General features: G+C 44.5%; 3 protein-coding genes and 1 non-coding gene across 13 annotated transcripts; 2 read left to right on the top strand and 2 right to left on the bottom strand.

Moving 5' to 3' along the window:
* Positions 1 to 9,286: 9,286 nt before the first annotated feature.
* LOC138807136 (type I iodothyronine deiodinase-like) lies at positions 9,287 to 23,696 on the bottom strand. Its single transcript, XM_069992711.1, has 4 exons — positions 23,333 to 23,696; positions 14,551 to 14,694; positions 13,384 to 13,583; positions 9,287 to 10,485 (listed from the first exon to the last, which is right to left on the bottom strand). The coding sequence occupies exons 1-4, from the start codon at positions 23,667 to 23,669 to the stop codon at positions 10,417 to 10,419; spliced, it is 750 nt and encodes a 249-aa protein (XP_069848812.1). The 5' UTR covers positions 23,670 to 23,696; the 3' UTR covers positions 9,287 to 10,416.
* Positions 23,697 to 30,992: 7,296 nt separating this feature from the next.
* Positions 30,993 to 69,735, top strand: LOC138807135 (protein YIPF1). 10 transcript variants are annotated; one of them, XR_011366056.1, is made up of 11 exons: positions 30,996 to 31,083; positions 31,654 to 31,734; positions 36,226 to 36,389; positions 40,381 to 40,461; positions 41,353 to 41,440; positions 45,966 to 46,082; positions 50,154 to 50,320; positions 50,624 to 50,806; positions 56,593 to 56,690; positions 68,942 to 68,999; positions 69,492 to 69,735. XR_011366056.1 is itself a non-coding variant. In XM_069992703.1 (11 exons), exons 3-10 carry the CDS (start codon positions 31,704 to 31,706, stop codon positions 56,680 to 56,682), a joined length of 921 nt encoding a protein of 306 aa, XP_069848804.1. In that variant the 5' UTR covers positions 30,996 to 31,083; positions 31,249 to 31,316; positions 31,654 to 31,703; the 3' UTR covers positions 56,683 to 56,690; positions 69,492 to 69,735. The 10 variants fall into 10 exon arrangements, 9 of the variants coding, with proteins under 9 accessions (XP_069848805.1, XP_069848804.1, XP_069848803.1 ...); XM_069992703.1 differs by lacking the exon at positions 68,942 to 68,999 and adding an exon at positions 31,249 to 31,316; XM_069992706.1 differs by lacking the exon at positions 68,942 to 68,999 and adding an exon at positions 31,249 to 31,316 and having other exon boundaries at positions 31,014 to 31,061.
* LOC138807157 (U6 spliceosomal RNA) lies at positions 43,460 to 43,566 on the bottom strand. The gene has a single exon (XR_011366067.1). It is a non-coding gene; the product is annotated as a U6 spliceosomal RNA (small nuclear RNA).
* A 20,153-nt stretch (positions 69,736 to 89,888) lies between the features above and the next one.
* On the top strand, positions 89,889 to 122,967 carry LOC138807134 (podoplanin-like). Its single transcript, XM_069992701.1, has 5 exons — positions 89,889 to 90,090; positions 105,885 to 105,997; positions 109,023 to 109,176; positions 119,520 to 119,631; positions 121,709 to 122,967. The coding sequence occupies exons 1-5, from the start codon at positions 90,024 to 90,026 to the stop codon at positions 121,713 to 121,715; spliced, it is 453 nt and encodes a 150-aa protein (XP_069848802.1). The 5' UTR covers positions 89,889 to 90,023; the 3' UTR covers positions 121,716 to 122,967.
* The last annotated feature ends 6,112 nt before the right edge of the window (positions 122,968 to 129,079 follow it).

Here is a 129,079-nt window from a genome sequence, read left to right as displayed (position 1 = left end):
GAAAAAAGCCGGAAGTGGCGCTGTGGCTCAAGTGGTAGAGTGCTAGCTTTGAGCTGAAGAGCTGAGGGACAGCGCCCAGGCCCAGAGTTCAAGCCCCATGACCAGACCCCCCCCCCAAAAAAAAAAACTAGTCTGGGGGCTGGGAAGGTGGCTCAGTGGTAGAGCACTTGCCTTGCATGCATGAGGCCCTGGGTTCGATTCCTCAGCACCACATAAGCAAAAAGAAAAAAAGCCGCAAGTGGCACTGTGGCTCAAGTGGTAGAGCGCTAGCCTTGAGCTGAAGAGCTGAAGGACAGTGCGCAGGCCCAGAGTTCAGGCCCCAGGACCAGACCCCCCCAAAAAAAAAAATGAAGAAGTAAGCGGGCCCAAGGCCACCATCCAGCCTGGACTCTAGACTGGGTTCCTGGGCTTTTCTATAAAACCATCCTACTCACCTCCCTCTAGGTCAGCGCTTCTTTCTGAGATAACAGCTTAAAGTCTTCATTTAACCTGACAGAATTAAGAAACCTTTATTACCTTTTCTCCAAGCCCCTGATCTCATTATTTAGGAATTGGCATTGAGTTCAGGGGGCCAAATTTCTCATAACACTCTTCTTATGAAGTTATATAATACTACTCATCTTGATAGAGGGCTTACCTACCCTATGTGACCTTTAATATTTGCAGTGACTCTGTTTCTAAGTTAAGATTGTATTTGTGGTTCCAGGTTTCAGCACCCCAACATACATATACATATATATATATTATATATATACAAATTATATATATATATTTTTGGTCAGTTGTGAGGCTTGAACCCTGGGCATTGTCCTCAACTCTTTAGCATAAGGCTGAGACAATTCCAGTTTTCTGGTGGTTTATTGGAGCTAAGAGTCACAGACTTTCCTGCCCGGGCTGACTTTGAACTGTGATCCTCAGGTTTCAGACTCCTGAGTAGCTAGGATTACAGGTGTGAGCCACTGGCGCCCGGCCAACATATGTTTGTAATGGTTTATATTTGTACTTACTGGAACAAAGGTAGTGAAAAATCGTTGCACCTAAATGATGACTATATGGGGATTCATTTTGCTAGTCTATTTTTATGTGCTTAAAGTCCTTCATCATTAAAAAAAAAATACATATAGTGCCAGATGGCCGGGTGCCAGTGGCTCATGCCTGTAATCCTAGCTACTCAGGAGGCTGAGATCTGAGGATCGTGGTTCAAATCCAGCCTGGGCAGGAAAGTCCCCAAAGACTTATCTCCAATTAACCACCCAAAAACCAGAAGTGGAGCTGTTGTTCAAAGTGATAGAGCACTAGCCTTGAGCAAAAGAGCTCAGGGACAACACCTAGGTCCTGAGCTAAAGCCCCATGATTGACAAAAAAAAATTGTCACAACGAACATCTTTTTTCATAAATTTTTGCATGCCCTTCAGATAGTTTTCTTAGATGAGATACCTAGAAGAAAACTAGTCAAAGTTAAGAATAAGTTTATGCTAGGTGCTGGTGACTCTAGCCTGTAATCCTAGCTACTCAGGAAGCTGAGATCTGAAGACTGCAGTTTGAAGCCAGCCCAATCAGGAAAGTCCATGAAATGTTTATGTCCAATTAACCACCAAAAGTTGGAAGTAGAACAGTGATTCAAATGGTAGAGCACTATCCTTGAGCAAAAAGAAGGTCAGGGACTGAGCCCAAGCCCCTGAATTCCACCGCAGAACTAGCGTGTGCACACACATACACAAATGGTTTATGCACTGGTGGCTCACACATGTAATTCTGTCTACTCATGAGATTGCAATCCAAGGATCAAGGTTTGAAAACAGCCCAGGCAGGAAAGTACTTGAAACTCTTAGCTCCAATTAATAGGCAAAAAGCTACAAGTGGAGCTGTAGCTCAACTTAGTGCTCAACTTTGAGCACTAAGGGACAATGTCCAGACCATGAGTTCAAGCCTCAATACTGGCATGCACACACACACAAAAATAAGTTTGTAATGCTAGCAATCAAAGCTAGTGCTTCATTTACACTAGGCAATAGCTTTTTCCACTGCATTTTAAAACATAGGAATAGTTTTGGTTTGTTTATTTTTTTGGCCATATGGGCTTAAAGTCAGGGCCAGGGATCTGTCCCTGACTTTTTTGCTGAAGGCTAGTGCTTTACCACTTGCATCACTGCTTCACTTCCAGTTTTCTGGTGCTTAATTAGAGATAAGAGTCTCACGGACTTTCCTGCCCAGGCTGACTTTGAATTGTGATCCTCAGATCTCAGCCTCCTGAGTAGCTAGAATTACATGCATGAGCCTCCAGCACAGGGCTCTAGGAATAGGTCTAAAGTTCTTGTGGGAGCTTCTGACAAAGTGTTTCTCAAACTTTGCCACATAGATTTACTCATGGAAATGAAGATTTCAGAAAAGTAGAGGGGAGTAGGAAAGGTATTCCAAGAGCAACATTGGTATAATCAAAGATGTGAAGGTGCCTACTCATTCACAAATGACATTTGGGGAAGGATGAATAGAAGAGACTGGCTAGAGTACAGAGGAAGAGTAAAACTGAACAGTACCGCTAAATCACAGGAAATCTAATGTTTTACGTATTTTCCCAGTATATTGCACCATTAAGGTTTTTGAGAATGTAACCCAGGGCAATTCTGTTTATGTTCAATAACATGCACTTCTAAGGAGTTTCTCTTTGGCCAATTTCCTAAGCTGTCAATAATTCTTAGTGTAGGAAATACTGTGGCTTACAAATTGTGGGGAGGGATCTTCGGAGGTTATCTGATTGATCTCTTAGGCACAGGTTTGGTGAATTCTCTCTAGTCTGTTTTCTCTATCTTCTGTGAATTTAAAGAACAAGTGATCAGTGCAGTGCTTGTAATACAAATTCATCTGTGATAGTTGAAGGCTAGGAAATGTATCTCAGTTATATAACACTTGCCTAGCATGCCCAAGGCCCTAGGGCACCACCTCAGTACTAAAAATCCAAAATTGCATATTTATATATGTATACATATGATATATTTGTGTATGTATACACATACATGATACTTAAAAACAGTGTGCTTTAACCTCCATTTTCCTAGGCCTTAAAACATGCATTTCTCAACTGAATGCCTGTGGCCCATGCCTATAAACCTAGCTACTTGGGAGACTAAGTTTGGGAAGATTATGATTAGAAGCCAGCCAGGGCAGAAACATTTGAGATTCCCCTTCTCAACAAAGAGCTACCATGTACACCTATTATCCTGTATTATCCTAGCTAGATGGGAAGTTTATACATGCTCTAGCACTGACCCACATCCCCAGTGAGATCCCACATCCCAGTGAATAGGGTTGAACTTAGTACCTCACACTTGTTAGGTAGACATTCCTAGCGTTGAAGCCCACCTCTAGCTCTGATTTTGCTGGTTATATTTTGAGATAAGTTCTTAATCCTACCCAGAATGGCACTTTGACTGTGATCCACCTATTTTAGGTTCCCAGTCATAGCTGGGATGACAGGCATACACCGTAATACCCAGCTTCTTTTCCTTGAGATGGAGTCTTGCAAACTTTTCTGCCTATGCTGGCCTGGAACTGAAACCTTTTTTTGTTTTTGTTTTTGTTGTTGTTTTTTGTTTGTTTGTTTTTGTTGGTCATAGGGCTTGAACTCTGGGCTTGGGTGCTGTTCCTTAGCTCTTCAGCTCAAGGTGAGCACTCTACCGCTTTGAGTCACAGCACCACTTGTAGTTTTCTAGTGGTTTTGGGGAAATAAGTCTCATGGACTTTTCTGCCTGGGCTGGCTTTGAACGGTGATCCTCAGATCTCAGCCCCCTGAGTAGCTAGGATTACAAGTGTGAGCCACCAGCACCCAGCAAGTCAGTGAGATTCTTTTTTTTTTTTTTTTTTTTTTTTTTGGTCGGTTGTGGGGCCTGAACCCTGTTGCTGTCCCTCTCAGCATTTCAGCTCAAGGATAGCGCTCTGCCACTTGGCCACAGTGCCACTTCTGGCTTTTTCTGCTTATGTGGTGCTGAGGAATCAAATCCAGGGCCTCATGCATGCAAGGCAAGCTCTCTACCACTGAGCCACCTTGCCAGCCCCTGAGACCTTCTTATCTCAGCCTGTTGTACAAGTAGAATGACAGGCATACTCCACTGTGCCTAGCTATTAGTTGCAAAGAAGTCTTGTATATATACCCATTCTGGCCTAGAACTGAAAAACTTCTAATCTTAACCTATAAAATAAGAAAACTGAGCTGGGGGCTAGTGACTCTTGCCTGTAATTCTAGCTTCTCAGGAGGCTGAGATCTGAGGTTCACATTTTAAAGCCAGCCCTGGCTAAGGCCCTGAGACCCTTATCTCAAATTAACTACTAAAAAAGCTGGAAATTGAGCTGTGGCTCAAGTGGTAGAAGACTACTAGCCTTGAGCACAAAAGCTCAGAAACAGCACCTAGGATCTGAGATCAACCTCCTAGATTGGCACAAAAGAAAAGATGGGAAAACTGGAAACTGCTATGTGACTATATATTTTAAATAATGATATAGACATCATATACTTTATAATGAGCTGAGTCATATGTAAAGTTCAAATGGATGCTTCTGGTTAAAGATAGTACAATAGACCCAATATGGTTGTGTATACCTGTCCTCATACTCAGGCACCTGCAGCAGGAGGATTGTGAGTTTGAGCCAGCATGAGCTACATGAGACCCTGTCTCAAAACAGAAAACAAAAAAAGGATGGTGGAGTAAAGGGGCCTTTATTCCAACCTCTTTCTCAAAACTCATTATTCACAACAAAAAGAATTATAATAGTTATCTGTGATCCCTATCTAAAACTTGGATATGTACTGAGTTAATACTTGTACTGTGATATCAGAGTGAAGGAGGAAGGTGAAGGAGAAAGCTGATAATATATTCTCCTCTAGAGCTAGAGACTTAACTGTACAAATTACGGGGAAAGGTCTATCCAATGATTTCTTGATTTGATTGAAGAAGACTGTAGGTGTTTTAAGAAGATGGCAAATATTCTCATAGAGACTGAGATTAAGAATGCAGAAAGAGGGGCTGGGAAGGTGGCTCAGTGGTAGAGTGCTTGCCTTGTATGCATGAGGACCTGAGTTCAATTCCTCAGCACCACATAAACAGAAAAAACCAGAAGTGGTGTTGTGGCTCAAGTGGTAGAGCGCTAGCCTTGAGGTAAAGAGCTGAGGGACAGTGCCCAGGCTCAGAGTTCAGGCCCCATGACCAGCAAAAAAAAAAAAAAAAAATGCAGAAAGAGCAGGGCACCAGTGGCTCACACCTGTCATCCTAGCTACTCAGGAGGCTGAGACCTGAGGATCACATTTCAAAGCCAGCCCACGCAGGAAAGTACATGAGACTCTTTTTAACCACCAGAAAAGTGGAAGTGGTACCGTGGCTCAAAATGTAGAGCACTAGCCTTGAGTGAAAAAGCTCAAGGATAGTACTTTAAGCCCTGAGCTCAAGCCCCACGGACCAACAAAAAATGCAGAAAGGGGCTGGGAAGGTGGCTCAGTGGTAGAGTGCTTGCCTTGCATGCATGAGGCCCTGTGTTCAATTCCCCAATACCACATACGCAGAAAAAGCTGGAAGTGGCGCTGTGACTCAAGTGGTAGAGCACTTGCCTTGAGCTGAAGAGCTCAGGGACAGTGCCTAGGCCCTGAGTTCAAGACTCACAACTGGCAAAAAAAAAAAAAATGCAGAAAGGCAGGAGAGATGGAGCCAAGGGAATATAACTGACAAGACATACTAGAAAGAATGCTGGAGGTATACATGTCTTAGCATGAGCAGCCATCATAAAATACCAATTGCGTAGCTTTCATTTTCTTTAATTCTGGAGTTTTAGAAGTCTAAGACCAGGGTGACAGTATGGTCAGTCTGATGAGGCCAACCTCCTTTGTAGGTCACTGTCTTACTTGTTCTCAGAACTGTCTTTTGTATATATGTTTCTCTTCTTCTGAGGGCACTTTCCTGTCAGATCCCTACTCTTACAACCTATTTAACCTTAATTATCTCTCTACATAGGCATTATCTCTAAACTCAGTCATATTGAGGTGACGAGGGCTTCAACATACACATTTGAGGAGCATGGGGGCACAATGTAGTCCATAGGAGAAGAAAAGAAGATAGCCAGAGCAGTGAGGATATCACTTTGGGAGATGAGTCCCATTGCACAAGAATTCGAGGGTACACTAGACAACTAATCTAAGTGAAAAATCAGAGCATGCCCAGCAGACTCTTCAACTGTATTGTATCTCAGCAAATAACAAGCCACAGTAAAGAAGACTAATAACAGGAGTGGGTGTAGTGCACACCTATTGTTTAGCACTCAGGAGACTAAGACAGGAGGATTGCTAGTTTGAAACTAGCCTGGGCTAGATAGTGAGATTCTGTCCACACACAGCCAAGCTGGATACCAGTGGCTCACACCTGTAATCCAAACTATTCAGGAGGCTGAGATCTGGAAGATTTGGGTTTGAGGTCAGCCTGTTTGGGGTCAGCAGAAAAGTTGGAAATTCCATCTCCAAAATAACCAGCAAAAAGTTTGGATATAAGTGTGGATCAAGCAGTAAATATGCCAACCAAGCTGAGCAAGCAAGCTAAGCAAGCATGAGGCCCTGAGTTCAAATGAAATAACAATAACAAAAAAATAGAGACAATAATCAGAGACAATAATCAATTCTCTAAAACCAGAGCTGCTGGGCACCAGTGGCTCATGCCTGTAGTTCTACCTTCTCAGAAGGCTGAGATCTAAGGATTGCGTTTCAAAGCCAGCCCAGCCAGGAAAGCTCATGAGACTCCTACGTTACGACAGAAGTGGAGCTGTAGCTCAAGTGGTAGAGCCCTGGCCTTGAACAATAAAGCTCTCAGGGACAAAACAAAAAACAAACAAAAAGCTCAGGGACAATGCCCAGGCCATGAGTTCAAGCTCCAGGACCAAAAGAAAATACATAAAGCCAGAGCTTGAGTTAAAGATTCTTCTTACTTTTTATTTTTTGTCAGTCATGGGGCTTGAACTCTGAGTCTGAGCACTGTCCCTCAGCTCTTCAGCTCAAGGCGAGCAGTCTACCACTTGAGCTACAGTGCCACTTCCGGTTTTCTAATGGTTTATTGGAGATAAGAGTTTCACAGACTTTCCTGCCTGGGCTGGCTTTGAACTGTGATCCTCAGATCTCAGCCTCCTGAGTAGGTAGAATTACAGGCGTGAGCCACCAGTGCCCGGCTGAGTTAAGGATTCTTGTAAGAGTAATTTATTAGGAGGTACTCTAAGGAAGTGAGGGAAGAAGGGGAAAGCAGAATGCAAAGCAAACCAAAGAAATGGCTTCAGAAAGTCCAATTCCACAAAGAGCAGTAATCCTACTTTGTGGTAAGGGACCAGGCCTTGAATCTCATTCCATCAGTAATTGGTTGTGAGTTTCCCTCCAATGTAAGGAATTTCTGGGTAAGATTACTGCTGTAATTTGAGGGCAATTCTCAGGAATAGGGGCATCTGTGAGCCATTAGCTGCTAGTACTCACAACAGCTGGCAGATGAGGACATTGGCTTAGGTAAGGGCATCTGGGCAAAGCACCAACAACATCCACTAAAGCAGTGCTTCTGAAAGGGTGGTTCTGGGAAAGTGCTGCACCATCTCCATCTAGAACTGGATAGAAATGCAGGTTGTCTAGCCTACCTCCAGCTATACTAACTCAGTAAATTCTGGGGCAGGGCCCAAAACCTGTTTTAACAAGCACTTTGTGATTTGGGTTTGCATATGAAGTGTCCCCACAAAAGTCTCAGGTATTTGTTGAGGGTTTGGTCCCCAGCTGATAGCACTATTTTGGATTGGAAGGTTAGGAAAGTTTAGGAGGTAGGACCTCTGCAGGAAGTAGGTCACTGGGGTATCTTGTCCCTTAGGGGTATCTTGTCCCTGTCCTCCTCCTCCTCCTCCTTCTTCTTCTCTCTCTGTCTTTGTCTCTGTGTCTGTCTCTGTCTCTCTGTGTCTGTCTGTCTGTCTGTCTCTCTCTCTTTCTCTGTCTCTCTCTCTCCTTCACCAGCTTCCTGGTAACCATAAGGTGACTAGATTTCTTCATGAAACAGTGAAACAGCTGGGCACTGGTGGCTCACACCTGTAATCCTAGCTACTCAGGAGACTGAGATCTAAGGATCTTAACCACCAGAAAATCAGAAGTGGAGCTGTGGCTCAAAGTGGTAGAATGCTAGCCTTGAATGAAAGAGTTCAAAGAGCACCCAGGGCCTGAATTCAAGCCTTACTAACAGAGGGGGGGGGAGGGGGAAGGAAGGAAGAAAGAAAGAAACAGTGAAGCAGAATAAATCCTGCTTTCATGTGTGGGTATGGGTATGTGGGTGTGGGTGTGTTCTACTGGGACTTCAGAAGAGCATTGCCCTCCATGCTGTGTTCTTGGTGGAACCAGGTACTTGGAGTGAGACAGTGTTGCCCATCACTCTCAGCCACTCTTCTCAGTAGCACCTCACAAACTCAGGCCTGTGTTGCCCAGTTACTTTGGCCCCAAAAGTGAGCCTAAAAATGCAACTGTGGAACACTAAGACGGTGATCACAATACTAGCCAGCACTTACATGCATTTTCTCCAAGCTATTCACAGTTCTCAATGTTTTGCTCATGAGTCCTCTATGTGAGGTACAGCAGAAAATCCATTTTATACTTCAGGATACCCCAGCAACTGAGCCCAGATAGTAACTTATCAGAACCAGGACTCCAGTCTTGACCTCAAGAGATGGCGTTCAAATCTCAATTTGTTATTTACAAGTTTTGAGAACTTACACAACTCTCTGAGGCATGATTTCTTCATCTCTAAAATTAGGATAATAATCTTCTCTCTGGGATAAGAAATTTAGTGAGAACACATCTGTAAGTACCTGTGCATGGTAGATGATTAATAGTAGCAATTTTTTAAAAAGAGTAAAATTTTAGAGTTGTTGTGATGTATTCCTGTAGTCCCAGGCTTACAGATTGCACCCTGGATTATGTAGATTAATCTTGTCCTCCCCAAAAAGTGAAATGGCAACATTAAATTATTAACACTGTAGCAAAGAATGCAGAGCATATTTTTAAGCTAGCAAAATGTCTCTCAAGTTCATTCTTTTGTCATGTGAAGGTAGTTTGGTTTCAGTGTGGAAAATCATTTCCCTCTAGCAGGATTTCACAAGACAATACCACATTTGTCACATGGCACAGAGAGAAATAGAATCCCTTTAGCAAGAGAAATTTTAGCTTATCAATTACATTTGGAGATGATAAAACATAGATCATCCTGACACAAATTGGAAAAGCAAATGTAAAGATCACACATCCTAAATTGCTAGATATATTTTAATGGTTCAATATTAACTTGTTTGCATCTTAAAACATTTTAAAAAATCAAGTCACAGCCGTGTCTACTTTAGGCTGTGGCCATCATAAACAAATATGAAAAGAAGCAGAGTTAAAATAGATGAATACCAATGATTATCCATAAGTCTGATATAACCTAACACAAATGACCACTAAGAGACTTGTGAAGAAACAAGTGAAACAGAATTTCAAACCTGAGCTTCTGCATAACTCAATGACAGTTTTTGCTGATCAATGCCTGCTGTCCAATTGGTCAAGATTATAATGCTTTGGGGAAACAAAAAATAATCCTTTCTTCAAAATGAGTGGGAACAGTGGAAGATTCCAGCTTATCAAAGAGCCAGATTTCTGTGAAATATTCAAAGATGTTAAGGTGAGTATTCTCTTCCTGGTATTATTGGATATGTGTTACCATGGAAACCTGCCCCAGTACTACCACCACTGACCTATTTTAATCTTTCAGCAAGGAAAGGGTTACTGTCTTTTTCTCCTACCAGCTCCTCTCCCAATTTCTCTTCTCTAACAACTAGAATTCTTTCAGCGCTTGATGCTAAAAACCAATTTGTATCCTTTTAAAAAATTATTACTCTGGGGTTTGATCTCGGGGTCTTTCACCAGTTAGGCAGGGACCATAGAACTGGAGCCACATCTACATCCCCATCTTATCCCCATCTTAGTGATCAATTCTATGAATAGTGGATTTGGTCAGATGAATTTGCTTAACACAAGGGATGCCATAATAAACTGCTTGGTATCAGAATGGCTAGAGAGATATCACACTTGGATATGCCAGTGGGGTATCATTGCTCTCTTATTTGAAGGCATTGTGCAATGAATGTGGTGGGTACAGTGTGAAGTTAGACATTCTTTAACAGTACACTTACATGAACAGCCCAAGCATTGCTTCATTTTCGGGTTATAACAATTTGTCCTGATTGGTCACTCTGACCTGCATTTCCTAGCTGGGCGTTGTTTGCTAGTGGTTCAGCTGGGAACTCAAGTTAAAGATAAAAACGCTTCTGGGCTGGGAGAAGAGCCAAGCCTGGAAGAATCCTCCTGTTTGCTACCTAGAACTGGAGGATCTGTCCAGATTAGGTACGGAGCTTTTCCAGAACAGCACGAACTTCTTCTGGATTGTAGTTCCAAGGGCCAGGTTTTCCCTGCAAGAGAAATGAATCAGGCATTCCCTGAGTTCCACCTTGCAGGGAATATATGGGTCTAGAGCTCTGATGTGAGATGGGGTGGTGGTATCTACGCAGGAATTATTAGTACTGCACAGACAGTGTCAGATGCAATGTGAGGTGGATCTGATCACCCAACGATACAAGAGGGTGGCACCAACATTCATCCAGAGGACTAGGCAGAGAAGTAGAAGGAAAACTCAGGGAGGCAAAGGGACAAAGTTTCAGCAAAGGATCTATGTAAGTAAGATTTCCTTCCATCATCAGACCTTCAGACCTGCCTCATTCTCTCCAGCCCTCACATAGAGTTCTGCCCATTCTACACAGGAACGACCTTCACCTATCCAATCCTTTGCACTAGATCAGCTCTCTTTGGGCCCCTAGCACAACTCCCAGTGATCTCCTATCTTCAGTCCCTACCTACTCTAGTCCATTCTTCACCCAGTAGTCAATATTCTTTCTGTAGTACAAATCTGATTGTGCTTTTTCTCCTCATGGTCCTCCTAGGCCTCCTTGCCCCAAGATGAAAGCTGAAGTCTCTGGTTAAGAACCAGAGCCTTTGCTGGGCACCAGTGCACCGGTGGCTCACTCCTGTAATCCTAGCTACTCAGGAAACTGGAAATGGTGCTGTGGCTCAAGTGGTAGAGCACTCACCTTGAGCTGAAGAGCTCAGGGACAGTGCCCGCATGACCGACAAAAAAAAAAAAAAAAAAAAAAAAGAGCCCTGAAACCCAAATGCCCCCAATTCCCTACCCTCTTCCTTCTCTAACATACCTCAGTGCCTTGCCCACCCTTTTCCCTATTTGTGCAATGATTTTTCCTCCCCATACAACTCTTTATGGTTTAAGACCCAACTAGGCTTGCTACATCCTCTGAAAAGCCTATTCTTCCACAGGAGTTGGGAAATGTGCTTGGAGAACCAAGTTCATTCTGATGCCTCACATGTTTTCATTTACACATTGTCTGTGGCTGCTTCTTTTGGTTGTTTCTTTTGTTGTTATTGTTTGTTTTTATTGGTCAATAAGAGCCCAGAGCCTCATGTATACTAGGTAAACACTCTATCACTGAGCCCCAGAATTGAAAAGTTGGGGAATCCCAGGGTTATTTGGCTTACGAAGTCAAAACTATCTATCACCTGATCCTTCATAGAAAAGGCTTTTTGGGGGAGGGGGGAGGAGGGGCTTGTCAGTCGTGGGGCTTGAGCACTGGGTTTGGGCACTGTCCCCGAGCTCTTCAGCTGAAGGTGAATGCTCTACCACTTGAGCCACAGCACCATTTCTGATTTTCTGGTTGTTAATTGGAAATAAGACTCTCATGGATTTTCCTGCCTGGGCTGACTTCCAACCTCAATCCTCAGATCTCAGCCTCCTGGGTAGCTAGGATTACATGTGTGAGTCACTGGTGTCCAGCTTGAAAAGGTTGTTGACTCCTGCTCTGGAGTCCCATGCCACATGGGACATTGCATTACTGCTGATATCTGGGGCTTCTTTATAGTCTGGGAAGACCACTAGGATCTTGAAGTAACATAGGAGTCAATTAAGTTAATTTGTGTATGTCTGGTACTTGCATGTCAGTCGTGGGGCTTGAACTCTGGGCCTGGATGCTGTTCCTGAGCTCTTCAGCTCAAGGCTAGCACTCTACCACTTGAAGCACAGTGCCACTTCTGGCTTTTTCTGCTTATGCGATGCTAAGGAATCAAACCCAGGGCCTCATGCATGCAAGGCAAGCACTCTACCACTGAGCCACCTTCCCAGCCCAAGGCGTTCTTTATTTGACCTGCATAGGTAGGGCCAGCCTGGCCTATAGGTCAGAGAGCATCTGGCAGTTGGGTTTCATCTGTCTCCAAGGTTTGAAATCCCTATGAAACTTAATGTCCCAGGATCAGAAGCTGTGCTTGCTTCCTTTATTCTAACCAGGCCAAAACCTTGAGAGACAGTAGCCATCAGGAAGCCTCGGTATTGAGTCAAGCTCCCATGTCTCATCCTTACATCAGCATTTCTCACTCCTAGTGTAGAGGGCCCACTCTCCTTGACCTCCTACACCCAGGGTCAGACCTGCCTCAGCAATGATGGCTTCAGAGCCCCTCCATTTTCTGTTGTACCCCTTCCAGGAGATTTAGAATGGAAATCAAAGCCTTGCCTAGTAATCTGGGGCAAGTCAGTTTAGTCAGTTCCCCTCTCTGATCATCATTTATAAAATGGGAACATGTTCTTGCTTCCCTTCCCTTTTTTTCTTCCTTTCTTCCTTTCCCTCCCTCTTTCGCTCCCTCCCTCCCTTCCTTCCTTCCCCCTCCCTGCCCCCTGCTTTGTGTGCAAGTATTGGGGCTTGAATTGAGGGCCTCCATGTTCTCTTGGCTTTTTCCACTCAAGACTCACACCTCTATTTCCACAAACAATGTTTTCTTTTCTTTCTTCTTTTTCTTTTTCTTTTGTCTGTTGTGGGGCTTGAACTCTGGGCCTGGGCACTGTCCCTCAGCTCTTCAGCTCAAGGCTAGTCCTCTACTACTTGAGCCACAGTGCCACTTCCTGCTTTTTCTGCTTATGTGTCACTGAGGAATCCAATCCAGGGCCTCATGCATACAAGGCAAGCGCTCTACCACTGAGCCACCTACCCAGCCCCCAAAACAGCATTTTCTATCTCTCATAAAACCAAACCATCTGGCTTCTGAAGGCAGATAGGAGGATGCAGCTATGGTGTAACTGCTAAGTATTTTCATGTGCATTATTTCATCTCTGCAATTTCATATTGCAGAAGAGCTAAAGGGGTGAATAGGTTGCTGTGTTCACGTGGACAGCAGTGATTTGAATCCAGGTCTCCCTGAAACAAAGCCCTCTTTTGGCATTGTCTTTCCAGAGCCCTTTGCCCCAAGGTCACAACCTTATAGAGAATCCTGCCCTCCTGAAGTACATAGAGCCTCTCTGGCAGGGCTGCATAGAGCTGGCTGCTCTGGTTCTCCATTGTGTCCACCACGACAGGGCACTGAGGCTTCTGGTCCAGTAGCAGCTGGGCTGCCTGCAGGCGGTCCTGGAGGTTCCGGTGATGGCTGATGTTCACATTGTTCTTAAAAGCCCAACCATCTACAAGAGAAATATTAGTCCCCAGACTCCATAGGCATGCTCCACACTTCCTGCAGACTAAATGCCACCTGATTTTAACATAATATCCCACATAGAGTGCCCTTGGCTATGATTAGACCCAGTTTCCCACTAAAGATAGGTGACAATGTTGCAGAGAGAATTACTGATTGATCTAGAACTGAAGCACTAGGCTTCTGACTACAGGCCTTAGCTCTTCAGTGTGAGATAGTCTGAGACACAGTGCTTCTTGATCTTTAGTACACATGAATCTCTCAAGGACTTTGTAGATTTTGGGTTTTTTTTGGGGGGGGGGGCGGGGGGGAGGACTCAGGGCCTGGGTTCTGTCCCTTCGTGTTTTCACTCAAGGATAACACTACCATTTAAGCCACAGCTCCATTTCTGGCTTTCTGCTGGTTAATTACAGATAAGAGTCATACATACTTTACTGCCCAGGCTGGCTTCGAACCATGATCCTCATATCTTAGATAGGATTATATGCATGAACCATGGGTGTCAGGCTAAAGGAACATTCTTTGTCCAGCTCCCAGAATGGCAAGGCTGTTGGTGCCTGCATCGTACTTTGACAGACAAGAGTCTAGAGCAGTGGTTATCCAGGTGTGTATTCCCCAGACTAGCTGTACAACATCACTTAGGAGTTTCTTAGTAATGTCGATTCTTAGGCCCCAACCTGTACTGGCCAAGAATAAAGCCCAGCAATCTGTGTTCAACAGCCTTCCAATTGATTCTAATACTGAAGTTTTAAGGACTCTTAATGTTTTAAGGGCTATTCCTCAATTACAACAATCTTTTAAAAATACAAATCAGACCTTATCACTCTCCTTAAATCTTTCAGCTCTTTTACTCTTTCTTCCTCTTCTGGCCTCTCCACCCAGGCTTGAAATGGGGCTTGGGGAAAGGGAAGAGAGAAAAGAGTGAAAAAAGGAAGAGGCAGATAATCTTTCTGTACCTGATGCATGTGCTTCTTCAATGTAAATGATGAGGAAATCGGCTGTGGAATGAAAGTCTTCTACAAGTCTCTTGAATTGGTCGAATTTGAAAAGAAATGAAGGTCAGGTGCAACTACCAAAGTTCAGTACCAGTGGCCTATTGCCTAAACAGAAAAGAAGCCATCATAAATGTAGAATCTGTTCTCAGTTTTCTTTTGCATGTACCATCTTCTCTCCTACTTCACAATTCTGTTCTCTTTACTGCCCCTCCAGGATGGGGCCTGGACCTAGTGGCACTGGTTTGTGCCTTTCTAAAATAAGAGGTTTTATAAGATACCTCAGTGGACCACCTGCAGATGTGCGTGTGTGCATGTGCACGTGTGTGTGTGTGTGTTTGTGTGTGTGCTAAAATGGCATGCATATACAGCTTCCCTCTCTCTCCAGCCACCAGAGCAAGGTATCACGCCCCAGCCAAGAGCATAGAAGTTGAACCAGACTTTCCCCCTTCCTAGTGACCTCAACCCCAAAGGTACTGCAGTTTCCTCTTTGGGGTCATGCTTGACACTGTGATGGAAGAAGAGAGGAAAAGTTTCTCTAGCTGGGTGCTGGTGGCTCATGCCTGTAATCCTAATGACTCAGGAGGCTGAGATCTGAAGCCAGCCCAGGTAGGAAAGTCTATGAGACTCTTTTCTCTAATTAACCACTTAAAAACTGGAAGTGGCACTGTTGCTGTAAGTGGTAGAATGCTTGCTTTGAGAAAAACAAAACAAAACAGGCCAGGGACAGTGTCCGGGGCTCTTAGTTCAAGCCCCAAAAATGTCAAAGAAAAAAGTTTATCCTAAGTCACTACTACATCACTTGGCAAATTACATCACTGCTAGTCCGGGTAGAGACAGTTACTGCCATGCCATGCCATGAGATGTCAGGGGATGCCCATACCTGACCCTGAGCTGCCCATGCTGGGGCCAGACCCTCTCTGTGACCAGAAAGTGATAGCAGTTCATTGGGTGGAAGCAGAAAGAAGGAACATCCAGAGCTGGGACAGTGGACCTTGCAAAATATGCCTCAGAGGTACAGGAAGGTCTGGAAAACAGGACCTGTGTGAATCAAGGCTCTGAGTCCCCCTGGCAACCTCTGTTGTTCCTTTGGGCTTCACTAACAAAAGGCAGACCCAAAGATGAAATGAAGAATTTCAAGATAGCTTTTTGCAGAGCATAAATCTGCAAGTGTGAGGCCTTTCTGAGCGTGGGGTCCTGTGTGAGTCAGGAACTCATGCCTATAGGTCAGAGTCATCTATAATTCCCCAACTTGGACTAGGACAACACCCCAGAGCCAGAGCCAGGGCCAGAACACCGCTAAACCTTTTGTGTGTGTGTGTGTGTGTGTGTGTGTGTGTGTGTGTGTGTGTGTGTGTGTGTGTGTGTGTGTGTGTGTGTGTGTGTGTGTGATGGAGCCTGAACTCTGTGTGTGTGTGTGTGTGTGTGTGTGTGTGTGTGTGTGTGTGTGTGTGTGTGTGTGTGTGTGTGTGTGATGGGGCCTGAACTTTGGGCCTGGGCGCTGTCCCTCAGCTCTTCAGCTTAAGGCTAGCGCTCTACCACTTGAGCCACAGCGACACTTCCGGCTTTTTCAGCTTATGTGGTACTAAGGAATTGAACCCAGGGCCTCATGCATGCATGCAAGGCAAGCACTCTACCACTGAGCCACCTTCCCAGCCCCTGCTAAACCTTTATCACATCTATTGTGGTAAGAGCTGGTCCTGTACTGTGCTATAGCCTTAAGGTTCTCCACCCCCCACCCCCACCCCCAACCTCCAATCCTGTGTTCACTGCCCCTTGAGGGCAGGGCCTCATTCATACTTCTCCCATTTGTATCCCAGATCTTGAGCATGCGCATGTTCACTCTTCAAGCATTTGTTCAGCACTTATAATGGGCAAAGCTACATGCCACACACTGGGGATTCAGTGGGAAAGGTGGCCAGCAAGCCTCTGCCTGCATGTAGTTTCAGGTCTGATTAGTGGGGAGTCAGGCAACCAAAGCAAATAAGCACATAAGTGAAGCAATTTCAAATGTGATAAGTATTGTGAAAGAGACTATAAAGAAGTGCCCTACTTCAGACCTCTCCCCAGAGAGGGCCTCTGGGGAGCTGCCATTTAACCTGAGAAGCGAAGGAATAGAAAGACCAACCATGGGGAAAGGATAAAGGGCTTTCCAGGCAAAGGGACTCAATGTTCAAAGTCCTCCAGGACAGACAGGGCCGAGTTTGTTCAAGGACTCACAAGATCACTGGCTGGAACCAGAAGGAAAAGCAGCCATAATAGAGACCTCAGTGAAGAATTTCAATTTTTTGTCTTAAAAGCCTGGGCTGGCTTCAGACTGTAACTATCAGATCTTAACCTCCCAAGTAGCAAGGATTACAGGCATGAGCCACTGGTGTCTGGCAAGAATTTCAATTTTATTCTGGCTATATTGAGAGTCATGGAGATATAAAGCAAGGGTAGTGGATTTTTGCTGCCTTAATCCTTAACCTATTTTGTATACTATTGAGGGGAGAAGGTGCCCAGCCGGGTTCTGTGGAAGACAGAAGGGCTCAGGTCTGCTGTCTGCCCATAGCAGCCAAGCCACAGGCACTAACACCCAGGGCTGATTAGACCCTCCCACCAAGGTGTTTGATTGTGCAGAAGCAAGGAGAAAGAAGCACTTAGGGAGCATTGAGAAGTACTTCAAGGGACCGGGGAGCCATCACTAGCGGTAGACCAGGAGAAGCAGTATAATAGATGGGACTGCTATAGTGTGTGTGTGTGTGTGTGTGTGTGTGTGTGTGTGTGTGCTTGCTTGATGTACATGTGTGCTGATCCTGGGAGTGTGTGTGTGTGTGTGTGTGTGTGTGTGTGTGTGTGTGTGTGTGTGTGTGTGTGCTTGCTTGATGTACATGTGTGCTGATCCTGGGACTTGAACTCAGGGCGTGGGTGCTATCCCTAAGCTTCTTTTTTTTTTGGTCCGGTCATGGGGCCTGAACTCTGGGCCTGGGTGCTGTCCCTCAGCTCTTCAGCTCAAGGCTAGCACTCTACCACTTGAGCCACAGGCCACTTCCAGCTTTTTTTTTTTCTGCTTGTGTGGTGCTGAGGAATCCAACCCAGGGCCTCCTGCATGCAAGGCAAGCACTCTACCACTGAGCCACCTTCCCAGCCCCCCTAAGCTTCTTTTGCTCAAGGCTATCACTCAACCATTGAACTAGAGTGACACTTCCAGCTTTTTCTAAGTAGTTTATTGGAGACAAGAGTCTCAGGGCCTTTCCTGCCCAGGCTGACTTTGAACCATGATCCTCAGATTTCAGTACGGCTTTGCTGTGGTTAATTGATTAGTTACATATCTTCCTTGTTCTACAAGGATTTGAAGCAGCTTGTGCACATAATAAAATATAAAACAGAATAGACAGGGGGGGAAACTCTTGTCTCTCTGGAAGGCATAAAACAGGAAAGGAGAATAAAACATAATAAATATGTCTTATGTATTTATTAAAACTGAGTTATATATTTTGTTCTGAGTTTTCTGGTGGCCAAGTAAAAGGAGAAACACAATTATATATTCCTAGTATTAAAGTCTACAGTATAAGGAGAAGGTAGATTGATTTCTCTAGAGACACAAAGCTCTCCTTATCTTTGGCTCACAGATTGTTTTCATAGGAGGCCCTCAGAGACTCTGAGTGGGCCTCAGTCCCTGTGGGTTTCCTGCATGATTATTCCTCACCCATGTGACAGGGAGGTATCAGCAGGAAAGGATCTCAGGTCAGTCATGGCCAAGTGGTGGGTCAGTGGACTCCAATGACCCCAGGGAGTCACTTAGGGTAAGATAAGTGACTAAGGTTCTGGTCTAGCTCAAAATATTAGCTTTCTGGAATTTTGTGTTCAATGGGCCAAAAAATAAAATCAACACCCACTGATTGGGACACTCTGGAAGGGACAGAGCCATTTGTTTAATTATTTATATTGTGGTTGACACAGTGATTGGTATTGAGGGCAAAGTTCAAACTTAGTTCTCTGCTTCTCAGACAGCAGAGAGAGGAAAGATGGATATAGTGGGTAGTTGCACTGAAGGCTGGCATTACGCCCAGGTCCACAGGCCACAGGGCAGAGAACACCATTTTGAGAATGTTAGGTAAGGATCTCAGGTCAAGCCCAACTCTGTTTTATAAACAGGAAAACAGGTTTGTAGTAGAGGTGGACTTGGACTTACCCCAAAGACTCCTAGGCCAGTAAATTAACTCCACACCAAGTTCTCTCAGCAGAAAACCCCATGCATAATTACAAGCTAATTCCTCATTCCATTTGGAGAAATTTGAGATTTCAAATGGGGACTGAAATTTATTTTCTGACTCTTGGATAATAATCTATAACTAGTCTTCTCACACAACATGCTAGTTAGTCAAAGCTTGTGTGTGTGTGTGTATGTGTGTGTGTGTGTGTGTGTGTGTATGTGTGTCCAAGAGTGTGTGAGCACAATGTGCATGTGCTTACAGGAGACCACAGAGGATAGAAGATGGCTGTTAGTTTCTCTGAGCCCCTTCTACAAGACAGAAAGTACACCAGCACAAGTTCTAGTTTGGTCTCAACTAAGAAATCTGAACAAGTCATTTATTACATTGGGCCTTTGTATCTGTGAAACAGGGGAATTGCTTTTGGTTAGTCATAAAGAGTTTTCCAGGTCTCCCAATCTGTGGCTCTACATTCACAGTTCATGCTCAAAGTATACAACAGAGCATTTTAATGGCCTACTAGGTGTCTGAAACAGTTACAAGGTATCTATCTTACAGGCAGAACTGATCGTGTTAACTCTGTACTTGAAAACCAAGCATCTCAGATATGTCTGCAGGTAAGACACACCAGGCCTCCAAGTTCTGGTCCCTGCTGGTGGTCAACCTCATCTTTCATCCCTTCTTGTCCTTTGTACCCCACTTCTGCCAAGCTTAAGGATGCCCTTCCCCTTTCTTTCCCTGTTCTTAGAGCTGTCCTTAGAGATTCAGCTCATGGTCCTGTTCTCCAGGCAGCCTTCCAGCAGCGACCTCCTAACCCCACCTGTGAGATGACCCTGTGCTTGCCTTGCCTGCATCTCTCATGTCTGAGTTCTGTGGTGTTACTACCACTGCCTATTATTTCAGAGGATTCGAAGTCTAAGTGTAGAATACCAACTCCATTTTATAAAGGAATATTTTCTGTTTGTCTGTCATTCTCCTCTCATCCTTTGGTCTCAACTGCAGTAGCAGGGCCCAGAGACAACCCGAGACCTTTCTTCATTGAAGGTAGACAGTTAAATACTGTAAGACAATTCTGTGAATTGGCCCTGAGGCAAGTTAGCTTTCAAGGAAAAGCTAATGGGAAATGATCTTTCTTTCTTTCTTTCTTTCTTTCTTTCTTTCTTTCTTTCTTTCTTTCTTTCTTTCTTTCCCCCCCCCTCTCTCGCCCCCCTTGGTTGGTATCCAGCAAATTGGTCTGTCCTATTACAGTGTCTGTAATGGTAAAATTAGTGGTTATTCCTCGATGTCAGTGCTTGCTTGGTATGAATGTTTGTTGAATAAGTTGAGGTCTTTATTTTGGGGGCATTATGGCTTAAATTCATAAAAAAAGAATAAAAGAAAAAGGAAGAAAGGAAGCCAGCACTAGTAGCTTGTGCCTGTATCTAGCTATTCATGAGGCTGAAATCTGAAGGATCTTGATTCAAGGTCAGCTCAGGCAGAAAACTTTGCTAGCTTCCATCTCCAAAATAACCAGCAAAAAGCAGGTCTGGAGGCATGGTTCAAATGATAAAGAGACAGTCTAACAAGCACAAGGCCTTGAGTTCAAACCCCTGTGCCAAAAAAAAGGAAAAGAAAGAAACTATTAGTGCTCCCTTTGATTAAAACACTTCCCTCCGTGTGTGTGTGTGTGTGTGTGTGTGTGTGTGTGTTTGTGTGTGTGCACGTGTGCGCATGCACCAGTAGTATGGCTTGAACTCAAGGTCTAAGCTGTCCCTTTTTGTTCAAGGATAGTGCTCTACCACTTCTGGCTTTTTGCTGGTTAATTGTAGATAAGAGTCTCAAGGAGCCGGGCGCTGGTGGCTCACACCTGTAATCCTAGCTACTCAGGAGGCTGAGATCTGAGGATCTCGGTTCAAAGCCAGCCTGGGCAGGAAAGACTGTGAGACTCCTATCTCCAGTAAAAAACCACCAGAAAACAGGAAGTGGCGCTGTAGCTCAAGTGGTAGAGCGCTTGCCTTGAGTTGAAGAGCTGAGGGACAGCGCCCAGGCCCAGAGTTCAAGCCCCACGACCGACAAAAAAAAAAAAAAAAAAAAGAGTCTCAAGGACTTTTCTACCCAGGGTGGCTTCAATCCTCAGGTCTCAGCTTCTTGAATAGCTAGGATTACAGGCATGAGCCACTGGTGCCCAGCAACACTCCCCATCTTAAGCTACAAAAGTCATTCTTTCTTCAAAGTTTAGTTCCAAAGACACTTCCTCTAGGAAGCCTTCCAAGTCCAGCAGCAGAGAAAAGTCAAACCTTCCTACTGTCTCCATTTCACAGAACTATAAAGATTTGTTTATTACATATACCTGTTCTGTAGAGATATAATGTCTTTGCCCCAAGAGCAGGAGAAGCAGTAGACCAGTAGATGGGACTGAGAGAGAATAGATGGCAACTTAAACTGCTATAATTTGTGTGCATCTGTGTGTGCACGTGCTTGCTGTGTGTGCATGTGTATGTGCGCACGCACGCACGCATGCGCATTTTCTACGGGTCTGTCATACTAGAGGTGTTAATGCCAGTCAAAAAGCATTGAAAAGCCAGGTGCTGGTGGCTCTCACCTATAATCCTAGCTACTCAGGAGGCTGAGATCTGAGGTTGTGGTTCAAAGCCAGCCCAGGCAGGAGAGTCTGTGAGACTCTTATATCTAATAAACTACTCAGAAAACCAGAAGTGGCACAGTGGCTCAAGTGGTAGAGCGCTAGCCTTGAGCTGAAGAGCTGAGGGACAGCGTTCAGGCCCAGAATTCAAGCCCCATAACTGACAAAAAAAAAAAAAAAGCATTGAAAACACAAAAGTAAAAGTCCTCTCTCTGGATCTGACCTGGTCACTCACTGGCTCTGTTCCCTTGTCCTTATTTCACTCCTTTCGAAAATGAGAGGATTGACTGACTAGGTTAATACTTCCCAAAGGGTGCTTTTTGGAATCAGTTCAATGATCATAGGCCATTTCCTTTGGTGGAAAGTTGGGTTTATGTCTTAGGAAAACCAGTCAGCAATAGGTTGATGTATTAAATGTTTCATGCATTTGCTTTATTGTTTTAAATGCCAGTCCTGGGCTTGAACTCAGGGCCTAGGAACTGTCTCTGACCTTTTTTTACTCAAGGTTAGGCCTCTTCCATTTGAGCCAAAGCTCCACTTCTGGTCTTTTGGTGGTTAAGAGAAGAGTCCCATGGACTTTCCTGCCTGGGCTGGCTTTGTACCATGATCCTCAGATCTCAGCCTCCTGAGTAGCTAGGATTACAGGTGTGAACCACCAGCACCAGGCTCATGTGTTTTCTTTTAAGAGTCAGAGCTTCTCAGAGTCGTTTTTTTGTGAAATATTGGGCTTGAACTCAGGGTCTCAAGCTCTTACTTGCCTCCTCCCACCATACCTTACTGGTACTCTAGCACTTGAGTCACATCTCCATTTCTAGCTTTTTCTTGTTCATTGGAGATAAAAAGTCTTTTGGATTTGTCTGCCTCTGCTGGCTTCAAACCTCTATCCTCAGATCTCAGCCTCCTGAGAACAGGGAGCTTAGGTATCCAGGTGCTGGTTCTGAGGAAAGGCATATGAGGAGAGGTGTGGGCAGGGAGGCATGGCCCCAACTAACAGCGTTAGCCCAACTAACAGTGTCCAGAAAGCTGGACCCTGGCCCGTGAGGGTGTGTGGATGGCTGGCATGGAGAACATTCCAGAAGGACATTCACGTATCAGTGAAGTCACAGAGAAGGCAAAGCACAAGAGATGGACAAGGCCCCACAGTTTATCTCCAGAAAGTGAGTGTGAGGAGCGCTCAGAAGTGATAGTGGTGAGAAAAGTTGGAGCCTAGCTGGGAGCTGGTGGCTCACGCCTGTCATCCTAGCTACTCAGGAGGCTGAGATCTGAGGATTGCAGTTCAAATCCAGCTCAGGCAGGAAAGTCTGTAAGACTCTTATCTGCAATTAACCAGGAAGGAAGAGAGAAAGAGAGAAACAGAGAGACAGAGACAGACAGAGATCTTCAACAAGTATATACTGAGTGATTACTATCTGCCAACAGAAGGCAGGGCACAATAATTGTGAAGAGTTATAATGTCCCTCCACAGAGTTTGAAAACTAATGAAGGCAACCCCTAAGTCAAATACCCACCACCCAATTACAAACCACGATGGCCTGAATAAAGTAAATTTTGAGATGTTAATCAGAATAGAAGAGAGGCAACCTGAGTTGGGGAAACTAGAGTTGGCTTTGAGCAGCACTCTGAAGGATGAGATGGGAGGGTTTCGCCAAGCAGAGATGGTCATGGGGTGCCCTGGAAGAAGGTCTTCATTATAAGACCAGCATTGAGGGCTAGAAGCCAGAGTGAATGACTTGTGATCTGACTGTCTGGGAAAGTGGTTATGCCCTCAGAGGAACAGAACTGGAGAATATTTCATTTCTTGATCAAGAAGAAGAAAAGAACCCCCCCCCCAAAGGAGCAGAGGAAGAAAATTCAACACCTTCCAAGCCACCTCTCCATCCCCTGCACTGCCACTTTCTCAAGCCCCCTGAGGACATAGTGGCCTCCTGACCTTGCATGAAGTCCCAAATGCTGCACCTCTGTCCTGAGAGGCTGATCACTGAGCAGTTTGGAGCCAGACCTCCATACATAGCCTTGTCTTCCAGTCTCTGCCACCGGACCTTCAGGACGAACCAGAAGTACTGTGTGCTAAAGAAAGTCGGGACCCAGTTGTCTGGGGAGAAGCGAGGATTCCTGGTCATGCCGGTCTTCTGGCCCATGGCCAGGATGTGCTTCTTGACCCTCTCTGGAAAAAGAATCATTAGCATTTTGCCCATGGCCACCTCTACAACCACCTGCAAGAATATCCAGAGCCGCTTCAGCCACAGTCCTTGCCGGGACAGCCCCATCTCTGAGCAACCAGCACTGCCTCTGAGGCTGATGGACCCAGAGGCTGCAGCCAAGCAAGACGCAACACTGGGCGGAGCTGAACAAAGGTGCAGAGTAGGAAGAGCCAATCCCTGACCAGAGGAAGGAGCCAGGATGGAAGGTGTTTGCTTTGCTGTCAATAAAATGGAAAATCCCTAACCATCTGCACAAATGTTTACTCTAAATTGTTATCATTTCAGATCAGTTGTCTTTGCTTTTGAGAGATCCTTGGATTGGGACAATCCAGATCTTAATTTTCCCTCTGCTTAACTTGAATACTTGGACCCAGTACAGCTAAAGTCACCCTTCTGTACAATTAATATATGCTAATAAAAGAATGGAAAAGATTTGTTTCAGGCTGGGTACCAGTGGCTCATGCCTGTAAATCCTAGCTACTCAGGAGGCTGAGATCTGAGGATCATGATTTGAAGCCCACCCATGTGGAACTGTCTGTGAGACTCATCTCCAATTAACCAGCAAATACCCCCTCACCCTCCACCTCTGCCTAGAAATAGAAGTGTGACTCAATTGGTAGAGCACTAGCCTTGAGTGAAAAAGCCAAGCAACAAGGGTATGAGGCCTGCGACGGACCAGCTCGGCCGGAGCACTGGGACCGACGGGACAGGGATCTCGGGATAGGCGGGCAAAGGAGTCGGCGAAGTGACAAACAGACACAGACTCAAAAGAGTTGCATCTGAGTGTATCTTTATTGAGGAGAATTAACATTTTTATACAGTGTGTGATTGTGACATAGATTCTTTGTTTATTTAAGCACGTAATCAATTTTTTAAAAGGCAAAGCATTGATGAATTACATGAAAATTAATGACTATCCCACCAACTGTTTAAGCTAAGTGGTGCGAAACAAGTCTAGCATATTGTTTAATAGAATACGTCATCTATTCAGCCTTTTTTATGTTTAATAATTAACAAACCTAAGACAGGGCTGTACTTACATTATACTCTTTTTAATTTTATCCAACTAATTTCATCTTTATAAGCTCCTGTATAAGGAAATGGTTCTTGGTTGGTACAGGAAATATGTTACTAACTTTATATTTTGTGTGAAAACACCATCTATTCTCTATAATGTAAGTTGGACTAAACTTAATCATAACTGTTGGGAGAATCTTTCTTTTTCTTTTATAATCAGAGGTCCCTTCTTTTTAGAACTCTCTAAACTACTGGGATAACTCTTTCTAACTTAGTTTAGTTTATTGATTTTGTCTATTAGACATATCTAGAAATTTTAAGTCTTTATATTTACTATTCATGAGCTGTAAAACCGCTTGTGAAGTTGTAGGAGTTTCTGGAGGCAACGTCACATCAGATGATAGATTGATTGGGGGATTGCCCACATTTAATCTTTGGCCTTAGTCTTTATTACTTTAGAGAAGCCATCTCTATTGGACTAGAAAAATACAACATGCTCTGTTCACGGATCAATGGAAAAATAGCCAAAATGAGAATAAAGACAACGAATGTACAGCCAAGAAGAATATAGTAAGAATAAAGGTAGAGGCTATAAAGGTGCAGCCAAGTGTATGGGAAGCCTTGAACCAACACCCCCTTCCTGGGGGCATGCTTCCTTGAAGCTCTTTGTCCAACACAATCTCTCACGCAGACTCCGCAGAAGGTGGCGTGGCACCCATTGGTCACAGAAAGATGTCCACTCAGCTGGAAATACCAGGAACCACTGGAAATGAAGAAACTTAAGTGTTTGACCTTGTTTCTCTGGCCAGAGACTTATTCATTGAACTTGCAGTCCCTTATTTTGTTGTCGAGGTCAAATCAGAAGCCATCTGTCCACCACAGGCAGCTTTATGGAAGTGCTCCGCCCACCTGCGCTGGCTTCTCTTTGCTGAACCCAGCTAAGGACTCCTTGCAGACACATATTCATGGCTGCTTTGCCTGCTGTGATCTCTGCTCCTTTCCAAACGCTTGCTTCGGCAGCTTCCTCTCCATTGCCTCTCGGACTGGGTTCCCATGGTGGTTGGATACTGAGCTGCTTGTTAGAGGAGGAAACAAGAGTTGTTGTATACAATGGCAGGCCTGAATTGGCCTGGAGGCAGGACAGATGCTCTCCCAGGTGGGACTTGTCAGGGCACAGGGCAGGCATCCTGCCACTGGGCCCTGGGTCACTGTGGTGAGCAGCAGTCACACTGGAACTTCTCTTTCTCAGAGAACAACGGGTTAATTCTGACCAGATTGTCTTTTTTAGGGAATCCAGTTCTCCACCAACTCCTGGGGGATGCCTGGGGCTTGAGTCTATGCCAGGCTCCACTCCTGTCCAGAACCTTTCATTCCAAAAGTTTCAACCAAGTGTACGTGGCGTGGCAGAGGCCCTAAATTCAAGCCGCAGAATCACTGTGTACATGTGCATAGGCGCATGTGTGTGTGCACACGCACACAGAGATCGGTTTCAAGTGAATAGATTGTAACTGTGGTTATTCTTCTACTAAAGAAAGATGGGTTTCACCCTCACAGCTTCCCAATGATGGGTATTTGTGGAGGACAAGTCCGCACCAGAGTTTATGAATCTGGGTCCTTCCAGGCTGGTACAGGGCTGGGGCCATCCCCAGGGAAATCTGAGGCCTGCCCCTCCACTTAGCACTGGAGTGGAGTGAGTAAAACACTTCCAGTCCTCCGGGAGGCCATAGTTGAGTGCAGGGAAGAGAAAGTTCACAGAAAATTGCTGTGTAGTCTACTTCATACAGAGTCAGAGGGTTTGTGGGTATGACGGGAGCATGGGGAAGAGGCAGCTGATTCTCTTCAGAGAGGTCCAGAGGACTTCAAAGTGAGGACAGTGATCCTAGTGGAAGGAACCCCATGGCCAAAGGCCTAGAAGCCAGAGAGCATGACTCAAAGAAGCTCAAAGTTGGAAAGTGTTTTAAAATACATCTAAAACCACTTCCTTTTTTTAAACTAGGGGGAGTAGAGTTGAGAGGGGAGAGGTAGAGATGGTGGGAGACTGAAGCCCAGAAAGGGAAAGTGTCCTGACTAAAGCCAGTTGCAGTGTTAAATAATCTCTAGGTATTAATTCACTCCCTCCTGGGTTATTTCTATGCCCAAATACTTATAATGTGTCAGTAAGGGTAGAAGGGAAAAGATGACATGAAAAGCTGGCTACACTACAAAAAGTTGTCAACTTTGGCTCTGGTGTCCAGTTACTGCCTTTACTACATTAGTTTCATGTAGGAAGGAAGACATAGAATAAACTCCCAAAGATACTTTATCTCAGAAGATCTCACATGTTGTATTCACCAAGTCCAGCATCTTCTTCTTCAAGCAATCACAGCTAGGATTACAGGTGTGAGCCACTGGCACTGGGCTTCTAAAACCATCACATATTTGTCAGTTATTTTAAAATCCTGGGTGGCATTTCTTCCATAGCTGATTCCCGTTCTGATGCTTGTTCTACCTCCTCAAACTGAGTTTTGTACCTTTTAGTATGTCTTGTAATTGTTCAAACCCTAGTACTGCCAAAAAATAAAAATAAAAAGGTAGGGGCTTGAAATGTGGGTCAGTAATAGAACACCTGCCTAGCATGTTAAGGTCTTGTGTTCTATTGCTAGCAAAACCCATCCTCCCACCAAAAATATAGGCCACTGGTAATATGTAAGTGTTTCTTGGTCATTTCCCCCTTTTAGGTGGGACAGGTTGGCTAGAAGTGAAGTATTTCTCTATGTCAGATAAACTCTGATGAGGGGCTGGGAAGTTGGCTCAGTGGTAGAGCACTTGCCTTGCATGCCTGAGGCCCTGGGTTCGATTCCTCAGCACCACATAAGCAAAAAGAAAAAAGCCGGAAGTGGCGCTGTGGCTCAAGTGGTAGAGCATTAGCCTTGAGCTGAAGAGCTGAGGGACAGCGCCCAGGCCCAGAGTAAAAAAATTCTGATGAAACTGCAATAGGTTTGACTCTGGCAAAACAGTTTTTCCCTTGTTAAAGGGATAGTTTCATGACAAATCTCAAACTGTTTCCTTACTCTCTTGCTGAAAGCATGAGGGAATTTTCCCTCTAGTCATCACTGTGAGAATCTGGAGGTAAATTTCATCAAAGTGTGGGTACATTTCCCTAACACTGGGCTTCCCTAATGCTGGGCTCCCAACCCTCAGATTTGACTGCAAACAGAGCCTCCACCAAGTTGTCAGCTACAGCTGAGCTTTTCATATTTAGCTCTAGTTCTTACAGAGGCTTCTGCTCATGGTTCTTTGCTACACGAAGCTATGAATTCTGACGTAGCCACATGGCATTGGTTCTCATTGTCAATCTGGATACTCACCTAAGCATTAGTGTATAGGTTTCTATTGGTGGTTGACAACATAGGCTTGGCAAACAGTCTGATGTGGCTAGTATTCAGACTTCAACACCTTTGGCCCAAGAGTCTCACCATACAACACTTGATTATCATAAACCATTGGTATGGTCCCAAGGTCTTAGGTAAATAAGTGTGTGTGTGTCCCAGACTTGGGGCTTGAATTCAGGATCTGGGTACTGTCTCTGAGCTTTGGTGCTTAAGGCTAGCGCTCTACCACTTGAGCCATAGCACTACTTCTGTTTTATTTGACGGGGGTGGTGGTGGTGGTGGTGGTGAGAAGGTGCTTAATTGGACATGAGTCTCATAGGCTTTGCTGCTTAGGCTGGCTTTGAACCATATCCCTCAGATCTCAGCATCCTGAGTAGCTAGGATTACAGGCATGAGTTACCAGTGCCCAGCAATTTTCTCCATTTTTTTCCTTTTTTCTTTTTTGTCGGTCATGAGGCTTGAACTCTGGGCTTGGGCACTATCCCTCAGCTATTCAGCTCAAGGCGAGCACTCTACTGCTTAAGACACAGTGCCACTTCTGGTTTTCTAGTAGTTTATTGGAGATCAGAGTCTCACGGATTTTCCTGCCTGGGCCGGCTTGAACCATGATCCTCAGATCTCAGCTTCCTGAGTAGCTAGGATTACAGGCATGAGTAACCAGAGCCCAGCAATTTTCTCTACTTCTAAAGCTCACTCAGGTTATGCCTGCTGAAGCTGGAAGAAGAGAGGTGGTGGTGATATTGAAAATAAATTTTTAGACCCCAAGCTCCAAGAGTCTCACATTAGGTCCAGTCACTTGCCCCATATGTCAAATAAAGAGACTTGGGAAATGAAAAAGGAGATTAATTGCCAGGCGCTGGTGGTTCATGCCTGTAATCCTAGCTACTCAGGAGGCTGAGACTTGAGGATTATAGTTCAAAGCCAGCTCAGACAGGAAAGTCTGTGAGACTCTTATCTCCAATTAACCACCAGAAAACTGGAAGTGGTGCTGTGACTCAAGTGGTAGAGGGCTCACCTTGAACTGAAGAGCTGAGGGACAGCATCCAGGCTCAGAGTTCAAGCCCCACGACTGACAAAAAAAAAAAAAAGAAAAGAGAAAAAAAGGTTAATTAAATTTTGAATTTTGAAAGAGGATGATATTTTTCATCTAGAATAATTTAACTTAATTACTAAGCTTTATCCATGATGAACATGGACCATTTATCTTTTTTCTGCTTTAATGTATTTAAGTAAAATCAATTTGTAACTTTATAATAAACATAAAGAAGATTTGTTACATGACAGCCTTGGGAAGGCAGCACTTCTGTACATCTTTAGCTATCTTCTGGGATGCCTTGGCCTCAGGTTAAATAAGTAGATCTAGGGGGCAGGAGGTCAGAGAGATATGCATTGTTAAGACTTTCCCAAAATCACAGGTATGGCTTAATTGACCATGGGCTTCAGTTTTTGTCTTTGAAGGCATAAAAGGAGGTCTATAATTTTTGACTGCTCTTGTCAAGATGATAAGAAGGAATTGCCTGTTTGAGGGGCACTTTGCCTTTTGTCATCACAAGATGCTTACTGGTGAATCCTCTTTCCCGAAGATCAGGATGGTTGTAAAGTCACTGTAGCAGGGAATGGTGCAGATCAAAGAACACAGATGCAAAGTGTATGTATGAGGGAGGGGGGACTAGCTGCCCAGCTTTTCGTTAATTTGCCAGCCCAGGAAAAGCAGCAGGGGAGGTAAAGACAAAATGGCACATAAGAGGTGTGTGAGACAGTGGCACGTTTCATTTTGTGATGGAGAGTCATTCCTGGTACATACTTCAGCAAAAGTGCCCTGCTCATATTTTCAGATTCAGCTTTGTACAGTGAAGATTGTATCCTGAGGCTTGCAGGATTGGGCTGAGAATTAGAGCTCCTTCATACATGACAAGGCCAGTTTAAAAATACATTAATAAATAATAATGTGATGATATCGAATTGCTCACCAGTCATATGGCAACAATTAGTGATCATTAACTTACAGTCTTTGCATTTGGCCACAAGGCTCACAGTGGGATCCAGAGGCAACTACCATTATTATTTCTGGTCTCTGCCCTCAAAGCCTCACAGGCTGGCAAAGATGGACAAAAGGTAATTCTGGTAAATATTGCTTCCTAGGTGACTATGGAAGCAAAGGCCCTGGAAGGTGAAGGCAGTCACCTCATAGGAAGAGGAAATGATCCCTAAAGTCTGGAGGGTTACCTAGGCACTAACTCTACAGGGGCAGGAGGTAGGTTGAAACTCTCTTGTGTCGGGTCCTGATATAATCCACCTAGGGGCCCAGGTGCCTGGGGTGACAGATGAGTGAGGCCCATTCTGTACAGGCCCCTTCCCTAGCCTGGCCCCCAAGCTCTGCCCTATAAGGGCTATAAAGCAAGAACAAGGCTCTCTGGGGATGCTCAAACATCATCCTACCCCTGGCTCTCTCATTTCACACACTTGGATTGTAATTGCCAACATCACTTCCTCAGATTTTTATAGCCAAAGAATTGGGTGATCTAATTTTAATGGTCACGGTCATATTTTACTGTCCTACTTAGTATTTCCAGAGGAGGTATATAAATCACCTGGAGCCAGTGGCTCACGCCTGAAATCCTAGCTACCCAGGAGGCTGAGATCTGAGGATCACAAAGCCAGCCCAGGCGGGGAAAGTCTGTGAGACGCTAATTTCCAATTAATCACCCCCAAAGCGGGAAATGGAGGTGTGGCTCAAGTGGTTGAGCACCAGCCTTGAGTGGAAAAAGCTGAGAGATATTAAACGAACAGTAGGACAACCGTGCACCTCTGGAAGGGAGGTTGGGGCCAAGCCGCTCCGCGGTGCCTGTCTCTTTAAGAACCAGAGACTCACCCCCGGGAGGGGTCGGGGAGAGGTCCGGCTACGCGCACTCGCGGCCTGGGACGGTCTCTGGATGCTGCGGCCACTTTAAGAGGGCGGGGTTCCTCCCGGAGGAGGCGGAGAAGTTCCGCCCCCCCCGGATCTCCGGCTTCCGGCAACTACACGGAACCTCTAGCGGAGGGGGAGCCGCGCAGGCCCGAGCCGCGCCAGGTGAGGCGGCCGAGCGTGTGAGGTGGGTTCGGGCCCGAGGAGGGGAGGGTCTCCCGCCCGCCTGGGCCGCTGCCGCTCGGCCTCTCCCCCGCCCCTCGGTAGCTTCACCCCTCATGGCTGTGCGCCGAACGCCTAAGGTGCCCCGCTCGCCTTTCACGGGCCAGACCGTCACGCACCCATTTTACAGATGCGGAAGCCGAGGACCCGCGCTGCGCGCGCACGGCCGCGAAGCCACGGAGTCGGAACCCAGCCCAGGTCCGTCTGACCCGAGAGCCTGTGCCCTTCACCGTGGCCGGGCCCCCGGCAGATCGCCTCCTCCCCTTCCTCATTCTCCCTTCACCAAGCTGCAACGAGTCCACACACAGGGACCCGTGGGAGACCACACGGAACCGCCGAACCTCCTCTGCGGGGTGCGCGCCTTTCTCGCGGTGTTGCTGACAGCTGATGCTCAGTGGTGCTCTTTCTGGAAACCTAGCAAACCCCCTGAGAAAGGAGGCAAGGGAAAGCAATACCGTTTCTAATGTCGAAATACGGTGTATCTGCAGGTATCTTATTCTCTTAGCCTAAGTTGTATTTCTTTTTCTCCCTGTAGACCCCTGGATATTTTTCTTCCTCAAAATTGGAAGAAGATCCACCGGCTGAATGGCAGCTGCAGATGACTTGCAGTTTGAAGGTACAGCAGTGGGGCATTGATCTCTACCTTTATGGTCACTACAGCCATAGAAAGAAACAGATTTTCATTGCTGTACTGCCTCTATATTAAACTATATTAAAGGTGTGGTAGTACCTGCCTGTAATCCCAGCCTGTAATCTCCAGTTGGCTGTCCACCCTGACAAAGTTAGTGAGATCCTAACTACATTGGAAGGCTGGTGATGTGGCCCAAGTGGTAGAGAACCCACCTAGTAAGCACAAGGCACTGCATTAAAAAAACAACTCAATACTGGGGGCTGGGAAGGTGGCTCAGTGGTAGAGCACTTATCTTGCATGCCTGAGGCCCTGGGTTCAATTCCTCAGCACCACATAAGCAAAAAGAAAAAAGCTAGAAGTGGTGCTGTGGCTCAAGTGGTCGAGCGCTAGCCTTGAGCTGAAGAGCTGAGGGACAGTGCCCAGGCCCAGAGTTCAGGCCCCACGACCGGACCCCAAAAAACTACAACAAAACTCAATACTAATATAAACAGGTAGATAATAAAATCAGAAAAAATAAACAAATAGGCAATAGACACCTATCTAGTATGTTCAAGGCCTTCAATCTCCAGTATCCCACACAAAATAATTTCAGACATTTTGATAAAGGCTGTTGGCCACACCACGGTTTTTTCAGTTTCTTCACAACTGACCCTTCAGATTGGATGGTTCCCTAATGTTTTATAAAATCTTACACAGCATTCACTATCTCAGATATTTTCTAGGCGACTTACAAATAATAACTCACTTAATCCTTATATCCGTCAAGCTATAAAATAGTTATTCTCCCTGTTTTAAGAATGGGGAAATCACCCAGGTGCCTGTGATTCAGGTCTGTAATTCTAGCTACTCAGGAGGCTGAGGATTGTAATGCAAAGCCAGCCTGGGCAGGAAAGTCCATGAGACTCTTATCTCCAATTAAGTACACACAAAAAAAGCCAGAAGTGGAGCTGTGCTAGAGCACTTATCTTGAGCAAAAGAGTTTTGGGACAGCACTCAGGTCCTGAGTTCAAACCACAGGTTCACTACCAAAAAAAGAAAGAAAGAAAAAAGTTAGGCATCAGTGGTTCACATGTGTAATCCTAGCTACTCAGGAGGCCGAGATCTGAGGATTTTGATTAGAAGACAGCTCAGGAAGACAAATCTTTGAGAGACTTATCCCCACCAGCAAAAAATTGAGCTGGTGGATGGCTCAAGTGATAAAGTACTAGCTGTGAGTGAAAAAGCCAAGTGAGAATATGAAGGACATGAGTTCAAGTCCTAGAATTGGCGTGTGCACACATGCGCGTGCATACACACACACACACTCACACCTGGGGAAACTGATTTGCCTAAAGATCAGTTAGTGGGGTTGGGAAGGTGGCTCAGTGGTAGAGCGCTTGCCTTGCATGCTCGAGGCCCTGGGTTCGATTCCTCAGCCCCACATAAGCAAAAAGAAAAAAGCCAGAAGTGGCACTGTGGCTCAAGTGGTAGAGTGCTAGCCTTGAGCTGAAGAGCTGAGGGACATCGCCCAGGCCCAGAGTTCAGGACCCACGACCGGACCCAAAAAAAAAAAAAAAAAAGATCAGTTAGTAACTGTATTTGAACCTAGGCATTCATAGCCTCATAGACTCTCTTACTGTTTGAGGAAGAGACAGGAATTTTAAAGAGAAATGTCTTCTTTGGCAAATATCACATTCACTATCTTTACCTTTGCGGCCTCCATGTTTAAGGATATCATCTCTTTTTGTCTCAATTTTAGCCTTATCTTTCTTCTGATTCCTTTCCTCCTGCCTTGCCTCTCTCTAGTCTACTTTACAGCCAGAGTAGGCTTCCCTAGCTCCCCCACCTCCCCAGTGTTGGGGATTAAAACAGGCCTGGCTCATGCTAGGCAAGCACTCTACCACTGAGCTATACTTCCACGAACCATCTTCCTCTGCTCAGATTTTATCTTCGGCTATACTTGTCTTCTTCCACAGCCACACTTTTTATCTTATTGTTATTATAAAGGTGGTATATAGAGGAGTTACAGTTACATAAGTCAGGTAAAGAGTACATTTCTTGCTGGGAAGGTGGCTCAGTGGTAGAGCGCTTGCCTTGCAAGCCTGAGGCCCTGGGTTCGATTCCTTAGCACCATATAAGCAAAACGAAAAAAAGCCGGAAGTGGCGCTGTGGCTCAAGTGGTAGAGCGCCAGCCTTGAGCTGAAGAGCTGAGGGACAGCGCCCAGGCCCAGAGTTCAAGCCCCACGACCGGACCCAAAAAAAAAAAAAAAAAAGTACATTTCTTTTTGGACAGTATCACTCCTTCCCTCCCTCTCTCCCAGTTTTCCCTTCCCAACAGTTAATTTTCAACATAGTGTCTAGTGAGTACCACTGCTGCATTTGTTCATCCTTGTTCCTCCACTTCTGTACCTCCCTTGACTAAGTGATTTTTTTTTTTTGCCAATCCTGGGACTTGAACTGAGGGCCTAGGCACTGTTCCTGAGCTTCTTTTGCTCAAGGCTAGCACTCTACCTCTTGAGCCACAGCACCACTTCCAGCTTTTTCTGTTGATGTGGTACTAAGGAGTCAAACCCAGGCTTCATGCATGCTAGGCAAACACTCTACCACTAAGCCATATTCCCAGCATTGTTTCTACTTTTTTGCCTTTATATTTTCTATATTAATCACATAGATATTAGGAAAAAAAATTTTGTGCCCATCTGGGGCTTGAACTCAAGATCTGGGCATTGCTCAAGGCTGGCCCTCTACTACTTGAACCACAGCTCCACTTCTGGCATTTTGGTACTTAATTGGAGATGAGCCTCATAGACTTTCCTGCCTAGGCTAGTTTTGAACCATGATCCTCAGATGTAAGCCTTCTGAGTAGCTAGGTTTATGAGTGTGAATAGGTATGAGCTACCAGTACCTGGCTCCATTAAAACTTTCTTGAACTTGAATGAGATTTAGAGTGGTCTACTCTATAAAGGACTTGACTTAGGTATTAGGTACTATATCTAACTCTCCTGGCATCTTTATTTTTACTTTGTTTTTGTTTTTGTTTTTGTTTTGGTTGGTTGTGGGGATCTGGGCATTGTTCCTGAGCTCTTTTTGCTCAAGGCTAGTGCTCTATCACTTTGAGTCACAGTCCTACTTGTGGTTTTCTGGTGGTTAATTGGAGATAAAAATCTCACAGGCTTTCTTGCCAGGGCTGGCTTTGAACTGCTGTCCACAGGTCTCAGCCTCTTGAGTAGCTAGGATTACAGGTATGAGTCTTTAGCACCTTGCTCCTGGCATCTTTAAAACAAACATTATTCTGTCTATTGTAGGATGATACCTGAGGTTCAAGAGGTCAAGTTACCCACTAAGGCTCATGTAGTCAGTGAATAGCTGAGTCAGGACTAAAATCCCAGTCTACCTCCAAATTCTGTTTTTTATCTTCGTTATCACTTAATTCTGTCTAGTCGTGGGGCCTGAACTCTGGGCCTGGGCGCTGCCCCTCAGCTCTTCAGCTCAAGGCTAGCACTCTACCACTTGAGCCACAGCGCCACTTCTGGCTTTTTTCTTTTGCTTATGTGGTGCTGAGGAATCGAACCCCGGGCCTCATGCATGCAAGGCAAGCACTCTACCACTGAGCCACCTTCCCAGTCCCTGTCAGATTGATTTCTAGAAGACATTTTTCTCTTTTCCTCTTTCTTCCTTTTTATTTTATTTATTTATTTATTTTTGTGCCAGTCTGGAGCTTGAACTCAGAGCCTGGGTACTGGTCTGTGCTTCTTTTGCTCAAGGCTAGCATTCTACCACTTAAGCCACAGTGCTACTTCTGGTTTTTTGTTTATGTGGTATTGAGGAATCAAACCCAGGGCTTCATGTATGCTAGGCAAGCACTCTACCACTAAGCCACATTCTCAGCCCCTCTTTCTTTTTAAATTGAGACAGGATCTTGCTTTGTAGCATAGGACATCCTTGTTTATCTTTACTAGAGGTCTGTAACAAAGCTGGGGCTATAAAGTTTCTCTTTCAATAAAAAGCATTGCTCCAGGGGGGAAACTGGGGAAAGCAGAGGAAGTGGTGACATTTTCCAAAAAGAATTTTGTTCATTACCTGTTTTATGGAAATGTAATCCCTCTGACAACTTTTTTTTGTTGTTTGTTTTGTTTTGTTTTGGTCGTGGAGCTTAAACTCAGGGCCTGGGTGCTATCTCTCAGTTCCTCAGCTCAAGGCTAGTGCTTTACCTCTTGAGCCACAGTACCACTTCCCGTGTTCTGGTGGTTAACTAGAGATAAGAGTTTCACGGACTTTCCTGCCTGGGCTGGCTTTGAATGTGATCCTCAGATCTCAGCCTCCTGAGTAGCTAGGATTACCAGCTCCTGAGCCACTGACACTTGGCTACAATTCTTAATAATAACAATAAAATTACAAATATATACATACATATGTATATGCATATAAGATACATATATAGCATTTCTCTTCCTGTGTGAGAAAGTCTCTTGGTCTTTGTGCTCTGCTTGATTTCAGAATTTGGTGATACAGCCACTTCTCTAGCAGCAAACTCAGATGCCACCACAATAAGCATTGAGGATCCTGGCGAAACCCCCAAGCACAAGTCAGGACCCCCAAGAAGTTCTAGGAGGGAAGAGGATGATGAGTTGCTGGGAAATGATGACTCTGACAAAACTGAGGTTTAAACTGACCTTTGACTTTTCCCTCCCCCTTTTTATTTCAAGCTTGTTCCTGCATTTATTCACTGACTTGTATATGCAGGTACAGTGCCAGACAGTGGTGCCACAAAGGCAGATGACCCATGGCCTCAGCTTGGTGGAGAAATAGACCATTACTGTCCATGGAAGTGCGTATGGAGGGGGGAAGATGGGTGACAGGGGCAGGGAGAAGAGTTAGGGAAGGCTTCCTGGAGGCAGTGGCACCTGAATGAACCTTCTGGCAGGGGAGGAGTAGCCAGAGGAAGAAGTGTGGGGCAAAGATGATACAGGCAAGGGAACATATTACTGAAGTCATCGGCATGAAAAAGCATGGTGTAGGCAAGGGATGTCCACAACCTTTACTCATCGTGGGAGAAAAATACAGGCAAAGACAGGAGAGAAGGCTGCACAGCTAGGCCAGACCTCAACCCAATGAGTATGAATTGCATTCTGAACATAATTAGGATGTGTCAAAAGGTTTAAGCACTATGACTAGATGTGATATGTTCAATAATAATTAAGATATGGAAACCTTAAGTATAAATTGGAGGCAGAAAGACAGGAGGCCAGAAGGGCAGGTAAGAGGCAGGTGGTTTGACTAGAAGTGATAGAGCCTGCATGGGGCAGGGGGAACTTGCTTACATGTAATTACTTCAGGTCGATCTGCCGGTCTCGCCTCAGGTCCTGGTGTTCCTCAAAATAAGTGCTGAAGTTTATGCTAAATTACCTTTATATGCAAAATATTGTGATGAAAACTCAGATTTAAGCCTGGCATCAGTGGCTCAGGCCTATGATTCTAGCTACTCAGGAATCTAAGGTCAAGAGGATTGAGGTTTGAGGCTGGCCAGAGAGAAAAATCTGAAGAGACTCCAACAACCAGTAAAAAGAAGTCTGGGAATTTGACTCAAGTGGTAAAGTACCAGCTGAGCAAGCAAGACTGAGTTCTAACTGCAGTATTGGCAAAACAAAACATCTTCAGACTTATGAGTCTCTGATCTTGAATCCTGGTCCTGGCTGCAGTAAGGCAGTCCTAAGAAGAGTACTTTTATAAACAGAGTTCTAGGCCAAAGGTTTAGCTCCAAGGGTTCCAACATGTCCAGCTCAGCCATTTGCCTCAGTATGCGAATTTTTGCCTCAGTATGCGAATTAAAGAGACCAATTAAAGAGCCAGGTGCAGTGGCTCATGTTGGTAATATCAGCTACTTAACAAGATGGTGGTCTAAGGCTGGACTCAACTATAGCTGGGGACTCTTACATAGCTCAAGTGGTTAGAGCACCTGCCTTTAGCAATGGGAGGCCCTGAATCCAAACCACAGTAGAGCCAAAAAGAAAAACGGGGGGGGGGGAACCATATCAGTAGACTAATAATGTTGAAGGGTAGAGAAAGGCAATTTATTTATTAACAAACTGGCCAGTGTGCTAGAAGAGGGCAGAACCATTTCAGTATGTCTTTGGGCTGCAGACATGAGTTTTAAGTTTAAAAAGAAGAAGGACCGAGGCAGGGGTCAACAAGCATGCATATTATTAATAAGTTTTAGTCTGATTTATTGTCTGGTGGTTAAAGGTATAGTTGCCTGGGAAATAGCTTGCATTTTATTTTATTTTATTTTTTGTGTTCATTGGCTGGCACTCTAACACCTGAGCTGTATTTCCGACCCTTCAATTCTTCTCACCAGATATTTACCCAGCAGTCTGGTCCCGTTAGTCTTGCACAGTCCTCAGATGCTATCAGAGAGAGACTCCGATGCAAAATAGAGGCAGAGATGCCAGATTTCCTCCTGCTTTTAATGAACTCAGGGGACTGAGTAGTTTTTTTTTGTTTTGTTTTTTGTTTTTGTCGGTCATAGGACTTGAACTCTAAGCCTGGGCGCTGACTCTGAGCTCTTCAGCTCAAGGCAAGCTCGCTACCACTTGAGCCGTAGAGCTACTTTTAGCCTTTTCTGTTTATGTGGTGCTGAGGAATCGAATCTAAGGCCTCATGCATGCGAGGCAAGCACTCTACCACTGAGCCACCTTCCCAGCCCTGGAATGTTTTTGTTTGTTTGTTTAAGCAAAACAGTTCCCATGAACCTGTTACCTGTTATAATGTAACCCTAAGCCTGAGTTTCCTGATCTGAAATATGAAAAATAAAGTAGCATTGTGGCCCTTCATTGCTGCTACAGTAACTGATATTTATTGATTGTTTGATGGCTGCCAGCCACCATTTAAAGTTGATATTTGTATCATCTCATTTAATCTCCAAAGGACTCTAAACCAGGCATTACTTTTATCCCAATTTTACAGTGAGAAACTTGAGGCACAGAGTTGAAGTCACCTGACAAGATGCACACTGGCAGGAAGTGGCCTGTGCTTTTTGTTGCTAGACCCCACGACCCCTTTAGAGGTGAAGTGTGTTCCTAACTTGTTAAAGTGGTAGACATCAATATACACAGGAGTGGCTGAACATTAGAGTTCTCAACAAAGAAAACCAGTAAAGTGTGGAGAAAAAAAAAATCTTTAGCGAGTTGAAATCTGGTAAGAGAGACCAGTAGGCCTGAGACTCTGGAAAGAGTTGCAATTGAAAGTTTGTCTGCTGCCAGTTCCTTCTTGCTTAGGGGGGATGGGTGAGGTAGAGTTGGTCTTGTGTATGGGTGAGACCTTCAACTCATTAGGTTAGGTCCCTCCACATTATAGAGCAGTCTTAAGGAAATGGAATTTAAATGTAAATTTCATCCAATAATACCCTCACAGAAACATCCAGAAGATTGTTTAACCAACTTCTAGGTACAATAGCCCAGACAAGTTGATGCAAAATTAACATTTGTGGAATAAACAGTGGTACCAATATTTAAGCATTTGTGAATATTTATGAATTTGAAAAAATACATAAGGGAAAAAATCTTAACCTTGAAAGAAATTGCATTATCTTCATTTTCTTTGTGAATTGAGAAAAAGTTACTGGAATTTTGTGACAGTGACAGAGTTCCTGGCCTAGCTTATAGAAAGTGGGTCCCTTGTCCTGCAGAGCGGCCTGGGCTCTGCTGCACCCTCTGCTTTGTGAATCCTGTTTGCAGTCATGATTCCTGGTGCTGGGCCTGGCTCTGGTGTCATCAAGGAGAGCTGTGCTATGGCCACAGGCAGGGCCTCCTCTAAATTAGATTTTTTTTTTCTTTTCTGTTTTTGTCCAAGACCAAGACTCTTAGTATCTGATGCTTTTGCTTATTGGCTGGCGCTCTACAACTTGAACTGTACCTCCACCCCCTAGATTTTTTTTTAATAGAGCAAGTAATATTTTTAGTACTTTAGAGTGAATTAGAACATGAGACTTTGAAAATTCAGGTGACAACACAAGTGAGGATCTTGAATCTGTTGCTCTGTATGTATGGGTGTGTGTCTATTGTAACATTCCTCCACATACTACTGAATCCAATTTTCTCTATTTTTCTTAGGTGATAGAGATCTTTCTAGATCAGGCAACTAAGCCTTGGGAGAGTCTAGTGATTTGTCAAAGCTCACCCAAGTGGAGGAGCTGGGACTTGAAACCTGATGAAAGTGATTTTAAAACTGATGTATCAGGCTGGGCATGAAGTGTAGCTGTTGCTGTTGTTCATTGAATGCAGAAATGCCTAGTGGTTTCCCACATTTTGGTTTTTTATCAGATCATCTTCCCCCTGTGTAGCTACAATTAGGAAGTTATTTCTGTGTTGATTTTTTTTTTTTAGTGTGTGTGGGGGCAGGCAGGGGTGGGTGCCTGGTCCTGGGGCTTGAACTCAGGGCCTTGTCATTGTCCCTGAGCTTTTTTGCTCAGGGCCAGCACTTTACCACTTGAGCCACAGCTTCACTTCCAGCTTATTTTTGGTGGTTAATTGTAGATAAGAGTCTCATAGACTTTCATGCTAGGAGCTGGCTTCAGATCTCAGCCTCCTAAGTAGCTAAGATTATAATCATGAACCACCAGCATCTGACTGATTATGTTTTATTTTATTCTGACAGTTACTTGCTGGCCAGAAGAAAAGCTCTCCCTTCTGGACATTTGAGTACTACCAAACATTCTTTGATGTGGACACGTACCAGGTTTGTAAATTTGTTTTACTCTTCCTTCTATATAATGGAGACTTGTTTCTTCTGTAATTAAGCAGGCAAATCACATAAAAGATTTTTGCACTGGAAGTGGTCTTAGAAGAGTGTAGAAATACTATCATAAAAAGCCTAAATAACTGAGCTTCAATTTTGTAGTAGTTGAAGAAAACTTTGGAGAAAAAAAATTAAAAGGGAACTGGAGATGTTGATTAAAGTGGTAGAGTACTAATCTTGAGCAGAAAAGTTCAGGAATAGTGCCCAGACTCTGTGACTGACAAAAACAACAACAAAATACATTGTCCAAAAAGAAATGTACTCATTACCTGATTTATTTAATGTAATCCTTCTGTGTATCACCTTTCATTAATTTTTTTTTTCTTCCCAATCCTGGGGCTTGAATTCAGGGCCTGGGAACTGTCCCTGAGCTTTGTTTGCTCAAGGCTAGCACTCTACCACTTGAGCCACAGTGCCTCTTCTGGCTTTTTCTGTTTATGAGGAATTGAACTCAGGGGTTCATGCAGGCTAGGCAAGCACTCTACTACTAAGCTACCTTCCAGCCCTGTGTATCACCTTTATAATAACAAAAAGATAACTATTAAAGCCGGGCAGCGGCTCACGCCTGTAATCCTAGCTACTCAGAAGGCTGAGATCTGAGGATCGAGGTTTAAAGCCAGCCCAGGCAGGAAAGTCTGTGAGACTCTTATCTCCAATAAACTACTAGAAAACCAGAAGTGGCGCTGTAGCTCAAGCGGTAGAGCACTCACCTTGTTGAAGAGCTGAGGGACAGTGCCCAAGCCGAGTTCGAGCCCCACAACTAACAACAAAAAAAATAAAATTAAAAAATAAATGAAAAACTTAAGAATTTACTGCTTTGTTGTCTTCTAGGTCTTTGACAGAATAAAAGGGTCACTTTTGCCAATACCTGGAAAAAACTTCGTAAGGTTATCTATCCGCAGCAATCCAGATCTCTATGGTACGTGCCGTGCCCTTTTGATTCTTTAACCATGTTCTGGTTAAGCTTGGGTAAATGTGTGGGCTGCCTGAAAAGCTGGGATCATTGTACTGTTCGGGTAATACATGGTGTTCTTTTGACTCATCTGAGATTTAGTGGCAACTCTTACAGAGAATTTATGGGAAATGCAATATGTCTGATATCAATATTTAGTTTAGTTTTGTTTTTGACAGAACATGGAGGGGTTTGAACTCCAGACCTTGCTCTTGCTAGGTGGGGTTCTATATTTTGAGCTATTCCTCTAGCCTTTTTGGCTCTTATTATTTTGGAGATAGGGTTTGTTTTTATATGCCCAGGCCAACTGGACTCAATTCTTCTATTTCCTCTTCCTGAGTAGCTGGAATGACAGGTTCATACCATCTTGTTTCCCTTTTTATTGGTTGATATGAATTCTTTTTGTTGTTGTTGTTGGTCATGGTACTTGAACTCTGGGCCTGGGCACTGTCCCTAAGCTCTTTAGCTCAAGGCTAGCACTCTACCACTTTGAACCACAGCTCCACTTCTGGTTTTCTGGTGGTTAATTGGAGATAAGAGTCTCATGGGGGGCTGGGAAGATGGCTCAGTGGTAGAGCGCTTGCCTTGCATGCATGAGGCCCTGGGTTCAATTCCTCAGCACCACATAAGCAAAAAGAAAAAAGCCAGAAGTGGCACTGTGGCTCAATTGGTAGAGCACTAGCCTTGAGCTGAAGAGCTGAGAGACAGCGGCCAGGCCCAGAGTTCAGGCCGCATGACCGGAAAACCCCTCAAAAAAAAAAGAGTCTCATGGGACTTTTCTGCTTAGGCTGGCTTCCAACTGTGATCTTCAGATCTCAGCCTCCTGAGTAGCTAGAATTATAGGTGTGAGCCACCAGCGTCTGGCTGTGGGCTTTTATTTTTATTTTTGTATCTTTTATATGGTAAGCTTGAAAGTCAAAATAATTCTGAGTTTAGTCCTTTACTACAGTAGAGAACTTGTAGTTTTGTGAGGAAATAGTTTGTGGAAAGCTGATGGTGGTTCTTTTTGGAGTATCCTTTTCACCTTAGAATGCAAGGCTTAGCTTTGAAAAAGTACTCATCTATTTCTGCTAGACATCTCTATTATTATTATTTTATTATTCCCCCTTCTTCCCCCTCTCCCTCTCCATCCTTCTCTTCCCCTCCTCCTCTGGTTTGAACTCAAGGCCTTATTGATCACTTGAGCCATGTCCCCAGCCCACAAAAAATTTTCTTAATTAATTTTGTGTTAAGGTACCTAAAATTATTGCAGTGTTGCAAAATATTATTGAAATTGAAAAATGAAATTCATAAAATATATTGAAATTTCTCAGCTTAAAAATTGTACTTTTACTGGGCACGATTGTAAATTCAGAAGGCTGAGGCAAGAGGATTGAGATTTTAAGATCATCTTGGGATACACTGAAAGACTTTATCTTAAAAAAAGTACAATAACAACATATTCATATTTGTTTACATAGTGTTTTTCCTAGATAGAGTGAGATAAGGATGGTGTTCCTGAAATCGAGCAACCAGGGAAAGAAGTTGGCAAAGCATGGTCGACTTATTCACTTGGGGGGATTATTTTATAGTCATTAAGAAGGAAGCTTAACTGGGTGCCAGTGGCTCACACCTGTAAGCCTAGCTACTCAGGAGACCAAGATCTGAGAATCACAGTTCAAAGCCTGTCTGGGCGGGAAAGTCAATGAAATTTTTTTTAATTAAGGTTTATTCAATTAAAATCAAAGGCCAATTTTTAGTTCTTTTTTTTTTTTTTGGGGGGGGGGGGGTCCGGTCGTGGGGCCTGAACTCTGGGCCTGGGCGCTGTCCCTCAGCTCTTCAGCTCAAGCCACAGTGCCACTTACGGCTTTTTTCTTTTTGCTTATGTGGTGCTGAGGAAGCAAACCCAGGGCCTCAGGCCTGCAAGGCAAGCGCTCTACCACTGAGCCACCTTCCCAGCCCTCAAAGGCCAATTTTTAGGGTTGTTGCTTATTCACTTTGTTTTAGAAAAATATGGAATACTTCACGAATTTGTGTGTCATCCTTGTGCAGGGGCCATGCTAATCTTCTCTGTATCGTTCTAATTTTAGTATATGTGCTGCCGAAGTGAGCACGCCAATGAGATTCTTATCTCCCAATTATCCCAGAAAGCTGGAAGTGGCACTATGGCTCAAAGTGGTAGAACACCAGCCTTGAGCAAAAGAGCTCAGGGACAGTACCCAAGCCCTGAGTTTAAGCCCCATCACTGACTCCCCAAAAAAGAAGGAAGCTAATTTTATGGCTAACAATGGTAGAATCTCTAGGATATTAAAAAGTAAAAATAGAAGGATGCATTCAGGACATGTGCATATACAAACACATGTGCATGCATGCATTTGCTTATAGGTACCCAATATTTCTGGTAGGATTCACCAGAAACTGGTTACAGTGGTGGGCTCTGGGGAGGTGAAATGTGGGTGAAATGCAGAGCTGGGCCATTGAGAGGGTGAAAGCTTGCTTTTCTTTCCTTGTATTCCGTGTGTGTGTGTGTGTGTGTGTGTGTGTGTGTGTGTGTGTGTGTGTGTGTGTGTGTGTGTGTGTGTGTGTGACTTGAACTGAGGGTGGAAGCTTGCTTTTCTTTCCTTGTATTCCGTGTGTGTGTGTGTGTGTGTGTGTGTGTGTGTGTGTGTGTGTGTTAGGTGTTAGTATGGGACTTGAACTTAGGGCTTCAATGCTGTTTTGAGTTTTTTGCTACTAATTGGTGCTCTTCTATTTGAGCCATACTTCTAGTCTTAGTATTTCCTTTTGTAACTTTTTTTTTTTTGGGGGTCCGGTTCTGGGCCTGGGCACTGTCCTTCAGCTCTTCAGCTCAAAGCTAGCACTCTACCACTTGAGCCACAGCACCACTTCCGGCTTTTTTTTTTTCCTCCTTATGTGGTGCTGAAGAATCAAACCCAGGGCCTCATGTATGCAAGGCAAGCGCTCTACCACTGAGCCACCTTCCCAACCCATCCTTTTGTAACTTTTGAACAAGGTATTGCATTCATAGACTGATTTTTTTTTTTTTTATTAAAAAAAAAGTTTGGGGCTTGGAAGGTGGCTCAGTGGTAGAGTGCTTGCCTTGCATGCATGAGGCCCTGGGTTCGCTTCCTCAGCACCACATAAGCAGAAAAAGCTGGAAGTAGCGCTTTGGCTTCAAGTGGTAGGGCACTAGCCTTGAGCTGAAGGGCTGAGGGACAGTGCTCAGGCCCAGAGTTCAGGCCCTATGACTGACAAAAAAAAAAAAAAAAAAAAAAAAAAAAAAGAGCTTACGGACTGGGAAGGTGGCTCAGTGGTAGAATGCTTGCCTTGCATGCATGAGGCCCTGGGTTTGATTCCTCAGCACCACATAAGCAGAAAAAGCCAGAAGTGGTGCTGTGGCTCAAGTTGTAGAGTGCTATCCTTGAGCTGAAGAGCTGAGGGACAGCGCCAAGCCCAGAATTCAGGCTCCACAACTAACAACAACAACAACAAAAAAGCTTTAAAAAGTCAGGTGCCAGCTGGGTGCTGGTGGCTTATACCTGTAACCCTAGCTACTCAGGATACTGAGATCTGAGGATCATGGTTCAAAGCCAGCGCAGGCAGGAAAGTTCCTGAAACTCTTCTCTCCAATAAACCACTTGAGCTCTGTGGCTCAAGTGGTAGAGTGTTAGTCTTGAGCCTTGAGCTGAGGGACAATGCCCAAGCCAAGAGTACAAGCCCCGAGACCGACAAAACAAACAAACAAAAAAAAGGTCAGGTACCAGTAGCTCAAGGCTGGAATCCTAACTACTCAGGAGGCTGAGATTTGAGGATCGTGGTTCAAAGCCAGCCCAGACAGGAAAGTCCATGAGACTCTTATCTCCAATTAGTCACCAGAAAACCGGAAGTGGCGGCTCAAGTGGTAGAGTGCTTGCCTTGAACTGAAGAGCTCAAGGTCAGCGCCAGGCCCAGAGTTCAAGCCCCGTGACCAACAGAAAAAAACAAAAAGCTCCCACAAATATGTATATCTCTGATGCCACATGCACATACTCACAGAGCCCATGGTGATTTAGTAGATTAGATCAACATTTGCTTGAAGTATCCCTCTTGCTCTGCTCTTCATATATACTGTGGATGGACCTTCCTGATGTTACTTAATATTCTCTGGCATTAACACTTGGCATTAATAAGGAAAGCAATCTTTGCTTCTTGTGTTCTGATGGAAAGTTTAACAAAATGTCTGTGAATTTATTTTATGATCCTCCAGTTAAGGGAACTATGTATAAATCAATGTCTTTATCCACCTAATTGTAGCAAGTGTTTTGGCCCTTTGAATTCTAATAACCCTAGTCTTCAAGGCAGCTAATTATGGAATTGTGTTTTGATCTTTTAAAAAAGAAAATTCCCATTAAGTAAGTGTTGATTGCATTTCAGATTCATTTTCCTTTGCTTGTCTAAATACGGAGAGGCTGATAAGAGTCTGAAGGCTAGTGCTTCATTTTCCTGTTTATAAATATTCTGGTTGCTTTTGCAGGCCCTTTTTGGATATGTGCCACGTTGGTCTTTGCCATAGCAATTAGTGGGAATCTTTCCAACTTCTTAATCCATCTGGGAGAGAAGACATACCATTACGTGCCTGAGTTCCAAAAAGGTTGGTGAATAGCTTGACTCATTGTAAATGCTGTCAGTTTCTAACCAGGAAGCCTTTTGCTCCTTGAGCTGTGGGCCTAGTCTGTAGGTGCCGCAGCTCTGCTTCCTGTGTTTTAGAGTTCAGACATACCATTGACTGAATAGTTTACCAGCTTTCTATACAAATCCACATCATATTTTGTTTTCTAACTGTAGAAGATGTATATAATGTACATTTTAACAATTTCAGTGGTATAAGTACATTTGCAGTGTTGCTAATTCACAAAGTATTTAAGGAAGCTAGCCCAACAGCAACTGGAATTTATTCTAAAAATGTACCAAGTAACTGAAAAGTAGTGTTATGAAGGTCTTCATTATAGTATTGTTTGTATTATGAAAGCCTAGAAATAGTAGGGGCACTGTTCTTCAAGTTGTGGTGGCCCAACTAGCGGAGATGGTCTCTAGCCACTAATTATGAGGCACCTAGAGCAACTTGAGTACCAGAACTTAGGCAAACTGGTGCCTGTAATGTTGGCAGCTTTGTAAAGAGAAGTCTGTTCATGGTTAAGTAGAATGGACAATGAAAAATTGTAAATTCTAGGGGTGGATTTAGAAATGATGGTTCGTATCTAAAAATTTCTTTCTTGTATCAGTTAAGATAAAAAGAAAACAGCTTATAGAGACTTGAATATGAGAACCACTCCAAAGTGAAGAAGCTTGGCTTTGTAAGAGATTGACCATAGCACTTTCCCAAGTTCTCTTTCCCTACCTGCTTGTCTGCTTGGGTAAAAACATGGGCTGCAGGTTTCAACACTGTACTCACTAGCTTCTACAGAGGAGACAGGTTTGTGGCCTCAGGTTCTTCATAAGAGAAATGGAAATGATAATACTATATGGTAGAGCTACTATAAGAATAAAGAGCAAGCTGGGCACCAGTGACTCATGCCTCTAATACTAGGTACACTGGAGGCTGAGATTTGAGGATCACAATTTGAAACCATCCTGGGCAGGAAAGTCTGTGAGACTCTTATCTCCAGTTAAACAGAAGTGGAGCTGTGGCTCAAAGTGGTAGAATACTAGCCTTGAGTGAAAAAACTCAGGGACAGCACCCAAGCCCTGAGTTCAAACCATGACTGAAAAAAAAAAAGAAAAGAAAAAAAGAATCAGGCAGGCACTAGTGGCTCATGCCTGTAATCCTAGCTACTCAGGAGGCTGAGATCTGAGGATCATGATTCAAGCTAGCCTGGACAGGAAAGTCTGTGAGATTCTTTTTTTTTTTTTTTTTGGTCCGGTCGTGGGGCCTGAACTCTGGGCCTGGGTGATGTCCCTCAGCTCTTCAGCTCAAGGCTAGTGCTCTACCACTTGAGCCATAGCACCACTTCTGGCTTTCTTCTTTTTGCTTATGTGGTGCTGAGGCTCTTCAGCTCAAGGCAAGTGCTCTACCACTGAGCCACCTTCCCAGCCTATCTATGAGATTCTTATCTCCAATTAGCCAGCAAAAAATCTGGAAGAAGGAGATGTGGTTCAAGTGATAGAACACCAGTCTTGAGCCAAAAAGCTCAGGGAAGCATACACATGCATACGCACGTGCGTGTGCGTGCGTGCGCGCGCACACACACACACACACACACACACACACACATACAAAAGAATAAAGAGCTGAAGACTAGAGGTATGGTGCAAGTCGTAGAGCACCTGCATAGCAAGCTCCAAGCCCTGAGTTCTAATCCCAGGAATGTCACAAAAAAAGAAAATGAATGAATACAAAATGGATATATGTAAGATGTTAGACTAGTGATTTTTATACAATTCTTCCAATGTTTATTATTGCCATATATATGTATACATACCTGTCATAGGAACATATTTAAGTGTTTGAGAGAGTATACATGAACCTACAGTGAATTGTTTCTTTTCCTCCTTTTTACTGTGTGTGTGTGTGTGTGTGTGTGTGTGTGTGTGTGTGTGTGTGTGTGTGTGTGTGTGTGTGTGTGTGTGTGTGTGCGCACGCGCATGTGTGCGTGTGTGTGTTTAGTTCTGGTGGTTTATTGGACTTCCCTGCCCAGGCTGGTTTTGAACCGTGATCCTCAGATCTCAGCCTCCTGAGTAGCTAGATTATAGGCGTGAGCCATTGGCACCTGGCCCTTCTTTCTTCTTTACTAAAATGAAAATATAGATTTCAGGAAACAGTATATCAACATGTTAGTTAATAATAATAAAAAACGAATTATTTTTTGTTGGTTCTGGGGCTTGAACTCAAGCAGGGCCTGGACTCTGTCCCTGAGCCTCTCTGTTTATTTGGTAGCAAAGAATCAAACCCAAAGCTTCATGCATTCCACTTTACCACTAGCCACATTCCCAACCCTAAAAAGCTAAATCTTAAGTATTTATTCTTTATCAATCACCACTCTATTAGAATGGTTATTGCCTATTTTAACTTAGTTCTTCTAACAGTCTTTTTTTGCATTCTGGTAATGGAACTCAAGACCTTATACATGCTAGGCAAATGCTCTAATAATCTTGTGAGGTAATTTTATTCCCATTTTGCAGATAGGTAAGTAGTAGGAAGATTAAGTAGCTCACTATCCAGAGATGGTTTGCCTGGGATTAGAACCCAGGGCATCTGTACAAAGTCTCTGCCATTTGAGACTACAATACTGTGATTGTCAGTAAAGCAGTGAGTATATTGCCTGATGCCCAGCAGTGATCAATGACTGTAGCTACAGCCAGAGTAGAATTTCCTTCTCCTTCCCTTCATTGTCTAAGAAAAAGGTATGATGTCAATGAAATTGTATCTGGCTTAAGGAGGGAGTGCCAAATGTTTTGGACACTGACAGTTTTAACAAGAGTCTGACTAACTGCCACAAGGCTTTACCAAGATGTGTTAAATGAGTTCCCTACTAGTTTTCCCATAGGAGAAGCAGATGCCATGGCTTAGCCAAGTATAATTTATTTATTTCTTTATTTATTGTCATGAGTCTTGAGCTCTGGGCCTGGGCACTGTCCCTGAGCTCTTCAGCTCAAGTCTATTGCTCTACCACTTGAGCCACAGCACCACTTCAAGTTTTCTGGTGGTTAATTGGATATAATTCCTACCCGGGCTGGCTTTGAACCGTGATCCTCAGATCTCAGCCTCCTGAGTAGCTAGGATTACAGGCATGAGCCACCAGCGCCTGGCTTTGTTTATTTATTTTTATATTTTATTTTGCAGTACAGGGAATCAAACTCAGGACTTTCTTTATGCGTAGGAGGCAATCACTGTACCACTGAGCTACATCCCAACTCTTTGCCAGGCTTTGTGATAGTCACTCCAGAATCAAGAAGACTTCAAATTGTTCTCTAGGGCAAGTTCTATAGGGCATGATACTACAAGAGGAGGAGGTAAAAAGCAGGAAGAGAAGAAGAAAGAAGAGGAGGTAGAGAAGGAAGAGGAGGAGGAAGAGAAGGAAAAGGAGGAGGAAGAGGAGGAAGGCCTTACAGAGCAAGGGAAGGCTGGATTCTGAGGAGCTTTTAACAAGCAGTTCCATTACCAAGGCATTGTTATTTATGTAAGGAAGAAAGTGAAACTGGAGAATATTTCAAGCAATCCATCAATGTGCTGAAACTCTGTATTTCAGAAGCAGAAAGATCTCTAAATGACATGCAGAGCAAGTTAATCTGTACCCAGGGCATTTTAATAAATTTGCTAAAGAAATCAGTGTCAGCTCTTGTTTTGCTAGGGAGGAGGATGTATTCTTCCAAGGGGATAGTTGGCTTTTATTTGATTGAAATGTTCAGTATATTTAAATCTTACAGTATGATGTTCTCAGATATTTTAGTTATTCAATAATATTGTTACTAAATGAATATAAAAGTTCTAAAGGAAACTACAAGGACAGATGCTAAAGATTCATTCATTTGGCAAACATTTATAAAACACCTACCATGTGCCAAGGGCTGTGTCAGGCCCAAAGAATACAGCCCAGGAAGACATGGGCCCACTGTCCATTGAAGTAGATTGCCCTGTAGGAAGTAAGGACAGTCTAAAGTATGGGAAGTGCTCTAACAGTGGCTTAAAGACATGATACAGGTGACACTGTCTTGTTGTCCACAGTATCCATAGCAGCTACCATCATCTATGCCTATGCCTGGCTTGTTCCTCTGGCTCTCTGGGGTTTCCTCATGTGGAGAAACAGCAAAGTCATGAACATTGTTTCCTATTCATTTCTGGAGATTGTGTGCGTCTATGGCTATTCCCTCTTCATTTATATCCCTACAGCAGTAAGTATGGCACTGTGGAGCAGACTCTGAGTGATGCTCTGGTCTTGGTTAACACTTCAGCCAGGAATTGCACCAGACATTGTTATTTCCAATTTAACATTCATCTGCTCCCCTTTGAGTTTCAAGGGCAGCATGAAGAGGAGTGGGGGGTGGGAGTGAACCCTTAGTTAGGATAACATTGCCTCAGTCTGCATGGTGATGGGTATTCTGAAAACCAGCTGGCATCAGCCCAGCTGATTGGCTTACATGCCTGGAATGAACAAATGCATCCAAAGACTGTCTCCTTTTCTTCTCTTCTTTCAGATACTGTGGATCATCCCCCAGAAAGCTGTTCGTTGGATTCTAGTCATGGTTGCCCTGGGCATCTCGGGATCTGTCTTGGCTATGACATTTTGGCCAGCTGTTCGTGAAGATAACCGACGTATTGCGTTGGCCACGATTGTGACAATTGTATTGCTTCATATGCTTCTTTCTGTGGGCTGCTTGGTATGGTCTCATTCCTATATACTTTTGGTGTGTTTTTAACACTAAAGTGTTAGGTACAATGGTTCCTTTAAAACTGTCTTCATGAACTAAACACCATTTTGACTCTCCTATAGGAAAAGTAAATAGTTTTGAGAATTTAATTGTAGCCTCTGACTTTGCCTAGTTTTTGTAATCTGGTTAAGATACAATGTCTAGCCAGGGCAAGTATGGGTAGATATGTACCACTCTATAGGATTGGGAAGAAGGAAGCATGTTGAGGTTCTGCCTCTGAATGCTCTGTTGGTTTTCTGCATATGCCTAGAAGATTTTTTTTTTCTGTTGGCTGTGGGGCTTGAACTCAGGGCCTGGCCACTGACCCTGAGCCTGTTTGTGCTCAAGGCTAGCTCACTACCACTTAAGCTATAGCACCACTTCGGGCTTTTTCTGAGTAGTTTATTGGAGATAAGAGTCTCCTAGAGACTACTGCCTGGGCTGGATTCAAACTGAGATCCTCAGGTCTCAGCCTCCCTAGTAGCTAGGATTATAGGTATGAGCCACCAGTGCCCAGCTGATTTTTTTTTGAACATATGCTATACTAAGGCTTGAACTCAAGGCCTGGATGCTGTCCCTTAGCTTTTTTTTTCTGCCTAAGGCAGGTGCTCTACCCTTTGAGCCACATATCCACTTCTGAGATTTTTGTGATTAATTAGAGTAAGAGTCTCACAAACTCTCCTTCCTAGGCTGACTTTGAACTAGATCCTCAGATGCCAGCCTTCAGAGTAGCTGTGATTATAGGTGTGAGCCATCAGCACCAGACTTACCTAGGAAGATGATGGACAACATTAAAGTACGTTTGAAGCTGGGCACCAGTGGCTCTAGCCACTATCTACTCTGGAGGCTACTCTTGGAACAGAGCATCCAAGTTTGATGCCAGCCAGGGCAGGAAAATCCATGACTCATCTCCAGTCAACTCCAGAAAACCGGAGGTGGTACTGGGCCTAAAGTGGGTAGAGTACTAGTCTTGACAGTACCCAGTCCCTGAGTTTAAGCCCTGTAACTGACAAAAAAAAAAAAAAAAGTAGGTTTGAGTCCTGTGTCTAGGAAGAACATGTCAGGCAGGCTGGTTCTGTTACTCTCTGGCTAGGAACTTGGCTATGTTCTATACTTCTCTGAGTCTTCTTCATCTATAATGTGAGTCTATTATTTCCCACCAGTGGGTTGTTCTGAAGATCAAACAAAACAATACATAGGATGCATTTAACATAGAACTTGTCCTATAAATGCCCATAAACTAGGCCCCTTTCCTTTAATCCTAAGGCAATATGCTTGATCTTTGAAATGCTGTCTGTGAATAATATTCTTTTCATTGTAACTAACTTGCTCATGGTACTGCCTCTAACTGGCACCTTCTTGTCTCTTACATACTTTTTCCAAAGCATACCTGGCCAAGAGATTGATGACTCAAAATCAGGAAGGAAATGCATTGTTGTTTTCAGCTCTATAAAAGCTAGGAGCAAGGTAGATTGGTTCGTGGAGCAAAGAAGTATAGTATCTGTTTCATAAGCCAAGTTCTGATGACTCACACCTGTAATCCTACCTACTCAGGAGACTGAGATACGAGGATTACAGTTCGAAGCCAGCCCAGGCAGAAAAATCTGTGTGAGATTTTTTTTTTTCGGTCGGTTGTGGGGTTTGAACTCAGGGACTGGGCATTGTTCCTGAGCTCTATTTCTCAAGACTAGCACTCTACCACTTTGAGTTTTTGAGTGGTTAATTGGAGATAAGGTTCTCACAGGGACTTTTCTCCCTAGGCTGGTTTTGAACCATGATTCTCAGATCTCAGCCTTCTGAGTGCTAGGATTACAGGTGTGAGCCACCAGCGCCCAGCTCTGTGATACTCTTATTTCCAATTAGCCAGTAGAAAGCTAGAATTGGAGCTGTGGCACAAGTGGTAGAGCCTTGAGTGGAAAAAATATTGAGTGCACAGTCCCTGAGTTCAAGTCTTAGTACTGGCACATACACATACACATGTGTGTGCATATATGCACATGTATACACATGAAGAATATTTCATGTGGAACTGATGGCAGGATTTTTTATGTTCTATGCCACTTATTTTTCTTCTGGGGTAAATGGCACTAAAGCTAGATTTCCCTGCTTGTCCTACTGCCCAAAATTTTCAGGAATGAAGGTTGGGGGCATGACTTGGGTGGTAGAGCATCTGCCTAGCAAGCAAGAGCGCTTGAGTTCAAACCTGAGAGTTTCCAGAAAAGAAAAAAAAAATTATCTTCTAGAAGAGAGAATAGTTACAAAGAAGACAGAGTCTTGGACAGGGAGGTGCTTAGCATTGTGATCTGAGGCAACTTAACTCTCAGAATTTTGGTTTCCTCACCTGTCAGAGATTCCCGGGCTTTTGTGGAGGAAGCTCTTCATGTACTGCGAAGGTTGTTCAAATGGAAAGCAGTTAGGAAAGTGGCCCTACTGCACATTATTCTTTAGTGCCCCAGTAGGAGTGGCCCGGGATCACATGGTTTGAACCTGGATTAAAGCTCAAATCTCCCTGCTGTACCACAGTACCCTTTCATTGATGCCTTTCTCGTGAGATTCCTCCCTAATTGTTCTGCTCATACTTGGCTGAGAACTTGATGGAGGGGAGGAAGCAGAAGGGCATCACTCTGCTCAGATCTGTGACAGTCATGGAACAGGGTAGATTGGACTGTGGGTAGGAAGGCATTGCTGACAGTAGGGGAAGATAATCATTTTCTCCTCCTTGAAGAGAGAAACCATCTCATTATCAGGTGTTGAGCCAGCCCTCTCTGCCCTTCAGGCTGTGCTTTGGTCATTTCCCTTCTCTAGACTCCTACCTCCTTCCTTAGAAAAAGGATCTGGGCTAGCACACCACAGTAACATCTCTGTTGTTGGAGGATCAAATGATGTTTGCAACATGAAAAGTATAACAAGTCATGTAAAGACAAGGCATTTTTATTCTTGGAAGGCAAGGCCAGGAGTAAGCAGGAGAGTCACTTGAGCTGAGGAGCACCTGCTGAACCAGACAGGTTGGCTTTCTCTTACTCCCCTGGGAAGCACGGGTTGGGGTGTGTGTGTGTGTGTATGTGTGTGTGTGTGTGTGTGTGTGTGTGTGTGTGTGTGTGTGTGTTCTCTTACTCCCCTGGGAAGCACGGGTTGGTGTGTGTGTGCACGGGTTGGGGTGTGTGTGTGTGTGTGTGTGTGTGTGTGTGTGTGTGTGTGTGTCTGTGTCTGTGTGTGTGTCTGTGTCTGTGTCTGTGTCTGTGTCTGTGTCTGTGTGTGTTCTCTTACTCCCCTGGGAAGCACGGGTTGGTGTGTGTGTGTGTTTGCCTTGGTGCAGTGAAGCATATGACAGCCCACACCTGGGAAGGCCCCTTGGAGAATACACATAATACACATGTAAGTGATCCCTAAGTTTGTACTAAACACACCTGGCAGAGGTAGCTGGGAAGATCCCAGAGGGGATGTCCTTGGCTGACATGTCAAGAGATGTACAAGCCTGTGTTTGTTTACTACTGGCAGTAGGGAGGCTCACTCCCAGAGAGGCTGCCATCCATCCTGAGGCCTCCACAGAGCCTAGGACTGGGCTGGACTTGGACTCTGTTGAGCATGGAAAAGTCTAGACTGGAAGTGGGCACACTGGATTGGAATCCAACTCAGGCACATTTATATAGTTTTGGAAAATTGGTTTGAGGCTCAGCTTTCTCTCCAAAGTGGGGATCAAAATGCCTGTTTCTGAGCTGATAAATGATTATGTGCTTGATGTACAGTAGGTATTCCCCAAATGATAGCTGAGGTTTTTATGCATTCATAAGTCACAAAACTAAAGCTTGTTCAAGAAACACTTAATAATCATGTTTTCCAATCCTTACATTTTACACATGGGAAAACTCAGGCTTCTACGGGCCTTGCCCAAAGTTACAATGTGTGTCAGCCCAGACCCAGATGGGAGCCTGGGCCTTGTGTCTCATTCCTTCTGAACAGGCTTCCTCTAGTAACCTGGAAAAGCTGAAGCATAGGTCTCTCTGACTCATTGATCCCAGAGAAAACTGAGGGAACCCTGGGTAGTGTGGACACTGTGGCCTCTGTTCATACCACCTACTTTGGAGTTCTGTTCTTCCTCTGCTCCAGAGAATCACTGCCAGGAAGGATTTATGGAGTAGTGACTGGTAGGATTGCTCTGGGAATGTGACAAATGGGAGGACTGCACAAAAAGGCATCAGCAAGAAAGTTTTAAAAAAAGATTACTGAGTTAGAAATATGCTAGAAGCCCAGCATGTCGTGTTGGTGCCCCCTTCTGGTTGAAAGCAAGCAGAGCTGGTAAAAAAATGCTTCTTGGTTTCTTGGCTTTTCACTTTCCTGAAATATTAATGCCAAGGGAAGTCAGGAGCATTCAGTGGTCTTGGATACAGTAACAGACTCACCGTTCTTTCAAAGAACCAGTGTTCAAGGCTAGTGAGATTGGGTGTTTTCCTGGCCGATGTTAGGATTGATTCTCAGGACTCAAGGCAGAAGGGAAGATCCTCCTTGTTATCTTCCTTTCCACTTCCTTCTGACTTTTGACAGTTTAATTGTAGATGTTGAGCAGAGGCCCTTATCAAACCTTTCATTTCCAAACTAAAGAATTAAGAGATGAAGCTGGGAAGGTGGCTCAGTGGTAGAGCGCTTTCCTTGCATGCCTGAGGCCCTGGGTTCGATTCCTCAGCACCACATAAGCAAAAAGCCGGAAGAGGCGCTGTGGCTCAAGTGGTAGGGCACTAGCCTTGAGCTGAAGAGCTGAGGGACAGCGCCTGGGCCCAGAGTTCAGGCCCCACAACCGGACCCCCCCCCAAAAAAAATTAAAAGATGAAGCTCTTTTTAAGATCTTTGAGCCAACTAGCTAGTTTAGCAGCTGTCTGTCATAGCTCAGCTTGCTAAGAACTAATAGTTTATATAGTGTGCCAGGTCCTGTGAGAGATCCTGCTGACACAAAGACAGAGGTAGAGACCATCTCTGTGCTAGTACTGGGGCTTTAACTCAGGGCCTGGTGCTGAAGATCCTTTTCACTGAAAGCTGGTGTTCTACTACTTGAGCCATAGCTCCACTTTCATAGAGACAAGCCTGTGTGTGATGTAGTAATTACAGTATGCCTTTTGGAGTCAGATGGACCTAGCTTGGAGTCCTGGTTCTACCACTCATATATCATATGCCCTGGATCCAAGAGACTTGAGTTTCTCAAAGTAGCTGTTTGCTCATCTGTCAAATGAAAATAATTGTAACAACATCAGGGTTGTTAGGAAGATTTAAGTCATGTAACATAGTAAGTGCTCAATAAGTGGCAGCTAAGTTTAAGGTTACTCACAGCCAGGTGTTGGTGGCTTATGTCTGTAATCTCAGGAGGCTGAGATTTAAGATCATGGTTTGAAGTCATACCAGGCAGGAAAGTCCATGAGACTCTTTCTCCCATTAATCACCAAAAAGCCAACAGTGGAGAGCTGTGGCTCAAAGTGGTAGAGTGCTAGCCTTGAGCACAAAAAACTGAGGGACAGTGCCTAAGCCCTGAGTTCAAGCCCCAGGACTTGCAATGCCACCACCCCCTCCCCCCCCAAAAAAAAGATTACTCACAGATTGAGTTAACAAGGCAGACATAGACAGAGATGACTATAGTTCAGCATGATGCCAACCATGGTAGCAGGAGGCAGGGACCATGAGAGCCCAGAAATACTGTTATTATTGAGCCTAGGAGGACCCTCAACTGGATTGTTGCTTTCTGACACTCTCATTGGTCTCTCTTCCTACAGGCATACTTTTTTGATGCACCAGAGATGGACCATCTCCCCACAACTATAGCTACTCCAAACCAAACAGCTGCAGCAGCCAAGTCCAGCTAAGGAGAAAAGTAAGAGATAATATTTTTATTCTGTGGAGTCGTATGCTAAAAATCAAAACAAAACATGGCAGGAAAGTCCATGAGACTCTCATCTTCAATTAACCACCCAAAAGCTGGAAGTGGAGCTGTGGCTCAGGTGGTAGAGTACCCAGGTCCTGAGTTCAAGCTCCAGGACCAAACACATGCACACATGTGCATGTGCATGTGCACACACATACACATGCACATACAAAATCAGACCATTCTTTGTGTACAATTTTGTAGTAGGATATGAGTGTGCATGTTTAGGACTGTGTATGTATCCTTGTTGAAAGTTTCCATTTGAAATCTATCTCTTAGATTCTGCTGAAGGTGGATCTCTGCATTCATCCCAGCAGCCCCCTCCTAAACCTCATGTACCCTTTCTAGCAGCACAGTATGGATTTGTTCCATCACATAACAGTTCTGGTAGTCTTTCTGACTTCTTAGGCAGGCTGCTTCAGAGCCTGAGTTGACCCCTGTTAGTTTACTCCTAAAGTTCTCCAAAGGCTATGCATGTTCAGGGCCTCTGAGGTGATTCTACCATTAATGGTTAGTTCAGTGGGAGTTAGTACAGGAAAAAGATGTAATTTAGTGGCACCTTCCTTGCTTCTATCCCATTCCCATTCTGTATCAAGGCTGCAGTCATACTGCACTTTTTGGTTTTCTGTCCTGTTCTTGGCACGAGTACTTTAACACTGAGCTGTGCCTCCAGCCCCACACTGAACTTTTATCATTGCTTTAATATATCATGTCTGCACTTGCAGTTCCATTTGTCTGAAGTGTTTCTTTCTTCCAGCCCTTCTTCCAACAGTTGTCACTTAGCTTGTGATACCAGTATACTTTGTATATAGGTATCACTTTCTTATGGTGCTCAAAACACTAATTGTCTGTGTGCCCATGTGCTGTCTGATAACCTGATCAGTCATCTAGTCATTTGTCTGTACTCTCTGCACTAGTGTGTCCCCTCAATTAGAATCAGCTCCATGAAAACAACGATAGGATTTCATTGCCCATTTCATGACTTGGTATATAGGTGGACTCAGTGAGTGAGTGTGGAATGAATGAATTAATGAATGAAGACATACTATGCATATGATCTTACTGTGTGTCAACCAAGAACTGTTACTCAGTTTTATAATCATTAGCAGCCCTTTCTGTGCAAGCTGCAGTCTACCAGAGCAATGGAATATGAAAAAAAATCAGGGTCTTCATTATCAAGAATTAAAATTAAATCTCAGCTAGGCACCACTGACTTGCCCTTATAATACTAGCTAATCAGAAGGCTGAGTTCCAGAGGATTATAGTTTAAAGCCAGCCCAGGCAGAAGAATACATGAGACTTCTTCTGGAAAATACTAGCAAAAAGCAGGACTAGAAATGTGGCTCAAGTGATAGAGTACCAGCTGAATAAGCAAGTTGAGTCATCATAAGACACTGAGTTCAAATTCCAATACCAATCCCCTCCTTCCTCAAATTAAATCCCATTTCCCATTACCCTGTGCTTGCTGTGGGCCTTGGGCAAGGAACTAATTCTTTTTGAACCTCAGTTAACTTCTCTATAAAATATGGATGATACAACCTATATTTGAAAATTAGATGTTGTATTTGTAGAAGCTCCTGACACCCGTAGTGAAACTCCTTGGTACAATTAATAAGAAAAAAAAATTCCTGTCACATAGGTGCTCAGTAATAAGACCAAAGCTATTTCCCCACTGTAAATGGGCTGATAGTTTGCATTGAAATTTGGTGCTTCTCACTGACTTTACCTTGATCCATTATTTATTTTTTGTAACAAATGAGGATTTTTCCCTCTCAGTTGAAGAAATCAAGTGTAGGCCCTGCAAGTTGACAAGATGTAGTGACCCGTGTTGAAGTCACTTTGGCTGATAGAATGACTAGGAATCAACTGTAAGGTGTCACAGGCCTTCCACCACCTTCCCCTCTTCCTCTCTTCTTGGGGGTATGTGATATTGGAATCAAAGAAGATCACAATCCTATGTGTGAAACAGAACAATGATGCCTACTGAAATTGTCCTAAGAAAAGAAAAGAAATTAAGGGAAAGTGACATTGGGGTGAGATTGGTTGAAATGCAGTGTATACATGTGAAAATGTCAATTTAACTCTCTTCCTATACAGCATCTATATGCTTATTTAGGAGGAAAAATGATCAGAACCTTTGGAGATAGTAGTATGGATTTCCTTCCTCATTTTACATTGAAAAAGCTAAAGCCAAGTTAACACAGTGCACTTGGCTGGCAAGCTAACATTTGTACATCACATTCCATTTTATAAAATACTTTCTAGGTCCCTCTCTTATTGGCCATGCTTACCAGTCCTTTCCACCTTGTTGCATAAGTGAAGAGGCTGGAATGAATATGGCTGAGTTTTCTAAGGTCACCCATTGCTTAGAGGTAGAGAATAAGTCTTGGGGATCCAGTTTCTGAGATTTTCTGATATCTTTTTAATTTTTCCCACATTTTTGACTCTTCGCCATAAGCACAAACCAGTAATATGTGCATGTTTTAAGTATTTACATTACTATTATCAATCTATACATTGTTAATAATCCCAGTGGGAACCTGAGGAAATTAAAGCTTAATACCCCCCTTTTTAATGAAAAAGAAATACAAGTTCTAATATTTCTTTTTTTGGGGGGGGGCCCTCCAGTGGTGGGGCCTGAACTCTGGGCCTGGGCACTGTCCCTCAGCTTTTCAGCTCAAGGCTAGTGCTTTACCACTTCAGCCACAGCACCACTTCCAGATTTTTTTTGGGGGGGGGGGGCCGGTCATGGGGCCTGAACTCTGGCCTGGGTGCTGTCCCTCAGCTCTTCAGCTCAAGGCTAGCGTGCTACCACTTGAGCCACAGTGCCACTTCGGCTTTTTTTTTCCTGCTTATGTGGTACTGAGGAATCGAACCCAGGGCCTCATGCATGCAAGGCAAGCGCTCTACCTCTGAGCCACCTTCCCAGCCTGAAGTTCTAATATTTCTAATAGTAGTTTGGGTGTCTCTAATCTTAGAATGAGCATGTGGTGGCTTGTTTGTGCCTCAGTTTGTCTGCACACTTATACAGCTCATCCTGCAGATGACCTCACTGAATGTTGACAGAGAGGAGAGAAGGCTCCAGACAGAGGAGGTACCCTTCCTTAGTATAAAAATCATGAAGAAGGAACAGTCTTTCCCTCCCTCCCTCCCTCCCTTTCTGTCTCCCTCTCCTTCTCCCTCTCCCTCCTTCCCCCCCCCTTCCCCCTAAGACAGTGTCTTATTATGTAGCCAGGCTAGCCTCAAACTCATTATCTTCCTTCCTTAGCCTGTGAAGTGCTGGGATTACAGATATATGGCTCCACACCTGGATGAGATAGTCTTATTTGATTTAGCCCAGTTTCCACTGACCTGGACAACAGAAGTGTCCAGTTAATATTGGGAAAGTGAGGTTGGGAAGGTGGCTTAGTGGTAGAGTGCTTGCCTAGCATGCATGAAGCCCTGGGTTCGATTCCTCAGTACCACATACACAGAAAAAGCCAGAAGCGGTGCTGTGACTCAAGTGGTAGAGTGCTAGTCTTAAGCCAAAGAAGCTCAGGAACAGTGCCCAGGCCCTGAATTCAAGCCCCAGGACTGGCAATATATGTATATGGAAGACAGAAGGTAGATGAACCTTTGAGAACTAAGTGCATGAATCAGGATGAGGGTTTTTTTTCATTTCAATAAATACTATTTTATATGATCAGAGGCATTGCACATTTAGGATGCAGCATTTCATGCTGAGCTTAGGCCATCATTTACTCTTCTCTGCACTTACTGAGGCTACTTTGTAGCCTCTTTGAGCCCGGTCTTGGGGACTCAGGAAATAAGATATAGTTTCTGCTTCAAGGATCCTGTCTGATGTGCAGAACAGCCTAACAGGTAGCGCTATGTTGTATGGGAAGTTCCTCAAGCAGGATGTCAATTGAGCCCTGTGGAGGCAGAGAAAGAATGACACAGTTGGTTTTAAGCAGAGTCTTGCTTGAATTAGGTCCTGAAGTTTGAGTACAGCAATCAGTTACCCTTCATTCTGAAAAACAGTCTACTTTTATGGTTTTGGGGAAGGGAAGATATAGGCATGATTAAACCATGGACATGATCAATCATAAGACATGATGTGAGCTAGCATGTCTAAGAACCAGTAAGTCTGAGCTCAGCTGGAGAAGGGCCTGAACGAGAGAACAGAGGGGCAACAGTTGTCTGAGCCTCTCTTTTGGCCAGAATACCAACTTCACCCAATGAGGTGCTCTCTTGACCTGCTACTGAGCTGGGACTTCAGTCCCTTCCTCACGTTTTGTTGTAAAGGCTCTCCACTAAGAAGCCCAGGTACCATAACCCTTTAGAGTCAGGGCAGTGTCTGAGAAGAGCCTGGCCCTTGGTTAACTCTTAAAGATCTCACAGCCTGGTTTACACAGATTTGACCCCTCTGGGTTTTGCTCAAATCTGTAAACTTGGGTGTCAGTGCCTCCATTTAGGTGTCAAGTCTCCAAATGAGATAGTGATGAACAGCTTCTCCATAGCCTCCCTGGCAGAAGCATCCATCACTTTGCCAATAAAAGGGCTGTCCAGAGCCCTTGGGCACTGCAGATTTATGAGCTGGCTATGCCTTCTACTGTAATCTCTGGACTCCCAGCTTTCACTGAAAAAGAATGGCTTCTAATCTCAACAGTAACCTCCCTGCGTAAATTTGTGCTTGGGAAGGCTTAGTCCAGACTGAATTTCTTGTAGAACATTAACTCCTTCTCTCCCTGTAACCTCAGAACCCTAGGAGAGCCTCTAACTACTTGTAAGCAGGGAAGCTACCCCTATGTAAGTCATTGAGGTAATGTAGTTCGCTGGGAGTGTGACTAAAGTAGTAAAGTACTCATCTAGTGTACCCAATTTGGAAAGAAAAATAAAATCTGAATTCCAACTTCCATTTTCACTCCCATTACTTGAGAGCCACTTTTCTTCTCTGAGCCAAGACCCAGGAAAAGCCTAGAAATTACTGCTTTGGCAATAAGGAATGAAGGTTGTGAAGGACTACATCCAAACTGGGGCCCTTCCCATGGGTGATGACATCTGTCCAGAGGAGGGCAGCAGATAATTGTACTCTAGTGTAATAAAAGCTTTAATAATAGATGAGCAAAGGGCTTGTGGAGAGTTGTTTTTAGCTGTCCCTCAGCTCTTCAGCTCAAGGCTAGTGCTCTACCACTTGAGCTACAGCGCCACTTCCGGCTTTTTTCTTTTTGCTTATGTGGTGCTGAGGAATCAAACCCAGGGCCTCATGCATGCAGGTAAGCACTCTACCACTGAGCCACCTTCCCAGCCCCAGCTGTAATCTCCTTTATTTCAGCATCCCAACTGCATGATTTTCCGCCATCTTGCCACTGCTTGTCATCCTTTCCACACCATGTCTGAAGTGTCCCTGGCCAGCTCTTCCTCAACTTTCCTCTCGGTTTCCTCTCTGTGAGCTACAATGGAGGATCTAGGATAGCAAATGTCTCAACACAGTAACTTCTTTTCTTTATATTAGTGGAAAATTTTGATGTAGATAAAAGTAGTGTGGCAGGGCATTGTAGTATTGGCCTCTAATCCAAGATTAGAAACAGAGACAGAAGGATCATGAATTCCAGGCCAGCCTAGGATACACTTGGAGAACTTGCCTAAAAAAATGTAGGGCTAGGAATGTGGCTTAGTGGTAGAGTGCTTGCCTAGCATGCATGAAGCCCTGGGTTTGAGTCCTCAGTGCCACATAAACAGAAAAGGCTAGAAGTAGTGCTGCAGCTCAAGTGGTAGAGCGCTAGCCTTGAGCAAAAACTTAGGAACAGTGCCCAGACAGTGCTTAAGCCCCAGGACTGGCAATTTTTTAAAAAAATAGTAGAGGGACTGGGAAGGTGGCTCAGTGGTAGAGTACTTGTTTTGTATGCATGAAGCCTTGGGTTCAATTCTTTAGTACCACATCAGCAGAAAAAGTTGGAAGTAGCGCTGTGGCTGAAGTGGTGGAGCGCTAGCCTTGAGCTGAAGAGCTGAGGGACAGTGCCCAGGCCCAGAGTTCAGGCCCACGACTGACTAAAAAAAAAAGAAAAAAAAGTAGAGTAATAACAAATGTAAATGTATTATTTATTTTGTACAGATTCTTTCAACACTTGTTGCCCACTCATGGCCAACCTTGTTTATCCATGTACCAATCTACTCCCTGCCTCTTTCCTCAATATATTATTCTTGACTGATATTATTAATGACTGATGTTTTGGGACAGGATATCAGTGTATAACCCAGGCCTCTGCCTCCTTAGTGCTGGGATTATTACCATACCCATCCTCTACTATAATAATAATAATTATTATTACTAATATTATTATTATTTGCTGGTCCTATCGTTTGAACTCAAACAGCCTGGGTGCTGTTGCTGAACCTCTTTGTGCTCAAGGCTAGCATTCTACCACTTGAGCCATAGCACCACTTGTGGTTTTTCCTGACTAGTTTACAGGAGATAAGAGTCTCATGTACTTTTCTGCCCAGGCTGGCTTTGAATCACGATCCTCAGCTCTCAGCCTTCTGAGTAGCTAGGATTGCAGGTGTGAGCCATTGGCACCCAGCCCTCCTCCATATTATTGGGAGGAAAATCATTATAACACATCCTATCATTTCATCCATGTGTATTTAAATTCTGTATAGAAGATAGAGGCAGCCAGGAACTGGTGGCTCATACCTGTAATCCTAGCTACTCAGTAAACAGATCTAGGGATTGGGGTTCAAAGACAGTTCAGGCAGGAAAGCCCCTGAAACTCTTATCTCTAATTAATTACCAAAAAAGGTGAAGTAGAGTATTAGCCTTGAGCTATAAAGCTCAGAGACAATGCTCAGGTCCTGAGTTCAAGTCCCAGGACAGTCACACACACAAAAAGTAAAGGCTTTAAAAGTTTTTTCTACACGTTCCAATGTGGGAGGAGAATTAAGTTAAAGGCCACTTCTCTTGGAAACGTCTCCAAACTCCTACCTCTGGCACCCCTCTCTATGGTGAGTGTCTATACTTTCTCTTTCAATAAACCTGCTTCTTTACTATAAAACAACAACAAAACTTCACTACAATATCATAATCATATCTAGAAAATAACTTCTTAATATCAAACATATTTCAGTGTTTAAATTTCAAGTGGTTTTATAAATGTTATGACTTTTCAGCTTGCTTGATTCAAATACAAATTAGGTCTTCTTATTACAACTTGGTTTATATATCTAAATTATAGGTGCCTACTCCATCTCCCCAATTGCTGTCATTCTCTTTCATTTATTTGTTGAAGAATCATTTACCCTGTAGTTTCTCTGGAAACTGAAGTTTCTTTGGCAATATACATCCCCCCCTTTTTTTTTTTGCCAGTCTGGAATTTGAACTCAGGGCCTAGGCACTGTCTTTAAGCCTCTTTTGGTCAAGGCTATCACTCTACCACCACCACTTCACCACAGTGCCCCTTCCAGTTTTTTTCTGTGTATGTAGTACTGAGTAATCGAACCCAGGGCTTCATGAATGCTAGGCAAGCACTCTACCACTAAGCCACCTTCCCAGCCCAGCAATATGCATTCTTACTGTAACTTCCTACACTGTAAGTTCCTTGAGAACAGCACCCAGGGTTTTTCTGAATGTATCATTATGATTCACCTAATATACTTTTTTGTTCTCCAGATTAGTTGGTTGGATAGAAATACTTGATCACATTCAGGTTTGCATTTTTTTTTACAACATTGCTTAATGTATGCTGTTAAACTCTTTTTTTTTTTTTGTCGGTCGTGGGGCTTGAACTCTGGGCCTGGGCGCTGTCCCTCAGCTCTTCAGCTCAAGGCGAGCGCTCTACCACTTGAGCTACAGCGCCACTTCCGGTTTTCTGGTGGTTTATTGGAGATAGGAGTCTCACGGTCTCTCCTGCCCGGGCTGGCTTTGAACCGCGATCCTCAGATCTCAGCCTCCTGAGTAGCTAGGATTACAGGCGTGAGCCACCAGCGCCCGGCTTGCTGTTAAACTCTTTGACCCTCAGAATTATAGTGGCTGATGAATAAGCAGTGCCTAAATCTGTCCATCCATTGAAAATTTAACATGATGATATTTCAATTTTTTTGTTTATTAACTGGAATTTTTTAAAAATAGCCTCACTGTGTAGCCTAGGCTGGTCTGGAACACAATCCTCCTGTCTCCGCCTTCTCAGTGATGGGATTACAGGTGTGTGTCATCAGTCCTGGCTGGAATACTTCTTTAATAAGAATTTCTTACATTTACCATTTTGGGTACCCAGTAGTTTGGTTAGCATGAGGAAGGCAAAAGAAATTATTCCTCTGCTTTGATTTTTCCTTTCAAAATAGTAATTGGCTCACTAGAATTCATCATCAGAAACCCATTAGCTGCAGTCCATTGCAAGAATCATTTGTATCAATGCTCAAATTGTCCCATTTTTGGCCATTGGAAGCCTCTTCAGGCAGGTTCCTGAGTTTTGTTACCTAACTCTGACTCTAGAAATCGCTAGTAACTGCCTTGCTAGCTATCTTTTTTTTTTCTTTTTTTTTTTTTTTTTGCTTATGTGGTGCTGAGGAATTGAACCCAGGGCCTCTGGCATGCAAGGCAAGAGCTCTACCACTGAGCCACCTTCCCAGCCCCGCTAGCTATCTTGTAAAGAAAAATATTCCAGATCAAGTTGTTGCTCTAAGGAATTCTGGTTCCTTTCAGTATTTCAAGTATTTCAAGTATTTCAAGATCATAATCTGTGTTTTTTTGTTTGTTTGTTCGTTTGTTTGTTTGCCAGTCCTGGGGCTTAAATTGAGGGCCTGGGGACTGTCCCTGACCTGCTTTTGCTCAAGGCCAGCACTCTACCACTTGAGTCACAGAGCCACTTCTGGCTCTTTCTGTTTATGTGGTATTGAGTAATCAAACCCAGGGCTTCATGCATGCTAGGCAAACACTCTACCATTAAGCCACATTCCCAGCCCCTCGAGATCACAATCTAGATGCTAATGATTTTCCATGCAGTGGAGTGGGCATTGTCTTCAGGCCTGCTCAGTGTTCAGAGCTAGGAGGTTTTTATATGCTTGTTTGTTTATTTGCTTCTAAAAGAAAATTTATGTGAGTTCATACTGATGGCTCCAATTCCTGTTTAGTATCAACAAGTTTTTGCTAAATTCTTTTGTCTCTATGTCTCCTTTCTCTCTTTCTTAGACTTACCACTCTATAATTACACTAATGACAGAAGTGAAATATCATATACTTACTAGTTTTATCTACCATACACTTACAACAATCTAATAATTGTATCAATACTACCACTAATAGGAATATCACTTTTACCTTTTTAAGGGTTTTCTTTTTTAAGTTCTGGAATATCCTTCCTTGTCTTGTATAGGCAGTTTCCTATTGATCCTTCTGGACCCACTTTCAAACAGATACCTCTCATTTTTTTTTTAAACTTTAGCTAATATTCATTCCTTTGTATTCTATACCTCTTAGTTTAGCAAAATTCATTCATATTTTCTGTAACTTTATACACCATTAATTCCTTGAGGACAGCACCCAGCAGCAGATACTCAGAGCAGGCTTGATTTTCAGCAAGTAATAGCATTCATGTCACATGGTACTCACAACTTTCCTGGACAAGTGACTTAGGCAGTATGCATGTGTTGATGCATTGAGAATCTACTCTGGGTCAGAGTAGACAGTGATGCTTTTCCTCATCCTCTCAAAATGAACTTCTCAATTTTATACTCTGCATCACCCTGACTAGCAGGCCCTTTTAAATTGAAGACAGGGCTGTGGGAACTTTTGATTGAAATACCAGACCAGAGTGGTGACATTGGCCAGATTCGGGGCAAAGAAATGCTCAGGGAAGAGACCCAATGGTTCGGCTATCCAAGATAGAGATCCTGAGTGGCCAAGAGTTAGGTCTAAGGCAAAGAAAAAGTACAAACAGTCTTCAAGACACAAAATGCTGGCTGATAAGGACATAATGGACTAAGTTTGGTACAAAGTCCAGAATCTTCTTACTTTTTACCCTCTGGCTTAAGTGCCAGGAATTCCCAGCCTCTTCCCTGCAGGCCATCCATTAAAAGTTGGCAGCAGGAGAAGGAAATTTTCTGCCTTCAGATTCTTCTGTAGGGTTTGATGTTCATTTGGAATAGACAACTAGAAAGATGAAAGAAAAAATGGAGAGTAGATATTTATGAAAATAAAATCTCTAGTGATTGCCTATGGGCTAGTTTGTCTCTGCCATTATTTAACATTTCAGAAACCAGAGCTGGTATTTATTAGAAGCCCTATGAGGCCTTCTACTCTGGTAAATTACAGCTTCTACCCTTCTGCAGCCACTTGTCACACACAAGACTGTTTTTTGGCAGCATTTCCCTTTCCCTGAGCCAGTAGACACGGGCAGGTCGCCCTTGCCCCGCCTTCCCTTCACAGTGTGGCCCAGGGCTGACATCTGAATGTAGCACTGGTGAGGTCTCCAAGGAGGCCCTGGCTCAGCTCTTAAGTGGAAGGCCATGCTTTAGGAACCCTTCTCGGCCATATGCTGGCATCTCCTAGCCTTTCTTTCCAAGTTCCCGTTTCTTACCAATCTCCGACTGGGTGACTCTTCTTCATTACATGCTACGTTAAAGCCACTGTCCCTTGCAACGAGATTCCCCTCATATAAACATGCTTCCCAGTGAATGCCACCACAATTCATACTTGTCCCTGACTGAAGACTGGGCTGGGTTTTTTTGTTTGTTTGTTTGTTTGTTTGCCAGTCCTGGGACTTGATCTCAGGGCCTGGGGACTGTCCCTGAGCTTCTTTTGCTCAAGGCTAGCACTCTATCACTTGAGCCACAGCACTACTTCTGGCTTTTTCTGTTCATATGGTACTAAGGATTCAAACTCAGGGCTTCATGCGTGCCAGGCAAGAATTCTACCACTAAGCCACATTCCCAGCCTTGGGCTAGTCTTTATTGTACCTTAGCACAGCAATCTACAAAATGTTTTGTGTGTTTGTCTCTCTTATTCTTTCCCCTGATAAACTATAAGTTTCCTGAGAGCTGGGGCCATGGCTATCCTGGAAGAGTGCCTGGCACATGACTTCAATAGATATCTGTTGGATTAATTAAGAAATCCAGCCCAGGCATCAGTAGCTCATACTTGTAATCCTATCTTCTCAGGAGGCTGAGATCTGAGGATTGCAATTTAAAACCAATCCAGGCAGGAATGGCCATAAGATTCTTACCTCCAATTAAGCACCAAAAAAGCTGGAAGTGGTGCTGTGGCTCAAGTGGAAGAGTGCTATCCTTGAGTAAAGCAGCGCCAGGACAGTGCCCAAACCCTATGTTCAAGCCCTAGGACACATACAAAAAGAAAAAGAAATTCACCCAGTCACTTAAACTAGAGTCTCCAGATCAGGGTAGATATTGCATTCTTACTCTGCATATCATATCGGTCAGCAGGATTTGTCTCTTCTCTGGAACATTTCTTGAGTCTGCCTGTTGCTACCATACACAGTGTTCTGTGCCCACTCATTTCACATTAGAACTGTGATAATAACTCAGTGGATTTTTCCATCTCTTTTCTTTTACTTTTAACATATCCTACATGCAGCCATGGGGGTCTTTGAAAATTAATAAACTTGACTATGCCTTTCACTGTGTCACTTCCCTACTTAAAACTTTTCTTTTGGCCTCTCCTTGTCTGGTCTAAAGAAAATCTAAATTCCTTGGACTACTATCTTTGTGTCCTGCCTCATTGCCTTGTTTTAACTTTTGTTTCAGCTACCACAATGGCTTTCTAGTTCCTAAATCTTTTGGTGGTGATGGTTGTGATGGTAGGAGTGTGTGTGTGTGTGTGTGTGTGTGTGTGTGTGTGTGTGTGTGTGTGTGTGTGTGTGTGTGTGTGTCTGTGTGTCTGTGTGTGTCTGTGTGTGTCTGTGTGTGTGTGTGTGTGTGTGTGTGTGTGTGTGTGTGTGTGTGTGTGTGTGTGTGTGTGTATGTAATGGAATTCAGAGCCTCAAGCTCTTGCTTGACCTTTTTCTACTCAGGCCTGTATTCTACCACTTGAGCCTCTGCTTCTGGCTTTTTATTGGTAAAATGGAGATAGGAGTCTCTCAGATTTTTTTTTTCCTGGCTGACTCTGAACTGTGATCTTCAGATCTCAGAGTCCTGAGTAGCTAGGATTATAAGCCTGAGCTCTCCTAAATCATTTAAGTCTTTCCATATATACTTTATCCTTCCTCCTCTAGTACCTAACAGAAGGTTGCCACAGAGAAGCAAGAGAGGAAGTGGATGAAGGCAGAACCTGTGAGTCTGGGTTGGAGAACTTGGGTCACTAGATTTCCAAAGAAATAGAAAAATAGGACAGGTCTTAAAAAAACAGTCGTGTCCCTCCAACATTAATTATTCCTTGGAGCACAGATATTAGTACTCAAGGCTTAAGATTTTAGGGCTCGGGCTGGGAAGGTGGCTCAGTGGTAGAGCACTTGCTTTGCATGCTTAAGGCCCTGGGTTCGATTCCTTAGCACCACATAAGCAAAAAAGAAAAAAGCCAGAAGTGGCGCTGTGACTCAAGTGGTAGAGAGCTAGCCTTGAGCTGAATTGTGGGACAGCGCCCAGGCCCAGAGTTCAGGCCCCACAATCGGACCCCCCAAAAAAAAGATTTTAGGGCTCTAGATCTGATGGCAGCAGGCAGCTCTGATGTTGAAGTTGGTCCTTTAATCATTAAATACCATTTTCTATTATTTTAGCTCCTTTGGGTAGGGGAGAATATCTTGAATATTACTCTTTGTTTTTCAGTGCTCTTTTTTGTTTGGGGCGTGTGGTTCTTCTGGACATGGCATCTACTACAGGAAGGCAGAATGGCCAACAGCAGCAAGGAATTCACGTGGTGCCGTATTGGAGCCTCATCGTCTGTCTAACAAATGCAATTTAAGGGTTGACCCAGGGGTGTAGCTCAGTGGTGGAGTGCTTGTGAAGGCTGGGTTCAAACCCCAGCTCCCCTCCAAAAAAGAAAAAAAAGCAAATTAAACATTGTTCAGCACATGTGTCTCTTAGGTCTTCTTTTCCACTGTTGATTGCTACTGTAACTGCGCTGATGCAATGAAATGTGGAGGCATGAGTTAGGCAGGCCCAAGCGACCTCCCATTCGCCTCCCACAAACAGATGGCACAGCACATAGAACTATCATCACTTCTGCCCTCTTTTCTCTGAATTGTGTCGATTACCCAGTGATCCTCCTTACTCCAAATGTTTGTCCTTCTAAGGTCATCAAACACAGATTAATTGGGAACTTGCACATTAATCTTCGTTAGCCTGATATGGAACACCTGAATCTCATGGTTGCAAACATCTGTTAGCATTTTGTGATTTTGACCTCATTTTTTTTTCTTGAGGGTTGTTCGTTTTTATTTTGGTGCCAGTACTAGGGATTGCCTCATACTCTCATGTGTTTCTTTTACTCCTGGCTGATACTCTACCATTGGAACCACCTCTGATTTTTGGTGGTTGATTGGAGGTAAGAGTCTCATGAACATTCCTGTCTGGCTGGCTTCAAACTACAGTCCTCAGATCTCAGCCTCCTGAGTAATTAGGATTACTTATGCCACTGATGTCTGGCTTCTTAAAGTTTTATCTATAGCATGTGAGAGGTTACTGGGAATCTGATTTAATGTGCTAGCTATTATGATGTGTAGATCCCAGTACACATCCGAAGTTTTCCTCCTGTAAGTATAGAATGTCAGCACTGAAGAAATGTCCATTTTCAACAGATTTTGAACATTCTTTAGAGTTCTTTGAGTGCTTCATCCTGGCTCGAGGACATTACAGCAAGAAGCTAGTCACAAGAAGTGTCTTAAGAAAATGTAAATAGAAGGCTGGAGACTATCAGCTCAATACTACTGCTCCATGATGCCCTTGGCTGTCCCGATAACTTTTGTCACTTTGTATTTCTTAGCAGTTCTTTCCATGAGATTGTCATCATCGGATCCCAAGACACCTGCTCTAGCAGTGAGGGCAGTACAGAACCTGGCTCTAGGAGAAACCTGCCAATAATCTTTTAGACCTAACAAAGGCTTTACTTCAGAGGCATCTTAGGGAAAGGTATCTAACTGCCTCAGATTAGGAGCACAGCCAGTGCTTTGTGACTTCACAGGAGGTTTCTGTAAATGACTCAGTCCCACCTCATGCTCCTACCATGCATATCTGCATTTCTAGCCCAGATTCTCCCATTTGGAGGCCTTCTTGCCTGTAGAGTGGTGGGGAAGAGCTCTAGCTATGGCCTCTCAGGTGCCTTTGCAGAGACCCATTTATTGAAAGGGGAATGGGGAAAGGGAGTCCTTAAAGATGCTTTTCTTAGGCAGGTGTGATGGTGCATACCTGTAATACCAGCCCTGGGATATGGAGTTGCTTGGGAGGCAGAAGCAAGAGTTTCACTAGTTCAGGGTCAATGTGGGCCACATAGCAGGACTCTTGTTTTTAAAAAAGAAACGAAACAAAAAAAAACCCAAATAACAATAAGATAACTTTATTCATTCAGTACTTTTTCTCTCCTGGCCTTTTCCTCTCCTCCCTCCCCCCCCCCCGCCCTCTCCCACCCCCATCCCATGGCAGGAAGACATCTGCAGTGATTGCCTAGTATTTGTTCCATGGGGTAAAATGGAACATTCGCTGCAGGTGCTTTCTCCACTTTAGCCTCTTGCTTCCTCCTTTTGCACTAAGTAATCTAAAGGCTTGTCTGTTACTTCTTTTTTCACTTATCTTAATCAACTATTCTAATACCTGACTCTCAGCTCTCTTCACCTCAGCTCTTTTTTGTAGCACTGAGGTTTGAACTCAGAGTCTTGTACTTGTTTCTTCCAGCTCAGCTCTTGACAGACAGCAAGGTTGGAAAAAGCAAAATGCATAAGCCAGTGGGTTGGGCTGTCTTTTAATGAGCTTTCTCCAAAGCCCCTATCCAATGTTCTCTGCTTATATGTCTTATTGGTCACAGTGTATCACATAGTTACCCTTAGTTGTGAGGGAAGCTGGAATATGCTCCTTAGCTTGACACATTGATACCAGAATGAACCATATTGCGGCTAAGTAGAGAAGGTAAAGAAAGTTTTAGATAAGTAACTCCAGTACTACATCTTATTTTTATTTTATTTTTGTCAGTCATAAGGCCTGTCGGTCTGGACACTGTCCCTCAGCTTTTCAGCTCAAGGCTAGCACTCTACCACTTGAGCCATAGTGCCACTTGCGGCTTTTTCTACTTATGTGGTGCTGAGGAATTGAACCCAGGGCCTCATGCATGCAAGGCAAGCACTCTACTTCTGAGCCACCTTCTCAGCCCCCAGTTCTACATCTTAGATTCCCTATTTTTAGAAAAGCGAATGGACATTTGTCTTTTTTAAAATTTTTTTTGATTGACACAAAGTATTGAGAGGAATGAATTTGGGAAAGATGGAATGGCACTAACATAGTTTTTGAAACTCTTTAATTCCATCATGAAAACAGAGCAACTGGACTACCAAAATAAGCCTATGGACATCATCTACAACAAAACTAAGGTATTTCCACAACCCCCAAAGTCAAGTAGATGGAAACTACTGTCAACTCTCAGACTTGAATGGGGTATCAGTGTTTATGGGGGGAAAGAAGTAGAGAGAAGGGCTGGGAAGGTGGTTCAGTGATAGAGTGCTTGCCTTGCATGAATGAGGCCCTGGGTTTGATTCCTCAGCACCACATAAGCAGAAAAAGCCAGAAGTGGTGCTGTGGTTGAAGTGGTAGAGCACTAGCCTTGAGCTGAAGAGCTGAGGGACAGTGCCCAGGCCCAGAGTTCAGGCCCCACAACCAACAAAAAAATAAAAAAGAGGCAGAGAGAAGCAGCAGAGTTTTGGGGAAAGCTGAAAACAAGAGACCCAAAAAACAGCCAACAAGAAAATACATTGGGCCAATAGTAGAAAAGCAGCAATAGAAGTTTTATATATACCAGTTTGCAGCCCATAAGGACAGGAGTTCAAAGAAGCTGTTGTAGACCTGATCCTGTGAACTTACCCAACCATCAGAGAAGAGACTGCAGGAAACAATATAATTCAGGAAGGCCAGGGGTGGGATATTTGGGGCAAAGGAAAGAGAAGTCTAAATAAGAGCTGAGGAGGGGAACAGACTGAGGCTATTTCAGAAAGTTTGAAGCTGTGTATGTGTGTGAGTGTTTGTGCATACTGGAGATTGAACTCAAGGTCCCATACTTGGTAGGCAAGTACTACTATTTAGCCAAGGCCTCTAATTCTTTTGCCTTTTTTTGTTTTGTTTTTTAGATAGGGTCTCATGCTTTTACCAGGGCCAGCCTTGGACTTTGAGTCTCCTACTCTGCCTCTTCTGTAGCTGAAATTAGTGTGTACCATCATACCAGGTCCTGAGGCCATACTTTTGAGAGTATCATGGGAAGATTGAAAAAGAAGCAGTAAACCATGATTTTAGAAAAAGCTAACTGAGGGCTGGGAAGGTGGCTCAGTGGTAGAGCGCTTGCCTTGCATCAGCACCATATAAGCAGAAAAGAAAAAAAGCCGGAAGTGGCACTGTGGCTCAAGGGGTAGAGCGCTAGCCTTGAGCTGAAGAGCTGAGGGACAGCGCCCAGGCCCAGAGTTCAGGCCCCACGACCGGACCCAAAAAAAAAAAAAAAAAAAGCTAACTGACTCAACATTTTCTCCTAAATAGGCAAGAAAACTAATTCCATGTAAAACAGTACAACAGTGAGGATTGCAGTCAGATCTCATAATTAGGTAAGAAGAAGAAGAAAAATGAAGACAAGGAGCAGAGTAACATCCCCAGTGGTGACTGAAGCATCCTAGATGAATTCCCACAAAATGGGCAAAACCTGTTACGATTTGAAAACAAGCTTAAAGATATAGAAGAAAGGCTCTAATCAAAACAGATGGTTGGAAGTAGAGCCATGACTCAGGGATAGAACTCCACCTTTGAGCAAAAAAGCTGAGGGACAGTGTTCAGACCCCCTGAGTTCAAGCCATAGTACCAAAAAAAAAGAAGAAAAAAAAATAAGAAAACCAGGTAGTCTTCAGCTTTGACAAGAGTGCTTTATACGGACTACTGTAGTGATATGTATAGGATGCTTGAAGAAAAGAAAATGTGAGCCAGGATTTTGCATCCAATCACCTGTTTTTCTGGGGTGAAGGGGATAGATAGAACATTGTTGGCATGGAAAGAACAAAGAGAATACTCCCTGGGCTGGGAAGGTGGCTCAGTGGTAGAGCGCTTGCCTTGCATGCCTGAGGCCCTGGGTTTGATTCCTCAGCACCACATAAGCAAAAAGAAAAAAGCCGGAAGTGGTGCTGTGGCTCAAGTAGTAGAGTGCTAGCCATGAGCTGAAGAGCTGAGGGACAGTGCCCAGGCCCAGAGTTCAGGCCTCACGACCGGACCCTCCCCCCCCCCCAAAAAAAAAAGAATACTCCCTGAGTTCAAATCCCAATGCCACCAAAATAAAAATAAGGAAGGGGACTATGTTTGAAACCTGGACTACATTCTTTGCGTGTATGGTATGGGATTTCCTCATGGAGTCCATCATTGGTTTTCCCCCCACCCCCATGGCCTGGTCTCTAGAAAGCAGACAGTAGAGAAGAGCCCCCTCAAACAGACAAGGAAGGCAGCCTGGTTCCTGAACCAGGACATCAGAGGAAGAAGCAGGAGCCTGGGTCTCTCCATTGATTAGTTGACCATTTTATATTCTTCCTCTAGGCTTGGAGATACTTTGTTTCATGACTCATAGTTATCCTGGGACACACATGTTCTCCATGCCCAGCAGGGAAACAGCATCCATATGTTTTGAATTTATTTTCCTGCTTGATTCACCAAATACCCTTGCACAAGAGACATTGTATTCCAAGGAGCTGCCTTTCAAAATAAATGTCATTTATTTTGCTTTTGTAAATGGCTAATCACATTATATTGAGAGTTAGCAGCCTTCTTTTAGGAAGACTGATTTTGAAACCAACCAGATGGGGAGAAAGGATTATATGCCACCACAACCCATATATTTTTAATAGGCTATAAAACATCAAATACCATACAAGTGAAAATTTTGAAATGAACATTTTGGGAAAATGCTGGCTTGTTAAAAAAAAATATTGTGGGGGGGGGGAGGGGGGTATAATTGGGTGGGGGGAGGGGGGTAAAATTGGGTGGGGGGAGGGGGGAGGCGGGGAAGGGAAGTGAAGGGTAAACAAAGGAGGAGGCTGCAATGCTTGGTAAGAAATGTATCCATTATCCTGCCCATGTAATTGTAGCCCCTTTGTACAGTATGTTCTCAAATAAAATAAAATACAATTTAAAAAAAAAAAAAATATTGTGGGGGCTGGGAAGGTGGCTCAGTGGTAGAGCGCTTGCCTTGCATGCATGAGGCCCTGGGTTCAATTCCTCAGCACCACATAAGCAAAAAGAAAAAAGCCGGAAGTGGTGCTGTGGCTCAAGTGGTAGAGCACTAGCCTTGAGCTGAAGAGCTGAGGGACAGTGCCCAGGTCCAGAGTTCAGGCCCTATGACCGGACCCCCAAAAAAAAAATATTGTGGCAGTTTGAAAACAAAAAATATTTTCCTCACAAGAGTGGTGGTATTTAAGATGAGGTCCAGGTTAGACTTTTGTTATTCACAGGTTAGATCTTCCTTGCCTATCTTCTCTTGTCACTTTTTTTTTTTTTTGCTAGTACTAGGGCTTGAACTCAGTTTTCATTCAGCTTTTTTGCTTATGGATGCTGCTCTACCACTTGAGCCACATCTCCACTTCCAGTTTTTTGCTGGTTAACTGGAGGCGAGTCTCTTAAATTTATCTGCCTGGGTTAGTGTCAAGCCACAATTCATGTGTTTCAGATTCCTGAGTAGCTAGGATTATAGGTGTAAGCCACCTCCACCCAATTCTATTTGTCAGGTTTGTTTTTTGTTTTTTTCACCAGTCCAGGGGCTTGAACTCAGGGCCTGGGCACTGTCCCTGAGCTGCTTTTGCTCAAGGCTAGCACTCCACCACTTGAGCCACAGTGCCACTTCCAGCTTTTTCTGTTTATGTGGTACTGAGGAATCAAAATCAGGGCTTCATGCATGCTAATCACTGAGCCACATTCCTAGCCCCTGTTTGTCAGTTTTTAAGAAGTCATTTTAATGTTTTTATTCCTTTTGATTAGTAAAGTCCTAACTATTCCAGTTTCTTCCCTTCCTTCCTTCTTTCCTTTTTTTTTTTTTCTTTTTTGGTCCGAGTCTTGCAATGCAGCACAGGCTGACCTTGAACTCATGTTGTAGCCAGACTGATTGACTGGCCTTGAGTTCTCAATCCTCTTGCCCCAGCACTCTAAATACTGGGATTACAAGCATGGACCTGGCTGTTAATTTCTTTGCTCTTGAGTTTCTTCTAGTTCAATTTCCATATATATATATATATATTATATATATATATATATATATATATATAATACTTTTTCTTTTATTATGATGTTTTCTTTTCTTTTTCTTTTTCTTTTTTTTTTTCTTTTTGTCGGTTGAGGGGCCTGAACTCTGGGCCTGGGCACTGTCCCTGGGTCTTCAGCTCAAGGCGAGTGCTCTACCACTTGAGCCATAGTGCCACTTCCGGTTTTCTGAGTGGTTTATTGGATATAAGAGTCTCACGGACTTTCTTGCCCAGGCTGGCTTTGAATCGATCCTAAGATCTCAGCCTCCTGAGTAGCTAGGATTACAGGCATGAGCCACCAGTGCCTGGGTTATTATTATGATGTTTTCTTCATAGTTACTAAGTTTTTCTAATAGTAGTTGGTATCATTCTTCCATATTGTATATAATTTTATTTTGAAGGAATGAAATGTTCTTTTAGTCTTTCAACATTTTTGTTACCTATTTCTGCATTCATTCTTCTCTTGATTTAGATTTCAAAAGCTGTTGTCCTGAGTAGACACAGATTGAGTTAATTTCTTCTATTCAGTCATTATTTTGTCTATTTACTAAACAGATGTGGGCTTTTTAACAATTTAATAGGCACTTTGGAAACAATGATAAGGAAGAAGTCATTGCCCTGGTGAAGCTTTGGTACTGGTGGGAAGATAGATGATAAGAAACATGCTTAGAAAGTTCTAGAAGCTTTCCTAAGACCTTGTGCTACAGAGCAGCACAGGACTTCCCCTAGCCATGTTTACCTCATTCCAAAGCCTGAATCTTTCCACAGTATGCCAGCAAACTAGCAAGCAACATGTCATGTACCACAGTATCTTGTCAAATGGTGTCATTATTGGTAAAGACACTCAGTGTTGGAGTGCAACTGCAGATAATTGTGAACCCATGTGGTAATTGATAGCTCCTCAGTGTCTCCCTGCCAGCCATGATGTGGTTCTGACAAACAGGGCACCTCCCTTGGCAGCTCAGCATCTTGCATGTGGCCTCCTGGGATGTGGGTAGTCACTTGTTTGTCTCCTCTGTTACTACAACCTTGTATTTTCTCTCCCTTTCTAACATGTTTGTTAACCATTAAATCTTTGGTTTAGATATCAAACATCCTGCACAGTCTCTGTCAAATACAGTTAATTTCTTCCATGTAGTCATTATTTAACCCACTTAGTGAACAGTCATTAGGATCCATCCCAGCCATCCCAGGGGACCACGCGGAGGCAGGCATGCACAGGAGAAAGATTATTATGTGGTTTATTAGAGGGACCATATCAACCCCTGGAGAGGAAGCAATATGGCATCTGCCCCTATCCAGGTGGTCACTCTGGGGCTAATGGGTCAGGTACTCTGTGTGCACAGGTAGGTCTGGGTGGAGAGTGGGAGTGCCCAGCAATCCTGGTGGGAACTCTAGGTCAGGAAGGAGCTCAGGTCTGGGTGGGGCTGAGGACCAGAGGTGGGGAGAATGCTAACACTACTCATTAACACATGAGCAGACATCCCAACAAAGATAAGTATATAGCTTCTGTCAGAAGCAACTCCTGTCCTGTGTTCATTGTAGCATGTAGGGCTGTCCCCACTCTCTCTCTCTCTCTCTCTCTCTCTCTCTCTCTCTCTCTCTCTCTCTCTCTTCCACAGCAACAGAACTGATTCTCCTTCCCTTTCCACCCCAACTTCTTAAGCTGAGGAGTATATTGCAGATCAGGATGCAAATGACAAAGTAGAGCACTCAGAATTTGGTGGCCTTAAAACAAATGTTTTAACAATCCTCGCACAGATTGTCTCGCTGCAAGGTCATAACATTTTCTGTTACTCCCTGCTCCTTGCTGGCTGCTTAGGATGCTGCCTACCTCCCTGGCTAGTGCCCTGCCAAACCACCTCATTTCATCACCGGATCCTGCTTAGGTGGGGCCAGCTGCTGCCTCGGCACTAATTGTGGGTGGAACACAGGGCAAGATTTGTTGGAGAACAGGTACAAGGGGAGACTGGATCAGAGACAGTCTCGAGTATTGAAGAGGAATTTAAGGGAGCACTTGTCTTTGAGGCATTGGACTTGGGTTTTTATTCATCCAAAGGACCTTGTTTTAACCTTGGAGTAAGTTAGTGTCTAGGGCACAAACACCGGAGAGGTTAGCAAGAGGGACACAGAGAGGTTCTGGCCCGAAGCTCTCTATCTGCACAGAGGAGGGAGCACTGAGGAGGCAGTGGAGGGAGGCTTCAGGGAGGACAGGGCCCTAAGGAGTCTGGGAGACAGCCTCCACAGTCGATCCATCATCCTCAGGTGGAGTTGGCAGAATCTGATCATTTGTGTTGCTGTTGAATGAGTTATTTACATGGAGTCATTTTTATTCATAAATAAATCAAGTCCTTCTTAAAGGACACTTCATACTGTTACAGCAATGTAATAACTACTTGCCATGGTAGAATATAATCATATAATATAGAGAATGAAAGCAAAACAATGGTATTAAAGTCTGCGGGCTGCAGGGCTGAGAGTGTAGCTCAATAATAAAATGCTTGCCTAACATGCAGAAGGCTTTGGGTTAATTCCAAGCACACATTTCTGCACCCCCCCCCCCCCAAAAAAAGATAATTGTAGCTAGATGCTAGATGCTAAAAGTCTTTTAGCAGGTCTTAAAGAGGAGTTAAAAACACAAGAACAGGGCTGGGAAAGTGGCTCAGTGGTAGAGCGCTTGCCTTGCATGCCTGAGGCCCTGGGTTCGATTCCTCAGCACCACCTAAGCAAAAAGAAAAAAGCCAGAAATGGCGCTGTGGCTCAAGTGGTAGAGCGCTAGCCTTGAGCTGAAGAGCTGAGGGACAGTGCCCAGGCCCAGAGTTCAGGCCCCACAACCCGACCCCCCCCCAAAAAACAAAAACAAACAAACAAAAAACCCCCACAAGAACAGAGCTAAGTATCAGTGGCTCATGCCTATAATTCTAGCTACTCAAGAGGGTGATATCAGAGGATTATAGTCTGAAGCCAGTCTGGGCATAAAAGTCTGTGAAACTCTTATCTCCAATTGAACTGTGGTTCAAGTGGTAGAGTACTAGCCTTAAGCAAAAACTTAAGGGACAGGACCTAGGCCCTGAATTCAGGTCTCAGGATGGGCACAAAAACTAAATAAAATAAACAAAAACAGGAATTGGAGGTGTGGCTCAACTCAGATAGTCCCAGCCTTGAGTAAAAAAGCCAAGAAGGAGTGTGAGGTTGCTGGGCACTGGTCAGGAGGCTGAGATCTGATCATCACTGTTCAAAGCCAATCCCAGGCAGGAAAGCCTGTGAGACTCTTATTTCCAATTAACAACCAGAAAAACAGGAAGTGGTGTTGTGGCTCAAAGAGGTAGAGCACTAGCCTTGGGTGAAGAAGATCAGGAACAGCGCCCAGGCCTTGGGTTCAAGCCCCAGGACTGACATACACAAAAAAGTGTGAGGCCCTGAGTTCAAGCAAAGTACTGGCACAAACAAATAAAAAATAAGAACAGGATTATAGACAGTGATAGAGACTTGTTTTGCATGCATGAGAATCTTGAGTTTTATCCCCTAGGACTGAAAAAAATTACTTATACTTTCACCTTGATATAATACAAAGAACAAAATTCATTGAATTCCTTTTCTAGACACATGGCCGTGATATAACTAGGTCTTAGGAAAGTTAGAGGAATAAGAACAACCTCCAAGGTCAGTGAGGAATGGGAGGAGAATACTGAATTGACTGTGAAGTGGGAACAAGATGAGGTATGAAGGAGACTGGCCCTGGGACTCCATACCAAGCCCCAACATCTCGGAGATAGGAAGCTAACTCACAGCTGCCCCTTTAAGTCCTCTCACTTTGAAGGGAGCTCAAGTGTGCACTCTGTGGCTCCTGAGAGAGGAAAACAGAATTTCATCTTGGAAGAAAGTATTATTACTCACCTGGGCTTCCAGGATCTCAAGAGATTGTGTTCAGCCAATAGAAGTTCACAGTGAAAAGGCCCTAATACTTGAGAAAGCAACCTTCACAGCAGCAGCCATAAAAGTAGCCACACACACATTTAAGATCACACAGATTTCCTACATTGAGATGTTAGAGATATAACGCATGCAGTATGAAATGTTCACAGAAAGAAATACATACCCAGAGATAAATGACAGGATGCATTTGTGTGTATGCACACATGCATATACAAAGGCCAAAGATTTGATTTCCAGCCCTGCAGAAAAAAAAAAATACTGGAATGGAAGGAATTTTGTCTCACTTCTTTGGACTGACTTTATCGAAGATAAAAAGTGAGGGTGTGGGTCAAATGGTGGAGCACCAGCCTCCACCAATGCTGCCCTGGGTAGATTACTTCTCAGCTTATTGTCCTTTGTTTTTCTGGGACACTTAATACAAGCTCCACTCATCTATTTTATTTCTGCTGTCTTTTGGAATGTAATAGGCTCAGAAACAGACTTTGTCCTTGCCTGGTCCCTGGAGCCTAGAACACTGCCTGGCACAGACTCCATAGTTGTTCAGAGACTCAATAATGTGCACAACGACCCTCCTGCCCTAGTGCACATGACAGGCACGTGACCAATCCCTGAGTCAGCCACTCCAACATCTTGTAGGAACTCCCTTGTGCCTTTTGCTGTTTTCTCTATAAAAGTTAGTCAGGCTACTGCAATTCAAAGAGAGTCTTGTCCCCATCCCTACAACCTAAAGGCAGCCAGGGAGCTTTGGAAGTTGGACTGCTAACACACAAGCTGTTTTATTCTAGCTTTATTAACTTTTAAGCCTTTTCCTGTTTTCCTATCAGGGCCAAACCTACCTCCTGGCAGCTGCTTAAGTCTTGAGTATTTGAATTAGATTCCTGAGCAGTGATTAAAACAGATCTGAGGCCTCAAATAAAAGAGCTCCTAAAATACAACAAGCAAAGTCTAGGCTGTTCCAAAGCCCCTGCGCCCATCACCTGAGGGCCTGTGGCCTCTTCTCTGGGAGGGTCTTCCAGACTGGGCAGGCCGGAGGTCCGTGTACTGGTGGTTTGCTGTTGTGGTGCCCAGCATATGTGGGCAGGAATTGGCAGGATAAAGGGTGGATGTCCTTAGTATACAGGGGGGCCTTCTGGGCAGAGTTCTTAGGGAGTCTTTAGCCCGGTCTTCTTTTACAAGTCAAGTTTTTACCCAGGAAAACAGACAAAAAGCTGGGGTTGATTTATCATCAAGGCCCTACCCTTCCAGGGAACAGCAGGGTAGACTCCTGCCCTTGCTGCCCTCCAGCCCAGCCCTGCCTGGCTTTCCAGCCTCCCACACTGAGCCACACTCATTCCTGTTGCCTTCCAAGCAGAGTGTGCAGTCTTCACACTCAGGGAATCCCAGGACACACTGGGAAAGGAGCTTTCCCTGGATATGCTATGAATGGTTAAAAACCCCCACAAAAACATAGATAGATAGATAGTTAGATAGATAGACAGACAGATATAGATATATAGATATATAGACAGGTGCTAGTGGTCCACTCCTGTAATCCTAGCTACTCAGGAGACTGACAGGATCCGAGGATTGTGGTTCAAAGCCAGCCTGGGCAAGATAGTGTGTGAGACTCTTATCTCTAATAAAGTACCAAAAAAAAAAACCAAAACAGAAGTGGAATTATGACTCTTATGATAGAGTCCTGGTCCCTTCAGGGGCAGTACCCTATCCCTGAATCCAAAGCCCCAGGATGGTCTTGTCTGTCCATTAAAACTCAATATTAGCCAGATATGGAAGGTCATCCCTACAATCCCTGCACTCAGGAGGCTAAGGCTGGAGGAGCATGTATTTGAGGCGAGGCTGGATAATAGCAAGTTCCAGGCCAACCAGGGCTACATAGCAAGGCTCTACCTGGGAAAATGGAACAGAAAGGGAAGGGACCTCTGAATTATATAAACATAAATAGACAAAAACCATCCTGAGCCCCCTAAAGCAATCAGTGACCCTTTTCACACAAACCATCAGAGACCCTGAATTCAAATCCTGGTTCAGACAACTGTGTCCTTTGGTGGAGGGAGGGGGTTGTGTAACTAAGCAGTTGCTGTGAGTTATTACCATCTACTTGAGAGAACAGCTGCATTTCTGTGGGACATTGTGGCCCAGTATGTTTTTTTGGGGGGGGTCCGGTTGTGGGGCCTGAACTCTGGGCCTGGGTGCTGTCCCTCAGTTCTTCAGCTCAAGGCTAGTGCTCTACCACTTGAGCCACAGCGCCACTTCCAGCTTTTTTCTTTTTTCTTATGTGGTGCTGAGGAATCGAACCCAGGGCCTCAGGCATGCAAGGCAAGCACTCTACCACTGAGCCACCTTCCCTGTGGCCCAGTATTGTATGGATGATCTAAGATGGAGTGTCACTTTCCTCTCAAAGGTCATGCTCACTCTGCTGGCCAGAGCAGCTCTCTTTGCTCTCCTCGTGCACCTGAAAGTCACATGACCATGTGACCACATCCAGCCTCCACGGCCAAGGGTTTCCCAAGAGGATAAAAGACACAGATGCCTGTTGATCCAGAGTTCAATGTTTTGGTTTTTTTCTTCTTTCTTTCTTTCTTCCTTTCTTTCTTTCTCTCTCTCTCTCTCTCTCTCTCTCTCTCTCTCTCTCTCTCTCTCTCTCTCTCTCTCTTCTTTCTTTCTTTCTTTCTTCCTTTCTTCCTTTCTTCCTTTCTTTCTTTCTCTCTCTCTTTCTCTCTCTTCTTTCTTTCTTTGTTTCTTTCTTTGTTTCTTTCTTTGTTTCTTTCTGTGTCTTTCTTCTTTCTTTCTTTAAGCCAGTGCTTTGAATAGACCAGTGAAAAACTAAACAGGACCCCTTGTCTCTTGTCTTGGGACAGTCAAAGGGCCTTAGCTTAGCTAATAAATACACATTTGGTAAAGACTTAACTACCCCTGCCAGAGTGAGGGGTAGAATGGGCTGTGGCATGTCCCATAGATAGAGGAGGGCCGGAGGATGGTCTGCTCATGCCAAACCTGGTGGATGCCCTAGCCAACAGGCCCAGCTAAGAGCAAGGCCAAGTTAATAAACACTCCTCCAGGGCTGGGAAGGTGGCTCAGTGGTAGAGCGCTTGCCTTGCATGCCTGAGGCCCTGGGTTTGATTCCTCAGCACCACATAAGCAAAAAGAAAAAAGCCGGAAGTGGCGCTGTGGCTCAAGTGGTAGAGTGCTAGCCTTGAGCTGAAGAGCAGAGGGACAGCGCCCAGGCCCAGAGTTCAGGCCCCATGACCGGACCCAAAAAAAATAAATAAATAAAAATAAATAAATAAATAAATAAATACTCCTCCAATTCTCCAGGCTTCCTATTTGGCACATCTCCTTCTTGGCAGCTCACGAACAGAGTACCTTGCATACTCTATTAGAACCAGCTCTAGGAAACCAGAGTCATGCCCAGATACCACTTGACTGGAATGCGTCATGTGTTGGAAACTCCTATGTTAATGGTATTTGGAGATGGTGTCTTTGGAAAGTAATTAAAGTTAGATGAGGTCATGAGGGTGGGGCCTCCAGATGAAATTAGTGTCCCCCCTTTTTTCTTTACAGTCTCACACACTTTTTATTTTATTTGGCAGTAATTGGAAATGAACACAGAGCTTCATGCTTTAGCCATGGCCTCCCATCCTTTATTTTTAATTCTCTCTCTCTCTCTCTCTCTCTCTCTCTCTCTCTCTCTCTCTCTCTCTCTCTCTCTCTCTCTCTCTCTCTCTCTCTCTCTCTCTCTCTTTCCTAGTCCTGTGGCTTGAATTCGGGGCCTAGGCACTGTCCCTGAGCTTCTTTTGCTCCAGACTAGCACTTTACCACTTGAGCCATAGCACCACTTCTGGCTTTTTCTGTTTATGTGGTACTGAGGAATTGAACCCAAGGCTTTGTGCAAGCTAGGCTAAGCCACATTCCCACCCTTTAATTCATTTTTAGGTAAGATCTCTTCCTTCCTTCCTTCCTTCCTTCCTTCCTTCCTTCCTTCCTTCCTTCCTTCCTTCCTCCCTTCCTTCCTCCCTTCCTCCCTTCCTCCCTTCCTCCCTTTCTCCCTTTCCCTCTTTCTCCCTTTCCCTCTTTCTCTCTTTCTCTCTTTCTCTCTTTCTTTCTCTCTTTCTTTCTTTCTTTCTGTAGTCATGGGACTTGAACTCTGGGCCTGGGCGCTGTCCCTCGGCATTTCAGCTCAAGGAGAGCACTCTACCACTGAGCCACAGCACCACTTGCGGTTTTCTGGTGGTTAATTGGAGATAAGAGTCTCACAGACTTTCCTGCCCGGGCTAGCTTTGAACTGTGATCCTCAGATCTCAGCCTCCTGAGTAGCTAGGATGACAGGCGTGAGCCACCAGTGCCCTGGCAAGATCTCTTTCTTTTTATCTGGCTCAGCCTTAGACTGTGATCTTCCCTACTGCTGCTTCCCAAGTAGCTGGTATTTAGATAAACACCACCACACAAGGCTGGAGTTCCCTTGCAGAAAGTACCCTGTGGCCATGTGATAACTTCTACTGTGTTAGGACTGTGAGCCAGGACCAGATTTGAGCCCTTGATCCTGGGCTTCCTAGCTTTTAGGAATGTGAGAACATAGATTTCTTTTTTTAAATAAATACTCAGTTTTAGATATTCCATTGAAGGAACCCTAAACAGACTAAGATCCCCATCTCTTATCAAAGTCTGCAAGATAGTCTGTACCAGGGCCATCCTTCCTAGGAAATTTTGCAGTGAGAAGCAGGTAGGGTCTTAGCTGAGGAACACGCCACCGTAGAATCAGCCAGGTTTGTTTTTTGGAGGAGAGGGGAGAATGCTGAGAGAGGAGAGGGGCCCGTGGACTTCCTGAGCATCCAGACATCACAGATGTCACTTGCGGCTTCTGTTTTTGCCTAGTTAGGCTGATTGACTTTTTTGAATCTCAAGCTGGGCTGGGGTTGGTCTACGGTGAAGATTGTCTGAGAGACTGGCAAAAATCTTAATACAAAATTATGGAACAGAGCCAGATGCTGAAGGTTATATATAATATGTATTTGAAAGTGATATAAATGTGAATATATCAATAGGCCAAGTTCCTGACTTCAGGAGCCTGTGGAATCGTCAATGGCCTGGTGGAACGCCATAGCCAGAAACATTTTTGGGACCTTCCTCCCTTTTTTTTTGGAGGCAATACTGAGGCTTGATATCAGGGCCCCTGAATTTGCTAGGCAGGCACTCTACCACTTGAGCCATGCTCCAGCCCCTTTTGCTAGAGCTGCTTTTCAGATAGGTCCCTTTGCTTTTTACCCAGATGGACCTCAAACCTGATTCTCCTATCTCTGTCTTCCAAATATCTGAGCTTACAAGTATGAGTCACGTATCTGTCCAAGCTCAATTCTTTAAGGATCCCAGGGTGGAGTAGGGCAGTAGTAAAGCTGGAGGAGATTGAGCTCAGCACAGGGACAGGGCTGGGGTCTTTGGGTGGCAAACACACACAGATTTCCTGAAGCAAAAATCTCAAAAAACAAAAGACTGAGGCATGTCTTGAGACATGGAGCACATGACAGCAAGTATGAGCTCTGAGGCCTAGAGTTAACACACTAGTATCCAAAAGAAAGAAAGAAAGAAAGAGGAAGGAAGGAAAGAAAGAAAGAAAGAAAGAAAGAAAGAAAGAAAGAAAGGAAGAAAGAAAGAAAGAAAGAGAGAGAGAGAGAGAGAAAGAAAGAAAGAAAGAAAGAAAGAAGGAAAGAAGGAAAGAAAGAAGAAACATTAAAAAAAAAATCAGAGTCAGGGCCTAGTGGACAAGCCATCCTAGGGATCAGAGAGGAGTCTTCGCTGTGCTTAGAGCCCTTCAATGCAGAATGGAGGCTTCCATTTCAAGGAAGCCTAGTGCTCCTGTGTCCCGGCCACCAGGCAGCCAGGGTACCATGATTGCTCCTCCCCCAACCCCCCCCCCCATAAGCACAGCTACCACCCATAGCTCATCTGTCTTGCCAGATGCATTTTGGTCCCAGCCCCATGCCTAGGGATAGGACTCATCTTTTTTTTCCTTTTTCTCTCTCTCTCTTTTTTTTTTTTGGTCATGGGTCCTGAACTCAGCCTGGGCGCTGTCTCTCAGCTCTTTAGCTCAAGGCTAGTGCTCTACCACTTAAGCCATAGTACCACTTCCAGCTTTGTCTGCTTATGTGGTGCTAAGGAATGGAACCCAGGGCCTCATGCATGCAAGGCAAGCACTCTACCACTGAGCCACCTTCCCAGCCTGGCATATGAGTCATTGTGCAGTCACAGACAGCTGCTTTTGCTAGAGGACCCTTCAGCCCCGGCAGCTTGGAGGTCAGCCATGCTTTCTGGACTGTGCAGCGGCCTCAGAGAACACAGGCAGGACCAGCGAACCCAGCCTCAATCTCCAGCATATTCCTCCTCTCCCCCACCCACCCACCCCCAACCCAGCATGAAGGGTCCCAATACCCAATGCTCCAGCTCAGCTTTCCCATTAACTCTGCCCACTCCCTGAACACACTTTATAGACATCCCCTAGCAAATCCTCCAGCAGACACAATGTTGCAGACAAGCTTTCATCTTCATCCATGGTAGAGGGCTTACAACTTCAGAACTTGCTAGAAATGCAGGTTCTCAGGCCCCACATGGCCATCCCCATTGTAATGAATGAGAATGTTACAAGTGGGCCAGGTTATCTGTGTCTTAGTAATCTAGGAAAACCCTGAGTGAGTCAGGTCTCCTTGAGATCTTCCTGGAACAAAGGTCATTTGGAAACAAGTCCAATCGCGCACGTTCCAGGCACCCCTGGTGAGGACAGGACACTCAGCAGGAGCCCCTGGCTCTGACGTCACCCACCGTGACATCGCCGGCCACCTCCTCCCAGGGTCAGTCACAGATCCACAAAGCTGTTTCACAAGGAACATGGTCCCTTCCCTTCTCCTTGCCCTCCTGCAGGCTGGGTTTTTTGGGGGGAGCTTCTACATCCCCCCTGTGCTGCCTTAGTCTGGCTCTGAGCCATTTCTGGGAATTCCTCTGCCCAAGACCAGCTTCTGTTCTCATTGATGGAAGCTGAAGAAGTCAGTGCTGGTCTCCTCAGGCCCAGTCCCTTCAGTTACTCAGACCAACATTGCTCAGAAACCTGCTCCCTACTCCCCATCCCCGGACCACCCCCCAACAGGACTGCTATCTGCCCCCCTAGATCCTCGGCCAGCAGTCCAGGGAAACAATTGTCTAGAATCTAGACACATCCCCAGGAGAGAGGCAGAGGTAAGGGGAGGGGGATGGGTCTCCTGGAATAGTTGGGTTTGTTTTGTTTTGTTTGTTTGTTTTTTGTTAGTCGTGGGGCTTGAACTCTGGGCCTGGGTGTCCCTCAGTTCTTCAGCTCTAAAACTTGAGCTACAGTGCCACTTCCAGTAAGATAAGAGTCTATGAGATAAGAGGCTCATAGACTTTCCTGCCTGGGCTGGCTTTAAACAGTGGTTCTCAGATCTCAGCCTTCTGAGTAGCTAGGTTTATAGGTGTGAGCCACCCGTGCCCAGCGTCTCCTGGAATCTTAATCCACATGCTTCTGCATTCACTGCCTTTGGAATATTCATTGGTGGAGCCAGACTCCATTGGAGTATCCTCAATCTAATAGTCAGACTCCAGGCCAACACAAGAGCCACAAGCATTCATCCTGATGAGCCAGGAAGAGAGAGCTAGCTAAACAAAGCAGAGCCTCTTCCTCCAGTTTACTTTGCTCTTTCCTCACTGTAGGTACTGAGTTCTGATCTTACAGCCTCAGGACCAGGCCAGCTGTCTTTTAGTCAATCTTTAGAAATGACAAAAAAAGAAAAAAGCAAGTCTCCCTTCACTGCTGACTTCCCAGAAGCTGCCCCTGCCCCTGAGTAGCCTCTACCCTTTCCCCTCTAAGTACTGCTGGAAGGTAGGGTTTAACCAGCTGTCTCTGTCCCTCAGTTCCCCTGGAAGTCTGCTTTAAACTAGGAATTCACAAGCACTCATCATATTTAATGAGTTTGGTGGGGAACTCAGGACTCTGAGCTTTTTAAACCTCCTCCCTGCCCATTTAGTCAAAGCAAAGATGAAAAAAATCAGAACAACCCAGCCTGGGAATTTGTATGTGTGTGTGGGGGGGGAGGTACAATGATATTAATCTTCTAGATCTTTTGTTAAATGGGGTTTTTGGCATCTGGGAGAGGAACAGACTTCTCCTCAATATCCCTTAGCTAAATATTATTATTTTTTAATCCCAGCAGCTTAGTCTGATCAAAGTACAATATGTGTATGTGTGGAAATCCCACAGTGGAACTCTTATGTACAATTAATATACACTAATTAAAAACAAAACAACAAAACCAAAGAACTGGGATTAGTACCATGTACTTAGAATAGGTTTTTTTTTTTTCCTGGTCCCAGGGTTTGAACTCAGGCCCTAGATACTGTTCCTGAGCCTCTGTGCTCAAGGTTAGCACTCTACTACTTGAGCCTCAGCACCAGTTCCATCTTTTTCTGAGTAGTTTATTGGAGATAAGAGTCTCACAAAGTTTTCTGCCCAGGCTGGCTTCAAACTTTAGTCCTCTGCTTCCTCAGTAGCTAGGACTACAGGCATGAGCCACCAGCACCTGGCTTACAAATTCTTATATTACAGGATAATGTGGTTTCTTTTGAAGCTAGAATGATTCAGACCATACTGAATTGCCACAAAAGTAGGCAAATGGGCCAAACGAAAAGGCTGGAAAACCCAAAGAAGTGTGACAAAGTCTTTTACTGTGGGCCAGGCATCAGTGGCTCACACCTGGCAATCCTAGCTACTCAGGAGGTTGAGATTTGAGGATCCATGCTTGAAGCCAGCTCAGGAAGGAAAGTCCATGAGATTCCCCATCTCCAACTGACCACCAAAAAACTAGAAGTGGAGGTTTGGCTCAAGTGGTAAGGCGCCAGCCTTGAGCAAGAAAGCCAAGTGAGAGTGTAAGACCCTGAGTTCAAGCTCTGTAGCAGCGCGCACACACACACACACACACACACACACACACACACACATACACACACGTTTTTACTATGGTCATTGATGCTGATTCAATTTTTTAAAAAACCCAACAGGAGGAAATAAAAGTACAAATGTAGTTCTTTTGCTGCCAGTACCCACTTTCTGAGATCAGATTCAGATAGCCTAAAGCAGTAGAGTGGAAGCAGTAGATCTAAACCTCAGGATTAAATGGGATAAGTTCAGGCTGTGCGCAGATACAAGTCAGCACCTGATTGACTTGGTTGCACCCAGATCTTGAATCACAGGGAGCTCAGCCTTTGTTTGACTCTGCCAAACCCACCACAACCCGCCAAGTTCCCCACCCCCAGACTGGTGGCAAGCCCCCCTTAGACCTCCCCACCCCAGCCCACCCTGCTTAGTCTCCTTCACATGGGTGCAATTGATCAGCTTGAGCTACCTCTGGTTGATTTTTTTGTGGTTTGTGTTTGTTTTTTTTTTTTAAGCCATCAAATTCAGTATTTATACAGGAACAGTCTTATGCTTGGTTCTCAACGGAATGGACACCCCTGGAACTTCACCGCCGGTGCTTCCACTAAAAAAAAAGACAACACACAATCAACATCAGTATAGTATAAGAAAATAACGAAAGTGAGCCGTTCGTTGCAAGTGCTTCTTTTCTTTGATTGTTGAATGGCATTAAAAACTCATTTAGCGGGAGCAGTCCCCCCCCCACACACACAGCTGTGGCCCTGTAACTCTAAACCTGGCCTGAGTCTCTGCTTTGGAGCTGGCCAAACAGAGCAGGGGGCGGTCCTACGGCTGGGGAGGGGAGGGGGGTGGCCGGGACCACCTGACGCCCACCCCCTGCCCGCCCTCCTCCTGGGGAAGGATAAATGCTGCCGGCTGGCTGCCCAGTTGCCAGCTGCCAAGTTTGTTCTCCTGGCACCCACGGCCAGGGTGTCTCACGGTGCCTCTGACCCTCTCCGACCCTCCCCATCCCGCACAGAGAACAGATCCACTGGGAAGATGTGGGGGAAGCCAGTGCTGCTGTGGATTTTGGGGAGTGCCTGGCTCTGCATCCCAGCAAAGGGAGGTGAGTGCCCGCCGGGCTGCCTGCCCACCCTGGGCCACTGGCTACCAGCGGCTGGGACTTGCTGAGGGACCCGGGCCTGGGGGGAGGAGAGGAGAAGGAGAAGAGGGGAAAGGAGCGGAGAGGAGGAAAGAGGAGGAGAGGAGACAGCGGGCTCAGTTGGGGCCAAGTCCCAAGGAGACAGGGGTAGTGGCCAGAGGAGCTCCACAAACCGCAAGCAGCAAGGGTGGGAGCAGAGGGCCCTTCTTTCCTGGCCAGGCTGCCAGGCTGGTCGAGTGTCAGTGTGTAGGAGGAATTGCCTAGGGCCCGGAATTGGGAGTTTGTGCAGTGTGCAGGGCTGTGCTGTGCTGGCTTGCACACACACACTCAGGACCCCGGCTGAGGGGACAGCCTGGAAGAGGCTGTTCTTAACCTCTTCAAGGAGGGTGTGTGTGTGTGTGTGTGTGTGTGTGTGTAGGAGACTGTTCTTCGTTTTGTTTTCAGGAGACAGGGTCTTGCTATGTTCTTCAATCTGGGCTTGGACTCCTGAGTGAGCCCAGGCTAGTCTCCGGCTGTTCCTGCCATTGCCTCCCCAGTGCCAGAATTGCAGGCCTGCACCGCTATGCTCTCCTGGATTGCTGTCTTTCTACTCTCTTTTTCTCCCCTGTGGCTGAGGATGGAGCCCAGGGCCTTGTGCATGCCAGGGAAGCTCTCCGTCACAGGGCTGAACTCTCAGCCCTGGGGAATTGCTCGTGAGCCTTGAGGTTTAAGTGGGTTTGGGGTTATGGGTTGAAGTTGGCCAATAATGTCCTTAACTAATGTCGTTAATGGACTTGATCTGATGACAGGTTTGTCACTTGCATGTGCGTGTGTGCACACACACACACACACATCATTTGCCTTTCTCTGTGTCTTCTTTCTGTCCCAGTTGCTGTGAGGGTGGCCTCTTAGAACATCTGCCCATATTTTTTTTATTGTCTTGGATTTTAGTGTGTCTGCTTTCCTGATAATACAAGCTCAGGAGGAGACAAAAGCAGCCTTGATGATTCCCCCCCTCTCCCTTCGAGGTTAAACAAACAAACAAACGTGGCAATAGGAGTTGTTCACTAAATATCACTGGAGGATTTAGGAGCAAGAAAGTAGTCTTCAGGGATGGAGGCTGTTGAATCTCAACTCCTCTTCTTCTTTGTCTTCGTCTTCCTCGCAAGGCCTGCATAAAGCCTTTTTTTTTTTTTTTTTTTTTTTTTGGTCATGGGGCTTGAACTCTGGGCCTGGGCACTGTCCCTGTGCTCTTTAGCTCACGGCCAGTGCTCTACCACTTGAGCCACAGCACCATTTCCGGTTTTCTAGTGGTTTATTGGAGGTAAGAGTCTCACGGACTTTCCTGCCTGGGCTGGCTTTGAACCGTGATCCTCAGATCTTAGCCTCACAGGCATGAGCCACTGGCACCCGGCCTCTTCTTCTTCTACTTCTTCTTTCTTCTTTCTTCTGATACTGGAGCTTAACACTCAAGATCTAGGCACTGTGTCTTAGTTTTTTCACACTAGTCCATCTCTCTCATGCTTTCCTGAGTTCATTCTTGTGGGAATCTTTTCTGGAGAGGGACTGGTCTGCTGGAAGTTGGGCGCAGGCAAGGGTTCCATAATTCTGCCTAGAAAATCCCCATCCTTGGGGAAAGTACACAGAGTGTATGAGCCAGCGGTCTGCTTCAACGGGAGTGAAGCCACTTTTACTGGGGGAGGGGTAGCAAGAAAGGGGGGGGCAGGCCTATCTTTGGAACTTCTCTTTCCAGTGGAATATTGTGCAGTTCTGTATTTCAATCCCTTCTGTTTCCGTTTTGGCAGGATGATGCACCATTGACATGATTTTGTGCTCCCCACCTGTAAGCTGAGGGAGGCCCCTACTTGAGCCAAACCCCAGGAAAGTTGAACTGAGTTACTTCCTTTGTTAACTAAGTAGGGAATGACTGTAATTCTTAGGGTAGTTCTTGGATTTATTTAATTTCATTTTAGTAATTTATTTATTAATTTTTTTGTACGGGCCCTGGAGCTTGAGCTTGGGGGCTGCGAGCTGTCCCTGAGCTTTTGTGCTCAAGGCTAGCGCTCTAGCACTGGAGCTGAGGCTCTACTTCTTGCTTTTTGGTGGTTCATTGGAGATAAAAGTTTCAGACTTTCAAGCCGGGGTCTTCAGATCTCAGTCTCCTGAATAGCTAGGATTGCAGGTGTGAGCCACCAATGCCTGGATGATTTTCTTTTTTTTTAAATGTGTGTACTGGATTCTTTGTGCTGGCTTTCAACAGTGATTCTCAGATACCAGCCTCCTGACTTGCTGAGATTACAGGATAAACCATTGGCCCTGGCATTTAAGGTACTCTTGACAGGTGGTATTCAGTCTTGTCTGGAAAACCAGCCTCCCTTGATTCTGGAAACTTCAGTGCTAAGGAAAGAAGCCAATTGAGGAGGGGATGGATGGGGCTGGGAGGGGGGTGCTCTGCTCACAAAGAGCTGAGGCCTAGCAGAGGGTTTGTCTTGTATAAAGAGTGAGAGGACTTGAATATGAATGAATGACTGAGCTGAGCTGAGCTATTGTTGGCCGTGATTGGGGATGGGAGAGGAGAAGGGCTGTAACCTCCCCCCCCCAAGATCACCATGAATGGAAGAATGTCAGCAACCTCCTCTCAGAGTCTGAGCCCTTCCAGCTACCCACACCCAATGCTCTAATCTGCTTCCATTTTTATAAAATGGATTTTGTAAATAAAAAAAGAAAAGAACAGAAAAGAAACTGGGTCTGCCCTTGCCACCATGTGTTTTGTGAAATTCTGTACATTGCTAACTTGCAGCTAATCTTTGTGTTCTCTTCCCGGAGCAAGCCACACAGGATTAATCATAAGATGAATAAATTTTCCTTGTAATTTCCCTGAAATGCTTGCCAGTTCTGGAATCTTCAGAGCTGCTGATTGTGTTTGGTTAAGGCACTGAAAACAGTTCGGGTATGTTGGAGGGTTTTGTGAGGGAGGCCCAAGATCTAACATTCCAGATAGCATTCATTCAGTACAAAAATTCAAAAGGTGTCCAGGCAGGAGACGGCTGCGTCTAGACATGATCACAGGTCCAAACTCCTCCTCGGCTCTGCTTTTCTGAAAGGATTAGAGCAGGAGTGAGTTTATATCTATCACCACTTTTGTAAATTACACACTATTATCCCCGAATATGCCAGGCCTAGGATTCAAATACAGGTCTAATGAAACCTTTCTACTATACTACCCAGTACTAAAAACAAACTAAGACAGAACAAAGTTCAGCACTCAAAACTAAAGGTTAGCTTCACTTTCAGCCCCTTTTTAACCTAAAATAAAAAAATTACTTAAAGATACAAAAACTTTGAGGTCAAACCCTCGCCAGCTTTTTTTTTTTTTTTTTTTTTGTAGGTCATGGGACTTGAACTCAGGGCCTGGGCACTATCCCTGAGATTTTTCTACCACTTTGAGCCATAGTGACACTCCAGTTTTTGTTTTTGTTTTTCGGTTTTCTGATGGTTAATTGGAGATAAGCTCCTGCTCTGGTTGGCTTTGAACCATAATCCTTAGGTCTCAGCCTCTAGGTTACAGGTATGAGCTTCCAGCACCTATTCTTTTACGAATGAACTGTTAACTGTAAGAAAGGGAAAGGGTGACATTGTGGAAAAAGAAATGTACTCATTACCTGACTTATGTAATTGTAAGTCCTCTGTAACTTTATAATAACAATAAAAAATTAAAATTAAAAAAAGAGTAAACTGTGGGGTGCTGGTGGCTCACACCTGTAATCCTAGCTACTCAGGAGGCTGAGATCTGAGGATTGCGGTTTGAAGCCAGCCAGGGCAGGAAAGTCCATGAGACTCTTATCTCCAATTAACCACCAGAAAACCAGAAGTGGCACTATGGCTTAAGTGGTAGAGTGCTCGCTTTGAGCTAAAAAGCTCAGGGACAGCGCCCAGGTCCACAGTTCAAGCCCCACGACCAACAAAAAAACAAAACAAAAAAAAAAAACAACAAAACCCCCCAAAAAACCCTGTTACCCTGTTATCCTAATTGCTTAGGAGGCTGAGATCTGAGGATCTGGATTCAAAGCCAATTTGGGAAGAAAAGTCCCTGATATTCTTACTTCCAATTAACTAGCCAAAAGCTAGAAGTGGAGATATGGTACAAATGGTAGAGAGCAGAAAAAGCTAAGTGAGAGCACAAGATGCGGAGTCTTAGTACTGCCACACACAAAAAAATGTTCATTGATTCATTCTGCATATTGGAGAGAGACACACCTCACTCTCTCGAGTCCTTGACAACAAAGAACAAACGTATGCTTATCTGAATATTTGTCATAGTTTTGCCTTCAAAGAGCAGCATGCCAGGTTAGAACTTGCAGAAGTATTTGGGGGGAAGGGGAAGAGGGAAAAGGAGAGAAAACAAATACCAGTACTACCTTCATGGAAGCCACTGGTTTTCTCAATGTAGGCCCTCCAAGAAGCCATTTCTACCACCCTGAACTCTTTCAAGGAAGTACCCCATGTGAGCTTTGTGTGTGTGTGTGTGTGTGTGTGTGTGTGTGTGTGTGTGTGTGTGTGTGTGTGTGGGTGGGTGTGTGGGTGTGTGTATCTGTGTGTATATACTCATGCTGGTCCTGAGGTTTGAACTTGAGGCCTAGGAACTGTCCCTGACAGCTTTATTCCTCACAACTAACACTCTGCCACTTGAGCTACAGCTTCACTTCTGGCTTTTTGATGGTGAACTGGAGATAAGAGTCTCACAAACTTTACTACCCAGGATGTCTTTGAACTGTGATCCTTAGATCACAGCCTCCTGGGTAGCTAGGATTACAGATATGAGCCATAGGTGCTTGGCCTGTATGAACTTTTGTTGGAAGAGACTCATATAATCAGAGAAGCTAGAGTATTCTTTTTTCAAACTATATGATCTTTAAAAGTGGTTATACCAAAGGATTACAATTCAGCATGGCGGTGAACAAGTACAATGCATCTTGGTCAGTGTCACCCTTTTCATTGTTCTCTGCCCCCCTCCCCTCCCTTCTAAGGTCAAGTGTGCAGTCTCTGAGATTTGCCTTGGTGTTTTCATGGTGTGGGCAAGAAATTAAATTCCATTTCATTAGAGATTCGAATCCTTTCCACTGATTTTTTTTTTAAACTTTTTAGGAAAGGGAAGTGGTTAGACATTTCATCCCAAGCCTGGGAGGTAGAGCCAGGCTATGAATAACTGGAACCCTACCAAGTTCATCTGAGGCAGGAAATCAAGATGGCTGCCTCCTCCATGTGCCCGCCCCAGGCCCATCTCCCAGCCTGTCCACTGCTGGCAGGTTGCTGGCAGGCTCTCTTGAGCTTCCACAGACAGGCAGCCTGACTTCATGGTGATTGTGCCCAGGTCTCTTTCTGGAGAGGAGATGAGTTTGTCCTTGAAGGCAAAGAAGCTAAATCCAGGTAGAGGCTGTGATCCATGCCAGATATTCATTTAATTGTTCAAGAAGCAAAAAATTTGGCTGGGAATGTGGCTTAGTGGTAGAGAGCTTGCCTAGCACGCATGAAGCCCTGGGTTCAATTCCTCAGTACTTCATAAACAGAAAAGCCAGAAGTGGTGCTGTGGCTCAAGTGGTAGAGAGCTAGCCTTGAGCAAATGAAGCTCAGGGACAGTGCCCAAGCTTTGTGTTCAACCCAGGACTGGCTGGCAAAATAAAATAAAACAAAACAAAAACAAAAAAAGAAAACTGGGATTTTAAGGGAGAAGAAAATCTGACATCATTTTCAAAAAAGTCAACCAAGCCGGGCACCAGTGGCTCTCGCCTATAATCCTAGCTACTCAAGAGGCTTAGATCTGAGGATCCCAGTTCAAAGCCAGCCCAGGCAGAAAGTCCATGAGACTCTTATCTCCAGGAAACCACTAGAAAACCAGAAGTGGTGCTCTGGTTTAAGCGGTAGAGCCCAAGTCTTGAGCTGAGGAACTGAGGGACAGCACCCAAAAAAAAAAAAAAAAAAAGGAATCCCAGCTCCTCAGGAGACTGAGATCTTAGGATCATGGTTCAAAGCCAGCCAAAGCAGAAAAGTTAGACTCTGATCTCCAACTAGCCAGCCAAAAGCTGGAGTGGAACTGTGGCTTTATTGGTAGAGAGCTAGCCTTGAGTGAAAAAGCTAAGGAACAGAGTCCAGGCCCTGAGTTCAAGCCTCAAAACTGGCATTAAAAAATAATAACTAAAAGCAAATCTAAAACCTAACAAAAGAACTACCACTCCACAAAGTATAAGTGAAGAATAGAGAAGAGGTACGAGAGGATTTGTAAACATTTCGGATGAGGTCATGGTATTTCCCATCATTCATCAACATCAGCATGTCTCCATCTGCTAGAATGAAGCACTGTGGATTGAAGACAGGCTGAGAAGCCAATGGATAGCATCCTGCCCAAAGCAGCAGGGAGTCCGTTCACCTACAATTCCCAGAAAGGGAGAGGAAAAGAATGGGATTGGAATGGGATTGATTTGTTGGTGTTAAAGCTGCCCTGTCCAAGGAGTTCATTTATTTAACAAATATTTATTGAGTAGCTTGTTGTATGGTCAGCCATTAGGAACTGGGTTGCCATAATCCCTTCTTAGACTGGTGCAGAGATGTGTATCTGAGAGCTGTGGGTTTTCTGACTTCAATCAGGGTGGTTCTATGAAAATCAGGGTGTCTCTTCCGTGGGTGTCTTAGCATGTTCCGTTTAGTAGTGGCCCTCTTAGATTTTATTTTATTTTATTTTTTTATTTTATTTGTGAACATACTGTACAGAGGGGTTACAATTACATGGGCAGGATAATGCGTACATTTCTTACCAAGCATTGCAGCCTCCTCCTTTTGTTTACCCTTCACATCCCTTCCCAGCCTCCCCCCTCCCCCCCCAACCTCTTAGATTTTATTGATCAAACAGCACCTCAGAAATTTATCCTTTCACCTGAGACAAGTATGTCTTAGGTAGCAAATATGTGTAACTGTTTCCTGTTCTGTGTGTGTGTGTGTGTGTGTTTGTATTGGTACTAGGGCTTGAATTTAGGGCCTGTATGCTATTCTTCAGCTTTTACACTCCAGACTGATATTCTACCACTTGAATCGCACCTCCACTTTCAGTTTTTTAATGGTTAATTGGAGATAAGAGACTCATGGACTTTCCAGTCCAGGCTGGTTTCCAAATATGATCTCAGCCTTCTGAGTAGCTAGGATTACAGGCGTGAGCCACCAGTGCCCAGCTTCAACATTTTTTTTCCCAGCTCTTACAAAATTCATTCCCATATTACATTTTTTGATAGATAATTTACATGCCATAAAATAAACTCTTTTACAGGAAATAATCCAGCGGTTTCTTAATAACGTTAGAGTTGTTCAACTATCACCATTGAATAATTATAGAACTTTGCATGTGTGTATGTGTGTGTGTGTGCGCGCACATGTGCCCTGGGGTTTGAACTCATGGCTGGTGTTACCCTTAAGCTTTTATTTGGCTCAACACTAGTGCTCTACCACTTGAGCCACAGTTCTACTGCTGGTGGTTGGTTGGGGGATTGGGTCTTACAGACTTTCATGCCTGGGCTGACTTTGAACTATGATTCTCAGATCGCAGCCCTCTGAGTAGCTAGGATTACAGATATAAGCACCAATAGGCTCCTGGCTCTTTTTAATGTTTATGCAGTCTGTTTTAAAGCCTTGAACTCTAGTACATCTTACTTTATTTTTCTGTCATATTGAAGAAGTCATTGCCTAACCAAATTTGAAAAGATTTAGTTTTATGTTATATATTTCTAGCTCTGATAGTCTTTAGTCCTACAGTTAATTTTTATGTATGCTCTGAAGATAGATCCACTCTAGTCCTTTGCATATTCCTTTGTCCCACCCCATCTGTTGAAAAACCAATTTTTCCCCACTGAGCTATCTTGGTACCTTCATAAAAAATAATGGTCCCTTAGTGTATTAGTCTATTGCTGGGTTCTCATTCTGTCCTGTGAACCCGTATGCCCATCTCTAAGCTCATGCTACGTAGTCCTTTGTTTGTCCCTACCCCAGTTTGATGGATCAAACCCAGATCTACTGCCATGTACCAGTGGCTCATGCCTGTAATCTTAGTTACTCAGGAGGCTGACATCAGAGGTTCTAGGTTCAAAGCCAGACTGGGCAAGAAAGTCTATGACACTCTTATCTCCAGATAACCAGCAAAAAGCCAGAAGTAGCACTATGGTTCAAGTGGCAGAGCACAAGCCTTGCGCAAAAGGAGCTCAGGGACAGTGCCCAGGCCCAGAGTTCAAGCCCCAGGACCAAAAAAAAAAAAAAAAAGGAAGAAAGAGAGGGGGGGGGGAAGAAAGAAAGAAAGAAAGAAAGAAAGAGAGAGAGAGAGAGAGAGAGAGAGAAATAAATTAACTAGGGCTGTAAATGTCTTACACAGTAACTCAGCCAACTTTTGCCAAAACCCCTGCCATGACAGGAGACACTGGCAGCATGGAGCGTGTGGATGGTAGCTAGCATCAGGCATTTCTGTAGGAAGTGGGACATTGCTATGGGTGTCTAAGTTGACAGGGCTAAATGTTGTAGAAGCTGCCTAGATTCATAAAAAGTTTCTTAGTCACGCATGCGTGTAAGCCCAGCATTTGGGGGGAGTGTTTGAGTTCAGCCTGAGACCCATAGTAAGATCCTGGCTCAAAACAAACAGAAAGGGGGAGGAAGAGTTGCTTTGATTTTTTTTCAGAGCTGAATTTTGGATTTACCAGGGAGAGAGAGATGTTAGAGGGGGCTGAAAAGACCCACTGGCCACATCTGGGCTGATGTTGGCCTCACTCAGGGACTGTCGGGAGGAGGGCACCCGGCTCTGGGTTCAGAAGTGGCTTTTCAAATGAACTTGGGACTTCAAAGGTTCACGAGTGCATGAATATTGTAAAGAAGGCTTTTTCTACATGGTCAGAAGCTGTGCTAGCCCCTGAAGTGCCAGGGGAAGCCTCCAAAAAATGTGAGGCAGAGTGCTAGCCCCTTCTACCGAGATGGGCTGCAGAGAGACTGGAGCTCCTCAGAAACATGGTGGGTGGCAGCCGAGGGCTGGAAAAGTTTGGCAGTTCTTACCTGTCTGTGGTCTGAGGTGTGTGCTGAGTTCTTTTCCATTTGTCTGCCTAGGCTGCCTTCAGACTTTTATAATCAAATCTCAACTTCCCCAGTAGCTAGGGTTACAGGGGTGAGCAGTGATAGAAAGAAAAGTACAAAGTTGTTGTTTGTTTCCAGATAGATTTTTGTTTTGTTTGTGTTTTGCTTTGAGTGAGGGTCTCACTGTGCAGCCCCAGGCTGGCCTGACTTGCAATCCTCCTACCTCTACCTCCCAACTACCAGAATTACAGCTGTCTGCTGCCACACCCGGCTCAAAATAGATGTTTGGCTCTCTCTTCAAAGGCATTGCTCACGCGAAAATATTACTGGAAGGCTAGAATTTGTTTTATTAGTTGTCCTGCACTTTCTCTTATAAAGACTTCCTAGGATTTTTTTTTTTAATGTGCTTTTGTCAGTGGTCATAAAAATCATTCTCAGGCAACTCGGCTGCTGGTCTTCAAACACCCATTTGTGCATTGAGGTACTGGAGGTGCCCAGGGTCCTAGAAAATATATAAAGATCACTGAACTTCATTGATTGACATCACAGGTTTTCTTCAAAGGAGCTGAGGGTGTCTAAGCTTGTGGCATCTGATGGAAAATGAATTTGAACTGAAGGTGCTCACCTTTCTACCTGATGACCTTATGTCTTACAGCCATTCTTCCTGCTGATCCCTTTCCCCTGAAGAAACACACCTGATGGTTTTGGAAGAGAACATGAGATCGAGTCCCCAAGTTCAAGCCCCAAGTCCTAGGGCACGCGCACACACACACACACACACACACACACACACACACACACACACACACACACACACACACACACACACACACACACACACACACACACACACACACACACACACACACACACACACACACACCGGGTTCTGGAGCCCATGTAGCAGAGGCCTGTGTATTGGCAGCCAAGAATTGAAGCTAGACCTGTACTTAAAAGTTCCTTGCATGGGGCTGGGATGCATAGGGCTGGGAAGATGGCTCAGTGGTAGAGCGCTTGCCTTGCATGCTTGAGGCCCTGGGTTCGATTCCTCAGCACCACATAAGCAGAAAAAAAAAAGCTGGAAGTGGCGCTGTGTCTCAAATCGTAGAGCGTGCTAGCCTTGAGCTGAAGAGCTGAGGGACAGCGCCCAGGCCCAGAGTTCAGGCCCCACAACCGGACCCCCCCCCAAAAAAAAAAGTTCCTTGCATGGTTGTGACCATCTTTGGAAGAACAATATCATAATGAGACCTTGCTTTGATGTAAGGGAAATAAGAGGATTTATTAAAAGGGAATTCTTTTTTAATATATATTTTTTATTGTAAAGATAATGTACAGAGGGGTTACAGTTACTTAAAAGAGAATTCTTGGTGTTTTTTTTTTTTTGTTTGTTTGTTTGGTGGGGCAGGGGTATCAAATTACATGCCAATTAGCTACAAGACGTGTTCTGATAAATCTGTTGCTTGGTGATTTTGTTGTTGCATGAATGTCATGCACAGAGACCATCTATGCTCACTGCATGACATCATCTTGCAATCAAGAAACAGCAAACACTGACCAGTGGGGTAGTATATGCCTATAATCCCAGCAATGTGGGAGGTAAGAGAGGATCAAAGTTCACAGCCAGCCTAGGCGAAAAAAAAAAAAGTTTGGAAGTGGTGCTGTGGCTCAAAATGGTAGAACGCTTGAGCAAAAGAGCTCAGGGACAGTGCCCAGACCCTGAGTTTAAGCCCTGTGACTAAAAAACAAACAAACAAAACAAAAAAACAGCAAGATTTCCATCTCAACAAACAGCTTAAGGTTGTTGGCACAACTATGATTCTGGCTACTTGAAAGGCAGACGTAGGAGGATTGTAGTCCAAGGCCAGTCTTCTCTGAAAGACAACAGGGAAAGAAGCTGGAGGCATGGTTCATGTGGCAGAGCACTGAGTTTAATCCCCAGCACTGCAAAAACAAGCAAAACAGTAAATACAAACACCAGTAGCTCAGTCATACAATACTATGGTATGGACTTCAACTAACTGTATGTGATCAACTTTTCTTTTTCTCCTTTATTTATTTACTTATTTGTGCTTATCCTGAGGCTTGAACTCAGGGCCTGGGCACTCTCCGCGAGCATTTTTAAATTTTTTTTATTTTTATCAAGGCTGGCATTCTACCACTTGAGCCATAGCTCCACTTGTGGCTTCACAGACTTTTCTACTTGGGCTGGCTTCAAATTGCTATCCTCAGATCTCAGCCTCTGGAGTAGCTTGGATTATAGGCATGAACCACCACCACAACAACAAAAAGTTGCGTTCCTGCTAATTAGGAATCCCCTCACCCCATTAATCCCAGCAGCTCTAGTGCCAGCTAAGACTGGGTGTGGCAGGAAAGGGGTCTCAGGTACCCACGGGGGAGGAGGGATGCTGTGTGCTGGAAGTGCTTTCTTCACTCTGCAGATGTGTGGGGCACATGTGGATCTCCGCACACACTTGTGGTTGTCACACATCCCAGGGGATACTGAGTGTCAGACCATCTATCAGGTCATGATTGGGATGTCACAGTTCTGGGAAAGGACATTCAGTTCTGGAAGGCTTTATCTAGCACAGCCCTGGCCACAGCAGGAACAGGGACAGCTGGGGATCTCTTTCCCAGGGAGCCAAGAGGATGCCTGGACAGCGACAGACACACACATGTCACATCTTTGTCCTGACTCTCTGCCATCATTTATAAAGCGCCCTTTGTCCATTCATAGCCAGTTTAGTAGTTGGCTGTGTGGGCCAAGCATAGAAGGGAACAAAAGGGATTTTCATGGAGTTCTGCTTTCTGTGAACCCAGCTTTCTAGGAAAAAACTCAAGCCGATTTCATTCAGTCCCTTTCTAAGTTTTACTTTTTATGCCCATACCAGGGCTTGAACTCAGGGCCTTGTGTTCTTGGTGATCGTTTTGTTCAAGGCTGGCACTCTTACCACTTGAGTCACAACTTTACCTCCAGCTTTCTGCTGGTTAATTGGATATCAGAGTTTCTTGGATTTTGCTGCCTGGGCTGGCTTTGAGCCTAATCCTCAGATCTCAGCCTCCTGAGTAGCTGGGATGGCAGACGTGAGCCACCAGCACCTAGTTCATGAGATACTTTGTAAGTTAGACATGTTCTAAAGTGAGTGATTTTTCAAATTAGTGATTTGTTAACTGATCCCAAACCAGGGGGAGGAAGGAAAAAATAGGTGCTTGTTTAGTTGCTTTCTTTCTTTTTTCTTTTTCTTTTTTTCTTTTATTGTCAGTCATGGGGCTTGAACTCTGGGCCTGGGTGCTGTCTCTCAGCTCTTCAGCTCAAGGCTAGTGTTCTACCACTTAAGCCAGAGCACCACTTTTTCTAGTGGTTTATTGGAGATAAGATTTTCACGGACTTTCTTACCCAGGCTGGTTTTGAACTGCGATCCTTAGATCTCAGCCTCCTGAGTAGCTAGGATTATGGGCATGAGCCAAGAGCGCCTGGATCCTGCTCTTTCTTTCTTTCTTTTTCTTTCTTTCTTTCTTTCTTTCTTTCTTTCTTTCTTTCCTTCTTCCTTCCTTCCTTCCTTTCTTTCCTTCCTTCCTTCCTTCCTTCCTTCCTTCCTTCCTTCCTTCCTTCCTTCCTTCCTTCCTTCCTTTCTTTCTTTCTTTCTTTCTTTCTTTCTTTCTTTCTTTCTTTCTTTCTTTCTTTCTTTCCTTCCTTCCTTCCTTTCTTTCTTTCTCTCTCCTCTCCTCTCTCTCTCCTCTCTCTCCTCTCTCAGTCTCTCTCTCTCTGTCTCTGTCTGTCTCTGTCTCCCTGTCTCCCTGTCTGTCTGTCTGTCTGTCTGTCTCAGCCAATTGTGGATCTTGGACTCAGGGCCTGGTTGCTGTCCCTTGAGCTCTTCAGCTCAAGGCTGGTGTTCTACTACTTGAGCCATAGCGCCACTTCTCATGGACTTTCGTCCTGTGCTGCTTTTGAACCACGATCCTCAGATCTCAGCCTCCTGAATAGCTGGAATTACAGGTGTGAGCTATCAGTGTCTGGCTTAGGTGCTTTACTTACAATGAGGACTACTTGCCTGGGAAAAGAGTATTTTCCTTTGTGCTCAACAAGTACATTAAATATTTGCATACTGGATAATCACAAATCTTCCTGGAGCCACCCAGCCCTGCCCTCAGCCCAATCCCATGCCAGCAAGTGGCCAGCAGGATCCACATTGGCTTGCTTTGAGTTATCAGTTCACAGGCTTCTCCCTTCCCCCAAGATTTTTTTTTTTCAATACGCATGTTAAACAGATGCCAGTGGCTCATGCCTGTAAGCCCAGCTACTCAAGAGGCTGAGATCTGAGGATGGCAGTTTGGAGACAAAATATGTGAGACTCTTATGTTCAGTGAACAACCAAAAAGCCAGAAATGGAGGTGTGGCTCAAGGGGTAGAGTACCAGCCTTGAGCAAAACAGCTAAGGGAAAGTTCAAGGCCCTGAGTTCCAGCCCCAGTACTGACACCAAAAAGAAGAAAAAAAAATTCTGTTTGTGGCTCATCCAAAAACCACAGATGGCCCCTGGGCTGGGACACCAGCTACATTTCCCCCTGAGAGACCTCCTCTTCCAGGCATCCTCAGAGAAGCTGTGATTAAGTCTTAACTAGCAGCGCCTCTGGCTGGGCTGTCTCAGCAGAAGGTTCACGGGTGAGGAGTGGCTTGTGATTCTGAACAAGCATCTAGATAGGATAAACATCTGTTCTTCAGTTACTCAGAAAGGCCTGCAGCACCCCTCCTCCTGCTTCTGGGAGGCCTCTGCTGCCTCATCTCCAGCTGTATTTAGTCACAGATTTTCCAGAGCCTGCTCCAGTCTGGGGTGGAAACCTAGGGCAATGACTCAGATTTTTAACTCGTGGAAAGGGTGGGGATAAGAGATGACATCATAGCCTCACGTAGTTGTGACAGAGATGGGAGGGGCAGTGGCGTCCGCACTCAGCCCGCCTGACTGTAATCCATCCTTTTTCTGTAGCTGTAACAAAATACCCTAGACCACGTCATTTATGAAGATTGGAGGTTTGCTTGGCTCATAGTCTGGGCGGTGGGAAATACAAGCGCCTGGTGCGGCATCTGGTGACAGTCTTCTTGACTGGTAGCACAGCTTTTCAGTGGGCATTGTGTGATAAAACAGGGTGAGTGGGTCAATTCAGACCTCTGTCTGCTTACTAAGTCCCAGTGTGAGGACTTCATCTTGTCCTAATGATCTCCGCCAAGCCCTGCCTTCAAATGCCATTACATTGTCAATTGAGGATTAGGTATCCCATAAGATCTGGAAGACACACTCAAACTTGAGCACTCTGCTATCATGGAATTCAACCTACCCTTATCCCTTCCCCTCTTTGTGGTGGTACTGGGGCTTGAACTCTGGAACTTGCACACCAGTGCTCTCTCACTTGCCTGCCCCTCTCTCCATTGGTTATTTTCAAGATAGGATTGTGCTTTATGTCTGGGCTGGCCTGGACTGTGATCCTCCTATTTCACTGGGATTACAGATGTGTGCTGCGACACCCACTCTCAGGCTTGCTCTGTATCAAGGGATGACAGGGCACATGTCACTGAGCACTGAAGGCACACTGCCTTCCCTGCAGCTGGGGTGAAGGAGGCATGCCACCACACTCAACTATTGATTGAGGTGCGATCTAACTTTTATGCTAGGGTAGCCTTGAATGGCAATCCTCCAATCTCTGTCTCTCAAGTTGTTAGGAATATAAGCTTGAGCCATTATGTCTGGTTTACTTTAGTGATTTTCTTTCTTTCTTCCTTCCTTCCTTCCTTCCTTTCTTTCTTTCTTTCTTTCTTTCTTTCTTTCTTTCTTTCTTTCTTTCTTTCTTTCTTTCTTTCTTTCTTTCTTCCTTTCTTCCTTTCTTTCTTTCTTCCTTTCTTCCTTTCTTCCTTTCTTCCTTTCTTCCTTTCTTTCTTTCTTTTTTGTCAGTCATGGGGCTTGAACTCTGGGCCTGAGCACTATCCCTCAGCTCTTCAGCTCAAGGCGAGTACTCTACCACTTGAGCTACAGTGCCACTTCCAGTTTTCTGGTGGTTTTATTGGAGATAAGAGTTTCACAGACTTTCCTGCCCAGGCTGGCTTTGAACCGTGATCCTCAGATCTCAGCCTCCTGAGTAGCTAGGATTACAGGCCTGAGCCACCAGCGCCCCACTTGGGATTTTCCTTTTAAGTAGGGTATCTGTGGCTGACCTTGATCACTGTCCTTCTGTTTAGCTGGGATTAAAGGCCTAAACCACTACTCTTAGCCAAGAGTACTACTGTTATCTTGTTACCCTTAAGACAGAAACCACAACTGTAAAACAAAAAGTTAAACCAAAGCCAGGTACTGGTTGCTCATGCTTGTGATTCTAGCTACTCAGGAGGCTGAGATCTGAGGATCCCGGTTTGATGCTGATTGTAGATGGCCAGATGGACTTGATTAGGTTGTTGTGGGGAAGGGGGGTGGGTCTCCTCATGCTGGGAATTGCTCTGACATAACCTGACAGCTTGTACAGAGGCCAGCTCCATGCCCAGGGACTTCCCAGCCTCTAGACTATGAGCCCCGTAAGCCTCCACTCTTGACAGAAACCAGGTGGTCTTGGGTGTTTTGTGATAGCTAGATGGGGCGGTTGCAGTAGCACTCTGTTCCGCCTTCCCAGCTTCCGTCTGCAGCTCTGACTCATTCTCTTTCTTCAGCTGTACTGGGTCATCTGGAGGATGACATTGTGACTCCTGGTGCTGAAGGCAGCGTGCTAACACTGGGTGCTGAGGACAGAGTGGTGACCACAGACCCTATCCAGGGGCCCCAGGTGAGTAATCCCAGAGGAGGGGAGGTTTTGAGAGGACACGACCCTGTGCAAGGACAAGCGTGTAAAATTGTGTAAACTAGCATGGGCAGATACCAGGGAACAGCTGTGTAGCTCACCAAAAAATCTACTTCCCAATTTCAGCCAGAGAGGAGGTGGCTGGTGGGTTGGTCGTGAGTCACTTGAGCGTCATAGATGAGGCCTTTTCAAACTAATAAAGGACCCAGGTAGTAAAGCTTGCACGATCTTTTGGCATGTGGGGACAACATTCCTGCTGTAAGTTCCAAAATATGTAGTCTCAGATTCTTATTTCACCACAGATGGGTAAAGAGTATGGCTGTCATCAGGCACAGACAACACTAATCATTGGAATCTCAGCAGACACATTTCTTCACATGATAAATTCTAATTGACTCGTGTGTGTGTGTGTGTGTGTGTGTGTGTGTGTGTGTGTGTGTGTGTGTGTGTGTGTGTGTGTGACTACAGGGGACTTGAACTTAGTACCTTCTGCTCTCGGTTGTTTCTGCTCAAGGTTGGCGCTCAACCACTTAAGCCACAGCTTTACTCCAGCTTTTTGGTGGTTAATTAGGAATAAGAGTCTGTGGACTTTCTACACAGTCTGGCTTTGAACTGAGATCCTCAGATCTCAGCCACCTGAGTAGCTAGGATTACAGGTGTGACCCGCTAGTGCCTGGCTTTAAAATCAGTACCTTGTTGTAGTTTGGAGTTTGTATTTCTGACCATTGACATTGTCTTTTACTTACTGGACAATTGTATATCATCTTTGGAGAAATGTCTGTTCAAATCCATCATCTGATTTTTAATTGAGTTATCTAATGTAGGTTCTTTTTCATTCCTTTGTTATTTTTTTCTTTTTTTGGGTCCGGTCGTGGGGCCTGAACTCTGGGCCTGGGCACTGTCCCTCAGCTCTTCAGCTTAAGGCTAGCGCTCTACCACTTGAGCCACAGCACCACTTCCGGCTTTTTTCTTTTTGCTTATGTGGTGCTGAGGAATCGAACCCAGGGCCTCATGCATGCAAGGCAAGCGCTCTACCACTGAGCCACCTTCCCAGCCCTCATTCCATTGTTATTTACTTTTTGTTAAGTTATAAGAGTTTTCCTTTTTGTTTTGGTTCTTGTCTTTGTTTTTGTTTGCTTACTGTATATAGCCCAGGCTGGCTTTGAACTTGGTCCTTCTGCCTCAGCCCCCCAAGTGCTGGGATTACAGATATGCATCATTACACCAGGTCCTCCTTGTAGAAACATATTTATTTATTCATTCATTTAGTTTATCATTATTACAGAGGTGATACACAGAGGGATAAAGAATGCATTTCTTTTTTGGACACTGTCACCCTTTACCTAGGTATCTCCCAGTTTTTCCCTTCCATCCCACAAGTTTACAGTTCATTTTCAACATAGTTTCTACTGTGTACCCTGCCTTGTAGACATTTTTTTTTTTTTGGTCCGGTCGTGGGACCTGAACTCTGGGTGCTGTCCCTCAGCTCTTCAGCTCAAGGCTAGCACTCTACCACTTGAGCCACAGCGCCACTTCCGGCTTTTTTCTTTTTGCTTATGTGGTGCTGAGGAATCGAACCCAAGGCCTCATGCATGCAAGGCAAGCGCTCTACCACTGAGCCACCTTCCCAGCCCCTTGTAGACATTTTTTATCTGCATACTTCCTCCCATCCCAGGGCCCCTCTCACTTTCTGGGTTGGATGCTTTGGTGCGCAGGTGTTCTTGTTTGTTGTACTCCTATTCATTTGTTTTTGTGCTCATTTGCTTATTTGTTAAATGCTCCATTGGCATCTACTTGTGGGTCACAGAACCACTTCTGTGGAATCTTCAACGTCCTGAAGGTTTTTTTTTATATGCTAATGTATTTGGCTAGTTGCTGATGATCTCTAGGTAGCTTCTAGATGCCCTAGACCAAGGCTGCCTAGTCAGAAGGCTGGGACGCTCAGTCCCACTCAGCAGTCTCTCCGCTGAAAGCCTCGATTGATGGTCATGCTGATCACCTTTGGTCAATGACTTAATCCATTATTCATCTACCACAAAGCCTCCTTAAAAACTCAAGGCTGAGTTCTGGGAGTGTCTAGAGAGGTCCCTGAGATGCACAGCGCCTCTGTGCCTCTTCCCACAGAACCTTGCCCTGTGCACTTCTTCAGACAGATGCTTCCCAAAGAGCGGATGTTAAGGGAAAAGAAACACGGGACCACATTCAAGTCCTGCTCTATCACTTAATGGCTGTGACTTAGGGCTGGTGCACCCTGAACCTTGTTGGTAGAAAAGAACTAATAAGAGGATGTGCCTCACAAGTTTATGAATGGAGTAAGGGAGAGAAGCAGGGAAAGGTCCCGGCTCTCAGTGAAGGCTGGCTAACACTGCTCTTGAAGGCTTGGCATTAAAAAATGAAAAAGTAGCTTGGTGCTGGTGGCCCATGCCAGTAATCCTAGCCCCTCAGGAGGCTGAGATCTGAGGATCACAGTTTGAAGCCAGCCAGGGCCACGAAAGTCTGCGAGACTCTTATCTGTAATTAGCTACTAAAAAAATCCAGAAATGGAACTGTGGCTCAAATGATACATACTAGCTTTGAGCAAAAAAAGCTCAGGGATAGAATACCCTAGCACCTAGGCCCTGAGTTCAAGCCCTAGAACCCCACCTCCCCAAACCAAATGATACAAATAGGCACCAAAAACTGTTAAAGGGGAAAAGCAGTATTGAAGTTCAAGGGAGAGAAACAATTAGAGAATCATGATCCAGTATTTTTTTTTTAATGGAAGAGGTTAGAAATTAAGAAATCTTCATGCCAAACATTTGGGGTTCATTCCTGGAACAGATAGACCTTATTTTATTCTTGGCCCCGCCATTGTTGTTTCTTTTTGTTTGTTTTCTTGTTTCTATTTGGAGTTTATGCTCAGGTGTGGTTCATGTATCTGTGGCTCCTTAAACCCTTCTGCTGTCAGACTGTACATTACAAATACGGGAGGCTTCGTCTTCTGGGTTGTTTCATTTATGTCTCTTAACAGGTGCCAACGAGGGCAAAGAGCACACCGAACGCTGACCTAGATCTGCCCACGCCAAGCAGCTCAGTTGATGGTCACAAAGAAAGCCAGAGCTCCATCACCCCACATGTGGCAACACGCCACCCTGTGGATAAGAAGACGGGTCACCCCAACAGAGGTGGGTGGACCTTTGTGGAATCTGGGTGTTCTAATTACAATTAGAACCAAGAGGTGACCTACCGGTTCTAATAGGAGACAGTATATTGGTTTGAATATAAGACAATCAATATAAGGAGTGAATCCTAAACCAAGCTTTTGTGTGATGGGCTCGGAATTTGATTTGTTGGTGGCTAAATCAAATTCAACTTATTGAGCTGCTGGAAACATCTCTCTTTCTCCTCTCTCTTTAGTGTCTATAATAATAGTGAGGATGTTTTTATAAAGAGAGGGTAAGTGAATTAGCTCCTTCTGTTGCTTTGCTGACACCAAAGAGCATGAAGCTCAGCCAGTCTATGTATATCTTAAGTGATTCAGCAACACGGTTTTCCATTTTCCTTTACGTTGTACACATGGGGGCAAGGATCAGATCTAAACCAGACTTACCAGGATCGGGGTAGTGCTCGTGATTCTGCTGGGCCCTGCCACAGTGTGGTGGAGAAACATCAGTCAGGCTGGAGGTGTGGCTCAAGTGTAGAGTGCCAGCTTGCTCAGCAGGCAGAGTGAGTGTGATACCCCCAAGCTCAAATCATGACACTGGCAAAAAAAAAAGAGAAAAACATGAAATGGGTACACATAAAAGATCAACTGATATTGAAACTGGGTTTTTAGACCCCAAGCCTCAAATCCAAGAGTCTCACATGTCAGGTCTAGTCATTTGCTTTTAAATACTAACTAAAGAGACACCATAGTGAAGGGCAGGTAGAGGAGATTTATTACTTGGCAGCCATGGGAACACCTCCAACTGCCGCGGACCGGGTTCTGTCGGGGCGACGGAGGACACCTAAGGGAGGAACCTGGAATAGGTGGGGAGATGGCAAACAGACAACTCACACACAAGAGGAGTGAATGCTGAGTGCTGAGTGCGATTTAATGCAGAGGATAGCAACCTTTTATAACAGAAGTCTCATGAGAAAGGGCAAAAGGTTACACAATCTTGCTGCATGGCTTCTTTCTTGGGTGGTCACCAGCTGGGCACCTGATAGGCATTTGTCTTCGGCTTATCTCTAAGGAATACAATGGGTTTGGGTTTCGATGTTTGTCACCAATTAACCATTACCTATTTTTATAGAGGCCTTAACTTTCCCATAAGATCTTTCCTGTCTCTTCTTTAATAGTAAACTTTAAGGAGACCTAGCAATTCTCTTAGTAAATAGCAGGAAATTCTCTCTCCTAAATAATTATCTCAGCAATTGCCATACATTCTTTCTGTTTTAGCTGAGCCTATAGCTTCTTGTAAATCCCTTACAAATAATTCCTTCTGCTGAAGTGACTTTGTGAAACCCCCAATACTTTTATATTTACTTATAACTTGTCTCCTAGCCTCCATAAGAGGGGTTTCAGGTTAGCACTTAACTCTGGTGAGTTAGTCATATTTTTAAGACACTCATCAGATATTGGAGTCGTCAACACTCTTAAGAGAGAGCTTTGAATAAGGGAACGTTGACAATGAGCAAGTACAAAAAGCAGTAGAAGCAGTAAAAGATTAACAGGCACTCTTATGAGGGAAGAAAGACAGAAACACATCTTTTCCCAGGGGTTTGCCAGCCTTTTTCCAGGAGTAGGCCTCTTAGAAGCCCTATTCTCCGAGGTAGACTTCGGTGAAGTCCCAAAACTTGGAGATAGGTTTCTGTAAAGCCCCATTCTCTGAGGTAGACTTTGGTGAAGTCCCAAAACTCAGAGATAGGTCTCTGAAGCCCCTATCATGGTCTGATAGATGGTTTCCCATGCTAAGCAGACTCTACTGGGGTCGGCGTGGCATTTGCCCCTTTTTTTTTTTTTTTTTTTTTTTTTTTTTTTTCACCAGTCCTGACTCCGTGTATCAGTTAACTCAATTTTATGCCAGCTGTACTTGTAAGCTCCAATTTTAAGACATACTCATACCATTTGCGACATACTTAAACTTTCTGAGGTTTGTCTTAAAGACAATCCTTACTTTTCAAATTTCCCCAATTCTCTTTCCAAGGCTTTCTTTACTTCCTTCTTTCTTTACAATTCCTTTCCCAAGGCTTTCTTTACCACCCTCTTTCTTTACAATCCCTTGAGCATCTTTGTGGCTGGAGTTTAAAACTGCCCAATTTTCCTTTAGCTTGCGGAACCTTTATCTTAGAACAGCCTTAAGGCACCACTGTGATGCAGAAGCTTGCTAGATTTTAAGGCTAAGAGTATTACCTCCATTGATAACACACTCAGGTTATTACCATATCAGAGCCAAACTAGGCTGCGACTTTAGAGTGGATTTTCAGTCACTATGCACTGGCAAGCAAGCCAGTGATATCCTTGTCCCCAATATCCACTGTGGGAAGAGAGGGTTTCTGGATATCACCCAAAAGAATGTCCCACAAGATCTTAGATTTAGCAGCAGTCAACCAGGAAGCCGACTCAGGTGATGGAATCAGGCAGGAGTTTCTCCAGGTGGCTGTCAGGCCGTCGTTGAACTTTACCCATTAGGGTATGCAGCAACAGCAGCAGCAGCAGCAACCGCAACAGCCAGGTCTCTCAGTGGCTCCAAGGGACTGTCACACCTCATGCTGGGCTGTAAATTCCTATACAGACTGGTTAAGGATACATTGCATAGGCTTGGCAGGCTTTGATCCTGCTGGTTTTTAAGATCTTTTAAACAATAGTTGAGGACAATTTACCAAAATCACAACTTTTTACTAACCAGATATTTTAGTAAATAGACACAGAAGGCTTAGTCTTGTAACCATCTCTGACAAATGCAGTCTCCACACCTTGCACACCTACAAGAGTTAACACTATTTTTTATGCCCTTTTTTAAAATTATTTTATCTATTTTGCCTCATTTTTCCAAAACTGACTCTGGACCCTTGATCTTAAAATGGGGGTAGAAGGGCGAAGGTCAATCTTCTGTAACTTCTTCAAGCTGACTTCAGGGGCGTTGATCTTACCTAGCCAGGAACCTATAACCTTAGCCTATTTTACAAAGAGGCTATCAGGGTTAGATGTCATTAAGAACAATATTTAACTTTTGACAACTGCACAGACCTTTTCTCCGGCTACAGCAGTGTAGCTTGTTTAGTACTCTGGTTTGTAAAAGCATCTTTCTAGATGGCTTAGGAATGTGATCTCTAATGATCCCAAATAATGCCTAAGTTACCTTTGCAGGCCTTTAGACAGATATCAATAGAAACACTCTCTCAGGTTTACAAACTTTTTCCTGGGCAGATGAATTTCATGTAACTAGTGTCAGCTCAATAGTTACTGCCAATTAGAGCTTTTGGCACATAAAGGGGTTGAGATTTAAACTATCCCCCACATTTTATAACATTAGCTTTTTACTATCACAGAGGTCTGGCAAGTTCCTGTCCCTTACAAGGTAGTCATGAACATTAGGCATGCTTTCAAACTATCTTCCTATGACCTCCCGGCTCTGACCAGTTTTGAAGGGCCACGCACAAATGACTCTAGGATCTGACATTTCTGCCATCCAAGCAGTGGCTTTACTGCCTCTGGATGCTCTTCCATTGCTTTTGTCCCAGGAGTGTCTTCTTCACATTGGGATAAATGCCTCATTGGCATTTTCCTTAGCTGGTTGCTGGACTCAAACTTGGGGCCTGAGCACTGTCCCTCAGCTCTACAGCTTAAGGCTAGCACTCTGCCGCTTTGAGTCCCAGACTCGGGGCTTGAATGCTGTCCCCTAACTCTTCAGTCCAGGGCTAGCACTCTGCCACTGTGAGTCTCGAGCTTGGGGCTTGAGTACTGTCCCCCGACTCTTTAGTCCAGGGCTAGTACTCTGCTGGCTGAATAGAGGTGACAGTCTCACAGGGACTTTTCTGTGCCCGGGCTGGCTTTGAACCAGTTTGCAGATCAGTGAGTCTTACAAAAGGCCATTTTACTCCAATTGAAAGCAACAAGGTGGTCAACAAAGAAGTAGCTTTTAAGCATGCTCTTACCTGAAACTTATTAAGAGTCAAAGTTACATCTGACAACTTGTAAGAATCCTCTGTGCTTTGCTCTGGTCTTTGCTGGAAACTTAAAAAACAACCTATAAGAGCAAACTAGAATAGCAATTATTTTGGTAATCCTAATTTTTTTCTTTGTGCACATTGAGGCCAATGTTAAGAACAATTTTACATTTAAACTTTATATCCAAAAATCCATTCCTAATTTTTTTAAACCTCTTATTAATCACCTTTAATATTTTATACTTTAGTTTTTATTTGCATATGAAAAGATCCCTTGAAATCTTGAGGCCAAGTGTCACTCATTGCCTCTTGGTTGCTTGTTTTAAAACAGATACACATTAAGATTTTTTAACTCAAATGACAATTTTTCCTTAATGCAAGAATTACAGTCACCTTTACTATATCACGAAGCTAGACTTAACACCTTTATAACTTTTAAAAACATCCTAATTGTAGAACATAATTGAAAGTAAGCCATATTATAGAAATAACTTTTTGCCCTCTTTTTAAGGCCTTCCTAATTTTAATGTTAACACATCCAAGGGGAAGTTTTTCCAGTACTAATCAGATCATCACACCACTCATTTTAACCATCATGTTTTCAGTGTCTATCTGCAGGGAAAAGAGACAGAACAATGATGGGCCACTTGGCCCCTCCTATGGAATGGCCACACACTCAATCTGACTCTTTAGGGTTAGATGAACTGCGTTTGTGCCAGTTTGCCTCACCATGCGTGGACTCCTCCCAGGGCCTGTCCCACTGCATGACCAGCTGAACTGCACTTCTGCTTGTTCACCCCTTACCCCTAAAGATAGGTCTTCTGTTGGTTTCTAAGTTTTTCCCCGTCTCTTCTCTTGGTTCTCAAATGAAATACAGTTTTAGATAGACAGAACAGGTAACATCTTTGACAGTGTTAAACTAACCTTTACATTTAAAATTTTAATATTTATCCCAAATTTTAGCCAAGGGAATTAGATCGCAAACAGCCAATGCATTTTTGTTAAGCCAGATAACTTGATTACAGTATAAACAGTCTTATGCATTTTAAAACATTAGTCTTTAAAATACCAGATTTTCTAATTTACAAGTTAAAGAATCTTTAAAAAGCCATTTAAAACAATGTGAAGTTTTTTTTTTTTTTTTTTTTTAAATTTTGGTAATGTCCAAACCTCATAACCTTTTGTTTTCTTTTTTTTTTCTTTTTCTTTTTTTTTTTTTTTTTGGGGGGGGGGGTCCGGTCGTGGGGCCACAGCACCACAGCACCACTTCCGGCTTTTTTTTTTTCTTTTGCTTATGTGGTGCTGAGGAATCGAACCCAGAGCCTCATGAATGCAAGGCAAGTGCTCTACCACTGAGCCACCTTCCCAGCCCCATCAAACCTCATAACCTTTTGAATTTTAAATTTAAACTCACCCAATTGTTACAGCATGCTGACAATTCTTATCTTTGAACACGTTCACAGACACACACAAAACACTTACACAGATCTTAAAGCGTGCAAAAATCAAAATCAGTTGTACATACACCTTTTAAAGTTTTTAAACAAAAATTTAAGACAGTATTCCTTTTAAACTAGGTACCTTTGTTGGGCTTCATTTTCCCAGAGCTTGCTTGTTAGCAAGGCAATTCACTAATTAGTCTTTTGGATCTCTGTGCTGTTCTCATTCAGCAAGCTGAATCCAGAGTCTGCTGAGTGAGCCTGTCACACTCACCCAAATCTTCCCTACCTCAGAAGACATAAAATGAACACACACACTAAACAAGACAAACAAGTGGCCACAAAGACAAAATCAGGTCTCAGTGAATGGGGTGACATCTCACCACTTACCAGGGGACTAGAACCCCCTCTACCCGATCTCGAGGACAGCCCCACCCAGGGGTCCAGGGGACGTCTCCCACTGGCCCTGCTGGCAGTCTTATAGCGCGTCCGCCAAGACTCTCCGCCAGCCCCAAGACCACACCTGCAGGCTTTCACCATTCCTGAAATATGAAAGTTGTATCAAATGATCTAATTGTTTCTTATTCTCTTGGGGAGGGGCTGGTTGCCCCTCTGCCCGTTTTTTGTTTCCTCTGGAAGGAGGAGTTCCCTCTTTATGGAACTTAGATTTACATTCACTTTTTCAATGGTTCCCTTTTTCCTGTGGGAACCAAGGATTAGTTTGTTCTCCCACTCCTGCTGTGGAGGCTTTAGTGCCTCGTGCTTTTAGCATATGTTTTAAAATAGAGACAAACTATCCTTATTTTTAGAAGATGAACTCCCCATGATTTACTCGTTATCTTTCTCAGTCACAACTGAGGGGCCTGCAGCACCCCAACGAGCTTCTGACTACTATTCCAGGTGAAAAGAAAAGAAAGAGAGAGAGAGAGATGCTTACCTCCCAAGGTTCCTTGACTGAAGAAACTGCTTCGTGCCCCGCTCTGAGCCCCACGTTGGGCGCCACCTGCCGCGGACCGGGTTCTGTCGGGGCGACGGAGGACACCTAAGGGAGGAACCTGGAATAGGTGGGGAGATGGCAAACAGACAACTCACACACAAGAGGAGTGAATGCTGAGTGCTGAGTGCGATTTAATGCAGAGGATAGCAACCTTTTATAACAGAAGTCTCATGAGAAAGGGCAAAAGGTTACACAATCTTGCTGCATGGCTTCTTTCTTGGGTGGTCACCAGCTGGGCACCTGATAGGCATTTGTCTTCGGCTTATCTCTAAGGAATACAATGGGTTTGGGTTTCGATGTTTGTCACCAATTAACCATTACCTATTTTTATAGAGGCCTTAACTTTCCCATAAGATCTTTCCTGTCTCTTCTTTAATAGTAAACTTTAAGGAGACCTAGCAATTCTCTTAGTAAATAGCAGGAAATTCTCTCTCCTAAATAATTATCTCAGCAATTGCCATACATTCTTTCTGTTTTAGCTGAGCCTATAGCTTCTTGTAAATCCCTTACAAATAATTCCTTCTGCTGAAGTGACTTTGTGAAACCCCCAATACTTTTATATTTACTTATAACTTGTCTCCTAGCCTCCATAAGAGGGGTTTCAGGTTAGCACTTAACTCTGGTGAGTTAGTCATATTTTTAAGACACTCATCAGATATTGGAGTCGTCAACACTCTTAAGAGAGAGCTTTGAATAAGGGAACGTTGACAATGAGCAAGTACAAAAAGCAGTAGAAGCAGTAAAAGATTAACAGGCACTCTTATGAGGGAAGAAAGACAGAAACACATCTTTTCCCAGGGGTTTGCCAGCCTTTTTCCAGGAGTAGGCCTCTTAGAAGCCCTATTCTCCGAGGTAGACTTCGGTGAAGTCCCAAAACTTGGAGATAGGTTTCTGTAAAGCCCCATTCTCTGAGGTAGACTTTGGTGAAGTCCCAAAACTCAGAGATAGGTCTCTGAAGCCCCTATCATGGTCTGATAGATGGTTTCCCATGCTAAGCAGACTCTACTGGGGTCGGCGTGGCATCCAACCATCTTTAAGAATACTGTACAGGGCTGGGAAGGTGGCTCAGTGGTAGAGTGCTTGCCTTGCATGCATGAGGCCCTGGGTTTGATTCCTCAGTACCACAAAAGCAGAAGAAGCCAGAAATGGTGCTATGGCCCAAGTGGTAGAGCACTAGCCTTGAGCTGAAGAGCTGAGGGACAGGGACAGTGCCCAGGCCCAGAGTTCAAGCCCCATGACTGACAAAAAAAGAATACTGCACAGAGGTTTGCTGTAGTCTTCAGTAGACAAGGAATGGGGGCAGGTGATGGGAAAGGTGTGCTTAGTTCAAACTGTCCCAGTCATGGGCATGGCCTGGTTGATGTCCCCAGACCACCTCACCACTTGAGGGAAACAGAAGCAGCCCATCAGTATTGCCTGGCTGCAGGTCTGTCCTGTGCCCTCCTTTGAACAAGACCCATCCGAGGGGCAATGTGCCTTCTGTCACAAGATGCCATCACTGGTAAATCTCACCCTTCTTGGAGCCCAAGGTGACTTCAGGAGAGAATGGCTCCTATCAGAGGGCATGGATACCAATTGCGTGTGTGTGTGTTGGGGGGGGGGACTTGGTGTCTAGCTTTTCTTCTGCTTTGAGTTAATTCATACTCAGCCAAAGCAACTTTGACCTTGCCCCTTGCAATAGGATTCCGCTCCTATGAGGTATCCAACACAGGGAAATTCATAGAGTTGGAAAGTGGACAGCACTGGTAGTGGTAGGTGGCTGAGGGAAGGGACAAATGAGGAGTGTGGTTCAGTGAGTGTGGAATTTCAGTTTTGCAAGACGGAAAGAACTGTGTGGTCTAGGGATGTAGCCCTGTGGTCTAGGGATATAGCCCCGTGGTAGAGTGCTTGCCCAGCATGCATGAGGCCCTGGGTTTAATTGTTAGCACTGGAAAAACAGAGAGAGAGAGAGAGAGAGAGAGAGAGAGAGAGAGAGAGAGAGAGAGAGAGAGAGAGAGAGAGAGAGAGAAACTGTGAATAGATATATTTAACACCATTGAAATGAATCCTTAAAATGGTTAATTTAATACATTTTTCTGCTGTGTGTATTTTAACCACAATTTTTAGAGAGAATACTTTATTAGGAGAAAGCTTCTTGCTGAAGCAGAGGATAGAGAGCTGGAGATAACAGCCCCAATCTTCCCAAATCAGCCCACAACTCTGCAAGCACATGCTGGACCTCACCACAGGCTGTGGGCTCTCTGCGATGGTCACAATGGGCTGGATATCAATGGCTCTGTTTCTTTTGCTACCATGATCTCTGAAAGCATTTTGACCATTTATTTCACAGCTGTTCCTCAGTGTACTTTGATTTCTTTTCTTTCTTTCATTTTTTTTTTTTTAAGTACTGTGATTTGAAGTCAGGGCCTCATACTTGAGTCAGGTGCTCAACTACTGTGGGCCACATCTCTGCTGGTGTGTGTGTGTGTGTGTGCACGCGCGCGCGCGCACGCACGCGCCCGTGCACGCACATTGATTCTGGGGCTTGAACTCAGGGCCTAAACAATGTCCCTTAGCTTTGCTTTTCACTAAGGCTAGAGCACTCTACCACTTGAGCCATAGCACCACTTCTAGCTTTTTGATGGTTAATTAGAGAAGAGTCACATAGACTTTTCTTCCCAGGATGGCTTCAAACTGTGATCCTCTAAGCCTCCTGAGTAGCTAGGATGACAGGTGTGAGACACAGGTGCCCAGTTTAAATCCTTAATAATTCTTTATCATTGTTTATCTTTTTGCCGACAAAGTGGCTGAAGAGAAACAAACAACAGACAAGAATGGAAGATAAGATTTTTTTTTTGTATCCAGTTAGTCAAATGGGAATTGAAAGGACAATTTCTTTGCATTTAATTTTAGAGATGGATTGCATTCTTTTCTGGATTATAGCCAAAAGGAACAGAATAAGATTCCTTTTCAAAACAGCTTTCGTGTTTCTTTCTTTTTAAAATTTTAATTCAAAGAGAAAAGGGAATCCCCTATATGTGGGAAAAACTTAAAAAGCCAGGTACCAGTGGCTCACACTTGTAATCCTAGTACGGGAGGTATCTGAGATTTGGGGATCATAGTTTGAAGCTAGCCTGGGCAAGAAAGTCCATGAGACTCTTATCTCCAAATAACCAGCAGAAGACTGGAAGGGGTACTGTGGCTCAAAGTGGTAGAGCATTAATGAGAAAAGAAAAGAAAAGAAAAAGGCAGAGCTAGCCAGGCACCACTGGCTCACTGTATAAAATCCTAGCTCCTCAGGACATTTAAGCATCAAGGTTCAAAGCCAAGCTAGACAGAAAAGTCCAGGTGACTCTGACCTTCAATTAAGCAACAAAAAAGGTAGAAGTGAAGGTATGGCTCAAGTGGCAAAGCACCAGCCTTGAGCAAAAAAGCCAAGTGTGAGGCCCTGAGTTTAAACTCTAGTGTACACACACACACACACACACACACACACACACACACACACGCAGAGCTTGGGGCATAGCGCAGTGGTAAAGCACTTTCCTAGCATGGGATCCCAGCATTGCAAATAGATAAATGACCATTGTGGCGCAGGGAATCGATTGCGTGTTGCTGGGGATGAATGGAGAAGCCCATGGAGTAGACTTATGGGAGGAGGTCTACCAATTGATGGAGGCCCGGGTGTTCTAATGCTTGAGAGCCATTCATTCATAACATGAATGAATTCATAAAATGGGATTCGCTTAGGGCTGGGGATGCAGCTCCATGATGGAGCATTCGCCTTGCATGCTCAAGGCCCTGGAAAGACGAGCTCAATGTTCTGCTTGGTCTGGAGACGACGTGGAACTTCATTTGCTGTGTGCAGAGACATGGTACCATTGTTGACCAGCAGCAACATCCTGCCGTGCAGGGCTGCTTCTCATCTGGTCCTCATGCCTTCTTTCCCACTCCCTTTCAGGTGGTCTGGCTACAGCGGACCTGGTTGGCATAATCATTGGGGTCTTACTAGCCATTGGCTTCATTGGAAGCATCATCGTAGTGGTTATACGGAAAGTTTCCGGAAGGTTCTCGTAAGTAAACTCCTGAAAGTGATTCCTGGAAGTAAATTACAGGCAGTCTTGCATGGTGTTTAGGTTCTCAACTATTAGAAATCTCTACATGAAGGTGATTTTGAAACCCATTATCACAAGAACTGCTCCTGAGGATTCCCCAGAATAGATGTGGGCTTATAGGTCTAAAACTAGAAAGCCAGAGCCTGGGAAGGTCTTAAGGTGACCTCTGTAGTTGAGATCTGACCCAATCTGATCTTTGTCTTCATTTTCCAACTAGCTGAATGAGAAAGAAAACCCAAACCAAATTTTAACTTGAGACCTCATCTCACCCATATGACCTGCCCAGCTTCCCACTATTGGAAGGAGGAAGTTTCTAGAAGAGAGCTTGTTACCAACTGCGCCCCATTCTGACAAGAGTGGTGGTGATGATGGGAGGAGATTTATAATCTAGAACCTTCCATGCCTGCCCCTGACACATAAAAAATCCTCTCCCCCCGGGTCCTTCTAACTTCCTACCACTGACTATTGATGAGAGAAAGACGTTCTTTCTCTTTATTGTATTTCTTTTAAGAATTCAGAGTGTTCAGTCAAGGTTGGTTGCTCACTCTTGTAATCCCAGCTACTTAAGAAGTGGGTGTCTGGCTGGGCACCAGTGGCTCACACCTGTAATCCTAGCTACTCAGGAGGCTGAGATCTGAGGATGGCGGTTCAAAGCCAGCCCGGGCAGCCCAGGAGACTCTTATCTCCACTTAACCACCAGAAAACCAGAAGTGGCACTGTGGCTCAAGTGGTAAAGTGCTTGCCTTGAGCTGAAGAGCTCAGGGACAGTGCCCGGGCCCAGAGTTCAAGTCTCACAACCAAAAAAAAAAAAAAAAAAAAAAAAAAGTGGGTATCTAATGTTTTCTCTCATATGTGTCAAATGTCGAAGTTTAGCTCTAAGTTAGAAATATATATATATATATATATATATGTAAAAATACACAGGGTTATATGCATCTGTATACAAACGTATTAGCTCTCAAATATGGTGTACGTAGGAGAGGATTGAATAACTAACATTTTATAAAATGCAAACCAGAAAGCTGGAATTTGTATTGTGTGGGACTGAGACCAAGGCGAGTGGGGCAGACAGAGAGAGAGGAAGGGTAGGTGTATGTAATCATAATATTCAATGTACACATGTGAAAATGGAACTGGAAAAATGGAGGGGATGGGTTGGGGAGAGATGGAGAGAATGATGGAGGGGTGACATGGGTCAAGACGTACTGTACGCACAAACTGGCATGTTAAGTTGAAGCCCCTTCGTGCAACTACTTAGAGATAAATAAACCAGCCAATAAATAATTTATTTTGTTGATCCTGGGGCTTGAACTCAGGGCTTGGGTACGTCCCCTGAGCTTCTTTTCCTCAAGGCTAGCATTCTAGCCCCTTGAGCCTCAGCCCCTCTTCCACCTTTTTCTGAGTGGTTTATTGGAGTCTCACAAACTTTCCTGCCTGAGCTGGCTTCAAATCATGATCCTCAGTTTCAGCCTCCTGAGTAGCTAGGATTATTCGTGTGAGTCATCGGTGCCTGCCTTTAAAAATATTTTTATAAAAATAAATAACTTTGAAAAAATGGGCATCTAGTAGATTGCATTTCAAGACCAACCTGGGCTGAGACCCTATATAAAAATTAAACTAAAGCAAAAAGGACTGGAGGCCTGGCTTAGGGAGTAAAAGGTCCCAAGATCCAACTCCAGTATGCCAACAACAAAAAGGAGACAAAGAAGCAGAGCATTCAAATTCATGACCAGAGGAGGAAAACTTTTGTTTTGTCTTTAGAGGAGATGGATTGTGCTGGAAGCCTATGGGGAAGGACAGGTGGCAGACATCTAGGGGCCAGGGGACATGACGCAGCTGCAGAAGTATCGTGTTTGGAGATGTTTGCACATCTAACCTGGCTTAGGGAGGAGAGACGGAGAGGAAGAGGAGAGGGGCGCGTGCCAGGTTCCGGAACTGGTAGTCAGAGAAAAAGACCCCAGGAGCGCTGATTTGTGGGTTTGTTATTCACAGTGCCAGCAAAACAATTCACCATCCCCTTTCTTGGTGTCCACAGGCCCTGAAGGATGAGCCCATCTGATCCATTTCGGACTCCCTCTGCCCTCCGCTCCCTGCCCCACCCCCACCCCCAGCTTGTGGGAGAAGATGACCCACAGGATACTGGCCAGCCTCCTTCCCATCCTGCAGTGAGCCAACCAACTTGCCAAAAGAAACCGGAGGAGAGAGAATTCACCAGACTTGGCTACTCTAAACAATTGCTTTTCGGAAAAAAAATATATTTATATACAATACACAAATTTTATATTAGATGACTTAAACAACCAGATACATAGAAAACGGAGCAAAACTATGTCAGGAGGCTGAGATCTGAGGATCGCAGGTTGAAGCCAGACCAGGCAGAAAAGTCCATGAGTTTCATATTTCTAATGGACCAGCTAGTAGTGGAGGTGAAGCTCAAGCCGTAGAGGCCTGGACTTCAAGCCCTAATACGGGCACCAAAACAAATCAACAACAACAACAACAAAGAAAACCAACAAAAATAACCAAAAAAAAGAAAAGAAAAACTCAACTATGTCAGCTGATTTAGAACTGAGAAAACATGGTTCAGTTGATGGTAGAGAGAGGAGCCTCTCTTCCCTTTGGCTGTTCTGTGTTATTGTTGAAATGCAAAGGAATCTGAAGCTGTTTATGTTCATGGAGTCCTTGGGTCTTCATGTGACGTCAGTAGACAGCTCAGACATTTTTCAGTCGCTCATCTGTTGAGATCTACACATTCCAGCCAGATGTGAATAATCAAGGAGCAAATCTGCACTTGGACGATAGATTATGTGATGAGCAACTTCTTTGAGGGGGTCTGGATGTATCATTTCAGAAGCATCTATGTGGTTTTCTAGCCGGAAGTCGGTACGTTCCTCACAAGGTCACCTAGCAACCACAAGGCCAGTGATGACCACGACTCCAAGGTCTGTGTCACCTACCTGCTCTAGATGACCGGAAGCACTCTCTCTACTTGGCAGCAGTGATAGGCTGCTTTGTCCTGTGAAGCTCTCTGTCTCAGACACAGAAGCCGTTGGATGCTCCGTGATGCCAGAGACTCGACTGTTGTAGAGCCAAGCACCACACCAGGTTCTGATGCAGAAAGAGTCCCTAAAGTTCTCCTGGCATGGTGGGGGTGAGGGAAGAATTGTGTTGTTTTGTTTTGTTTTGTTTTGCTCTCTCCCCCCAGAGGACAGATAGGGAGAGTTCAAATAATCTTATACAATACTATTATCTTTAAAGCAATCTGATTAAAGAAGACCTGATTTTCAAAATAAAGGCTATTCTCAGTCCTTACACTATGGGGTTGTCATGGAAAGATCAAAATCAAGTTGTCTGTCTGTCCCATCCAGCTCTTCTGCGGAGCCTGGTTTGGTTTGGGTTTAGTTCTCCCCATGTAAAACTTTCTCACACTGCCCAGATGTTGTGTCATGACCGTGACTGCACACCCCGACATCCTCTGAACTAGACTGAGTGCATCATGCAGGAAAAAATAACCCACTCATCAGACGCCTGGCCTGGGCCTCTCGCTCGGCAAAGCGGTGTGTGGATGTTATTCTAAACAACCCATCCATATCCGTGGGTCCTCAAGCCAGGTGGTGCATTTATGTCATTCAGAAGAGTATTGATCCATTTCTTTTGTCCCAGCCCTTCTTTCCTCTTCCACCTCCTACACTGGACCTGGAGCCTGCTGGCACAGGCTGTGGATTCTCAGTTTCACCTGAGTTAGGACTCAATGCAGTGCAGACACATTTTCCAATAAAACATGATTGCATATAAAGCCTGAGGCATACCTCTGATTGGGATATCTATTGCATCTGGGTCATTCTACTCCTGGCAAAGATTATAGCCTATGTGAAATACTTGCCTCTTTTAGCTGGGTGCCAGTGGCTCACGCCTATAATCCTAGCTACTCCGGAGGCTGAGATCTGAGGATCATGGTTCAAAGTCAGTCCAGGTAGGAAAATCCATGAGACTCTTATCTCCAATAAACTACTCAGAAGAAGCAGGAAGTGGTGCTATGGATCAAGTGGTACAGTGCTAGCCTTGAGCACAACAAGACTCAAAGATAGCACCCAGGGCCCGAGTTCAAGCCCCAAGACCAGAGAAAACAACAACAACAACAAAAAAAACAACCCATCCCCTAAAACCCAGTCTCGGGTGTGTGTGTGTGTGTGTGCGCGCGCGCGCGCGCGCGTGCACGCTGACACTGAGATTTGAACTCAGAACCTGGGTGCTATCCTTTAGCTTTTTCACCCAAAGGTGATGCTCTACTACTTGAAAGCTCTGCTTCTGAAAGAATTTTTTTTTTTTTTGGTCGGTCGTGGGGCTTGAACTCTCGGCTTGGGTGCTGTCCCTCAGCTCTTCAGCTCAAGGCGAGCGCTCTACCGCTTGAGCTACAGCGCCACTTCTGATTTTCTGGTGGTTTATTGGAGACAAGAGTCTCATGGTCTTTCCTGCTCAGGCTGGCTTTGATCATGATCCTCAGATCTCAGCCTCCTGAGTAGCTAGGATTACAGGCGTGAGCCACCAGCGCCTGGCTGAAAGAATTTTTTTTAATGAAAAACTTTTAAAAAAGAAAGATACCTACTTTCTTAGTTACTCAGGAGATTGAGATCTAGGTTCAGATCCAGTTGGAGAAGGAAAGTCTATGAGACTGTTTTATTTTTATTTTTGTCTATGAGATTCTTATCTCCAGTTAACCACCAAAGAGACCATAAGTAGAAGTGTGGCTCAAGTGGTAGAGTACCAGCCTTGAGTGGAAAAAGCCAAGCAAGAGTGTAAAGCTCTGAGCCCTAGTACTAGCACATAATAATAACAACAACAAAAATAATAGTTAAAATAAAGGCTTGTTTTTAGCTTCTATCATTTTTTTTTTCAATCAGAGAGAACCACCTGGAAATAAAGGCTTAGTCATATTTCATGCACCTCCTCTAAGAACCAGCTCAAACAAAGAAAATGGATGAGGAACCTCATCTGCTGGCCCCGTGATTGCACCCACTTTCTATTACTGCATGTTAATTGTTCAGTGTGGGAAGTGTCTTACAGTAATCTTTCTTTCTTTCTTTCTTTCTTTCTTTCTTTCTTTCTTTCTTTCTTTCTTTCTTTCTTTCTTTCTTTCTTTCTTTCTTTCTTTCTTTCTTTCTTTCTTTCTTTCTTTCTTTCTTTCTTTTTCTTATTAGTGGTGGAGCTTGAACTCGGCCTGGGCACTGTCCGTCAGCTCTTCAGCTCAAAGCAAGTGCTCTACCACTTGAGTCATAGTGCCACTTCTGATTTTCTGGTGGTTAATTGGAGATGAGTCCCACGGACTTTCCTTCCCTGGGCTGGCTTTAAACCACAGTCCTCAGATCTCAGCCTCCTGAGTAGCTAGGATTACAGGTGTGAGCCACTGGTTCCTGGCTTTGCAGTGATACCTTCCTAGAATGCACTTTGAGCATTTCTATTATTCCTCCTTCTCCAACCCTCCCTTTTTATATGTCTACTGAATGTGTGTGTGTGTGTGTGTGTGTCTGTGTGTGTACGTGTGTGTACATGTTGCTCAAGGTGAGCACTCTACCACTTGGGCAACAATTCCACTTCTAGCTTTTTACTGGTTCATTGGAAATAAAGAGTCTCACAGGCTTTCCTGCCTAGGCTGGCTTTGAACAGTGATCCTCAGATCTCAGCCTCCTGACTAGCTAGGATTGTTGGTGTGAGCCACTGATACTTGTGTTTTGTAAATGGATTTTGTTATGACCTTTTCACACATGTATGCGTGAATATTGTCCCCTCTAGACTTCTCTCCTACCCTCGCACTGTCCCTCCCCCCGCCCCCCCAGCAGTAATCCCTCTCTTACTTCATGCCCAGCTCTTCTACACATGAGAACACCTAGGTGATTCATCTTCCTGTGATACTATCTTTCCTTAGCTCTTATTTATTTGGTATTTGGCATTCAGGGTGAGTTTATGAGAAATGCTCCAATGGGGGCTGCTGTAGAGTTGTATATTAAAAGTTTTCTTTTTGGTGGTTGTTTTGCTAGTGGAGGGGGTGTAACAGGATGTTAGCACACAGCTGGGACTCAGCTTTGGGGCTTGTGGTCTGTGCAGGGCTTGGGCCCTGAGCACCTGACTCTCATGTTGGCCTTGCTCAAGCTTGAAGTTGCTTAGAAGACGTGGCATTGTAATTCCATGCAGTGCACATCGGGGACTGGGGTTGCTAGACAACTGCGCAGAATCTATTTGAAATCTTGGGGTGGTGGGGGCCCCCACTGGCATGAAGAAGGTGTGGTCCGTGGCCCAGGTGACAACAGAGAGGCCCGCACAGGTCAGGGGCCAAGGAAGGCACCAGCTCTGTCCCTCAGTGCTGCTGTGCTCTGAGATCATCTAGTGGACACAGCACAGGCCCGGGCTCTAGTTCTGTGCCCCAGGGCTCCGGCCTGGATACACATGGTCCTGACAATGTGCCCTCCTTCCCTCCCTCCCTCCCTCTACTCTTTGTTCCCCTCTCTCCCTCCCTCCCTCCCTCTTTGTTCCCTCCCTTAATCCTTCCCTCCTCCCTCCCTTCCTTCCTTCCTTCCTTCCTTCCTTCCTTCCTTCCTTCCTTCCTTCCTTCCTTCCTTCCTTTCCTCCCTCCCTTTCTTCTTTCCCTTTCCCCTCCCCTTCCTCTCTCCTTCTCCCTCTTCACCCCCCCCTCCCCTTCCTCTCTTCTCTTTATTGTTTTGTCAGTTGTGGGGCCTGGGCACTGTCCCTGAACCTCTCTGTGCTCAAGGCTAGCACGCAACCATTTGAGCCACAGTACGACTTCCCATTTTCTGGTGGTTTATTGGAGATAAGAGTTTCTCAGCTGTTCCTGCCTGGGCTGTCTTTGAACTGTGATCCTCAGATCTCAGCCTCCTGAGTAGCTAGCATTATAGGCATGAGCCACCGGTGCCTGGCTCTCATCTTTATTTTTGAATTCTGAATTCTTTTTTGGGATTCGAATGGGCAAGCATTCTATCACTGAAGTCACACCTCCAGCCTTTTTTTCTTCATAAGCTTGAAGCTTGTAGAAGGTCTAGATTTAAATTAAAATAGTTACTTTTGTAAATAGCTTCACACACACACACACACACACACACACACACACACACACATCATTTGTTCCTATTTTCCTTCAGAGGAACACTTGACCTGACTTTTTTTTTTTTTTTTTGGGTCCAGTTGTGGGGCCTGAACTCTGGGCCTGGGCGCTGTCCCTCAGCTCTTCAGCTCAAGGCTAGCGCTCTACCACTTGAGCCACAGCACCACTTCCGGCTTTTTTCCTTTTGCTTATGTGGTGCTGAGGAATCGAACCCAGGGCCTCAGGCTTGCAAGGCAAGCGCTTCTACCACTGAGCCAACTTCCCAGCCCTGACTTTTTTTTCTATAGGAAAACATTTGCATGACAGGTTTATTATTTCCTTTCAAAATGATAGAGATGTCTCATCCACATTCCACAAAGATACATTTGGAACTAGTTCATTATTTCTAATAAAAGTACAACTTAGTGAGTTTTAAGATCATTTATTTTCAAATGCTAGATAATGTATCTAACAAAGGATGGAAGAGGTTTTCTTTCCCTTGTCTTTGTTGTGGTTTTGTCTGTTTGTCAGACAGACTCTTGTTGTGTCGTCCAGGCCCGACTCATACTTGAGAGCTCCTGTCTCAGCTGCCCAAATGCTAAGATTATAAGCATATGCCACCGCACTTGCCAACAAGTCATGCTTAGCTTGAGATTTTCTTAATGTGTGGAGGAAACACTTAAAGATGTGAAAGCCTTCTAGTGACTAGAGTCCACGAGATATGTGGAATGATGTCAAAACTAGGAAGAGCTCACTATGGACAACTTCTCCAAAATGAGAAAGAAAACCTAGGCATAGAAAGTTCAATGTTTCTTCTCTTAGAACAAAGGAATCCACTTGTTAATGGAATCTTTCTGCACAACTTATTATATCCACATCACTGTCAGAAAGCAGCACAAGTCAAACTACCAAGAGGAGGTTGAATAGTGACTTTCTCAAAATATGTCCAGGTCCCTACCCTTGGTCCTCACGAGAGTGGCCATATTGGAAAAAAAAGAGTCTGTGATGTAACTTGAGTTTCTCAAGATAAGACCGGTGAACCAAAAGGCAGTGTTCTTACACAGAGAGCAGACAAGATCTTCGAGGAAAAACACAGAGGAGATGGAGGCAGGTAGAGAGAAGAGGGATGTAGCCACAAGCCAAGGCCAGCTGGGAACCCCAGAGCTGGAAGAGGCCCAGAGACTCCCCTCACTCCTTTGGAGAGAGCTGGCTCTGCCCTGGCCTGGATTCCAAGCCTTGTGGCCTTCAGAGATGTGAAAGAACACATTTCTCTCATGTGACACCACCCAATGGATTGTCATTTGTTACCGCGAATACACCCTCTGAGCCATTCCAGGATGGCTTCCCGCTGCCCATCCGGCCCAGGCCAGATGGAAAGCAGCCCCGACCTCTTTCACCTTGAGCCATTCCCTTCATCCTTCCAAACAATGGATTGGCAGCCCTCCCGCTTCCTCTGTGACAGACAGATGTTCCCGGGGCCTTCCCGGACTGTGTCACTGGAGTCGGAGGAATCCGTGGTGAAAGAAAGATGGCCTAGAACAATAGCCGGAGCCAACGCTGGCCGGAATTGAACAGGAGACCTAAATGGGCCATTCCACCACCTGCCATGGTGACTAACCCCGAACCCCTCCCTAGTTCAGAAACGCCTCAGTGAAAATCAACTGTGTCCACTCAGTGAGCACACGTCAGATAAGAGAAATCCTTTAGCCACAGGCGTCATGATGTGAAGAACTCATAAAGCCTGCTGATTAAAAAGAACAAAAACCAAAAACCAAACAATCCTTGGGCCTTTGGCTAAAGAAGAAACTTCTGGATGGCTGTTGAACTTCAGGGCCTCACATTCTTGCTGGGCTTTTTGTTTGGCTCACAGCTGGGGCTCTACCACCGGAGGAGGCATGCCTCTTCCAGTTCAGCATTTTATGCAGGTTCCTTGGAGATAGAGTCTCAAAGATTTTTCTGCCCTGGGCTGCCTTTGAACTGTGATTCTCAAATTGGCTTCCTGGGTAGGAGGATTACAGACATGAGCCTGAGAAACTTTTGAGGGTCTCTGAACATTCTCCAAGAGTGATGGCGGCTACACACTGCCATCAGACAGCCAAGAGCACAGGGACATTGTGGGTAGGGTCTCCTGCTAATTTTGCCTGAGCTTACTTTGAACTACAATCCTCCTGTTTCCACTTTGCAAGCGGCTGGGATTACAGGCATGCATCATTATGCCCAGCCCTCCACCATTATGCCCAGCCTGCCAATCTTCCATCTCAGGTGTACCTGGGGCACAGGACAGCCCACTGTTTGCTGCTGAGAAACACGGTT

This window comes from Dipodomys merriami, unplaced genomic scaffold (genome assembly GCF_024711535.1).
Source record: "Dipodomys merriami isolate MVZ:Mamm:240054 unplaced genomic scaffold, mDipMer1.0.p SCAF_412, whole genome shotgun sequence".
Taxonomy (NCBI): Eukaryota; Metazoa; Chordata; class Mammalia; order Rodentia; family Heteromyidae; genus Dipodomys; species Dipodomys merriami.
The sequence above is the reverse complement of the archived record's forward strand: the minus strand, read 5'-3'. Positions and strand labels throughout refer to the sequence as shown.

What these genes read in the sequence shown, in the direction of transcription:
- LOC138807135 (XM_069992704.1), top strand. Translation starts at nt 31,704, where the DNA reads ATGGCAGCTGCAGATGACTTGCAGTTTGAAG. An exon ending in TCATTTATATCCCTACAGCA is followed by an intron (nt 50,321 to 50,623) that starts GTAAGTATGGCA and finishes CTCTTCTTTCAG; the next exon opens with ATACTGTGGATCATCCCCCA. An exon ending in TTCTTTCTGTGGGCTGCTTG is followed by an intron (nt 50,807 to 56,592) that starts GTATGGTCTCAT and finishes CTCTTCCTACAG; the next exon opens with GCATACTTTTTTGATGCACC.
- LOC138807134 (XM_069992701.1), top strand. Translation starts at nt 90,024, where the DNA reads ATGTGGGGGAAGCCAGTGCTGCTGTGGATTTTGGGGAGTGCCTGGCTC. An exon ending in CTGCATCCCAGCAAAGGGAG is followed by an intron (nt 90,091 to 105,884) that starts GTGAGTGCCCGC and finishes CTCTTTCTTCAG; the next exon opens with CTGTACTGGGTCATCTGGAG. An exon ending in ACCCTATCCAGGGGCCCCAG is followed by an intron (nt 105,998 to 109,022) that starts GTGAGTAATCCC and finishes GTCTCTTAACAG; the next exon opens with GTGCCAACGAGGGCAAAGAG.